Below are 141,807 nucleotides of genomic sequence, written 5' to 3'. Positions count from 1 at the left end.
CCTGTTCCCCTATTCCCTCACCTCATTCATCTATCAAACTCCTATTCATCCTTCGGATTTTAGCTGAGGCACCTCTTCTCACAGGACTCCTTCCCTGACACCCCTAGCTCAGGTTCTGTGCCTCTCCTGTGGGCTCCCGTGGCCCCTGGACTTACCCCATCATCCCTCCTCTGTAATCCGTAAGTGGCCAAGAGACTTGTGGCTTGACTTTACAGTTTCAAGCGTGTAGGAGATGTTCAAGAAATAGCTGTGGGATGAGTAAATAAATGAATGCATGAACGGTGCACTCCCCAGGTTTCCACAAAACCTCATAGTCTCCCATAACCCACAGTAAGGCCAGCGCTGAGCCCTCTGGGGTGGGGGACAAAAATGAATGAGTCCCGCCCTTGTGGTTTCTTTGCTAGTTGAAGAGACAATCCAGAAAACAATGATTGGTAATGCAGTGTCCTCTGAGCTAGAGGAGAGGGTGCGGTGGATGGAGGGAAACTGAGGCAGGAAGATCAACTGATGTCATTGGCAAGGAGGCAAATAAAGTTTGGTTCATCCAAATTAGTTTCTCGATCCAAATATGAGAACAATCACATGAATATAAATTATGAACTGGGGAGTCAAGCCTGATACCTTCATAGTCAGATGCGGATGGATAGGCTAAATGCACTCTTACCTGTGAGTGATGTATTATCTACAAGTAGGTATTATTACAAGTGATGTATTATTTGTCAGTAATTCTGGGGCATTTTGCATGCCACTTGTCCCCTTCTCCCTGCTCTCACCTTCTCAAGCCCGAGTCTTCCATAGAACCTGCCCTCCTTGGTCACGGTCTTGCGTTGTCTTCCCTCTGGACTTCACCCAGTCCTTGCTCAGCCACGCCGGCTCTGCTGGTTCCATTTTGGGGCAGCACGGGCCTGGGCTGAGCTGTGCTCTGAGGCTGATGGCAGTCCGAGGACAAGAATAGCGCGTGCCTCATATTCCTGTGTTCCCTCCACAGTGCCTGGGTTAGAGCAGGCCGAAAGATAGAGAAAGGTATACTATATGTGTGTGATAGAGAATTTATTACTTCCTTAAAAATGTTTAGAGCAATCTGTCTATCAGACTGTGATTCGGAGTTTCCTGGTCTAATAGTTTGTGATTTCACTCCTGCAAGCATCAGAGGTTTGCCTCTGCTTGAAGCACACGCTAACTTCAGCCCAAAGCCAAATAGCTCTCCTCTCATCATTCACTGGCCAGCCTGAGGGCAGCTGGATGAGCCGGAGGGAGTGGAATTTATTCTTTTTTAAAAAATATTTATTTATTTGTTTGGCTGGGTCGGGTCTTAGTTGCAGTGCACGGGCTCAGGAGTTGCGGCATGGGCTTAGTTGCCCCTCGGCATGTGGGATCTTAGTTCCTCGACCAGGGATTGAGCCTGCACCCCCTGCATTGGAAGTGCGAAGTCTTAACTACTGGAACTCCAGGGAAGTCCCTGGAATTTATTCTGTATGTTCTTTTTGTCATCCTGAAAGGAAAAGGACTATCGCTTTTTTGTTTTACTTTTCCTTCTGTAATGTATCTTTTTTTCTTTGCAGATAAGAATAGATAATATTGTGCCTTTAATTAAGGAAAATAAAAGCAATTTGAGCACATTGCTTCAACACTGCAACTCGAGCACCAAATTACAAGAGAAAGGGAGAAAATCCCCTTTTCATCTGTGGTTATAAAATTCTTAGGATTTATAGATATTATGTACCTACTGTCAATAGTTCTAAAATGCTCAGGTTAGTGTATATAGGCTGGTGACAATTATAGGCAAGAAATGTGAAAGGCATACATATTAAATGTAAAAACATATAAATAATAAATGTAAGAAGGTGTTGTACAGCAGAAACTAACACAACATTGTAAGTTAACTATATTCCAGTAAAAAAATTTTTTAATGTAAAAAGGGAATTCCCTGGCAGTCCAGTGGTTAGGACTCCATGCTTTCACTACCAAGGGTCTGGGTTCAATCCCTGGTCAGGGAACTAAGATCCTGCAAGCCATGCAGCATGGCCAAAAAACAAATAAACAAATAAAATTAAATCAATTAACCTTAAAAATATATACAGTGCTTCAGGTTTCATGGGAGCCATTTTATTTGCAGAAGGTAAAAGTCTAGTAGGAATACAAGAGAGAGGATAGCTGAGAGAAAGATCGCTGAGGAGGTAGGAGGCAATGGGGGTCAGAGCCCAGGGAAAGGGTTGCCTGGAATAGGAGAAGCCATCTCTACCCCTCGGATCTGAGGCAAAGAGGTGAGAGTGCAGCAGACAAAAAAAAAACATGATAATGTGGTAATCATTTCACAATATACACATATATCAAATCATTATGTTGCACACCTAAAACTAATACAGAGGTATATGTTAATTATATCTCAATTTAAAAATAATAAACATTTAAAAAAAAAAGGAAACAAACAACCTGATCAAAAAATGGGCCAGGGACTTCCCTGGTGGCACAGTGGCTAAGAATCCGCCTGCCAATGCAGGGGACATGGGTTCGATCCCTGGTCTGAGAAGATCCCAGATGCTGTGGAGCAACCAAGCCCGTGTGCCACAACTACTGAGCCTGCGCTCTAGAGCCCGCGAGCCACAACTACTGAAGTCTGAAAGCCTAGAGCCCATGCTCTGCAACAAACAAGAGAAGCCACCACAATGAGAAGCCCGCACACTGCAACGAAGAGTAGCCCCTGCTCGCTGCAACTAGGGAAAGCCTGCACACAGCAACGAAGACCCAAGGCAGGGCTTCCCTGGTGGCGCAGTGGTTGGGAGTCCGCCTGTCGATGCAGGGGACGCGGGTTCGTGCCCCGGTCCGGGAAGATCCCACATGCTGCGGAGCAGCTGGGCCCGTGAGCCATGGCCGCTGAGCCTGCGCATCCGGAGCCTGTGCTCCGCAACGGGAGAGGCTACAACAGTGAGAGGCCCGTGTACCGCAAAAAAAAAAAAAAAAAACACCCAAGGCAGCCAAAAATAAATAAATACATTTATTTTTTTAAAAAATGGGCCAAAGACCTGAACAGACACCTCACCCAAGAAAATATACAGATGGCAAATAAGCATATGAAAAGATACTCCACACCATATATCATCAGGGAAATGCAAATTAAAACGACAATAAGATACCACTACAGACCTATTAGAACGGCCAAAATCCAGAACACTGACAACACCAAACGCTGGTGAGGATGTGGAGCAACAGGAACTCTCATTCATTGCTAGTGGAAATGCAAAATGGTACAGCCACTTTGGAAGACAGTTGGGCAGTTTCTTAAAAAAGTAAACATACTTTTACCATACAGTTCAGCAATTGCGCTCCTTGGTATTTACCCAAAGGAGCTGAAAACTTATGTCCACACAAAAACCTGCACGTGGATGTTTACAGCAGCTTTATTCATAATTGTCAAAACTTGGAAGCAACCAAAATGTCCTTCAGTGGGTGAATAAGTAAACTGTGATACATCCAGACAATGGAACATTCTTCAGTGGTCAAAGGAAAAGAGTTATCAAGCCATGAAAAGACACGGAGGAACCTTAAACACACATTACTAAGTGAAAGAATCCAATCTGAGAAGGCTCCATACTGTTTGATTCCAACTATATGACATTCTGGAAAAGGCAAACTATGGAGACAGTAAGGTCAGTGGTTGCCAGGGGTTAGGACAGAGGGAGGGATGAATAAGTAAGAACACAGAGGATTTTTAGGGCAGTGAAGATACTCTGTATGATACTGTAATGGTGGATACAAGTCATTAAAAATTTGTCCAAACCCATAGAATGTGTAACACCAAGAATGAACCCTAATTAGGAGATTGGGATTACCAGATACACACTACTATATATAAAATAGATAGCTAATAAGGACCTACAGTATAGCTGAGGGAACTCTACTCAATATTCTGGAATAACCTATATGGGAAAAGAATGTAAAAAAGAGAGGATATATGTATATGTATAACTGATTCACTTTGCTGTACACCTGAAACTAACACAACACTGTAAATCAACTATACGCCAATAAATTTTTTTTAAAAAAGAGTGAACCCGAATGTAAACTATGGACTTTGGGTGATAATGGCATGTCAATGTAGCTTCATCAATTGTAACAAACGCACCACTCTGGTGGGGGATGTTGATAGTTGGGGAGGCTGGTGGGGGGCAGGAGGTACATGGGAACTTTCTGCTCAATTTTGCTGTGAACCTACAACTGCTCTAAGAAACAAAGTATGTATATTTTTTAAAAAGATTAATTCCTGGGGCTTCCCTGGTGGCACAGTGGTTAAGAATCCGCCTGCCAATGCAGGGGACATGGGTTCGAGCCCTGGTCTGGGAAGATCCCACATATCGCAGAGCAACTAAGCCCGTGCACCACAAGTACTGAGCCTGCGCCTAGAGCCTGCGCTCCGCAACAAGAGAAGCTACCTCAATGAGAAGCCTGCGCACCGCAACGAAGAGTAGCCCCCGCTCACCACAACTAGAGAGGGCCCGCATGCAGCAACGAAGACCCAGTGCAGCCAAAAATAAATAAATTTAAAAATGTTTTTAAAATAAAATAAAAGTTTAAAATAATTTATTTTAAAAATTTTTAAAAAGGAGAAAGGACATAATCTCAGAATATAGCCACATCATCCTCTGGGGCTCCAGAGACCCAGAGAAGGAAGCAAGAATGGGGGTTAAGATGGCAATGACTGAGCAGGAAGGAGAGAAGAAAGGTAAGGAGAATTCCATTTTTCCAGATCATGTAGGATGGGACATCTGCTGGAAGAAAAAAGGAAATAAGCTTGGGGTTAGTGGTAAAACTTTGGAAGATCTTTTGAGGGAAATGGGAATTTCTTCCCAGAGGCAAACAAAAGGTCTGTTTGATGGTATTAAGGCCCAATAGCACCTGTGATCCCTTCTTGGTTAAGAACTTGCTGCAGGGCTTCCCTGGTGGCGCAGTGGTTGGGAGTCCGCCTGTCGATGCAGGGGACGCGGGTTCGTGCCCCGGTCTGGGAGGATCCCGCGTGCCGCGGAGCGGCTGGGCCCGTGAGTCATGGCCGCTGGGCCTGCGCGTCCGGAGCCTGTGCTCCGCAACGGGAGAGGCCACAACAGTGAGAGGCCCGTGTACCGCAAAAAAAAAAAAAAAAAAAAAAAAGAACTTGCTGCAGCTGCACCTCACTAGTTATTAGTATGATTTGGGGAGAAACAGGGAGATAGCACAGAAATTATGGTCTATTTGTGGAAGACTGGAAAAGTCTGATTGCAAGCCAAGAAAATGAAATCTTTTGTGGCAAAGAACGCTAGAAAAGCTTCTCACAATTCTAATAGCAGGTCCTTGAGGAAGTCAGTAGTCTTTGGTCAAGAGAACAGTGGTGGCAGCAGCATCTCCTTAGCCCTGGTTCCTCATCTGGCTTATCTTCCAGGCACACACTGTGGTTGGTTGTTGCTGTGACTGCTGGGGCAAGATAAAGCCTGTTCATCTCTCCTGAGTCTGGGCACATGTTTTATAGCTTCATCAAGGTATAATGTACATATCATAAAATTCACGCATTGTAAGTGTACAATTCAATGATTTTTTAAAAAAATTATTTTCGGCTGCATTGGGTCTTTGTTGCTGTGCACGGGCTTTCTCTAGTTGTGGTGAGTGGGGGCTACTCTTCCTTGCGGTGCACAGGCTTCTCACTGTGGTGGCTTCTCTTGTTGCGGAGCACTGGCTCTAGGTGCGTGGGCTTCAGTAGTTGTGGCACGCAGGCTCAGTGGTTGTGGCTCACGGGCTTAGTTGCTCTGCGGCATGTGGAATCTTCCTGGACCAGGGATCGATCCTGTGTCCCCTGCGATGGCAGGAGGATTCTTAACCACTGCGTCACCAGGGAAGCCTAATTCAACGATTTTTAATAAATTGATAGAATCATACAACCAACATCACGATCCAGTTTCAGAATTTTTTCATCACTTCCAAAATTTCCCTCAAGCCCACTTTTAGTCACTCCCCACTCCCGACCTCCCCAGCCCCAGGCAACCACTGACCTTTCTGTCCCTGTGGATTTACCTTTTCTGGACTTTTCACATAAATGGACTCATACAACATGTAGGCCTTTCTATCTGGCTCCTTTCGCTCAGTGTAATGTTTTTGAGGTTCATCCATGTGGTAGAATGTATCAGTATTTTGTTCCTTTTTATTGCTGATAGTAATCCATTGTTTGGATATACTACATTTTATTTATCCATTCACCAGTAATGGACATATGGATAGTTTCTAGATTTTGGTTATTATGAATAATGCTGCTATAAATATTCACATACAAGTCTTTGTGTGGACATGCTTTTATTCTCTTGAGTAGATTCCTAGGAGCAAAATTGCTGGGTTGTATAGTTAGTTTATGAATAAATTTTCAAGAAACCTGTCAAACACCTTTCCAAATGACTGTACCATTTTAAATTCCCATCAACAATGTATGAAGGTTCTAGTTTCTCCACATCCTTGTCAACACTTGGTATTATTTTTCTTTTTGGCAATAGCCATTCTAAATGGTGTGTAGTGGCATCTTATTGCGGTTTTTTTTTTTTTTTTGCGGTACGCGGGCGTCTCACCGCCGCGGCCTCTTCCGTTGCGGAGCACAGGCTCCGGACGCGCAGGCTCAGCGGCCATGGCTCACGGGCCCAGCCGCTCCGCGGCATGTGGGATCTTCCCGGACCGGGGCACGAGCCCGTGTCCCCTGCATCGGCAGGCGGACTCCCAACCACTGCGTCACCAGGGAAGCCCTTATTGTGGTTTTAATTTGCATTTCCTTAAAGACTAATGAAACCGAGCATCTATTTCTCATGTGGTTATTAGCCATTCCTATATCTTCTTTGGTGAAATGTCTACTCAAATTTTTGCCAATTTTTAAATTGGGTTGTTTGTCTTCTTACTGAGTTTGAAGAGTTCTTTGTATTTTCCAGATATAAGTCCTTTATCAGATATGTGACTTGAAAATATTTTCTTTCAGTCTATGGTTTGTCTTTTTTTTTGAGAAAAATACGATTTTATTTTACAATATTCATTGAAAAAAATACTGGAAGAATATATATAAAGTCTTCAACAGTGTTTATTCTGGGGTGATAGAAATTTTAGGTAGTAAACTTTACTCTTCATGCTACATATTTCTGTAATTTAAAACATTTTTTTCATTTTAATGGGTATTACTTTTTATGTTTTAAAAATATGGAATGCTTCATAAATTTGTGTGCCATCTTTGTGCAGGGGACATGCTAATCTTCTCTATATTGTTCCAATTTTAGTATATGGGCTGCTGAAGCAAGCACTGTCTTTGCATTTTCTTAGGTATATCTTTTGAAGTGTAAACATTTAAAATTTTAATGATGTCTGGTTTACCAACTTTTTTCTTTTATGGGTTTTTTGGTGTCTTTTTGAAAAACTCTTTGCCTAATCTCAAAGTTGCAAAGATTTTCTCCTATGCTTTCTTCTAAACATTTTATAGTTTTACATATAGGTTTATGATCCATTTTGAATTAATTTTTATGTGTGGTGTGAGATAACAGTCTTTTCCCCATTGAATTATCTTAATACCTTTGTCAAAATCAATTGACCATAAATTTAGGGGTTATTTCTAGACTTTCAATTCTATTACATTGATCTATATGCCTATCTTTATGCAAATACCACACTGTCTTGATTATTGTAGGTTTATAGTAAGTTTTGAAATTGGGTAGTAAAAGTCCTTCAGCTTTGCTCTTTTTCAAAATTGTTTTGGCTATTCCAGGTCCTTTGCACTTCCCTATAAATTTTAGGTTTAGCTTGTCAATTTCTACAACAAAGCCTCCTAGGATTTTCTTAGAGAGTTCATTGAATCTATAGATCAATTTTGGGAAAATTGCCACCTTAACAATATTGAGTGTTTCCCATGAACATGAATTGTTTCTCCATTTATTTAGACCTTCTTTAATTTCTCTCAGCAATGTTTTAAGTTTTCAGAGCACAAATCTTGAGTTTCTTTTGTTAAATTTATTCCTAAGTATTTTATTCTTTTGGATACAATTGTCAATGCAGTTGTCTTCTTCTTTTTTTTTTTTTTTTTTTTTTTTTTTGCGGTACGCGGGCCTCTCACTGCTGTGGCCTCTCCCGTTGCGGAGCACAGGCTCCGGACGCGCATGCTCAGCGGTCATGGCTCACGGGCCCAGCCGCTCCGCCGCATGTGGGATCTTCCCGGACCAGGGCACGAACTTGCGTCCCCTGCATCGGCAGGCGGACTCTCAACAACTGCGCCACCAGGGAAGCCCAATTGTCTTCTTTTTTAAAAAAATTCTTATAGAGGGACTTCCCTGGTGGTCCAGTGGTAAGACTCCGTGCTCCCAGTGCAGCGGCCCGGGTTCGATCCCTGGTCAGGGAACTGGATCCCACATGCTGCAACTAAAGAGCCTGCATGCCACAACTAAAAATCCCGCATGCCACAATTAAGATCCTGCGTGCTGCAACTAAGACCCGACGCAGCCAAATAAATAAATAAATATTTTAAAAAATCTTATAGAAATATAGTTGATTTACAATGTTGTGTTAGTTTCAGGTGTACAGCAAAGTGATTCAGTTATATATATGTATATATTAATATACTCCTTTTTATATTCTGTTGCATTATAGGTTATTACAAGATATTGAGTATAGTTCCCTGTGCTATACAGTAGGTCCTTGTTGGTAATGCAGTTGTTTTAATTTTACTTTTGGATTGTTCATTGCTAGTATGTAGAACTGCAATTGATTTTGTATGTTGATCTTGTATCCTGAAACCTTGCTAAACTTATTTATTAGTTCTAGTAGTTATTTTTATTTTTAAAAATATTTATTTATTTATTTGGCTGTGCCAATTCTTAGTTGTGGCATGCGGGATCTTCGTTGTGGCATGTGGGATCTAGTTCCCTGACCAGGGATCGAACCTGGGCCCCTGCATTGGGAGCGCAGTGTCTTAGCCACTGGACCACCAGGAAAGTCCCTCTAGTAGTTATTTTTAAAAGGATTTCTTAGGATAGGATTTTCTACATATAGGATCATATCGTTTATGAATGAAGATAGTTTTACTTCTTCCTTTCCAATGTGCATGTCTTTATTCTCCCTTCCTTTTTTTTTTTTTTGTTGTTGTTTGCACTGGCTTGAATCTCCACTACAGTGTTAAATGGAAATGGCAAGAGCAGACATCTTCACCTTGCTCCTGACACTAATGAAACAAACTTTTCCTTCATTTCAAATAAGGCGCTCTATGCAAAGAAATTTTTGATGATGCTTGAACAATAACAAGGGCTTAGTTAAAAATATCTTTTTCCATCTTTATGTTGGTATTATATAAATCACTTTAAGAATTGAGTATTGGGACTTCCATGGTGGTGCAGTGGTTAAGAATCCGCCTGCTAATGCAGGGGACATGGGTTTGATCCCTGGTCCGGAAAGATCCCACATGCTGCAGAGCAACTAAGCTCGTGTACCACAACTACTGAGCCTGCATCCTAGAGCCCACGAGCCACAACTACTGAGCCTGCACCCTAGAGCCCCAGCTCCACAACAAGAGAAGGCACCGCAAGTGAGAAGCCCACGCACCACAATGAAGAGTAGCCCCCGCTTGCCACAACTGCCCGCATGCAGCAACGAAGACCCAACACAGCCGAACATAAATAAATATTTTTTTAAAAAAAGAATTGCGCATTAGTTGGCTTTTGCTGCATACGACACAGCCCCAAAACTTAGTGTCTTAAAACAATAAACATTAAATTACTTCTCATGATTCTGTGGGTCAGCTGGGTGGCTCTTCCGGTGTAGGTAGGCCAGCTCAGTTGGTGCTGGAGGGTACAGGATGGCCTCGCTCACATATCTGGCAGTTGGCAGGCTGGTAGGTATATGAGAGGCCTCTGCTGGCCTGGCTCACATCCCTAACCCTAACCCTAACCCCTAACCCTAACCCTAACCCTAACCCTAACCCTAACCTCTCACCCTAACCCCTCACCCTCACCCTCACCCTCACCCTAACCCCTAACCCTAACCCTAACCCTAACCCTAGGCTTAGGGTTCCCAAGAACAGCATATGTAAGCATACCTCAAGCCTCTGCTTTCATCACATTTGCTACTGTCCTATGGGCCAGAGCAAGTCCTAAGGCAGCTTAGATTCAAGAGGTGAAGAAATAAACTCCACCTCTTGATGGGAGGAGCTGTGAAGTTACATTGCACAAGGACATGGAAACAGGGAAGAGTGGAGAATTAGGGCCATTTCCACAATCTACCACAAATAGGTTTGATTTCTACCTTTAAATACTTAGAGGCCTCTGGGTATCACTTACATTAATTATGAATTTTATGTTTGTCAACAAAGTGTGCAGAAATAAAGCCTATAATTTAATTTAACTAAATCATCCTTGATTATGCTTTGCACAAACTAATTTTTCTTCAAATTATCTGATCTTTTTTTTTTTTTTTTTTTTGCATGCGAGATCTTAGTTCCCCGACCAGGGATCGAATTCACACCCCCTGCATTGGAAGCGCGAATTCTTAACCATTGGACCGCCAGGAAGTCCCTGTCTGATCTTGAGTATGATGCTGAACTGGAGCATAAAGAAGAGACTGCTAGGTGCTCTCTCACTTCCTTCTAAGTTCTCATTCAGATCAGAGGAAACCATGGACCATTCAGGAACTTCTTGGGAAAACAAAGACCTTCATTTCAGAGGCAAACCATTAGGCTGACTGGGGCTTCCAGATCGGGCTGAAGCTTCCAGTAACTTCACACAAAGGCTCACATGGGTGGTGGCCTGGACTCTCATAGGACATTTGGCATTCAGTTCCACTGCTAACAGGAAATACTCTTACTTTGCAAGACCCAATGAAGTTAAAGAAATTACCCTTGTGGCACAACTGGGTATTATATAAATCATTTTAAGAATTGTGTATTGAGACTTCCCTGGTGGTCCAGTGGCTAAGACTACATACTCCCAATGCAGGGGGCCCAGGTTCGATCCTTGGTCAGGGAACTAGATCCCACATGCTGCAACTAGGAGTTCACATGCTGCAACTGAGTCCGCATGCCACAACTACAGATCCCACATGCCGCAACTAAAAAGATCCTACATGCTGCAATGAAGATCCCGTGAGCTGCAACTAAGACCCAATGCAGCCAAAAAAAAAAAAAGAACATAAAGGACAAAGAAAACCACATGATCATCTCAATCGATGCAGAAAAGGCATTTGACAAAATCCAACACCCTTTCATGATAAAAAGTCAACAAACTAGGAATGGTAGTGAACTTCCTAAACCTGATAAGGGCATTCACAAAAAAAAGTCTACAACTAACATCATACAGGTGAAAGACTGATTGCTTTCACCCTAAGATTGGGAAGAAGGCATGAATGTTCACTCTTACCACTTCTACTGGACATAGTACTGGCAGTCTTCACTAGTGCAATTAGGCAAGAAAAAGGGAAAAGGCATACAGATTGAAAAGGAAGAAATTAATCTGTCCTTATTCACAGACAACAAGATTTTCTATGCAGATATAGAGAACAAACTAGTGGTTACCAGTGAGGAGAGAGAATGGGGGAAGGGCAATAACGGGCTAGGGGATTAAGAGGTACAAATTATTATATATAAAATAAGCTACAAGGATTGTAGCTTATTTGTACAACACAGGGAATATAGCCAATATTTTATAATAACTATAATTGGAGTATAACCTTTAAAAATTGTAATCACTATATTGTACACCTATAACTTGTAAAATATTGTACACCAACTATACTTCAATAAAAATTTTTTTAAAATTAAAAAAAAAGATTGCCTATGTAGAAAATCTCAAGGAATCTACAAAAGCAAAACAAAACAAAAAATGCCTGGAACTCATAATTAAGCAAAGCCTGGTCAGAGTATACGAGGTCAACAAACAAAAATCAATCACGCTTCTATAAACTAGAAATGTACAATTGGAAACTCCCCCAAAATGTACAACAGTTCCAACAAAAATGAAATAGTTATAAACCTAACAAAACACATACAGGAACTGTATGCTGTAAACTACATGTTGATGAAAGAAATCAGCAAGAGCGCAATAAATGTGTTCAGTGACTGGAAGACTCAGTGCAGGAAAGATGTCCATTCCCCCAAGTGGATCAAGGTATTTAATGCAATACCAATCAAAATCCCAGCAGGAGTTTCTGTAGATTTAGACAAAGTGATTCTAAAATTGATACGGAAGGACAAAGGAATTAGAGTAGTTAAAAGGATTTTGAAAAGGAAGAATAATGTTGGAGGAATCACCCTACTCGTTTTTAAGAATTTCGGTAAAACTACAGTATTCAAGACAGTATGGTATTGGCAAAGGAATAGACACATAGATCAATGGAGCAAAAGTTCAGAAATAGACTCACGCAAATACTGACCTTTGATTTTTGATGAAGTTGCAAAAGAAATTCAATGGAAGCAGGATAGTCTTTTTAAAAAATGGCACTGGAAAAATTAGTAATCTATGTGCAAAAAATGAATCTCAATGGAAACCTCAAACTTTAGACAAAAATTAACAAAAGCAGATCATAGAGCTATATGTCAAACATAAAACTATCAAACTTTTAAAAGAAAACATTGGGGGACTTCCCTGGTGGTCCAGTGGTTAGGACTCTGTGCTTCCACTGCAGGGGTTGCAGGTTATATCTATCTCTGCTTGGGGAACTAAGATCCTGCATGCCGCTCAGCCCAGCAAAAAAAAAAAGAAAAAACTTTTTAACCAGGAATTAGGGGAAGAGTTCTTAAACATGACATTAAACACACGATCCATAACAGAAAAATGATTAAATTCGACCTCACCAAAATTAAAAACTTTTGCTCTTTGAAAGAGTGTTAAAAGAATGAAGCTACAGATTAGGAGAAAGTATTTGCACATCACATCAGACAAAGAACTTGTATCCAGAGTATGTAAAGGATTCTTGAAGCTCAACAATAAGAAAACAAGCCCATTTTTTAAAATGGGGAGAAGATCTGAATAGATATGTCATCAAAGAAGACATAAGGTGGAATATAAACACATAAAAAGATGTTCAACCTCATTACAATTAAGGAAATGCAGATACCCACCATGATGAGATACACACGTTCTAATGAATGACTAGAATAAATAATATTGACCACACCAAATGCTGGCAAGAATATGGAGAAACTGGATCACTCATACAGTGCTGGTGGGAAAGCAAAATGTCACAGCCACTCTGGAAATCGATCGCAGTTTCACATAAAGTTAAATATACACTTACCTCATGACCCAGCAATTTCACTTCTGAGTATAAACTAGTATACCCTTGTACATGAATGCTTGTAGTAACTCTGAGCATAATTTCCCAAAGCTGGAAACAATCCAAATATCCATGAATATATAAATGGATAAACAAACTATGGTGCATCCATATAATAGAATATTACTCCAATGTTACTCATACACAGCACAACTTGAACTCTCAACATCATTATGTTGAATGAAAGAAACCTGTCTGAAAAGATTACATACTTTATGATTACATTTATACAATATTCTTGAAAAATCAAAACTCTAGTGATGGGAAGAGATCAGTGGTTTACAGAGGGTTGGGGTGGGGTGGGGTGTATCTAGAAAGGGATAGTTGGGGTGATGGAAGTGTTTTGTATCCTGATTGCTGTGGTGCTCACGTGAATATGTGGTAAAATTCATAGAACTGTACAATAAAAGGATAAAAGTCCATTCTGTGTTATGATAAATAAAACAAAATAAAAGACACAACCCTTGTTCTGAAGAGTACGCAGATCAGTCAGAGAGCTGGAGGTTTAGACATATCCTACACTGTATAAGACATAGGTCACTGACAGCACTGTGAGAGCACAGAGCAAGGAAATTATCACTTGAGGGCGTGGGAATCAAAGAAGGCATCACAGAGAAATAACACTTCTTTGATTATCAGGCAGCTGTTGAATATATTTTCATGTGTATTTTTTTTAATATGTGAATTTATTTATTTATTTATTTTTGGCTGCGTTGGGTCCTCATTGCTGCGCGCGGGCTTTCTCTAGTTGCGGCGGGCGGGGGCTACTCTTCGTTGTGGTGCACAGTCTTCTCATTGCCGTGGCTTCTCTTGTTGCAGAGCACGGGCTCTAGGCGCGCTGGCTTCAGTAGTTGTGGTGCACGGGCTCAGTAGTTGTGAATCACAGGCCCAGTTGCTCTGCGGCATGTGGGATCTTCCTGGACCAGGGCTCGAACCCGTGTCCCCTGCATTGGCAGGTGGATTCTTAACCACTGCGCCACCAGGGAAGCCCTTTCATGTGTATTCTGACCACTTGTGGTGTTTAAAAAAAAATAATTTGTCATCCTTTACCCATTTAAAAAATTTGAATTTTTTTTTTTTGGTTTGTAAGAATTCTTTATGTATTAAAGAGAACACTTTGGATTTTATTTCTGTATATTTTTCCATTTATTTTCCTTTTATTTGTGTGTTGTAAGTTTGTAATAAACACAATTTTATATTTGAGCAAGAAGAATAGTAGATGTTTTTGTTGATCTTGAACCCCTTATGGACCTTCATGTTGGACAACTTGAAGGATAGGTGGATCACCCCAGGCTGATCCCAAGGCCCTTCTTGTTCACCCCACTTCTTCCCCACCCCTTGCCCCATCCACCTCCTTCCCTGACTGGCTCCCACTGGCAATGGCTGACAGAGGAGCGTCCCCACCCATCCTTTCAGTGAAGCTGAGGCCCTCTCACAGCATTCCTTATCACTTTGGATAAAAATGTAAAGATCAAATGTAAAGATCAAAAGAAAATGTAAAGATCAAAAGAAAATCCTAAAAAGGTAAAAGAAAAAAGGACAGATTAAATTTGTGAGAATAGGATCAAAGTGATATCTCATTTCTCATTTGATTGAATGGTGAAGATAAGAGCTGTTTGTTCATTGTTTTTCCTCTCATGTATGCAGTCTCTAGAACAGTACCTGACACCAAGTGGGCACTCAATAAATATTTGTTATATGACTGATTGGAGTAGTACCTTGAAAACTAGCTTTAAACTTAGATCTATAACACTACTCAATTAACGAATAGGACAAAATACAGTTATGACTGGACAAATAAGGATGTGATGATCAATGCCCACAGACCTGAGGTGAAAAATGTACCAAAGAATGTACTCCAGCTAACAGGAATATAACACAACGAAGTAGTGGGATGCAAGGGTCAAAAGTGAGCAAATAATTTGGTATAGAATGCTGGTATAGATAAACAAACATTGACTATCAAAAAAGATAACAGTAATTATATACTTTACACTTCTGATAAGTTTTGATAACAAGCTAGGCATTAAATTACCAAAAATATTAACAGGAGAGATGGGAGGAAGAAGAGTGTCCTGTGATGCTGATGAATCTCTTTTGGTTAAAGTGATTCCTCGGACTTTTAAAAAGCAGACAATAGAGATACTAATTAACTCTAGTCATTGGTAGGAATAGAAAATATAATTTCCAAGCCACTGAGGAAAAAAAAAAGAATAAAAACTCCTAAATCAATCCAAGAAGTAAAACAAATGTACATATACATTGATATTTTGTTGTAAAAATATTTATAGCCATATATGGGTAGATTAAAATTAGAAGTTATGGGGCTTCCCTGGTGGCGCGGTGGTTGAGAGTCCGCCTGCCAATGCAGGGGACACGGGTTCGTGCCCCGGTCCGGGAAGATCCCACAGGCCGCGGAGCGGCTGGGCCCGTGAGCCATGGCCGCTGAGCCTGTGCTCCGCAACGGGAGAGGCCACAGCAGTGAGAGGCCTGCGTACCGCAAAAATAAATAATAAAAAAATAAAAATAAATAAAATTAGAAGTTATACTACTAATTAAATTAAATCATACTGCTAATTAAATATAAAAGTAATTAGGTCTGAGGAATAGGATTAGCCTGTTTAGGCCTTTACTTTTTGGATAATTTTTGGAATACAAACTTGTGGGTAATGATCATAATATGAGGAATAGAGAAATATTATATAAAACTGTAGAAATTCATTTCATTTTTATGTGAAATATAAATATTATTCATGCAGAAAATGAATGCACCTAGAACTTTTAAACATGTGATTTTATATGAGGGTTAAAAGTAAATGATTTTCTCATTTATAATTTCTAATTTTTCTAAACTTTGTAAATGAATGTGTTGACTTTCCAATTAGAATAAACACTAGGTATTTTTTTAAATCTATAAAAAAATAAAGAAATAGCAGGCACTTTGAGAATAACTATATGGGACATTTTTATAACATGAGGGTGAATGATGAATTGAGGGCATGAAACACTATATGTGATACGATCTTAATTGTATAAAAATGTGTAATGTGTTGTTTATAACTATATTTACATATACAATTAGATGTATCTTACAAGATGAATATTATATGAATTGGTCTGATGAACCCTGGGCATTTGTATTCATGCTCATATATATTAGATATAATTGAATGATTGTATACAAATAGATATAGTCTGAAATTATGCAAATCAAGCTGGTAATGTTGGATATATTTCTAGAAAGTTAGGTTGAGATTTGAAATATTTATTTTATGTTTCTATATTTTAAAATTTTCACTATAATCAAGTATTACATTTTAATTTTAAAATTGTAAAATACGCATTCAGAAACATAATACATAGTACGTACAAGCGAACCCAATTTTAGAAACATATATTTATGTAAATAAAAACACGGAAATTTAGAAATATATAAACTTGTAAAGTACAGAAATGAGAAACTATTCCTAGGATGTTGGGTTTATGTTTGTAATTTATTTCTACTACAACGTCGTAGTTCCTTCTTTTCTGAAAAACTTGCAAGCAGCGTGGATGACCTTTCTAATGATAAAAGAAAACACCATTTCTGGAATGAAAGTAAAAGAAATAGGAAGCAACGGAAGGCTATTTAATGGGTGGGAAAGGGCTCCCGTTCCAATATAAATGATAAAACCGCAAGACAAAACTGTATCCCTCCCCTAGAGCGCACGCGCGCGTCCTCTGTGTGAGCATTGTATGGTGCACACCGATCAATTGATGGGGACCCTCTGACCGGGCTTTTGAGGACTTGCCCCAAATAGTTATTTCCCACTTAGCACACCTGGCCTAGTGCACTGGTTCACAGAATCTACTGGAGGGCTTGTTAAAACCTAGGCTGCAGGGCCTCATCCCCAGTTTTCCCCTTCAGTGGGTCTGGGGTGGGGTCCGAGGATTTACATTTCTAACACGTCCGCAGTATGCGGCTGCATCCCCGCTTTGAGAACTACCGGCCTCCCGTCTGGGTCCACAAACAGAGGAGGACACCCAGAGCCTGGCGGGTGTGTGAGGCCCGGGACCTCAGGGCTTGGTGGCTAGGGACGCCCTCCTCCAGGCCTTTAGCCTACAGCATTTCTTGACAACTTGGGAAAATTGCGGGGATCAAATGTGGGGTTAACTAGTGCGGATTTACAAAGCCTAGATCGAGTAGAAACGGAATTCTAGAAGTGATGTCTGATGGGACTTTGCAGTTTAGACCTCAGATTTATTTCATATTCAAAGGAGAAAGAAAGGCAAATTCTCCGGCAGTGAGCAGGTTTCCCGGAAACCCTGCAGCAAGCAACTTCCTTTCCAGCAGCCATCTGGCTCGGAGGCGTTTTTTTCAGACGCGAAAGGCGGGCGAAGAAACAGTGTAGATGCAGATGAGGTGAGGGATTGAGGGCATCTTGGCATTTCTGGAGCAACATTGCCATCAAGAGGAAAATTTAACAAAACCTCAAGTCATGTGGGCAAACAAAATGAGTACAATGCCAGAAAGGAAAGCTTTGTTGGAACAGAAAAACCAGAAGTCATGAGTGATTGATTCAGAAAACAAATTGAAGATGATCCCACTGATTTGTAGATGGGACGATTTGAGCGTCACCAAGGTTTTAATTGTAATGGATTGAAATACATGAAATGTAAACCTGTTTGTCTATTTTTTTTGGAGGGCGCACCCGGCGGCTGGCGGGATCTTAGTTCCCAGACCAGGATAGGACTAGGGATCTAATCGCTCCCCCTGCAGTGGGAGCCTGCAATCTTAACCACTGAACCTCCAGAGAAGTCCCTAAACCTGTTTAAAATCCACAAATTCATGATGATACAAATAAAAATAGCTTATTGGTCACCTTGGGAAACAACTCTTTTTTATTTTATTTTATTGGCCACACCGCATATTGGCCACATGCGGGGATGGCTCAAACCCATACCCCTTGAAGTGGAAGGGCAGAGTCTCAACCACTGGACCGCCAGGAAAGTCCTGGGAAACTCTTTATATTGGAAACTGGTAAATACAGGGAAAGAATCAAGCATTTATCCTGGTTTTCTTTTTTTTTTTTTTTTGCAGTACGCGGCCCTCTCACTGTTGTGGCTTCTCCCGTTGCGGAGCACAGGCTCTGGACGCGCAGGCCCAGCGGCCATGGCTCACGGGCCCAGCCGCTCCGCGGCATGTGGGATCTTCCCGGACCTGGGCACGAACCCGTGTCCCCTGCATTGGCAGGTGGACTCTCAACCACTGTGCCACCAGGGAAGTCCTATCCTGGTTTTCTTATACAAGGCAAAGAATTGGCAAGGGGAAGTTCCCTTTATAGATGTATTTGGGCTAATAAATGAAGAAGGAATGAGAGAATCAGAACATTGCATTTTGTCACCCTCTTGTGAATAAATGGATCCAGGCATCGCCCAACAATGACTGATGACATCACAAAAAGAGACAAAACCAACAGTATGTGCCTATCCATATGAAGTCATCCTGAATATATACAAAAAATCAGGGTAATATGAAGGCTGAATGGATATTTGACACTATTTAGGATTTTTAAATATTTTTAGATGAGGAAATGGTACTGAGGTTAGATTTTCTAAAGAGTCCTTATCTTTCAGACACACATACCGACATATTCTAGATAAAATAATATGATATCTGAGATTTGCTTCAAAATAATCTGAAGGGTACACAGTGCGTGGAATATAGATGAAATAAGGTTGGCCATAGTTTATAAAGGTTGCAGCTGGGTGATGGTACAGAATGCTCATTTTGATGTTCTCTAGACTTCTGTGTAAGTTTCTAATGTACCCTAATATAAAATAAAACTAAAATTTGATTAGTGGAATTATGCCTTTTATAAGCACAGTGCCCTTAATTCAGAGCTAGCTTTGAATACACTCTTAGCATATATTCCATTTATATAACTTGTATACAAAAGGCTTGAGTGAAATGGGACTTAATAAAGTTTTACATGGCCTAGTTTCATACAATCCTGAGTCATGTCAACACTTATGAGTCATTTCCCAAATCCATGACACCTACTTACTGTTAAGGAAGTAGCAGTTCAATCCATGTTCAGCTTTTCTTTTTCTAGTAAAGACTGACACAAATTTATGTGGTGCTGCATTTTATATGTACATGGAATTATGTTTTACTCATAAGGGTCTAGTAAACACAGTCAGAAGTTCTCAACTTGCCCTGAACCATTTCATAGTTAATTGCACATGTAGGAAATTCATGTTTCAACTACTTGTGACAAATGAAGCTTCTCTCAATCAGCAATGTTAGCAGTTGTGTTGCTTAAAACCCTTCAATGACTCCCCGCCAAATAAAAGACACACTCTGGGGACTTCCCTGGTGGTGCAGTGGTTAAGAATCCGCCTGCCAATGCAGGGGACACAGGTTCGAGCCCTGGTCCAGGAAGATCCCACATGCTGTGGAGCACCTAAGCCTGTGCGCCACAACTACTGAGCCTGTGCGCCACAACTACTGAAGCCCATGCACCTAGAGCCCATGCTCTGCAACAAGAGAAGCCATCGCAGTAAGAAGTCCGCACATCACAACGAAGAGTAGCCCCTGCTCGCCGCAACTAGAGAAAGCCTGCGCACAGCAACGAAGACCCAACACAGCCAAAAATAAATAAATAAAAAAATTTTAAAAATAGGTAAGCAACAAGCATATCTATTTAAAAAAAAAAGACACACTCTGTCCTTTAACCTGTAGGGATGGCTTCTGCTCACACGTCCACTTCTGGTTTTGTCAGCTGTGGCCAAGGTAGCAAGAAGGTTCTCAACACACAGGGAAGGGATCATTTTAACCTGGACCACAAGCACCAAATGGAGCCCCGTTCCTCCCAGGGAACAATGTGACTGTCAGCCATTTCAAGGCTTCTGGAATTGGGTTTGGAGCCTGTGCTGGAAAGAGTTAACACAGGAGGCCTGCTTGCAAAATTGGCCCTTGGTTAGTGTAACAGACTTAATTGTGTCTCCACCCCAGATTCATATGTTGAAACCTTACCCCCAAAGTGATCGTATTTGGAGATGGGGCCTTTAAGGAGGTAAACAAGGTTAAATGAGGTCATAAGTGCGGGGTCCTGATCCAGTAGGACTGGTGTATTTAGATGAAGAGGAAGAGACCCCAGAGATCTCGCTCTCTCGGTGCACGCAGAGGAAAGGCCATGTGAGGACATAGCGAGAAGGCAGTTGTCTACAAGCCAGGAAAAGAGTCCTCACTAGAAACCAACCCTGGTGGCACCTTGATCTTGGACTTCTAGCCTCCAGAACTGTGAGAAAATAAATTTCTGCTGTTTAAGCCACCCAGTCTGCAGTAACTTGCATGGCAGCTGACTAATGCAGCTGACATCTGGGAACTCAGATGTGGGGAGAATTCCCAGCACTTTCTAAATGGCAAGTGGCTGACTGTGCCTAAATGGTTGTACAAACCCTGTACCCTGTTATGCTGAACACCTGCTTTCCTTCTGGGGGTCTGGCATTTTGGTACATGTTAACCAGAGTGTGCCTACGTGACTGGCCCCTGAGAAAAATCTTGGACTCTAACCCCGGGTGAGTTTCCCTGTAGACAGCATTTCAGATGCGTTGTCACTGTTCATTTCTGGAGGAATGAAGCGTATCCTGTAGGACTCCACCAGGACGGGAGTCTTAGAAGCTTGTTCCTGGTTCCCTCCCCACTTCACCCTGTGTGCCTTTTCCCTATGCTGACTGTGCTTTGTGTCCTTTCATTGTAATAAATCATAGCCGTGAATACGACTACACAGTGTCCTGTGAGGCTTCAGAGTAGATCATCAAACTTAGGTACCCCTGACACAGAGCCTCTTGTCCATAGTAGCATGCCATCATTCTCAGAGCCCCTCCATTCATTGCTTTACTGCTTGTATTGCTGCCAGCCCCTCGGAGGCAGAGTCCTTACCTTAGTCATCACTATATTCTCAGTGCCAGGAAGAGTAGGGTGCCTGTGTCTGCTGAGTCTTTTGACGGGGGAAGCTTAAAACAACAGACATTTTGGGAATTCCCTGGTGTTCCAGTGGTTAGGCCTCCGCGCCTTCACTGCCAGAGGGTCCAGGTTCAATCCCTGGTCAGAGAACTAAGATCCCACAAATGGCGCTGTGCGGCATGGCAAAAAACAACAACAAAAACCCCCCAAATTTTTGATGGCTCTGGAAGTTACAAGTCTGAAATCAAGGTGCTGGTGGCAGGGCCATGTTCCCTCTGAAGGCTCCAGAGGAGGGTCCTTTCTTGCCTCTTCCAGCTTCTGGTGGGTTGCCAGCAATCCTTGGCAGTCCATAGCTTGCAGACGCACCACTCTAATTCCTGCCTCCTTCGTCACACGGCATTCTCACTGTGTATGTATCTCTGTGCCTCTTCTCATCAGGAGCCAGTGATTGGAATCAGGATCTACCTTAATCTAGTATGACCTCATCTTAACTTACATCTTTTTAAAAAAAATTATTTATTTATTTTCAGCTGCGTTGGGTCTTCGTTGCTGTGCACGGGCTTTCTCTAGTTGGGGCGAGCGGGGGCTACTCGTCGTTGCGGTGCGCGGACTTCTCATTGCGGTGGTTCCTCTTGTTGCGGAGCACGGGCTCTAGGCACGCAGACCTCAGTAATTGTGGCTGGCAGGCGCAGGCTCAGTAGTTGCGGCACACAGGCTTAGTTGCTCTGCAATATGTGGGATCTTCCCAAACCTGGGCTCGAACCCGTGTCCCCTGCATTGGCAGGCGGATTCTTAACCACTGTGCCACTGGGGAAGTCCCTTAACTTACATCTTAATTACACCTGCGAAGACCTAATTTCCAAATAAGGTCACATTCACAGGTACCAGGGGTTAAGACTTGAATATATTTTGGGGGGCGGATACAATTCAACCCACAACACCTTGTTTTGGCTGTACCAAGATGCCTCATTGATCAATGCTAATGACTGTTGACAATAATTTTTTTTGCCACACTATGCAGCATGCAGGATCTTAGTTCCTTGACCAGGGATTGAACCCATGCCCCCTGCAGTGGAAGCATGGAGTCCTAACCACTTGACCGCCAGGGAATTCTGACAATAATTTCTAATCTTCCCTGAGCACTTGCCATATTGCAGGCACTGGGCTAAGTACTTTATATGCATTATCTCATGTGATTCTCTCCCTCCACCATAGACACTATTATTATCCCCATTTAATTGATGAGGAAACTGAGGCCTAGTGAGGTGAAGCAACTTGCCCAGTGTCTTATTCAGTTAGTGGTAGATTATAATTTCCAAAAATGGTCACAGCAATATTTCTGGCCCCATGTGCCTTTCTAGAACTTTGTTGCTACCCATCAAGAAGCAGAACCTTGGGGCTTCCCTGGTGGCGCAGTGGTTGAGAGTCCGCCTGCCAATGCAGGGGACACGGGTTCGAGCCCTGGTCTGGGAAGATCCCACGTGCTGCGGAGCAACTAGGCCCGTGTGCCACAACTACTGAGCCTGCGCGTCTGGAGCCTGTGCTCCGCAACAAGAGAGGCCAAGATAGTGAGAGGCCCGCGCACCGCGATGAAGAGTGACCCCCCCCTTGCCACAACTAGAGAAAGCCCACGCACAGAAACGAAGACCCAACGCAGCCAAAATAAATGCATACATAAACAAATAAGTAAATAAAAAAACTCCTACCCAACACCTAGGTATTGAAAGGTTGGTTTTTAAAAAAAAAAAAAAAAAGAAGCAGAACCTGTTTTCTTCTCCATCTGAACTTGGGCAGGACCTTGTGACTGCCTCGATGAATAGGAGATGGGGGAACACTATGTAACTTCCAAAACCAGTCATGAAAGGTGATACAACTTCCACCTGTCTCTCTCTCACAGGGCTTGGCCTTGGAAGCCAGCCACCATGCTGTGAGGAAGCCCAAACCAATCACATGGAGAGGCCCAGGCTGCAGCCAGCATCAACTACCATGCGTGTGAGTGAGGGAGCCTTCAGACGATCCAGCCCCTGGCCTTCAAGCCTCCCAGCTGAGGCCCCAGACAAGGAGGAGCAGAGATAAGCCATCATTGCTGATGTGCTCTGTCTGAATTCCTGACTCACAGCATACAACTGGGAGCTTCAGGTGTAGTTTGGACGAGGCTGGATCCAGGGGCTCAGATAATACCATCAAGACTCAGAATCCCTGCATTCCTCAACTTCACCTTCTCCACGTTGTCTTCATTTTCCAGCTCCTCTTGGGGTCCCCTGGTAACCTCTGGTTCCCCATATCAAGTGATGTTTTTGAAGTTCATCCACGCTGTAGCAGGGATCAGTACTTCTTTCCTTTTCATGGTTAAATACTATTCCATCATAGGGATAGACCACATTTTGTTTATCCATTCATCAGTTGACATGTCTCCTTAAATTTTACACTCTAGACACCTTGTTTGCCTCATCCTAGCCCTGGGAGGTGATTCCAGGAAGCAATAAAATCTAAAATGGGTATTTCTAATGGGCAGGTGGCTTCTCCTCCAAACACTGACACAGAAACCCTGGTTCCTGACATCCCATGGCGCCACCATCTCTGTCACGCTGTGTAAGAGCTCTGCTGAGTCTTTAATTGTGTCAGTGGAAAGCAAACTCTGTACAAAAACATAAACAAACACTTATCCAGACTACCTGGAAGGAAAACAAGTATAAATTCTTTGCAAGTTTTAATTATAGTTTTAGAATGCAGTTTCATATTTTAAAATATATCCAGTAACTCAAGGTTAATAAGAATTATTCAGTAGCTCTTTTGGGGGCTTTTAAAATGACACACATCTGTAATTAGCACAACTTCTAATATACAAATGGTAGCTGCTGACAAACTTAAACATGAAGATATTTCCATTTTGGAAAGCTAAGTATATCCCCTCTCTGTTTTCTCCACTTCACCCCACCCTTGAACTGAATTTATAAAGTTCTATTGAATAAATTTAACCAATAGTATTTGTACTAGCTACCTTTTGCTGTGTAACAAATTATCCCCAAAACTTAATGGCTTAAAACCACAAACATTTATTATCTTGAACATTTTCAGAGGGACAGGAGTCCAGGAGTGCCTTAGCTGGATTGTTCTGGCTCCAGTTCTCTCACAAGTTTGCGGCCAGGATGGTAGTTGGGGCTGTGGTCTCATCTGACGTCTCATTTGGACAGAAGGGTCTGCTTCCAAGCTTACTGACAAGGCTGTTGGCAGGAAGCCTCAGTTCCTAATCACATAGACCCCTCCATATGGCCGCTTGATACAGTCTCACAACATGACATCTGGCTTCCCACAGACAGGTGATCCAAGAGAGAGAACAGGCAGGAAGCTGCAGTGCCTTTTATTAGCTAGTCTAGGAAATTACATACTGTACATTTCACCAAATTCTGTTCATTAGAAGTGAGCATACTCACTATACTATACTTAGACTATACTAAGTTTAGCATACTCTCAAGGGGAGGGGAATTAAGTACCATCTCTGGAATGGAAGAGTGTCGAAGAATTCATGGACATATTCTAAACCCACCACATTAACATATTACAAGCTAACTTTCTTTAATAATTTTCTGATGAAAGATTATATGGAACCAAGTACATCTTGTACATAAGCCACAGGCAGTGCAAGTAGGATCCCTGCTCCGGGCCCTGAGATGCAGGGGCCCCCATGCTTTGGAGTGGCTTCCTCAAAGTGGCCTAAAACCCTGTCTGGTGGCTGGGACTGGCCAGGCCAGAAGTACCATTTGAGTGAGGTCCTGGTCTGGACCAGGACCCCCATGAGCCCTGATCCCTATTTTTCCTTTTTGAAGGTGCTCTCTCTTACCCTTTACCCTATGCATAGGGTCAGACAGATGCCCTGATGAGCTCTGGTACTTACACCTATAGGACTGTCCCAGAGCTCTGTGGCCAGTTCTGGGCTGGGGCTTGGGGCTGGCAAGTAGATCACTCCTGATGGCTGGTGTGGCATTTCTTTCATAAGATCTTATGAGACTGGGGCATCAGAATGGTGGCGACAGCCTGATTTTGAGTGACTATCACTCATGTTGTTTATAGGCCAAGTTCAAGGCTCTAGGCCTGAACATTCAGTTCCAGCCCTTGGGCTTGAGCTGCATGTGTACCAGCTCTCACCGTGACTATTCCAACTGTGGGACTACGTCCAGTCTAGGGCACCTAAAGGTGCAGAGGTGGTGGCAGGTGCCTTTACCTTGTATGGCACCCAGGGCTGTCATTCCCTCCACAAGCTCTGCACCAGGTGTCAAGCAGTACTCTGGGCCACGTCCACTTCCTGCAGAGACTTTCAAGACAATTGCTCCACAACTCCAATGGGGTCTCTTGGCTCATCAATGCGGTGACATCATGCTCCCCAGGTCAGTCTCAAGCCATGCCAGATGAAGAATGGACATTCTTTGTACAATTGGGACTTCCGCCATGGGCACCTTTCTTTCCTCCCCCCCGGTGGTGGTGAGTGGAAGGCAGGGGTGCAGTCAAGCTTGCAGTAGATCTCATTCTAGGAGGCACTGATTATTGTTCAAAGAGTTCAGGAGAAGACGTGGTTACAAGTTATCTTGTTCTACCTTTATGCTATAAAATTCCAAACAGAAAATTTAACATGACCAGAAAAGGAAGTATTATTCACATTTCCCCATATCCTCTGTGTAAGGCTTGCTTTTGTGGTTTTTATCAACAAAACACAGTAACTTCTGTATGAGGAGTCACTGGAAGCCAGTATTTATGGGCAGGCCAATGGATGATGCAATGTCCCAAGTAAGATGTAACCAGCATTAAATAAATGGTATTAGGGAACTGTGGAGGCAAGTGATCTATATCTTTCCAGTACAAACATGTTCTAAAGAGCCATGGCATTGTGAGTAATAATGGCGTTGCTACCTTCTTGTGGTGGAAGATGAAATTAGCCAGGAATGGCACTGTGAGATAATAGAAAATATATATTGTTTCTGCCCCGGTTTCTGACACAGAGCTCCTGAAACCCTTGTAAATTCCTACGTGATAAGAGCATTAGCAGCACCTTTATTTTACTGAGGCGACTCTGAGTGGGCTCCTGGATGGTCACCAGAAAGACCAAACCACGATTAGGAGCTTGGCATTTTCAGCCCCAGGCCCCCATCCTCCAGAGAGGGGAGAGGGCTGGAAATGGAGTTAATGATCAATCATGCCTACGTGGGGAAGCCTTCATAAAATCCCAATAGCATGGAGTTCCAGGAGCTTCCGGGTGGGTGAACACATCCACATACCAGGAGGGTGATGCAGCCCAACTCCACAGGGACAGAAGCTCCTGCACTAGGGACCCTCCCAGACCTCACCCTAGGTATCTCTTCATCTGGCTGTTCATCGGCATCCTTTATCATGTCCTTTAACAAACTGGTAAATGTAAGTAAGTATTTCCTTGAGTTCTGTGAGTTGCTCTACAAACTAATCCAACCTGGAGAGGAGGTCGTGGGAACCTCCAAGTTGCAACCAAATCAGACAGAATTTGTGGGTAACCTGGGGACCTACTACTAGCAAATGGCATCTGAAGTGGGGTGGGGGCCAGTCTTGTGGGGCTCAGCCCTTAACCTGTGGGATCTCCAGGTAGACAGTGTCAGAACTGAGTTCAATTGTAAGACACCCAGCTGATGTCACAGAGAATTGCTTGGTGTGGGGAAAAAACCCCACACATGTGGTGTCAGAGGTGTTGTGAGTGTTCTGTGTGAGGAGTAAAGGAGACACATTGGAAAGAGAAACACAAAAGGAGGTGGAAAACTTGTTTTTTCCCTACATGGGAGGTGAAAAATTGTTATTTTTCCTTTTTAGGCATATTTGACAATAAAAAACATAAGGAGATGGTTCCTGGACCTAAGAGGAAGAGATGGAGCCTGGACACACAAGGATTATTCAGGTGTATTGATTGGACAATAAATGAATACATAAATACCTCTTCTCTATACTTTTTTCTAAATCTTCATCAATAAATCATAATACTTCATATGGACCCATGATTTTAGTACATTTTTATTCAAATTATTCATATAGACAGAGGCCTTGCAAAAAATATTTGTCTGTGGTCCCACATACCTTATTTTTTTTAATTTATTTTATTTTTAAAATTTATTTATTTGTTTATTTATTTATTTATGGCTGCGTTGGGTCTTTGTTGCTGTGCGCAGGCTTTCTCTAGTTGCGGCGAGCAGGGGCTACTCTTCGTTGTGGTGCGCGGGCTTCTTACTGCGGTGGCTTCTCTTGTTGCGGAGCACGGGCTCTAGGCACGCGGGCTTCAGTAGTTGTGGCTCGAGTGCTCAGTAGCTGTGGCTCGAGGGCTCTAGAGCGCTGGCTCAGTAGTTGTGGCTCACGGGCTTAGTTGCCCCTCGGCAGGTGGGATCTTCCCGGATCAGGGATCAAACCCGTGTCCCCTGCACTGGCAGTCAGATTCCTAACCACTTCGCCACCAGGGAAGTCACACACACACCTTAGAGGCAACCTCTAAGATGGTCCCCAATGAACCCCTCCTCCTGGTGCTCATGCCCTTGTGTCATCTCTTCCCCTTGAGTGTGGCCTGGCTTTACAGAGTCACTTCTAACAAATAGAATAAGGCAGAAATGATGGAACATCATCTCAGGTTAGTTTATAAAAAGACTGCAGCTTCTGTCTTAGGTGCACTCTCTCTCACTTGCTGGTGCTCTCTCTCTCTCTCTTTTTCCCTCCCTCAACTGGAGCCCAGCCAATATATAAAGAGGTCCAAGCTATCCTGTGAAGGCCACATGGAGGAGAGAGGCCCTGGAGGGTCTAGCTGCAAAAGGTACAGCCTAACAAACCAGATACCGTGTGGTCAGATCATAAAGGCAAATCCCCAATCACTGCTGCCATCGATGGGCAATAACTTGGTTACAACAAGCCGAAAACATTTAACACACAGCTTGGCAGGCAGTGTGGCCTGGCCTCGGCTATCTATTTTTCTTTATTTGACCCCTGCAAGGAGCAGGGTGACATGAAGTAAAATTTTCTTCTTCCTGCACTTTTGTTATTGACTGCTGCTGGAATAGCCCTTCTAAAACTCACACTTATCTCTTTGCTCTCCTGCTCAAGAAGCCACAGTGGCTCCCTCCTTCCTGCTATCACATGGATCCCACCGATCATTTCCTCAGCTTCCGTGCCAGCCAGTCATCTGTCCTAATATGCATTGAGGCCACGGCACTCACTGTGTGTCACAATCATCAAAAGCAAGGCCAGAGGTGACCTCTGCTCTGAGGCTGCATCACTGGATGGATTTTAGGGGTCGCTGGGAATGCTGGTTTCCTGCGGGCAGAGGTTTTACCTGTTTTGTTCCCTGTTAAATCCTGGCACTGTGCCTGGCACACTGTAGAGGCGCAGGCAATATATGTCAGAAGAATGAATGAACTGACTCCTCAACTCTCAACTGGGTCTGGATAAAACTGAGGCACAGAGTGGAGTGGTGACTGGCTCAGGACCATAGATTAAAAAACTGGGTCCCCAGTTGCTCACCCAGTGGCCAGACGTTTCTTTCCCAGCCCCTCTCCTCATGTCTCTCCTGGCAGTGGTAGATGCGGATGTGCACCACCCAGACTCACTTTCAAGGAAGCACTGGCTGCAGCTGTCAGCTTGGCAGGGTGGGCCTCCGCTGCTGAGAGCCACCTCCCTGAGGTCAAGCCCTGCCGGGGCCAGCCCACATCTGGTGACCCAGAGAGGCTGAGACGTGAAGCCCAGCATTTCCTCCCAACAGGAGGCGCTCTGACGAGCAGACCACTGCGCCACCAGGGAAGTCCCTGTTTTTTGTTCTTTGTTTTTATAACTTGAGGGTTTCTTGTGGTTCAGTAATAGAGCAGTGCACATCTTTTTTAGTCAGACGAGGCTGTGAGGTAGAATTTGACCATCAGTGACTTCTTTTGAATAAGCACCTGAAAATGGACCTCGTGGGAGGTGGATGCTCATAGATGCAGAGAGCAGATTGGTGGTTGCCAGAGGTATGGTGGGGGGAGTGTAAAATGGGTGAAGGGAGTCAAAAGGTACAAACTTCCAGTTATAAAATAAATAAGTCATGGGGATTTAATGTACAGTGTGGCAACTATAATAATACTGTAATATTATAGTAATACTGTTAATAGCTCTGTATTGCATATTTGAAAGTAAATCTTTCTTTAAAAATATTTATTTATTTGGCTGTGCCAGGTCTTAGCTGCAGCATGTGGGATCTAGTTCCCTGACCAGGGATCGAACCCAGGCCCCCTGCATTGGGAGTGCGGAGTCTTAGCTACTGGACCACCAGGGAAGCCCCCTGAAAGTAAATCTTAAAAGTTCTCATCACAAGAAAAAAAACTGTAACTATATATGGTGATGAATGTTAACAAGACCTATTGTGGTGATCATTTCACAATTTATACAAATATCAAATCATTATATTTTATTATATTTACACCTGAAACTAATATTTTATAGTATGTCATGTATACCTCAATTTAAATTTAAAAAAAATTTTTTCGGCTGTGCTGCACGGCATGCGGGTTCTTAGTTCCCTGACCCGGGATGAACCCGTGCCCCCTGTAGTGGAAGCACAGAGTCCTAACCACTGGACCGCCAGGGAATTCCCTAAAAAACAATTTTTAAAAAAAACACGGACCTAGCGTCGTCAAGATCTAATAGGAACGTTAAACATTGTACCTGTGGCCACTCATATTCACTGCAAGAGAGAACACCCAAGGCCATGAGAGTATCCCTCTTTGAGTCCAGGATAGGAAAACAAGTAGACCACTTCCTCTATTTTGCTGCATTTTCCACTAAACGTAATTTATAAGCCTATATCATATTTTTAATGTCTGGTGTGGAGACTGCTCAACTTGATCCAACCATATGGATAAGTTGGCAAGGATTCAATTGGCTGTCTTCTATTTCTTTAGCTAAAGGTCTGGTCTCTGTTATATGGACTATAGAAATTTATGACTGTTATATTTTCAATGTTGGTCATGCCCTGGATCAATAAAAAGGGTCCTTTTTAACTGCTTAATGCTTTTTTCGTTAATTTTATCTTGAATTTATATTGCAACTACTGTTTTCTCTGTCTTTACTTTTCTCACACATTTTTACTCATTGTTTAAAACAATCTTTCTGAATCATTTTGATTTAGACATTATTTGGTTGATTTTTGAATTTTTACTCAATCTGCGTGCCCTTGTCACTTAATGTATGGACTTTAATCCATTAATGTTTATTGTCAGAAAGTGAAATTCTGTGTTGTTTTATGTTTTTGGTATTTTTTATGCCTTCTTGGTATTTCCTTAGTGGTCTACCTTTTGTTATGGAATCATTTCTCATTCTTTTTCAAGTGATTTGAAAGTTCTCTTTCCTGTCTTTACTTCAACTTGTGATTATCGTTAAGTTTTTTTTAAAAAACTTAGTTGAATCTACATTTATCTAATTATCTGCAGCAGAAATGAAAGAATATCTATTCATTTCTTCTCTCCTTTGTGAATGGAGTGTGAACACTCCTATGGTCATAAGATAGGTGTCTGAACACTTAGGGTAACAGACCGGGATGTGGAGTCCCATGAGTCATGCACAGAGCACTTTGGAAACAGGTCAAACAGACTGGGTACAGACACTCCTGGTGTAACACAGATTGTGGTATGAACACTTCTGGAGTCATACAGACTAGGGTGTTGACATGCCTCATGTCACAAAGACTAGAATGTGGACACTCTTGGGTACATATGTACTAGGGTAGGGACCTCCTGCAGTCACACAGATTGGGGTGTAGACACTTTGGGGGTCATACAGACTGGACTTTGGACATATGCGGTCATGCAGACTAGGTCGTGGAGACTCCTCGGCTCACACAGAGTCAGGTATGGATCATGGGAGTGTCTGTGTTCCAGTCTGTGACTCCACTAGAATCTACATTTATCACTGTGAACAGTTTGGTCCACACTGCAATCTCCCACCCTATTATATCTGACTGTAGTCTGTATTTCACCAGTAGTGACCACTTTGAAGTCCTTATAAGTTCAGTAGTTTTCATCCCCTATATTTGAATTCAGACAAGAAGGCCATTAATGCCAGAGTATTTTCCATAAGCCCAGGTTTGAAGTCTTAACCAAAGGGGCACAGATGGTGAAAGACTTAACAATGGTCCAGGTTCAAGGTCAGAAGGTAGGGCATGGATAACGGACTAGTTAACATGCTAGGGTCCGTGCTCTAAAAGAGTACTGACGGTGCAATTACTAACCTTGTTTAAGGTCAGGCCAGAGGGGCAATAACAGTGCTAGCCTTATCAGAGGCCCCAGTGGAAGGCAACACTGCCAGAAGGGAACTGACAGTGGAAGAATTAACACAGACTGTGGTTCAAAGTCAGAGAAGAGGAGCATTGATGGTAGAAGAGTTTACACACAGGGTTCAATAACAGACGAGAAAATCACTGATGGTGGAATAAAGAGACCCAGATTTGGGGTTATGTAAGAGAGGCCGGGATTTTTTTAATTAGTTAACAATAGTTCTGTTTGATTATCTAGACAGAGAGATGTTGATGTTAGAATAGTTAGCAAATGATTGAACTCAGACTAGAGGGGCATTAAGAGTTAACAGAGGTCCTGGTTTAGGGTCAGACCAAAGAAACAGAGATGGAGACAACTGAATAAATATCTGGGTTTGAGCTCAGTCAAGAGAGGAACAGATTCTAGAATAGTTAACAGAGTCCGGGGTTTGAGTTCAGATTCCAGGAGCACTGATGTTGGAAGAAATAACTGTACAAGTTCAATGACAGACTCACAGGCTACTGGTAACAGAACAGTTATCAGAGGATCAGGTTTGAGGTCAAATCACGGGGGAGTTAATGGTGCTATATTTAACAGAGGTTTGAGGATAGGCCTGGAGTGGAGGGATTTAAATGGCTGTGTTGGATAATTAGACCAGTAGATCATTGAATTTGGAAGGGTAAACATCAGACAGATGGCAGAGCAAGGATAGTGGAAGAGCTTTGATAAGGAAGCAGGATGACATTGAAGGTGAAATGACAATAAAAGAGACCCTGGTTTGAGAATAGACCAGCAGGACATTGATGTTGCAGCAGTTGACAGTGGACCAGGTCTGAGGTCAGACCAATGGAGCACTGTGGCTTAAGAGTTAAAATGGCCTGGGTTCAAAGTCAGATCAGAAAGGACTGAAGGTTGAATAGTTAAAAAGAAGCCCTGCACGTCTGGAACCTGTGCTCTGCAATGGGAGAGGCCATAGCGGTGAGAGGCCCCCGTACCACACAAAAAAAAAAATTAAAAAAAAGAAGCCTAGGTACAACAGTGTCAGAGTCTTGGATGAAGAATTAATAAGAGGTCTGGGTTTGATTTGAGACCAGAGGGGCCTTTCAGTTAGAATATGAAATGAAGGCCTGGGTTCAAGGTCATGCCTAAGGAGCAGTGATGGGAGGATACTTAACAGAGACCTTGTTTTTATGGCAGACCAGAAGGGCACTGATGGTGGAATTATTAATAGAGGGGGTCAAACCAGAGAGGCTGGCATCTTGGAATAGTTCAAAATCAGATCGGAGGCTCCCTGACTTCAGACTATACTACAAAGCTACAGTAATCAAGACACTATGGTACTGGCACAAAAACAGAAATACAGATCAATGGAACAGGATAGAAAGCCCAGAGATAAACCCACATACATATGGTCACCTTATCTTTGATAAAGGAGGCAAGAATATACAATGGAGAAAAGACAGCCTCTTCAATAACTGGTGCTGGGAAAACAGGACAGCTACATGGAAAAGAATGAAATTAGAACACTCCCTAATACCATGCACAAAAATAAACTCAAAATGGATTAAAGACCGAAATGTAAGTCCAGACTCTATAAAACTCTTAGAGGAAAACATAGGCAGAACCCTCTATGACATAAATCACAACAAGATCCTTTTTGATCCACCCCCTAGAGAAATGGAAATAAAAACAAAAATAAACAAATGGGACCTAATTAAACTTAAAAGTTTTTGCACCACAAAGGAAACCATAAACAAGATGAAAAGACAACCCTCAGAATGGGAGAAAATATTTGCAAATGAAGCAACTGACAGAGGATTAATCTCCAAAATTTACAAGCAGCTCATGCAGCTCAATATCAAAAAAACAAACAACCCAATCCAAAAATGGGCAGAAGACCTAAATAGACATTTCTTCAAAGAAGATACACAGATTGCCAACAAACACATGAAAGAATGCTCAACATCATTAATCATTAGAGAAATGCAAATCAAAACTACAATGAGGTATCACCTCACACCAGTCAGAATGGCCAGCATCAAAAAGTCTACAAACAACAAATGCTGGAGAGGGTGTGGAGAAAAGGGAACACTCTTGCACTGTTGGTGGGAGTGTAAATTGATACAGCCACTATGCAGAACAGTATGGAGGTTCCTTAAAAAACAAAAATAGAACTACCATATGACCCAGCAATCCCACTACTGGGCAAATACCCTGAGAAAACCATAATTCAACAAGAGTCATGTACCACAATGTTCATTGCAGCTCTATTTACAATAGCCAGGACATGGAAGCAACCTAAGTGTCCATCGACAGATGAATGGATAAAGATGTGGCACATATATACAATGGAATATTACTCAGCCATAAAAAGAAACAAAATTGAGTTATTTGCAGTGAGGTGGATGGACTTAGAGTCTGTCATACAGAGTGAAGTAAGTCAGAAAGAGAAAAACAAATACCGTATGCTAACACATATATATGGAATCTAAAAAAAAAAATGGTTCTGAAGAACCTAGGGGCAGGACAGGAATAAAGACGCAGACGTAGAGAATGGACTTGAGGACACGGGGAGGGGGAAGGGTAAGCTGGGACGAAGAGAGAGAGTAGCATTGACATATATATACTACCAAATGTAAAACAGATAGCTAGTGGGAAGCAGCCGCATAGCACAGGGAGATCAGCTTGATGCTTTGTGACCACCTAGAGGTGTGGGATAGGGAGGGTGGGAGGGAGATGCAAGAGGGAGGAGATATGGGGATATATGTATATGTATAGCTGATTCACTTTGTTATAAAGCAGAAACTAACACACCATTGTAAAGCAATTATACTCCAAGAAAGTTGTTTAAAAAAAAATCAGATCAGAGGACCTTGATGTTAGAATAGTTAACAGAAGTCTCCACTCCCAGTCAGACCAGAGGGCTGATGATGGTGGAACAGTTTATAGAGGTCAGGGCAGAAGGGCACCAGCAGTGGAATAACTGAAAAAGCTCTGGGCTTTGGTTGAATGAGAAGCCTATCATGTTGGATTAGTTAAGAGATACCCCCGTGAAACTTCAGAACAAAGCAGGTCTTGAAGGAGTAAAGGCTAACAGGGCCCGAATTTGAGGTCAGACCAGAAATGCCTTGATGATTCTAGAGTTCAAAAAGGCCCAGTTGGGACTTCCCTGGTGGCACAGTGGTTAAGAATCCACCTGCCAATGCAGGGGACATGGGTTCGAGCCCTGGTCTGGGAAGATCCCACATGCCATGGAGCAACTGAGCCCGTGTGCCACAACTACTGAGCCTATGCTCTAGAGCCCACAAGCTACAATTACTGGAGCAGGCGTGCTTAGAGCCCATGCTCTGCAACAAGAGTAGCCCCTGCTCACCGCAACTAGAGAGAGCCCGCATGCAGCAACGAAGACCCAACACAGCCCCAAATGAATAAAATAAAATAAATAAATTTTTTAAAAAGGCCCAGTCAGAGCAGAAAGCCAGTGATAGTGGGATATTAACTAGAGGCCTGCATTCAAGTTTGGACCAAAGAATAGTCAGCAGAATTTCAGTTCCAGATAAGACCAAAGGGGTATTGATGGTGGAGTGGTTAAGAGTTCCAGATCTGAGGGCTTCCCTGGTGGCGCAGTGGTTGAGAGTCCGCCTGCCGACGCGTGTTCGTGCCCCAGTCCGGGAAGATCCCACATGCTGCGGAGCGGCTGGGCCCGTAAGCCATGGCCGCTGAGCCTGTGCGTCCGGAGCCTGTGCTCTGCAGCGGGAGAGGCCACAACATTGAGAGGCCCGTGTACCGCACAAAAAAAAAAAAAAAAAAAGGGTTCCAGATCTGATGTGAAATCAGAGGCACAGTGATGACGGACAAGTTAACAGAGGTCCAAGTCTGACCAGTAAGTTTATTTTTTTATTATTTGCTCTTTATTTATTTCCCCTTAGGTTGTAAGTCAAGAAAATCATGATGAAGAATTTAAAGCAGAAGGTCAACTCTGTTGCCTCAAAATTTCGCAAGGAGGAAGTCCCCCAAATCATGTATAACAACATCTGTGATCAGCCATCTTGAATCCAGATGCAATGAAGACATGAAAAATGTGAAGAAAAGAAGAAAGTATTAGAGAAAAATGAGGCTCCCTGAAATGATTTTGTGATCTGCTAACCTTAGTGGAAACCAAGCGTCTTTTTGGTGCTCCATACTGTGCAGAAAAGAGTTAACAGCAGGCCTGAATTGCTGTCTTTGGAAAGGCCTGCTTTAAGGGGGGCCCTTGGCTGGCATCTGGAAATTTAGATTCCAGGAAGATTCCCACCACTCTCTAATTGATAAGAGTGACCCACTGTGCCTGAACTGTTCGTCCAAGCACCGTGGTTTATGCTAAACACCTGCTTTCCTTCAGGGAGTCAGGGAGTTGGGTATGTGCCAGGCAGAGGGTGCTTACATGACCAACCCCTAATAGAAACCATGGGCGGAGTCTCTAACAAGCTTCCGTGGTTCACAGTGTTTAACATGTGTTGTCACAACTGAGGGAATTAAGGGTGTCCTGTGAGGCCACTGGAAGATGACCCTTGGAGGCTTGTGCCTGTTTCCCCTGGACTTCACCCCACGCGCCATTTCCCTTTGCTGACTGTGCTCTGTATCTTTTTGCTGTAAAAATCATAGCCATGTATACAACCATATGAGGAGACTGAGAATCCTCTTAGCAAATCACTGAGTCTGTGAACAGTCCAGTTCTCTGGACTATCACCACATCTCATCACCATTTACCTTAAGGTCTGTCAGATGGAAGTACCAGATAGAAATGCTTCTGGCTACAAGTAACTGCACTGTCCAATAACAGTGGCTTGAATGAACAAGAGGTTATTTTCCTCCCTCAACAAGACTGCTGGTGTTAGTTCAGCAGCTCAACAATGTTGGGCCAGGTCGGGGTCTCTGTGACTCTGTGGACTGACCCTGAGGTCTCAAGATGGTAGCTACACTTCCCATTGATACATCTGGATGTGGCAGCCTATGGAGCTGGAGGGAAGGGAGCAGCTGGAGCAAGAGGCTCTTTGATACCCTGGAACTTTGACATTTCCTGGTGACTCAGGTCATTGACAAGGGATTTGGGTTATCAATCTCCCTGTCTACACCCCAAGCTTTCTGACCTCACTCAGGGCTCCTCTCAAATACTGAACATTACTCTGTGTTCTCTGAGCTGTTCCAGGCCTCGAATTTGAGCCCTGGGTGGGCATGGGAGGGGCTAGGGGTAGTCTGGAGTTTCTCTGGAGTGGAGAGAGATTCCCCATCCCTTTCCTCCCACAACAGGAGCCGCTACCTCAGCCTCAGGGTCCATAGTGCTCTGCACCACCTTGGCGCTCTCAACACCTCTGCTCCCTGCTTGCGGAAAACAACCAATGCACCGACAGGTGTGGGGCCCAGGATGTGGCTGGCCCAGGGGTGGGGGGAGCCTCCCTGAGGAGCCAGCGGAGTCCTGCAGACTAACAGGATGAAACCCCTGTGGTAGAAGCCAGCATTCCCTACCTCAGCCCCTCTGCTGCCACCACCTTGGTGCAAGTCCCCATCACTGCTCACCTCAACTACTGCAGGGTCTCCTGACTGACCCCCCTGCTCCCGCTCCCCCATTCCAGTCTGTTCTCTTCACAGTGCCCACAAGGATCCTCTTACAACCAAGTGAGATCATGTCCCTACTCTGCCCAAAATGTTCTGGTGACTCACGTCTCACTCAGCAAAAACGCTCAAGTCCTCACTGTGCCCCCAAAGCCCTCCAGGATTGGGCCTGTCCAACCTCATCTCTTAGCAAACCTTAATCTAGCCACACTGGCCTCTACAATGGTCCTCCTGGCACACTCCAGCCTTGGTGCCTCTGAACTGCCTTTTCTCTACCTATGATATTCTTCTTCCTCACACACTATGGCTCTCTCATTTCATTCAGGTCTTTGTTTAAATTTCACACTGTCAGAGGCCCCAAATAGCCAAAGCAATCTTGAGAAAGAAAAACAGAGTTGGAAGAATTAGGCTCCCTGACTTCAGTCTACACTACAAAGCTACAGTAATCAAAACAGTATGGTACTGGCACAAAAACAGAAATACAGATCAATGGAACAAGATAGAAAGCCCAGAAATAAACCCACGCACCTATGATCAATTAATCTACAACAAAGGAGGCAAGAATATACAATGGAGAAAAGAGAGTCTCTTCAATAAGTGGTGCTGGGAAAACTGGACAGCTACCTGTAAAAGAATGAAATTAGAACATTCTTTAACACCATACACAAAAATAAACTCAAAACAGATTAAGGACCTAAATGTGAGACCGGAAACTATAAAACTCTTAGAGGAAAACATATGCAGAACACTCTTTGACATAAATCGCAGCAATATCTTTTTGGTTTCACCTCCTAGAGTAATGAAAATAAAAACAAAAATAAACAAACGGGACCTGATTAAACTTAAAAGCTTTTGCACAGCAAAGGAAACGATAAACAAGACGAAAAGACAACCCTCAGAATGGGAGAAAAGATTTGCAACTGAATCAACAGACAAAGGATTAATCTCCAAAATATATAAATAGCTCATGCAGCTCAATATTAAAAAAAACCAAACAACCCAATCAAAAAATGGGCAGAAGACCTAAATAGGCATTTCTCCAAAGAAGACATACAGATGGCCAAGAAGTACATGAAAAGCTGCTCAACATCACTAATTTGGGTTATCTATCTCCCATCTTCTCTATTAGAGAAGTGCAAATCAAACTACAATAAGGTATCACCTCACACCAGTTAGAATGGGTATCATTAGAAAATCTACAAACAACAAATGCTGGAGAGCATGTGGAGAAAAGGGAACCCTCTTGCACTGTTGGTGGGAATGTAAATTGACACAGCCACTATGGAGAACAGTATGGAGGTGCCTTAAAAAAGTAAAAATAGAACTACCAATCTACCCAGCAACCCCACCATTGGGCATATACCCTGAGAAAACCATAATTCAAAAAGAGTCATGTACCACAATGTTCATTGCAGCACTATTTACAATAACCAAGACATGGAAGTAACCTAAGTGTCCATTGACAGATGAATGGATAAAGATGTGGCACATATATACAATGCAATATTATTCAGCCATAAAAAGAAATGAAATTGAATTATCTGTAGTGAGGTGGATGGACCTAGAGTCTGTCATACAGAGCGAAGTCAGTCAGAAAGAGAAAAACAAATACCATATGCTAACACATATATATGGAATCTAAAAAAAAAGTTGTTCTGATGAACCTAGGGGTAGGACAGGAATAAAGACACAGACGTAGAGAATGGACTTGAGGACACGGGGAGGGGGAAACGTAAGCTGGGACGAAGTGAGAGAGTGGCACGGACATATATACACTACCAAATGTAAAATAGATAGCTAGTGGGAAGCAGCCACATAGCGCAGCGAGATCAGCTTGATGCTTTGTGATGACCTAGAGGGGTGGGATAGGGAGGGTGGGAGGGAGACGCAAGAGGGAAGAGATATGGGGATATATGTATATGTATAACTGATTCACTTTGTTATAAATCAGAAACTAACACACCATTGTAAAGCAATTATACTCTGATAAAGATATTAAAAAAAAAAACCCAAACCCAAAAAAAAAAAAAAACCCATATGATCCAGCAATCCCATTCCTGGGCATAGATCCAGAGAAAAAACCATAATTTGAAAAGATACAGGCACCCACAATGTTCACTGCAGCACTATTTACAATAGCCAAGACACGGAAGCAACCTAAATGTCCACTGACAGATGAATGGATAAAGAAGATGTGGTACATATATACAATGGAATATTACTCAGCCATAAAAAGGAATGAAATAATGCCATTTGCAGCAACATGGATGGGCCTAGAGATTATCATACTAAGTGAAGTAAGTCAGACAGACAAATATCATATGGTATCACTTATATGAGGAATCTAAAACAATGATACAAATGAACTTATTTACAAAACAGAAACAGACTCACAGACTTAGAAAACAAGCGTATGGTTACCAAAGGGGAAAGGTGGGAGGGGGGGATAAATTAGGAGTTTGGGATTAACGTATACACACTTCTAAACATAAAAAAGATAATCAACTAGGACCTAATGTAATACTCCAATATAAAATAAAAATTAAAGAAAAATAAATTTCACACTGTCAGGAACATCTTCCCTGATCAGGACACCAAAAAGAGCCTAACCCTCCCCTCACTCCTGCACTCTATCCCCTGCCCTTTTTCCTCACAACGCTCAGCTTTAGCTGACCTGTTATATATTTTTGTCTATTATCAACCTGCCTCCGCTAGAACGTAAGCTCCACGAGGGCAGCCACTCCTGCCAGTTTAAGTCACAGCTTGTACCCTCAGTGCCTAGAACAGGTCCCGGCGCACAGAGGTGCTCCACAATGTCCAAAGCGTGACTGTGTAAAACACTTGAAGTGGTGCCTCTGACATGGCAGACGTTCATAAACGGTTGTTGAATGAATCCATCAATGAATCAATGCATGAAGGCATGAATGAGGAGGTGAACCCCATCCCATCTTGGGTCCTAGAGCTGCCCTCTCCCCCATCCCAACCCCAGAAGACCTGGGAGCCAGTCATCGGCACAACCACAGGAACTTTATTTACAAACACAAGGCTGGGGCCGGAGGCAGGTGGGAAGGTGGACAGTGGCAAGGATGGAAGTCTCCTACTTCTGCTCCCGCCTCCAGACGATGACCATGCCGCTAGCGTCGCTGGAAGCCAGCAGGCTCTCATCGCAGTTGAAGCTGACATCCAGCACGGGCGCGCTGTGGCCCTGCAGCTTGTTGACGGCGGCCTTGGCTGCCCGCTCCACGTCAAAGAAATGCACGCACATGTCCTCGCTGCCCGTCACTGCCCAGATGAGAGACCATCAGGAGGTGTTGCAGGAGGCAGCGGGGTGCCCTGCATGTGAAGTCTCTGAGGTGTTGAGGGATTTATGTCCAAGGTGTAAGGTCCCAGGGCTGGGGGCTCTGGGGTGGACCATCCCCAGATGCAAGGTCACCTAGCTGTTTTGGCTCCGCGTCCGGAGTGTGAGGTCTCTGAGCTCTTTGTTGGTGGCGGGGAGGGGTCTGTGTCGTAGGCTGTGAGGTTTCTGGGCTGTCTGGGGGGTCTGTGTTCAAAGTGTGAGGTTGCTGGGGCGTGAGAGTTCTTGAGGCCCAGGAAGTCAGGGCATTAGGATGTCGTGACAGCTGAGCCAGATCAGCACCAGCCCTGGTCCCTGCCCCTCCCTGGCCACCCAGACACCCCGACCCCATGGGACTCACCCACACAGGCCCCCTGGCGGAAGGACATGAGGGGGCAGAAAATGCTGCGTACGGGGTGCGAGCTCTGCTCAATGGGGAAGCTTCTCTTCAGCTGCAGGGTCCCCTCGTTGTCCACCACCCTGAGAGGAGGAAGAGAGTGGGTTAGGGGGCAGCCTCAGCCCCAGAGGGGGACGAATGGTGGGCCAGTTTGTGTCCCCACCCCTGCACCTGAGGTCTTTTCAAGGTTCATGAAATCCAGTTTTGAGACGACTGCATAAACCTATAAAGCACGGGATGGTGTGTGAGTTAGTGACAGTTTGGAAACTGTATCTGTTGATACAAATGGGGAGCCTCTGCTGTTTAATTTGCTAGTTTCTTTTCCTAAGGGTCCCTAAGAGATCCTGATTTTAGGACAGGCACAAAGAGAGGGAATGACTGACCAAACTACAGCACCCCTGCACCGTGGAATACCACATGGCTATTCAAAGGAATGAACCCGAGCTACTGCAGGGAGCAGCGTGCAGCCCAGGCTGCGAACTGCATTTAGATGACAGACATAAGTGAGTGGGGATAGTAAAACTCCCAGCTTCAAAAAAAAAATTTTTTTAAAAAATGAAGGAAGGGAAAGCAGGCCACTGCTCTAAGGGGACTCTAGTCTATTTTATGGCTCAGTTTGCTCATCTGTAAAATGGACATGATTACAGCACCCACCTCACAGCGTTGCTGTGAGGATTAAATGAGGGGATATGAACAGGGCCTGGCCCAGCAACTGCTACGCACATGATAGCTACTGCTATTACTATTACTGCTCCTATTGATGTCACCATTATCATATTATTACTATTATTAGGAGACCGAACCTCTCCCCTCAATGAAGTTAACCTCCATGGCTTAGTCTGCTGGGGAGACAGGGCTCTTGTCTCAGTCTGACAGAGGCGGCAGGCCCCCCACCTCCAGGTGGCCCAGAGAGGAGACCCACCTGTAGAGCAGCAGCTTGCTGAGGCAAGCATTTATGAGCAGCGAGGGGTCCCGGGCCTCGCGGCTGACCCAGGAGCGGGCGGAGATGCTGGTCACAGGGCTGCCCTCATGCACCACCAGACGCTTGGCTTTGGTCAGCTTCCCTGCGGCAGCAGAAGGAGGGGAGGCAACGGTGAGGGTTGGGACTGTGCACCAGAAGGGTGAGGGTGTGAGCAGCTGGATGCAGGCCTAGGGTCTGCCTACCTGTGGCCATGTCGAAGAGGAAGGAGAAAACACTGCCACGGTCATCACCCGCCCAGAGCAGCCGGCCAGGGGCATCAAAGGACAGAGCGAGGACACGGCCTGTCAGCTTGCTGGATCCACCCTTCACTTTCTTGCCCGTGGAGATGTTCATGACGTGCACGTTGTGCTTGGCATTCCCCACCTGTGTGTGAGACCCGCACACCATCACCCTGCTCCCAGCCACTCCCTCCTTGAGTCTGACCACAGCAGGGCTGCTGTTGATGGGACTGGCTGATCCCTACTGGACTCTCATCACAGTGAGGGTGGGCCGGTAGACTGGAAGGTGACTCAGGCCGGTCATCCTCCCCAGCCAGTCCCTCTTGCAATCTGACCAGAAGAGACAACTTCTCCCAGAACTCAAGGGGCCTGCCTGGTCCTTCCTGGAGCCTTGACTATACTAGGGCGGCGGCTGCTGCTACAGCTGAAAGGATCCCAGAGCACAGGCTCACTGGGCCAGCTCCCCCTACTCCCCACTCAGGACCAGGCCAGACTTTTCATTTCCTTCCCCTGCCCTCTGACTCTCTATCCGGGTCGGACCACCATGATGCTGCCACTGAGATGAAACAAGGTTTCCAACTAGTAATCCTGCTCCCCAACCAGCAGCCCCTGCAGTTGGAAAACGGTAGGACTACTGCTGATGGGACCATGACCCTACCCCCAGACCGGCCCCCATCCCCGGAGTCTACCACAGTGAGGCCATCCCAGACCAAGAACCACGTCCCCAGTTCTGCCCTGTTTCCCTCTGAGTCTGGCCAGAGGAGGACGGAGGCGATGGACTAGAGGGGACCCCCTTATCCCGACTCCCTGCGACAGCCCTCCTGGCCTGGCATCCCGCCCTCGGCAAGGGGGTGCTCTGGAGCCTGACCACAGTGAGGTTGTTGTTGACTGGCTGGAAGGTGCAGCAGAGCAGTTCGGCGCTGTCTGGGTCAGGGATCTCCCGGATGCAGCGGCCGTCCTCAGAGGCCCAGATGCGCATGGTGGCATCAAGCGAGGTGGACACGAGGATGTCGTTGGAGAGGGACCAGGCGAAGTCAGAGACCCCGCGGGTGTGGCCCCGCAGCACTCGGAGCACGGTGGGCGGGGCGGGCACCAGCTGGCACAGCGAAATGCTGCCATCGAGTGAGCAGCAGGCCAGGCGGTGCCGGTCGTCATTGGCGAAGCGCACCCTGGGGACTGCAAGGCCAAGGAGCCATTTGTGAGAGCTGCCATGCTCACCGGGTGCTTTCATTTACAGAAGGTTCTGACGTGTGAGCCAGGGGCCGGGACCGACTGCACCAGGCACAGTGGCCTCAGCAAAGGGTTTTCCTTGGCTGAGAAAGAGAGTTGGAACGCCAGAAGGCCCTCTACCCAAAGCTCCCTAAATCTTGGCAGGTACTTTATGGATTGCAAATGACTTCTGCAATGCAAAAAGCCTTCTACATCTCAGTAAGCACTTTACAGTTACCAGGGTCTTGGCAGTTTGCAAAACCCACTCTGCCCTTTGCAAGGAGATTTCTCTGCAGCAAAGGTTTTAAGCTCGTTCAAGCGACTCATGACCCCAGAAGCCTTCTGCAAAGTGCTCTTTTAAGCTGCTGAGCCCCTTTATGGTAGACAAAGTAACCAAGACTTTGCAGATCACTTTGCAGAGGGCTTTTAGGTTTTGCGAAAGGTGTGATGAATAGCAATTCCTCCGAGGTGGGCCTGAGACTCTGCATTCCAGAAAAGGATGCACTGGGTGGTTGTCACCCAGTTGTTTGGGCAAATGCGTGGTGACGGGACCCGCCATCCACTGGCTCACCTGCCTCATCCACGTGCTGGTCAAAAACATGGTACATGCCCGCAAAGGCGTAGTTCTCACTCAGCGATGTGTCCCCGGCCATGGCTCGACTTGCTTCTGCCGCTGACGTGGGAACCACGCTGCCGGGGGGCCTATGCCCCAACAGGAGTGAGGGGTGAGAGGAGGGAGGTACTAGCGTTTGGCCTGCCATTGCCCTGTGGCTCCCCTCCTCCTCACAAACCTTCAGCTGCCCCTGGTGCATACCTGTCCTCATAGACGGCACGGTTCATCTGTGCCTGCAGCTGGTAGGAGCCTCGGCTGACAGAGCGGCGGTGCCCACGGGCCCCCAGGGCCCGAGGGTCATCCTCGAAGTCCTGCAAACAGAGGGTCAGGGTAGGTACACCTTGCAAACAGCCCTCAAGAACCTATGAGATCTAGAGTTTTCAAAATATACCCAGAACCATGGGACTTCCCTGGTGGTCCAGTGGTTAAGACTCTGTGCTTCCATTGCAGAGGGTCAAGGTAGGCGCACCTTGCAAACAGCCCTCAAGAACCTATGAGATCTAGAGTCTTCAAAATATACCCAGAACCATGGGACTTCCCTGGTGGTCCAGTGGTTAAGACTCTGCGCTTCCACTGCAGAGGGCGCAGGTTCGATCCCTGGTCAGGCAACTGAGATACCGCATGCTGGAACCAGATCCCTTCTCACCCCTTCCACTGTCACCACCGTCACCTGGACTACTGTGGTGTCCTCTGCACTAGTTCCCCTACTCTCACCCTTGCCCCACTCAGCAAATACTTAACAAATGCTCTTTGAACAAAGAATGAACACTTTTCCCCCAGAAAACCACTCAGCTTTGTCTCTTGCCTCATTCAAGTCTCAGCTCAATTGTCACCTCCTCAGAGACGCCTTCCCTGAGCATCCCCATTAAAAATAGCTTCTCTCTGTTCCCAACACCTGTCCTGTTTCATTCCCCAAGTCAGCCTTATTTTTCCATGTTAGCACTCCTCACTACAAGCCATGGTAGTTATTCACTTGTTTACCTGGTTTGCTACGTTTATTGACCTATTTATCTTGTTTATTGCCTGCTTATCAACCTATTTATCTTATTGTCTGTTGATTTATGACATACATTATCTCTTTTTGCCCTCTGCTCATCCTAAGAGCCAGGAACAGTGCCTGGAACATAGCAGGTGCTCGACAAGTCTGTGGAGTGAATATATATGGAGGCAGGTAGCGTGGGGAGGAGCTCACCTCCATGCGGTCAAGGGTAGTGCGGCTGCTGCGGACGATGCTGTTGCTATAGGCACGAGCACTGCCTGGCTCAGAGAGGGGCCCGTAGCGCTGGCCCAGCAGCTGCCCACGCAGCCTCAGGTACTGCCGACGCAATGCTGGAGGGTGCCCAGCCTTGGCATTCTCCCGCAGTAGCTGGCTGCGCCGTCGGATATATTGTGTCCGAAACTGTGGAAACGTTGGTGTGCGGTACGCATTGTACCTGCGATGGCAGGAGGCAAGGCGGGCAGCAGGCACAGGACAGAGGGAATCAATCAGCTCAGGGGATAGGGAAGGAGAATGAGGTGTGTGGCAGTGATAGGTCAGGATGGCAAGTGATCAGCAGTGGTGATGGGGGTCACTCTGGTGTTGTGATAAGGGTGTGTCCGCAGTAATAATGGGCATGGCAATGAGGGCAGTGTGGGCACAATGGAGGCAGTCTGCAGTTCTGCTGGAATTGGTATGGGGTGACTGAGTCAGTATAGACAATAGGGGCCAATCTGACATGGTGACGGGGGTTAGCATGGGGCAATGGTGGGGGTCAGTATGGCGATTGGGTCAGACTGGGGAAGTGATGGTAAGAGAAGTCTGGGGGCAAAAGTGGGGAACAGGATGTCACCAGCATGGGCTCTATCACCCCCCCACCCCCGACAAAGGCTCCAATACCACAGACTCTGCGCATGCCCACATGTGACTGCATTATCCTAGCGTGCTGTTTAACAACCCTCGCTTGCCAGTCATTCCCTGCGGGCAAGCCCCACACCCTGCTACTGCGCATGCTCACCTCCAGCAAGCCCACTCAGCCGCATAAGGCAAGTTCTCCGCCCAGCCTCACTTATCGCCATTGCGCATGCACCACGTAACTTCCGCTCCCGCGAGCTTCGACCCCACGCCTCACCTCGCGTCTACTGCTAAGACCTGCTGCCACACCGCAGCCATTCCCCGGCCTCCTCTTCCGGCGCGTCCGCCCGCGGGAGCCTGCAGGACAAGGGCCTGGAATGTCAGCGTCTCAAGTGAAGAGATCTAGATCCGCCCCTTCCGCCAGGCGATCGTTGCCATAGACACGGAGTCCCTCCAGTCCAGGATGTCACGATATCCCACCCGGCTCTTAGCATGGTCACCACCCCAGTCCTGCCCTTCCCAGGCAGCGCCCAGATGATTCACAGCAGACCTGGCCCCGCCCCTCCCCGGTCACCATAGCAACGCCCCTCCTCCCGCCGCCTAGCAATCCTTGTTGGCATTCTCCACCCATCTTGCCCCCACCGACCCCCGCCTTCCCTTCTCGGGTCCAAGAGCAGGACCCGGGATTAGGGACCACCTCCGGGGCTGCCTCCCGCTCTTGAGGCTCCCGGGGCGGCCCTGAAACCAGTGTCACCCTTCTCTCCTCTCTCAAGCTCCAGCAAGATGGCCGCCTGCTGCCAGGAAGAACTTCCGACCGCAGAACAGATCGATAGGAATCCTCCCCAGGGCGTGGGAGAACCACGCAAGCGCATTAAGGGACGGTAGGTTCTGACACAAGGATGGAGGCTCCGCCCTTTTAAGTTCTATCCAGCCTCAGTCCCTAATGGCATTTTTTTGTGTACACAAGAACAATGTCCAGGGACCACAGGGACAGGGGCTAGTATGCGAATCACTCACTGAAAATCAGAAATATGACTTTCAAAAAAAAAAAACGAAAGGACTTTTTTTGAAAGAGTGGTATAAGCTGCTTTTTAGCAGCACAATCTTGGCCAAGCAAGATTTGAAGTGCAGAATAAAAAATAATCACACAGGCAGAGGCCCCCAGAAAATTCTCCAGTTCCTAGGTGACTGATGGGCCTTCAGGCACGCCCAGAGTAAGAAGAGTCCTTTCTGTGTGTCTGTGTTGGGGTGGGCGGCTTGGATACTCCCAGGGAGCTTGGTCTGGGCGTGAGGCTCTGAAGCCAGAAGATATAAATAGGTACAACAAGCTTTGGGGTTTGGATCCCAGGAGGCTATCTGAAATCATCCTTATTTCAACTCCAACAAGAAGCTGCATCTCTATTCATCTTAAGGTGACCAGGATATACAATGTACGAAGTTGGAACACAATGTTTAGTAGCTTCCTTTCGGATCTTGACTTTGACACAATTCTCATTATTGTTCAGATTATTTTATGTGTTATAAAAATAGTGTTATTTTCACACTATTTTTATTTTTAAAATATATTTATTTTTTGGCTGCGTTGGGTCTTCGTTGCCGTGCGTGGGCTTTTCTCTAGTTGCGGCGAGCGGGGCTACTCTTTGCTGTGGTGTGCGGGCTTCTCATTGCGGTGGCTTCTCTTTGCTGCAGAGCACAGGCTCTAGGCATGTGGGCTGCAGTAGCTGTGGCACGTGGGCTCAGTAGTTGTGGCTCGTGGGCTCTAGAGTGCAGGCTCAGTAGTTGTGGCACACGGGCTTAGTCGCTCCACGGCATGTGGGATCTTCCCGGACCAGGGCTCAAACCCGTGTCCCCTGCATTGGCAGGTGGATTCTTAACCACTGCACCACCAGGGAAGTCCCCACACTATTTTTATAATACAACAATCTGAACAGTGTTTTTTAAAGCAAACTTAAATGAGACACGGCCAAAAACGTATTGCCCTTTGTATTCTAACAAAAATAGACCACACTGTACTGTACTGATGCAGCAACCTCCCTTGTCCATGTAACTAAGCTATGGGTGGTCTTTTCAGGATATTGAACACTCTTTTGTTTCACGATTGCTAAAGAATAAACTTTGCACAAACGTGTAACCACTAACATTTATTGGACAATGTGCTGGATACTGTTTAAGGTGATTTACATGTATTATCCACTTAATCCTAATAACTGAATGTTGTGGGTCCATTACTACCCCCATTTTACAGATAAGGAAACCTGAAGCCCAGGAAGTTCAAGGGTGACATTTTGTTGAACTGGACCCCTATCTGTGACCAGCATTGGGTTTACAGTCGGCCCTTGAACAACACAGGTTTGAACTCCACGGGTCCACTTACACACAGATTTTTTTCAATAAATATTACAGTATTACACCATCTGTGGTTGGTTGAATCCGCATATGCATAACCGCGGATACGGAGGACTAATTATGGGATTTGAGCATCTGTGGATTCTGGTATCCATGGCAGGTCCTAAAACCCATCGGCCACAGACACTGATGAACAACTGTATTTCTTTTCTTTTCTTTTTTTTGCTGTAAAGGATGATACAATCAATGCCTTTCCCATTCACCTTGACCCTCCCAGGACAGAACCCCACCCCTTCACCCCACCATTCAGCTTCCAAAGAAACGTGGTGAGGGGACTTTCCTGGTGGTCCAATGGTTAAGACTCCACGCTCCCAATGCAGAGGGCCCGGGTTCGATCCCTGGTCAGGGAACTAGATCCCGCATGCTGCAACTAAGAGCCCACATGCCACAACTAAAAGATCCCGCGTGCCACAACTAAGACCCGGTGCAGCCAAAAAACAAACAAACAAAACAAAGAAACGTGGTGGGAAGAAATCACAGGAGAGTCAGCAATACCAAGGAGATCTACTGTCTCACTGCCAGAATTGATTTTTTGTTCTTGTTGTTTTTACAATATTCATGTTAAAATTTCAAAAATTATTTTAAAAACCTCATTCCTAGAAGGCTATATATAAGATACTATATATAAGACACTAATGACAGGGTTGTTATAAATATGAATTAGCTATTAATGCAGAGAAAGTGTTCAGAACGACACCTGTTGCGAGAACATTTGCTGTCATTCCAGGAAGTAGTACAGTACTTTTCAGAAGGCAGTATAACCTGGCCACTGCCACAGGCTCTGACAACTATGTGGTCTTGGGCAGGTCACTTAACCCCTTTGTGACTCAGCCTCCTCATCTGAAAAAAAACTGCCTCATAGACTTAGTGTGAGGACTAAATGAGTTAATATTTTTAAAGTTTAGACAAGCATCTGGAACAGAGAAGATATCCACTAAATGCTGACTACTGTTAGTTGTTTTAATAACTTTTCCCGATAACAGATCCATCTGCCAGAGGTAAATCTGGTGCAGAATAATGTGAATGAGAATGACCACTGCCACCTCTTACATTTATGTGCTCTGCATTTTTTCAATTTTTGTTTTTAAACATTTACACACTCTTACTGGATTAAAAATGGGTTTTGAACAACAAGCTGATGACAGAAGGCACTTTGTTTGTTGGGAGCCTGGAGAGAAAGGGGCAGAACTTAGGTACATGAATGGCAGGTCAGTGGGTGGGGAAAGAAGGGTCTCAGGCCTGGGGGTATCAAGTCACCAGAAGCAGCTCCTGGAGGTTGTGAGTGACCTTGGTTACAATCATGATATCTGAAAAAGCTCAAGTCCATGGGGGACTACAAGTCCCACCCACTCTAACAGAGTCTGGGGTTATTTTACTGTCAGAGTGATGGTTGAGGGTCCTAGCTGAATGAACAGACAAAAACACATTTGGACAGAAAAGACAGGTAAGCCAGAGCGGTTTAAAGATAATGCCACATCACAATAGTAACTTTAAGTGACGGCAGAAACAGGCAGGGGCCATGTCTTTTTTGGACTCCTTTCTTCATGTGCCTCCTGCCTATTTGGCCTCCAGAGTTTATAACTGCAAAGGCGAGCATTGGACCCCACTGGCTGTGTCTGCTTTTCATTACTATCACAGGCTGAAATGAAACCTGAAGTTGGGCCTCATCCTCAGGAACTAAAAGAAGCACGATTTGAGGGAAAGCTTAGGTGGCTTGGGGTGACAAGGGTGTGCTAAGAGTCAAGGCCAGAGAGCAAAGTGGGAGGACACACGGAGCTGAGGTGTAACTGGCGTGTAGACCCTGAGTCCTTATTCACTTATCTTATCCCTGAGGTTTCTTCCCAAACTGGAGAAGTGGGGGTTGGGACATAAGATCATAATTTAAATCTGACCATTTCCTGATAGGAAAACGTTTGCCTCTGAAGCCAAAGTTCTCACAATCCCCAAAGTCTTAATGGTGACAACTCTCCATGGTCTGAGTCAGAAACCAGATTCCTACACTTGGGAAAAGCCTCCCAGACCATTTGAGCAGCCTCCAGCAAGCTGCAATAGCAAGCCAGCTTTCCGACAAATATTTAGCAAGCCCCTATTAGGTGCCAGGCACTGGAAAAACAGCAGTAACTCAGACAAAAGGTCCCCACTCTCATGGAACTGCCATTTTAGCTAGAAAGATAATTGATAAATAAGATCACTTTTTAAAATTGGTGCTCACTATCATTAAAATAGTAGTTTGGTTAGCATTGCTGAGCGGTGGGCGAAGGGGGCAGGGACGAGAAATAAATTTAAGCTGGTCACAACACTGTAAATCAACTACACTTCAATAAAATACATTTTTTTTAAATAAAACAATTTAAGCTGGAACCTGAATGAAAAGGAGCCAAATACACAAAGCTCTGGACAGTGAATGTGTGGATAAGGCCAGTGAGGCCAGAAAGTGATTGATTCAGAAGAGAAATCACTTCACAGGGCTAGAACTGGAGTCACACTTCTCTTTTCCTTTTTTTTTTTAAAATTTATTTATTTTTGGCTGCATTGGGTCTTCGTTGCTGCGCGGTGCTTTCTCTAGTTGCAGGGAGCAGGGGCTACTTTTCGCTGCGGTGCGTGGACTTCTCATTGCAGTGGCTTCCCTTGTTGCGGAGCACAGGCTCTAGGTGTGCGGGCTTCAGTAGTTGTGGCACACAGGCTCAGTAGTTGTGGCTCGCGGGCTCTAGAGCACAGGCTCAGCAGTTGTGGCACACGGGCTTAGTTGCTCCGCGGCATGTGGGATCTTCCCAGGCCAGGTCTTGAACCCGTGTCCCCTGCATTGGCAGACGGATTCTTAACCACTGCACCACCAGGGAAGCCCCACTCTACTCTTAAAATCTCAATTGCATTTACCCAGTGAGTGATTCAGGGCCAAACTGAGGGCCTGAGCAAGACTGGACCCTGGGGGCTTCCCTGGTTGACAGTCCGCCTGCTGATGCAGGGGACACGGGTTTGTGCCCCGGTCTGGGAGGATCCCACATGCCGCGGAGCGGCTGGGCCCGTGAGCCATGGCCGCTGAGCCTGCGAGTCCAGGGCCTGTGCTCCGCAACGGGAGAGGCCACAACAGTGTGAGGCCCGCGTATCGCAAAAAAAAAAAAAAAAAAAAAAAAAAAACCAAAACTGGACCCTAGGTTTGGTACCTCAGTCTCAGGTGATATAGCTACATGGGCACAGCCCTTGATTCATCTCATTTTTTTCTGTTAATACACTGACCTACATCTGGTTGCTTTTTAAATATTAAGCCATCCTTGCTTTCTTGGGGTACGTTTCACCTGGTTTTGGTGACCGCCTGCATTTACCAAGCTCTTACAATATCCATCTTATAGAACTGTCACAACAGCCCTAATGAGGTAGGTGCAACATTTAGCCCCACTTTGAAGATGAGGAAAGTGAACCCTGGAGGGGTTTACTGTCCATGGCCACAGACATAGAAAATATTAAAACTAGCATTTGGACCCAGGCAGGAAGTAGAACTGGACTGTTTCTTATCCTGGATACCAGAAACCACCACCCCCGGTAACTAGCCAGGAGTGTTGACAACAGTACCCTATCCCTCTCTCACCTCTCTGTATGTCTCCCCACCCACCCCCCATCCCTGCATCAAGTCCCAAATCAATTTCCACTCCTGTCTCTCTTCTGACCTTCTGCACTGGTAGATCGGCCCTGAAATCTACAACAGCTTCCAGTTGCTGTGAGAAGCCGACCTCTTTAGGCCTCCTCCCCAACTTCATCCCCTGTTGCTCTTACTTTATCTGGTTATGTTCCAGTTACACTGGCTTTCTTGCACATCCTTTTCAAACTGCACAAATTGTTCCTGAGATCTGGAACACTCTCTTCTGTGCCTGCAAACAAATACTTCTACTCATCCTACGCTAATATTACTGATAACAAAGCACTTTGTGCCAGACACTGTTCGAAATATTTTACATAGAAAACCTTCTTTAATACTCACAACAACCCTATGAAGTTGCAGGTTACTATTATTATCCCATGTCACAGGATCAGGAAATGAAGACAAAAAGATGAAGTAACCTGCCCAAGGCTGCATAGCCAGTAAACAATGGAGTTGGATTTACACCCAGGCCACCTGGTTCCAGAATCCTTGCTCTTAACCACTACACTATTTTACACTAATTCCCAAGTTACTTTGTGTGAGGTTCTCCAGTGTGGATTCATAACAATTTCTCTCTCTCATCCCACCCCCTTTGTTTTTGATCTGTCAGCAAATCCTGTCGGTTCTACCTTCAGAACGTATCCAGAATCCAACCTCTCCTCTCCACATCCACTGCCGCCACCACCACTGCTGGCCTGGACTACTGTGGTGGCCTCCTCACTGCTTCCGCCCTTGCCCCCTCCCCAAGTCTGTCCTCACAGTTGCCAGAGGGTCCTGTTACAACCCAAGTCAGTCCATGGCCCTCCTCTGCTCAGACCCCTGCTCCATCTCTCTCAGAGAAAAAGCCAAAGTCCTCCCCGTGGCCAGAGAGGCCCTACAGAACCAGGCCCCGTCACCTCTCCGACCTCACCTCCTGCCACTAGTCCCCTCACTCACTCTGCTCTGGCTGCACTGACCTTCTTGCTGTTCCTTACACACACCAAGCAAGTTCCCAACTCAGGGCCTTTGCACTTACTTGCTTTTTCTTCTGCCTCTAATTCTCCTCTTCCAGATGTCAAGGAAAGGCAAGGCTGAGATATTTGGCTGGTAAAGAAACATACCCTGGTTCGATTCAGATGTTTGCTACTTACATAGACAGCAGAAACAAGAAGAGCCACAGATGCCAGCTCATGTCCCTCATGCAGGGTAACGCAGAAACAAAAAGGGGCCAGATGACTGCAGCACGGGTGGTGGGATACTGTGTTGCCGAGAAGCTAGTACATGCTAAGCAGTTCTATAACCTTAAATTGGGGGAGAGAAGGAACAGAAAGCCTCATACCTCACCAGAACCTCGGGAGATGAGAAACCGTCTCATGGCAGCCTCCTTGGTAGAGAGGATCTTAATGAGAAATGGCCATGTAGCCTCTCGTGCTCTGTGTTCCGAGGATCACAGGGCATTCTCCCAATACTTAGATCAGCTTGCCTACGTGGCCTATGAGGAGACATGCTAGGCAGCCAGAGCACCGTGGCAGACCCATTCCCCTACCATTCTCCCTCTAATTTCAAGTCTCTGTTGTAAGGTCACCTCTTCCGAGTCGCCTTCCCTAGACCATCTTGTGTAAGACCCCAACACTCTTCATTCCCTCTGCTTTATTCTCCTTAACGCTTGTCACTTTCTAACATTACGTCACATACCAATTTATTACTTTATCATCCGTAGACCCCAATATGTGATTCCTAAGCAAAGGAATCTGTCATTATGTTGCTGTGTTCCTACTATTATTATCTGGCACACATAACAAATGCTTGGTAACATTTATTGACTACACATAACTACCAGACACTGTTCTAGGTGTTTCCCATGTCTTGACTCATTCAATGGGTATGATCCCCATTTTACTCTTAAGGAGAAAGGTTTCTAAGAGGTCCTGGGTTTTGAAGGAAGGCAGGCAGGACCTCTGGTGCTGGGCAAAGAATGGTCCATCTGCCTGGAGAAGCCAGAGGGGTCCTGAGGGCTCTGATTGGGGGGGAGAGGCAGGAAGGGGTTCTAGGACCTGTATCTGGTTTTGTTTTTTTGGCCACGCAGCATGGCATACAGGATCTTAGTTCCCTGACCAGGGATCGAACCCATGACCTCTGAAGTGGAAGTGCAGAGTCCCAACCACTGGACCACCAGGGAATTCCCTAGGACCAGCATCTGGAAAGTATTGTCAGATGTCAAGAAATACAAGCTAGCATTGCAGGGTTTCTTGAGGCCCTTGGAATAGAGATGCCTGTAACAATGGAGAAGGCTTTGGGGAACAGGGGCAAGCCAGCCAAAAATAGCTGACAGCCATCCACTTCCCATGCCAACGCAAACGTCTAACAAACCACACCTCTAACAGTTTTCTTTTGAACTTTTTATTATGGAAAGTCTCAAACTTACAATAGTAGTGATTTAATGTACTTCCATGTACCTATCACCCAGGTTCAACAATTATAAACACACTGCATTTTCTAAGCTGCAGGCTCCATAAGCATTTGAGTGGTTTGGAGCCAACTGTTTTTGTTAACAAAAAGATAACTAGAAAACATCAGGGCATTTTGCACATTTAATTCATTAAACCTTTCTTCCACTTAAATAGACAAATGGGTAGATTGTATCCCAATTTAAAAAAATGTACTTCTTACTAAGGATTGCACTCAAAGTTTAAAATGGAGACCACAAGTACTGTGCTTGAATGACTATTAAGTAGACAGAGTAAAGAAAACTTTCTGAATTTTACTTGAAGGAAGCTTAAAACTGAATTTAGAACAGCATATTAGAAATTTTTATGCAGAACAATGCCACAGATTGTTTTCAACAATTTAGAAGCCTTAGATTTCTTTGTGCCTTCACTGGTTATGTTAGAACCCATGTCCCATAGGCTCCAGGGCAGTTCTCCATAACCTAACACTAATACTTCTGCAATATATTGCATACATATTCACACTAAGTGGGAAAAATAAAGATTATGAAAAGCTTCAGGTCTTGTCACTGAATTTGAAATAAAATGACTTTTAGTTTTGCAGATCTCTGTGCACTTCGAATTATAAGGGATCATGCTAGCCTGGAGAGGGGTGAGAGGTGGAAGAGGAATGCAGCTAGGCAGGAACTGTAGCATGCTTTGTCTCCAAAAGCAGGAGTGGAAGGAACACTGCCCACTGTTATCCGATATGCTTTCCTACATACCTAAGTATTTACAGCAACTTATTTTAAAAAGCTTTTTGAAAGTTTACATCCCCCAAACCAGAATGTAGGGCAAGGTGTGGGGGTAGCATCACAGACCTACCTTGTTCTAAAGGTCACCTCCAGTACCGCTCTGTGAGGTGGCACTATTATTCCCATTTTGCACGTTGAACCTGAGGCAGATAAAAAAACTAAGCTAGGAATCAGGGTCTGTGAGATGTTTGTCCAAGTTTGGTGGGGGGTAGGCAAGGTCCAGGGATTGAAAATACAAATACCTGTAGGCCAGGGGTCTGGTCTTCACAGGCTTTGGGACACAGGTTCTCAAAGCACCTTTGAATGTGCTTGTGGTCTCAGTGGGTTCTTGGGAAACATGCACACTAGTGAGATTCTGGTCAAAGTGAAGAGGACTAAGAAGCTTTTAATAAGGGTTTTCAATCTCAAGTCCAGAAATTGTATTGCTGAGTATGTGCCAAAGAAAACTGTGTCTTCTAGGCCCCTTCCTTAGAGCAAGTAAACAAGAGACTGGGCCTCTGAAGGCTGGATTACTAAACAGCACCTTCTGAAAGGACGTTTATGGTTTTTGTTGATGTCACTTGGGGGATCATTTTGTTGCAGGAACTTTGTGATTATGGGATCCTGTCTCAGGCCACATTGTGAGACGGACATTTTACTTCCTGAGGTAGGATGCAGAGGTGCCCCCCGCCCTAGACAGTAACAGTGGTCCTCCTGCCAGATCCCACAGCCTTAACTCCCTGGAGGTCCAGCACAGAATGCCTTAGACTGAGTACTCAACCAGTAAGGAGTAGCCACAATGTCCCTTTACCTGGGCCTGGATCAGCAGTCCAGGCAGGTCTCTGAAGTTCCCAAGTCTCCATCCACCTGGCAAAACAAATTCATGACTGGATGGGAGGAATGGTCCTGGGGCCTGTCTCAACTAGCTGGGAGGCACAGGAAACAGGCCATCAATACTGGAACTCTCACAATACAGGGACCCATGTAACCCGTCAGCTCTGGTTGCCATTTAACAGCACCATACACTGGGTGGTTTATAAACAGAAATTTCCCATACTTCTCGAGGCTGGAGTCCTAGATCAGGGTGCCAGCATGTCCAAGCTCTCCTGGGGGAGAGAGCTTTCTAGATTGCAGACTGCCAACTTCTTGTTGCATCCTCACATGGTGGAGAGCAGGAGATTGAAGCAAGCTTTCTTAGTGACTATTATAAGGGCACTAATCCCATCGTGACAGTGGAGCCTTCATGACCTCATCTAACCCTAATCACCCCCCACAAAGGCCTCATCTCCTAATGCCATCACATTGGGGAGTACACTATCAGTCCATTAACACCTGCCCCATGAATGAGTGAATAAGGCAGTTTAGGATGTCCTGAAACTTACAATCTGGTGGTACTTGGCTCAGTATCTGCCAGTTAGACGCAATGGACATAACTGATCAGAAACTCTAAAGAGGAATAGAGCCCATGGGACTCCAATACAGGCACCAGAACCATGACTAAAGGGAGTTAAAACTGAGGAACTACCACTTTACCACTGAAGACCCTCACACCACCATGGAAGACTGAACGCCTGTGGTTGATGCCTTTGCAAACTGTTAACAGCTATAAACATGCTTATTAAATGCACTTGACCCCCCCAACAGAAAATGTAAATTGTCCATGAGGCTGAGAGACATGTTAAATGACCCACTGAAGGTCAAATAAGTGGACAGCAGCAGAGCCTGGATTTGAATCCTGGAATCAGAACCCAGAGGCTGTGCTCCTAGAACCCTGTTTTCAAACCAGGATTCTCCTGTGTCCCTTCCTGTGTCCCTCACACCAAGGTGAGTTTACTATACCTGCCCCCACCCCCAGTATTTCAGGAGGAGGAGCTGGCACCACTGTTTACAGCAGGATTTAGCCTACATTCTCAGAACAATCTTGTGAGAAGGGCACCTACCTGATGCTCAAAGACAGGGAGATTCAAACCAAAGCAGTCATTCCAAAGGTGACACCGAGATGATCACAACGGGACCAAGACACCATCTCAGGAAACCCAATTCCAGCCATAAGGGGATTTCACCTGGACTCCCCACCCTTCCCACAAGCCTTATGTATACCAAAACCAATCCCAAACTCAACCAAACTTTGAACTCAAGGTCTCTGCCCCTTCGGCAGTCCCTGCCCACCCCGTAACTAAATCCTTTTCTCAGTCTCCCTCTTGAACTTCTTCTATTTTTAATTCGTAATAAGCCTCTATACCTTAATTTGAGTAAGGAAAAAGCACTATCAATATCGATTTGTTTTCATCTTTTTAATCAACTCGTTGAAAGACATCCTAAACACTACATGAAACACAACAGAATATTTTTTTCTTCCAGTATTAAAAAAAATGACACAAATATTTTTAAGAAACTTCTATATAATCAAGGCAGAGATCTGGAGTAAAAAACACCTCTAAGTAATCATGTTCTTCATTTCTTATAGTTACAGTCAGAGATTGCTTCCTAATCATAATTAAACATTGTGTTCAAAATGTTCCTAGATGCACATTATTAAAAAAAAAAATCAGTCTGGCCAAACATTTTTTGCCAGAACCAACATTCCTGAGCCGGAACTAAAAAATTGGTATAAAAAAAAAAAAGGAAACAATATCCAGACTCCACAAATGTCTCAGAATTTGTCTTTAAATGGGAGAAAAATTTAACAAAAAAACACACGGAACTTTCTGAAAGGTCTTTAACAAGCTACCTTGGGAGCTCTACTCAAAAAAAGAAGTTGACGTAACTAAAACAGATGTTTCAGTGCAGCTCCAAAAATCTTTATAAATACAGCCATTTGGAGGGATGGTCCTGGATCAGAAGAAGTTTTATTCCTTGTGTATCTGAGAACAGTAAGAAGGGGGAGAATTGTGATGTTGGGAATAGGCCAACATGCTCACTTCCCAGGGCTGATGAGGATGCTGAAAGGCTAGACGGCAGGGACACCCCTCCACCTCTTCCATGCTCAATAGGAATAGATGATTATAGACGAGATAAGTTTGACACCCCCACCCCCCCAACCCCCCGCCAAAGCAGACTAGCCTTTAACAGGCACCTGAGAGCAAGGAAGGCCTAGGAATGCTGTCAGGTGGGCTTGTTGAGGTATGCATAGGCAGGAGAAAAGTGAGAGGGGCAGGACTGGTACATAGAAGTCTGCTCGGTGGCAACACAGAAGCCTCACCTACATTAGGTGTGCATGCCTCATCTCAGTTGTCATAATTATCCCTGTAATTTCCTCCTGAGTAGCGGTCATAACCACCCTGGCTTCTGGGAAAAAACATACATAAGTATCACAGGAATATCTTATATACACCTTCTAATAATACTAAAAACCATGTATACTTACAAATCCTGTCACATTTTTATGTACTATAATATGAACTTTAACGTGTAAAATGAGATGTTAAACATGAACACCAAGTAAACATCAAATAATCACATTATGTATAACTTACATATAGCATTTTAAACCATATTAAACATTAATAGAATACACACAATTAATCAAGACAGTACAATAAACGTGTATGTGTCACTGTCGACCGCACACTGCAATATGACCTAATATCTTACTGTTGTATTTAACCCAAATTATTGTTGCACACTTATTTTGTAGTTTCGTTATAATTTGTAAAAACAAACACTAGTAGCACCACAGTAAGAAATGTATGAATACTCAGGCAGCCGAGCTAAGATCTTGGGGAGAGGGAAGAGCACCACCAGAGTACCCCAACCCCTTGGCTACCCACCTGCCGCCATAGTCTCTGGACCTTCCATATCCATATCCATATCCTCCAGGTCGGCTATCATACCTGCCACTTCCATAGCCCTGGTCCCCACCACCTACAGCAGATAAAAAATATTCAAATGGCAATTGTCCAGACATAGACTAACAGGCAACTCTCTTCCATATCCCATTATCAAACTTACCACTGCACTTACCTCTAGAGTAGCTGCGACCACGCCCATAGGCCCCAAAGGCACCCCCTCTTGTTCCCCGGGCCGACTTGCCCGCGTGGTCTACACGGATCTGACGACCGTCCAGAGACTAGGTGTGGGGAGACACAAGGAGGATGGATGGGTTGGTGGTCAAACAGAGCAGGGATGAGGTAAGAGCGGGCTGGGCAGGTGGGCAAAAGAGCCCAGAAATTCCTGCTGGGCACCAGGTTCTGGGTACCACATTCCAGAACAAGCTCCTTTGACCAGAATGGCTTTATCAGGAGCTACAGAATCCCACAAAATGACCTGAATCCACCGTGTTCCCCCTGCTACTACTTACATCTTGACTGAACTCAGGTTGAGTTCTCCTCCCCACTCCTCTAAGCTGCCCGACTATTAGGGCTAGATAGACACCTCTCTTGGTTTGAGGCTTCAGAGTCCATCCCAGAAGACTCACGAGGTCCTCTCCGGGCCAGGCCCGCAGGTCTGCAGACTCTACTACCTAAGCCCAGAGCAGGTCAACCATCCACAGGTGGCTTCTCGGCCTCATGCAGGACCAGTCGTCGCCTCCCAGGCAGCCCGGCTCTGTCTGCCGCTGCCCTCCACCCCCTAGAACAGAAGGCAGTCACGCTCCTGTGAGTGGGCACTGCGGAGCTTGGTGGCCGCGCTGCCCCTAGCAGACACAGAGGGAAAAACAGAAAGAATGGTCGAAGTGACAGATAGGAGCAGGGCCCCTATGCAGGTAGGCGGCCTCACCTCTCCATTCATGGCTCTCATGGCATCTGAGGCATGCTCTGGATTGGTGAAGGTGATGAAGCCAAAACCCCGGGATCGCTGAGTGTCCCGGTCCTTGACAACAACCACTGGAAAAGGAAGAGGGGAGAGAGATAAGAGGACAAGTGGCAAAGGGTGTTGGACCCTCCTCCCACCAATCCTCAATGGAAAGTTATCGAGTTCTCAGTCTTAGACCTAGGAACAAAAGCAGGAGAGGAGTAATGTAAAGGCCTGGGATTCTGACCCTTTTCTCCTGTTTCCTGAAATGCATGGGCCCCAGACTTCCTTCCACACACCCCCATCACGTGTCTGGCCCATGTCTCACCCTCAGAAATAGGTCCGAAGCTGCTGAAGTGGTCTTCCAGAGCCTGCTCATCAGTGTTGAAGTTGAGCCCTCCCACGAAGAGCTTCCCTTCTTCAGACGACATGGCGGTAAATTCAAGTCCTGTGGAGAAAATATGGAGAAGAGTAGAAGAAGCAGTGTAGTTGGGAGAAAAAAAAGATTGGAGAAATGAGAAAAGATAAAGAGAAGAGAGGAGAGAACACAGAAGAGACAAAAGGAACAAAATAAGGGGTAACTATGTTGAAACACAGAAAGGCCAAAGCGGCGGGAATCTACGGGGCGAACTCAGCGAGGTAGCCATTTGGGGGCTGCCTTCGCGCATGCCCACAACATCCCCCGCCACCGCGCCCGTCATTTTGTGCGGCTGCGCATGCCCAGAACACCCTTGCGCTCCCTCCGCACCCGCAAAACAAGATGGCGGCGGTAACGTAAGAAAACCCCCCCACCCCCACCCAGGCCTCCGCTGTCGCGCGGTCACTGCCACCAGCCACGCCGCCAGCCCTCCCGGCATTCCTCGCAATTGGATATAGCGCGCCAACCTCGCACCAAACAAAGTGTCACCTCCGAGTACGGGACCCACTCGCCCCGGAGAAGCCCAGGCCTACGTGTCAAAAGCCAGTACTCTCCCCACTCGCGCACCTCGCTCTTGCCCGGCGTGGCACACGTCAGTGGGGCGAGAAGCGGTCGCTCCGCAAAACATGCTGCTTACCTGGAAATTAAGTAAAAGGCCGACGAGACAGCTACCGCCAAGAAGCCGAGAGACTGGGAAGGGCGCCGCGCGGGAAGACTCCTGATAAAGCGTACGTAGCGGTACGTCACGGGTCGTCCGTCACGCGTGCCGGCGTGCGCGCTCATTGGCTGACGCCAGTGAGGGGGCGGGGTGGGAGGAAGGGGCGGAGATGCAAAGGGATCGATGCGCTCAGTACGCTTCCGGGAATGGAGGCGAGGCTTGTGTAGTTGGTTCCGCCTGGCATCAGCATCGCTCCACTGGCCCCAGCCGTCTTCATCCCTTACACGCACGAGCCTTTTTCCTGTCACACCCATTTCCGTCCCGGACATCACCCTCACCATCCTTGACGTCGTCTCCCCCATTGGTTTTGACGTCTTCCTCTAGGTCCCTGAGGACATAATTACCGTCCTCTGATAACTTCTTTCACCTTCTAGTCCTCTAACCTCATACCTCTCGAGGCCTCGATGTTTTATCTCCCCACTGTCCCTGACGTCATCGCCCTTCACAGTCCTTAACATCAGACCCTTTGTTTCTTAGTCCCTGACCCTGACCCCTACGTTTCCTTCTCTGTGCCCAACATCTAGCCACTTGTTATGGGACCCTTTTCCCTGGCATCGTTCCTTCTCATTTATAACTTCAGCCCTCATCCTTACCTGACAGCCTCCTGAAGCCAGTTTCTCGAATTCCCTACCATTGGACCACTTGAGGTGCCTTCTACAGAAGAGGATGCTTCAATCTTCAGAAGGAGTAAATCCCAATCCAACAGAACGATTATCTGCTGTCACTCAGAGTTGCTGAACCCTTGATCCACAGAAAGGACTTTCACAAAACATAATGGACTTATCCAAAGCAAAGAGTGTCTGAGCCCACTCCCCACAGTTTGTTCTTGTTCAGTCTTCTGAGTGTCTGAGCTACTTTTACAATGAATGAATTTGACAGACTTTTCGTTTCTGAACTCCCCATCAAGGAAGAATGGGTTAGTTTTCCCTCAGAGACTCTAAATATGTCATCCATAGAATGGACTTGTCCAGCCTGCTAAGGGTGAGCACCCCAAACACAGACTAGATTTAACTTTTGGAGTACGGTATGGTATGCATCCACAAAATGGACTTGTCTGGCTTTTGCCATATCCAGACTTCTATGCCCAGGATGGACGTGAAGAGATTTCACATTGTCCACACATGTGCTAGTCTTAACCCTCTGATAATCTGAGCCCCCATGCAAAAATTAGAGGTACTTATTTACCTCTCAAAGTGTCTGAGCTCTGATCATATTTCACAGTTCGTGACACATCGTCATGGTCGTTCTATGCGAAGCCTCTCATTTTATTTATTCTTTTATTCCTGCACCCAACTATCATTCTCTTCCTCCCACCGTTAACTCTTTTATTGGGTTTAATGTTATCTCTTGGTGTGATTTCATATAAAATGTGCATTTTTGTGTATGTTTTTTTAAAAATGTATTTATTTAGGCTGCACTGGGTCTTAGTTGTGGCATACAGGATCTTAGTTGCAGCATGCAGGCTTCTTGGTTGGGGCATGCAAACTCTTTAGTTGCAGCATGCATGCAGGATCTAGTTCCCTGACCAGGGATCGAACCCAGGCCCCCTGCATTGGGAGCGCAGAGTCTTACCCATTAGACCACCACGGAAGTCCCTTGGTATGCTTTTAATTTAAATGGTAGTGTCGTTTGTTTTTGGTTTTTTTTACTCTTTTTTTCAACCAGCATTATATTTTTATTCCATCTGTGGAAATTCCCTGGTGGTCCAGTGGTTAATACTCTGTGCTTTCATTCCTGGGACCCAGGTTCGATCCCTGGTCGGGGAACTAAGATCCCACAAGCTGTGCAGTGTGGCCAAAACAAAAAACAAACAAAAGAACAAACAAAAAAAACATTAATGGGAGTTTTGTTGGGATTGCATTGAATTAATAGATTTGGGGCAAAATAATATCTTAATAATATTACCTGTGGAGGTTTTAAAATATGTTCACAAACTCTTTGATAATGCCCCCTTCAAGAGTTGGAGCCTAGTTCCCTTTCCCTTGAGGGTAGGCTGGACTTTTGACTCACTTGTAATGCACAGAATGAGCACATCACTTCCAAAACTAGGTCATAAAAGGCACTTCGGGGCTTCCCTGGTGGCGCAGTGGTTGAGAGTCCGCCTGTCAATGCAGGGGACACAGGTTCATGCCCCAGTCCAGGAGGATCCCACATGCCCGGAGTGGCTGGGCCTGTGAGCCATGGCCGCTGAGCCTGTGCGTCCGGAGCCTGTGCCCCGCAACAGGAGAGGCCGCAATAGTGAGAGGCCTGCGTACCATAAAAAAAAAAAAGAAAAGGCACTTCAGTTTCCTGCTTTCACACAGACTGCTTTCTCTGTGGGACGGTACCTGGTACTTCATGCAGCAGCCCTATGGTGGAACTGAAGCCTCCTGCTAACAGCTATGTGAGTGGACATTCTTGGAAGTGGAATCAAGCCTTCAGATGACTGCAGCCCCCTTCTGCATCCTGACTGCAACCTCATGAGAGACTCAGGTTCAGAACCACCCAGCTAAGCCACTCCCAGAATTCTGACCCTCTGAAACTGAGATAATGATTATTATTTTAAGTCTGGGAGTAATTTGTTGCCAATACATAGCTAATACATCACGAAATCTTCCCAGCAAAGAGCATGAGATGTCTCTCCTTTTATTCAGATCACCTACAGTATTTGTTATTAGAGTTAAAAAAAATTTTTAATAGGTTTTATTGATTTATTGATTTATTTTTTGGCTGCGTTGGGTCTTCGTTGCTGCACGCGGGCTTTCTCTAGTTGCGGCGAGTGGGGGCTACTCTTCGTTGCGGTGCGAGGGCTTCTCACAGCGGTGGCTTCTCTCGTTGCGGAGCACAGGCCCTAGGCGCGCAGGCTTCCGTAGTTGTGGCACGCGGGCTTCAGTAGTTGTGGCTCACGGGTTCTAGAGCGCAGGCTCAGTAGTTGTGGTGCACGGGCTTAGTTGCTTCGCGGCCTGTGGGATCTTCCCGGAGCAGGGCTCGAACCTGTGTCCCGTGTTGGCAGGCGGATTCTTAACCACTGCGCCACCAGGGAAGCCCCCAATTTTTTTCTTATAGAAGTCTTTTGTATTGGTTAAATTCTTTCCTAGATACTTTATTTTCTTATTGTAGAGAAATGGTTTTTATAGGTTAATCTGGAAACCTTGCCGAACTGTCTTATTGGTCCTAACAGTTTTTCTGGTCATTGTTAGTTCCTTAAGGTAGTCAGTCATATCATTTACAAATGGGTTTTTATCAATTCCTTCCAAAACTTACATCTCATTTCTTTTTCTTTCCTTACAGCACTGGCCAGCTGTATGTTAAGTAGCAATATTGAGAGGGAACATCCTTGCCTTATTCCTGATCTTAGAGGGAAAATGTGTTTAAATTTTCTCTGTTAGGCATTTTGTTTGTTGTTTTCTTTCTTTTAAAAAAAATTTGTTTTTGTTTTTTACTATTGGGCATTTTTGCTCTTTTTGCCACGTAACCTTTATCAAGTCAAAGATGTTCTCTTCTACTCTTATTTTGTTTGCTCAGTTATTTTTTTAATATCATAAACAAGTGCTGAATTTTATCAAATTTTTTTTCTGCTTTGTGACTATCATATGATTTCTCCTCCTTATTAATGTGGTAGTTCACTCATTAATTTTCTCATTTGGATTATGTTTGAATTCCTGGGATAAGCCCTACTTATGATTTTTTTTAAACTAACACTGTTGAACTCAGGTAGCTAATATTTTATTAGAATTTTTGCATCTATATTCATAAGTGAAATGGGTCTATAACTTTATTGTCTTGTATGTTCCTTATCTGGTTTTAGAATCAAGACTATACTAGCCTCAAAAAATGAGTTGGGCAGCTTTTGCTTTTTTCCTAGTTTCTGGAACGATTTGTATATTTGGGAATTAACAGTTCCTTGGAAGTTTGATGAACTACATCTGCAAAACCATCTGGGTCTGGGCCTGAGCTTTTTGTTGCAATGAGATGGAGTGTCTTTTTTTTTTTTTTAGCGGTACGCGGGCCTCTCACTGTTGTGGCCTCTCCCGTTGCGGAGGCGCAGGCCCAGCGGCCATGGCTCACGGGCCCAGCCGCTTCGCGGCATGTGGGATCTTCCCGGACTGGGGCACGAACCCGTGTCCCCTGCATCGGCAGGCGGACTCTCAACCACTGCGCCACCAGGGAAGCCCGAGATGGAGTGTCTTTAACTATCATTTCAAATTTTCTTAAAACTTGTTATATTTCTCAATTTCTTTTTGCATCAGTCTGAGCACATTTTAATTTTTCCAGAAACTTAAGCCTTTCATCAAGGTTTTCGAATGTATTAGCTTCCAATATTGAGCCTTTTTGTGTCTATAATTTCCCTTTTTCTGTGTTGTATTTTGCATTCTTTTAAAGCAGTCTTGGCAGAGGCCTATCATTAATATTTTAAAAGAACCAGCTTTTCATTTTGCTATTCTTTATCATTACTTTAAAAATTCTCTTTGGCACTTATTTCCTTCCTTAACGATATTTCCTTCATGACTCATGGAGTCATGGGTTTGTTCCTCTGCTGTTTTCCCAACTTCTTGATTTGAATGCTTAGGTCATTTATATTTCAACCTTTCTTCTCTCCTGATAAATGTACTTAAAGCTATGCATTTTCTTTTAATAACTGATTTTTCTGTGTCCCAGAAATTTTGCATGTAGTGTTTTTACTGTTTAGTTCTAAGTATTTCTAAAGTTCCTTTATTTCTTCCTTTACCCAGGGGTTATTTAGTAATGCTAGTTTCCAAAAATGGGGACCTTTTTTTTTTTTTTTTGGCCGTGCTGTGTGGGATATCAGTTCCCCAACCAAGGATTGATCCCAGACCATGTAGTGAAAGCCCAGAATCCTAACTAGTAGGCCACCAGGGAACTCCTGGGGCCTTTTTTTTCATTGCTTTTCATTATTGCTAATTTTATTGCATTGTGGCCAGAGACCATGGTTGATATTGATACTTTTGAATTCATTGAGGCTTTCTTTGTGCCCTAACAGGGTCTGTTTTTTGTAATTAAGTGTAAGCATAAAAGGAGTCTTCTCCATTTGTTAAGTGGAGGGTTATATAGGAACGTGTGTCATATATATGAAATTATATATCAAGCTTAAAAATGTATTGTTCAGGTCTCCTTAGGAGTATATGTGTTTATGGTAGACATATATTCTTTGTTAATGAGTATATGTCCTTCTTTGTTTTTCACGATCTGAAATTTCATTTTGTTAGCTATTAGGATGTCTCTCCCAGCTTTCTTTGGGCTTTTATTAGTCTGCTATATATTTTCTTCATCCTTTCATTTTCAACATCCGTGTGTGTGTGTGTGTGTGTGTGTGTGTGTGTGTGTGTACAGTTGGACCTTTTTTTAAAAAAACAAAATCCATTGAGGGTGGTGTTCTAAATGTTTTTTGTACTTACTATTATATTAAAACTTGACATCTCATTTCATCTTCTCCATTTACAGTATTTTTGTTTCTTTTTTTTCTACCATCATACTCATACCTTATTTTGTTTTGAGTCCTTTTTCTATTTCTTGTTCCTGTTTTATATTTTCTCTCTTATTGTACTTATTTAAAAGTCTTCATCTGTATGTCCCAGTATTTCTGCTTCAGATACTGTATGTCACCCAGTGTGGTAGCCAGTCTGATATAGCCCCCAATGATCCCTGCCTCCTGATGTTCACATCCTGCATGGTTCCCCTCCATGTTTTACTAGGGCCTAGTAAAACACATAGGCCTATGTGACCAAGAAAATACAACAGAAGTGACGGTATGCCATTTCTGAGGTTAAGTTATAATAGACATTGCAGTTCTGTCTTGGTTATGGTCTCTTGCCTGCCTGCTGGGACCACGTGTTGTTTGGACCCCCATGGAGAGGCTCACGTGGTGAAAAACTGAAGCCTCCTACCAACAGCTCTGTGAGTGGGCCACGTTAGTGTTGGGTCGTTCAGCCAAGTCATGCCTTCAGCTGACTGCAGTCCTGGCTGACAACTTGACTGAAACCTCAGAAGAGACCCTGAGCCAAAACCTCATGGCTAAGCTGCTCCCAGACTCCTGACCCTCAGAAACTGAGAAAATAAGTATTTGTTGTTTTAAGCTAAGTTTGGGGGTGATTTGTTATACAGCAATAGATAACTAATACATCCAGTTTATTTTTCACTGGAGGTCATTATACTGCCCGGGTGTCTTGTTCTTTTGGCAGTGAGCTCATATTCCCCTGATGTGAGCAGCTGTTCTGGCTGGTAACTGTACTGAGGGAAGGCTGAAGGCCAGACTTGACTCTGGTTAATCACCTGGAGTCCAAGGGGTAAAGGGGTGTGAGGGGAGATGAGCCAAAGGGTGGAGAGTCCCAGGCACCACACAAGTAGAGCTCTCACTCCCATCTACGATCACACCACCCAACAATTCTGCTGGTAGGTTTCATCCTTAAACCCTAAGAGGGGGGGTCATCTCCCAGGTGTTACCACTAGCCCTGGTGTCTGGAGGGGGCAGTGGGGGAGTAATCACTCCTCTGGCTGCTCATTTCCTCCCCTCAGCAGGGTTCTTGTTACCCTGATACTAGCCCCCGCAACCAGACACCTGTACCAGTGGTTTGGATGATTTCTGCAATGAGGGGGCAGGCAAGGCAACATGGGGGAGAGGCACCAGCCAGAACTTAAATCTCTAACCTGTCCTGTATTTGTTGCCTCCAGCCATCTACCACTCAAAACACAGGTCAGTTAAAGATAACCTTCCATCTCCTCATAGGTCTTCATAGCTGTGCTAGTTTCTGGAACTCATGTTTCCCTCTGTAGTTTCTCCAGAGTAGTTTTTGGGCAAGGGAATCAGTGGCTTGTGCTGTCTGCCATCTTAGCGGGAACCAGAAGTCCCAAGTAACTTCGGAAACTAATAGAGATTTCTGTCCTTCAGGTTATCTGAGCCTCCTGTTCACAGAAAGGACTCCTCTGGCCTTCAGAGGTCCCAAGCTGCCATACACAGAATTGACTTGTCTGACTTCTCAAATATCTAAGCTCATAAATCACAGAATACACCCAGAGGGTGTCAGCTGGTTACTGACAAATGGGACATTTCAGGTCCTCAGAGGGCCAGATTCTCCCATATCTTGGATGGCCCCTGGGGCCAGGGTGCCTGAGCCCCTTATCCGCACTTGTTAGACCCACAGTCTTGGAGACCCTAGGCACAGAATGGTCTTGTCCTGCCTCCGGTGACTGAGCCCTCATCTGAGGAGTGGTCAGCCTCCTGTCCAATAATGGGGGGTGATGGGAGCCTTTTAAGAGTTAACTCCAGCTTTATATGACATTGTTTTGGGAGAGACAGATGAGAGGATAGCTGCCCTCGTGCCCCTCACCTGTCAGTATTGCCTAGAGCAGCAACTTCTGGCCAGAACCTGGCACAGTGAGGCCACGACCCGAAGGACCCCAAGTTACTTCATCCATCATCTGCCATGTCTTCTGTGGAGGGACAACTCGGCCTGTGAGAGAATCTGCCTTCTGAGAAGGTAAGTGGGAAAAATGAACTTCTTTTGGATCATTATCCTCCACACAGGTAGGTGACTCCTTTTAGGGCCTGAGCTTTATCAGTGCTTGATTTGTTTGTCCACAGTAGTGGGACGGAGAAGGCAAATAAATGGTTTCTATTGTTGAAATGGTTAAGACAGGTATCCATGAGCTGGAAACCCAGTTTAGTGCTGACAGCCTGAGGCATGGCAAGGCCATAGTCCCTTAAGCTGTCCCCAGAGCAAGTGACGAGAATAGGAACCTTAGACCCCTGTCCAGGACCACTAGCATTAGTGCATAAGACTCACAGAGAAGGGGCTGGATCCTAGAAATGGTGACGTGTGGAATGCTAGAGGTAGCTGGCCCAATGTTTCTAAGTAGCCCATACTTCCCAGTCTTTGTAATGAATCTTGCCCTTTCTGAATCAGGATCTCTCTCTCCCATCCCTCATTCAAAGGGCCTGTCCTAAAAACATACATTCACAGACATCATCCAGACCCTTACAGGCAGACAGATGTACGACAAAACAGCCTCAGGCCTCCTCAAGCAGTCCTCGACCTGGGCTCACCTTCTAGAACTGATTTCTCAGCATCCATTCTCCTGCCACTGGGGAAGCAGGAGCCGCCCTTCACCTGAAATGGGAAGTATTTCAGCTCCAGCAGGTAAAGAGGCCCTGGGGACTCCATCTACAACAAAAACCAGGGAGAAGGCAGAGAAATACACAGACCACAGGGACCTTCATGTGTGCAAAGTACAATTGTTAAAAACAAAACAACAAAAACAGAAAAAAGAGGCCGTGGTCGCCATGGGGCAGTACTGAAGCAGAGCCCCATACTCTCAGACCTGGGGAGAGAGGGCACTATGCTCCCACATGTCTAGGGCTGGCAGGCAGGGAGGCGGGGTCTCATGTGTAGGCCCTCTTGGCAAAGAACGGATATCTGGTGGGGCTGATAGTGGGCTGGAGGGAGTCTGATCAAGATGGGGCTGTGGCCTCGGCCCCCTCCTCTGAGTCCCACACCTCTGACTGCAGGTAATCAGCGAAGAGAGCCTTGGCCCGGCGTAGGACGCGCCCCAGGTGGTGTTTTCGCACGAGGCGGTCAAAGTGCATGGCCAGCTCGTTGTAATCCAGCCCGTTGCGCATGATATGGTCGCGGTGCTCCAGCAGGATGGCGAGGCACAGGAAAAGCATGAATGGGTTCCCTCGGCCAAACTCCTGGGGCGGGGGCAGGCCCAGTGGGGGTGGGGGTGGCAGGGACTTCCCAGGGTCTTGTGGGGAGCCCACCTCTGGCATCAAGGGGGATCCTGCAGCCATGTCACCAGTGGGAGAGGCATCCTGGGTGGATGGCGGAGATGAAGACGATGGGGAATCAGGGTGGGAAGAGGAGGAAAGCAGTGGGTCTGAGGAGTTCAGCAAGGGCTCAGAGAGAGACTTGGAGCTGATGAGGGCAGCTGGGTGGGGCAGCTGGACCAGAAGGTCCCTCCTGGGGCCTGTGTTATCCCTGAGTTGCTGGAGGTCATCCAGACTGGCCTGTCTCAGGAGACGCCCTCCACCACCAGGCCCCTGGCTGGTGGTGGCCAAGTGGTCAACAGCATCTTCAAAAGCACCATCTCCTCCACCGGCGGGCCTCAGCATGTGCCTCTGCCGCACGGGCCGTCCCCTGTGGCCCCCAAAGCCAGTGTCTGCCACCAGGCTGGGGGGGCCCACGAGCTCTACCTCATGCTCGGGAGGGTCGGGGGGCAGCGAGCTCCAGGTGACCTCCAGCATGCGGAGAGCGTCATCAAAGGCGAACTCGCGCTTGAGCTCGAGCAGCAGCCAGCGGTAACAGAAGAAGAGGTCGTCAGCACCGGCTTCCTGCAAGTACTGGTAGAAGTCAGGGTCGGCGTGTCTCAGCAGCAGCTTGAGGTGAGCGAACTTGGTGGCCATGGCGCGGCCATCAGGGTGGAAGTTCGCAGCCAGGCGCTTCATGATGCCACAAAAGCAGACAAAGGCATGGCCCTCGTGGTCCATGACGGCAAGGATGGGCGAGGCCAGGTCGCTCATGCCCTGGCAGTAGGACACCTGTGGGTGGGTAACGGCGTAAGTGGTGAGCAGGTCGTGCAGAGCCCGCAGGTGTGGGCCATCCTCGGGCCCTGCGAAGTAGGGGTGGGCCCGGTCGGTACGCAGCACGTCCTTGAGGACCGTGCTGCGGATGAACTCCAGGTCCTCGGGGCTCGCTCGCTGGGCCCACTCGCTCTTGAGCTGCTCATACTCGCGGCTCTTGCGTTTCATGTAGTCCATCCGCTCACGGCCTGTCAGCCCGTCTGGGTACACGTTCAGAAGGTACCTCCACACCACCTGGCCAGGGATGAAAGGGATGAGGCTGAGGGTCTACAGATGAGCTGCCACACCCTCGTGTGGATCCATCACCACCCAGCCACCCTGGGCCTCTGCCCTCCTTTGGAAAAGCCTGCCCCTCCTGAAGGTAAGCCTGCTGTGCTGGAATACTTCCACGCCATCCGCCGAGAGTGTGGCCCACCGCATGTGTCTCTTGAGCTATTCATGACTGCTGTGATGGATCCAATGAGTGACCAAGAGGGCTCACCTTTCGCAGGGAGGGCTCAACACCACCATGGTAGATCCGCAGGCGCAACTCCTCGGGGCGTGAGAGCTGGCCCTCGTGGTTCAGGTATGTGTGAAACTCCGCATCGCTTAGGGGAGGCTTGAAGGGCTTGACGTCTTCCCCATATGACCAGCTCAGCACCTGTTGGACCTTGGACAAGGTGCGGCCCACCTGTGAAGGAAGGAGGGAGGGAGGCCACCACTCAGCTGGGCAGGCCAGGGGCAGGTACCAACCGGCATGCTCGGAATCGGGGGTGCCAGGGATGCCCTGCCCTCCAATCACAGCTGGGCCCCGCGACTCCCTGAAAGCACCTGAGAGAGGATGGACTGTGTGAAGGGCAGGGCAGCTGTCGTCAGCGATGACCGCTTCTCAGCCAGCAGCATGTCGGAGCCAATGACATCCTTGGGGCTGATTATGTCCCAGTCTTCCAGCAGCGGGCCTGGGCACACAGAATGACGCCGTATGAGAATGCGGATGAGAACCCCAGACCCCAGGGCCGGGTTCCTCTCCCTCCAAAGCCAGGCCACCCACAGGGCAATGAGCCACTCCACTCTCCCTTCCCATGTCCTCCCAATCACGTAAAAAATAAAACCATGAATAATCCTCTTGTGGAAACTGTCTCACAGAATGGCTGAGCAGACTCTAATAGTAGTATTTTAATGATATAAGGTAATATTTATCAAGCACTTACTATGTGCCAGGCACTGTGACAGGGCTTAACGTCAATATAAACGATAAGAACAGTAGACAACACTTCCATACGGCTAAGTGCCAGGAAGCGTTCTGAGCCCTTTGCAAATATTAACTCATTTAATATTCACATCCATCCTCTAAGTTAGGCACTATTATTATCGCCACTCTATGTGGAAACATGCATAGTCAGGACTAGAAGTTGCCCAAGGCCCCACAGCAAGTGGGTGAAAGAACCGAAATTTGAAGGCCAGGCCCAAAGCTCAAGAGCCCAAACTCTTTTAATCTTATATTCCTGCTAGTTTTCCTCCCACAATTGGTATAGACTACCATTATCATTCTTATTTTGCAGACCATGACAAACAGCTTGGAACAGTTAGTAAGTGGCCAAGGAAACGGTAGGGCTGGGATGTGAATCTCATTTACCTTACTCCAGGGCCCAGATAAAGTTTAGCAAAAGTATTTGTAGAACAGGTATGCCATGCATGTTAGACAGAAGAAACAATGCTATGCTTGATATTACCCAATTCTGGCCCTTGGAACATCAGCAGAAGTCTGTCCCTTCTCTCTCTTCTTTACTCCCCCTTGCATCCTTTCTGCCCACCTCAAATGTCATGTGGCTGAAGCAGCAGTGGCCACCTGAATAAGTTCGAGAGACTTAAGAGATGTCGGCCCTGGCGCCACAGAGCTGCTAAGCTGACAACAGCAAAGACCAGTAGCTTTCAAACTCTATTATATGAAACAAATCAACTGGGATTTGTTCAAGCCATTGTCATTTGCAGGCAAATGCCGTCACTAAGCAACATTTCCATGAAGTCCACTGTACTTTCTCCCACAGAGCTGAGGGGGAAGCAAACCCTGGGCCACAAGTGGATGTCACTGCCTCTCTTTAGGTGTCCCATGGGGCACTGCAAACCTAAGGGGTCCAAAAGGGGAGCCCAAGATCCACTCTAGACATAACCTCCTCCTCTGCTCCTCATGTGAGTGAACAGTGTCTCTACCTGTTCAGTTGCTTAAGTCCCACACCTCACAGATGTCCTTGCCGCCTCCCACTCTCTCAATTCCCAGGGCCAAACCATCGCCAAGCTCCATAGCTTCTGCATGCAGAACACACTTCAATTCCACCTCTTCTCTCAGCTCACACCACGCCTCTCACCTGAAACTGCCTCCCAACCAGTCCCTGCCTCCCCTTTGCCCCTCTGCACCCTCTCCCAACAGCTGCCAGAGTGGGCTTTCTAAAACATGAAAACACATAAAATAAAGAAGGTTGCAGTACTCAACAGGTAAAATAAAGAAGGTCACACGAATGGTCTGAAATACCAAAGAGAGGGGCCCCTGTCAAGGCACAGAGCTAAAGCTAGATGATTTGAGAGGAAAGCAGAGAGACCTGGAGGACAAGTCCAGGAGACCTGACAATGCAAACCCTAAGAAATGCAGGAGGAGCAAAGGGGTCAGGTGGAGACAGAATTACCCAGATATGAAGGAAACTGTCCCTGAGATGAAGAAGTGGCTCGGCAGGTCTCAGGTAGGATGAATCAACGAACAGCACAGACCACGGGCTCCCCCAACTCTATTCACCTGCTGGCGAAGTGCCCACATTCTAAGAATGAAGACAAACTCTTGCCAGCTTCCAAAGATGAAGAACAGGCTGCTTACAACTGAAAGAAGGTCCGATTGCTGATGGGCTTCTGTTCCACAACTCTGGAAGCAAGACAGTGGCTTGCAGCACCCACGGAGTACTGACAAGAGAGGCCTGAGATCCAAGGGTCCCACATCCAGCCAACCCAGTACGTATCCACCACGACTGAAGTTTCTGATCATTAGCATACATCTAATGCATGCGCCTTACTGGAGGAGAACGAAGAAGTTCTCTAAGAAATGACTACTGAATGACTACAAGGGCTCAAGGTGGGTGGGGGAAGGCAAAAGGGAGGGTAAATGGGGACAGGCCACAAGTTTTTAATATATACAGTTAAACATAAAACGACAAAGAGACTGTGACTGGGAGTTTGTAACATTGTTACGTTAGGATTCCTGAAACATAAGCGAGTGACTCTAAAGAAAAGATAATGATAGCCTGGAATTGAAAAAGAGAAAAAATTACTGTTGGAGCAAAGCCCAGAAGTTAAGGGTTAGGGAGCAGGAGAAGGATGAGAATGAGAAGTGTTCCAAAGCTTCCATTTCACGGGCTACGGAGGGTGGGGGAGACTGGAGGGGAAAAGTGCTCAAAAGATTTCACTGTCAATTGTGTAAAAAAGCATAAATCCAGCTACGGAGATTTTGTGAGAGACATACTAAAACTAGGTGACAAAGAAAGGTTAAAAATTGAAGAAACATGAAGGTATACCTGGCAAACACAAGCAGAAAGCAAGAGCAGCCATGTGAATATCAGAAAAAGCACCGCTCAACATCAAAAACATGGGACTTCCCTGGTGGCGCAGGGGCTAAGACTCGGCGCTCCCAATGCGGGGGGCCTCAGTTTGATCCCTGGTCAGGGAACTAGATCCCACAAGCAGGCCACAACTAAGAGTTCACATGCTGCAACTAAGGAGCCCGTGACCGCAACTAAGACCTGGTGCAACCAAATTAAAAAATAAATAAAGTGTATAACTCAGTGAGTTTAAAAAAAAATAAAAGACAAAACACATGACAGGAAAAGAGAGATATTCTATATTGACTTTTAAAAGAAAGAAAGAACCTGTTAATAAAATGGACAAAGGATTTCTACAAGCCCAAACTCATCTAGTGGCAAAACCGGATCTGAACTGACGTGTGACTATATGTAGTCTTTTTTTTTTTAAATAAATTACTTTATTTATTTATTTTTGGCTGCATTGGGTGTTCGTTGCTGTGCGTGGGCTATCTCTAGCTGTGGTGAGCAAGCACTCTTTGGTGCGGTGCGTGGGCTTCTCACTGCAGTGGCTTCTCTTGTTGCAGAGCACAGGCTCTAGGTGAGTGGGCTTCAGTAGTTGTGGTGCACGGGCTCAGTAGTTGTGGCACGTGGGCTTCAGTAGTTGTGGCTCATGGGCTTTAGGGTGCAGGCTCAGTAGTTGTGGTGCAAGGGCTTAGTTGCTCCGTGGCATGTGGGATCTTCCCAGACCAGGGCTCAAACCCGTGTCCCCTGCATTGGCAGGCAGATTCTTAACCACTGCGGGGAAACCCTATATCTAGTCTTTATGTAACTCACTAAGTGTGAATATGCACACACTTCCCTGAAGAAACATGCACGTTTCATTATGGGGTGCTGCCCCAGGCCCTTCTTGCAGTATTACACAATATGTACTATACATACTGTACCTCCTTACCATAAAATTGTCAAACCTCCCAAATCCTAAATTATATATGTTGTGCAATGCCAATCAGTGACGTAGTGGGTTTTTTCCTGGAACTGGATAAAATTATTTTAAGGTTCATATGAAAGAATTCACATTTAAGAATAGTTAAGAAAAAGGAGAGCCAAAAAAAAAAGAATAGTGGGAGGAAGGCAATGCTTGCCTTATTAAAATGTATCAGAAAACCACTGTGATAAAAATATGGTGTTAGCATAGCATGAGACAAACAGAGCCAACTGGTGGAATTCAATATAGAAAGCCCAGAAATAAATCCAAGGACATATGGGAACTCAGTACATGACAAAAGTGGCATTTCAAATCAGTGTAGAAAAAGTGGTTATTTAATAAATGATGCTGACATACCTATTTGTCTGGAATTTTTTTTTTAAAGCTAGGTCTACTAATCACAATGCTGACAGAGATTTATATGTAGAAAAGAAAATAATAAGCATATTAGAAGAAAATGTAAGAGAATATTTGTATAAGCTTGTGGATGGGGAGGATGTTCCAAAGTAAGGAGAAATTCAGAAATCATAAAGAAAAAGACAGATATATGTATAAGACTGCATACATATTTTAGTTTTTGATAGGATCAGAAAAGCACCATAAACAAAGCCATAAAACAAAAAGATAAGCTTGGAAAAAAATATCTGCAATACATATGACAGAAAGAGGATTCATATCACAAATGCACAGATTGGTTGATGGTCTAGGCTTGGTAATCTTCCAACTGTAGAGGTGACAGAAACTGACTTCTTCCCTGAAAGAGGGACTGGGCCATCTAAGTGGTCACAACATGCCTGTTGCTTTCACAGTCATAAACACGATCCCAAGAATTCCATTAATAATATTTGTAACAGCTCCATTGATTGGACACTTACTTACCTTTTTTTTTTTTTTTTTTTTTTGCGGTACGCGGGCCTCTCACTGTTGTGGCCTCTCCCGTTGCGGAGCACAGGCTCCAGACGCGCAGGCTCAGCGGCCATGGCTCACGGGCCCAGCCGCTCCGTGGCATGTGGGATCTTCCTGGACCGGGGCGTGAACCCATGTCCCCTGCATCGGCAGGCGGACTCTCAACCACTGCGCCACCAGGGAAGCCCTTACTTACCTATTAATGTATAGCATGATACCATTAATGTTAAACACATACCGTCTGTGTATATATACAAATATGAATATACTTACGTATCTCTATATGTAGATTAATTTGTCTGTGTGTATGTGTGTGTGAATAAATAAAGGACCTGTAAGGTTATACATCAAACTGATCAAAGTAGCTCCTGCAGGGCAAAAGGGTAGGGGAACAAGATTAGGCACAGTGGGGGCTTCCCTGGTGGTGCAGTGGTTAAGAATCCGCCTTGACAATGCAGGAGACACAGGTTTGAGCCCTGGTCCGGGAAGATCCCACATGCTGCGGAGCAACTAAGCCCATGAACCACAACTACTGAGTCTGCACTCTAGAGCTTGCGAGCCACAACTACTGAGCCTGTGTGCCACAACTACTGAAGCCCGTGAGCCCAGAGCCCGTGCTCCCAACAAGAGAAGCCACCACAATGAGAAGCCCGCGCACTGCAACAAAGAGTAGCCCCTGCTTGCAGCAACCATAGAAAAGCCTGCGTGCAGCAACAAAGACCCGATGCAGCCAAAAATAAAATAAATAAATTGAAAAAAGAGATTAGGCACACTGGTTCCAGGAGACTTCAGCATTATTTATAATAAGGAGAATGTATTTACTGGATAATTAAAGATTAGTTTCATTAGGGAATTCCCTGGCGGTCCGGTGGTTAGGACTCTGTGCTTTCACTGTGGAGGGCCTGGGTTCAGTCCCTGGTCGGGGAACTAAGATACCACAAGCCACGTGGTGCGGCTAAAAAAAAAAAAAAAATAGTTTCATTAAAAAATGTAAAAAAACAAAAATGCAACTCCATGGAATTCTCTGGCGGTCCACTGGTTAGGACTTGGCACTTTCACTGCCGTGGGCCCAGGTTCACTGGGTTCCATTCCTGGTCAGGGAACTAAGTAAGATCCTGCAAGCTGTGTGGCACAGCCCCCCCCCCAAAAAAGTAGCTCCAATCAAATTCCCATCAGGATTTTAATGAAATGATAAGCTAATTCTATTAAATGAAAAGAACAGTGGGACTTCCCTGGTGGTGCAGTGGTTAAGAATCCACCTGCCAGTGCAGGGGACATGGGTTCGAGCCCTGGTCTGGGAAGATTCCACATGCCACGGAGCAACTAAGCCTGTGCGCTACAACTACTGAGCCTGCGTGCCACAACTACTGAAGCTCACGCACCCTAGAGCCCATGCTCTGCAACAAGAGAAGCCACCACAATGAGAAGCCCATGCACCACAATGAAGAGTAGCCCCCGCTTGCCGCAACTAGAGAAAGCCCATGCGTAGCAACCAAGACCCAACGCATACAAAAAATAAATAAATAATTTAAAAAAAAAGAACAGTAAGTGCGTGAGAATATTCAAGAAAAAATTTTAAAAGGAGAACATTAAAACATATCATAAAGCTACATGATTAAAACAACATAGAATTGGCTTAGGGTTGAACAAAGAGATCAGTGTAAGGGGATCAGGAATTCAGAAACAAACTCGTGTATTTGCAGGAGTTTGGGAAACAAGACAATGGTAGGAATAGAACTAACTCATCAGTAACTGGAAAGTTGATTCTCTTTAAAAAGATAACTTTTAAATGTCCTTTTGCCAAACTGATGGGTGTGTGTCTCTCTGTAATTTGCATTCCTCTCAGTTCTTGTGCAGTTGGGGTTTTCTTCACATGTTTATTAGTGGGGCAGATTTTATTTCCTTACTGAAATAGTGCTATTGTGTCTATTTTATAGGTGAGGAAATGGAGGCTTGGGGACTTAGCTAAGTGACTGACACACAGTAGCACATAGGGCTGCTCAGTGCAGAGGTTCCTGTGTTTCTGGCTACCTGTCTTTTCCCATTTGTCTCTCTGCCTGTCTCTGTCACTATCTTTCCCTCTGACTCTTGTTTCTCTCTCTCTGCCTATCTTTTTCTCTAGTTTCTTTTTCTTAACAAGCCCCACATTTTGTAGAGTTAAATGGTTAAAAGCAAGGACTCTGAAGACAGTTCAGCCACCACCTGGGTTCAAATCCTGCTCCTCCACTTACTGTCTGTGTCACATGGACAAGTCCTGTCCCCTCTATGAGCCTCAGTTTCCCCATTTATAACATGGGGATAACGATTGTCCCTACCCTGTAGAATTGTTTTGACAATCCAATGAATAAACATTATGTGTGCAGAATGGCCCCAAGTGTTTGACACATGTTAGCTATTTATATGTTATTATGACATCAATAAAATGCCTCAGGACTTCCCTGGTGGCTCGGTAGTTAAGACTCTGTGCCCCCAATGCAGGGGACCCGGGTTCAATTCCTGGTCAGGGAACTAGATCCCACATGCATGCCGCAACTAAGGAGCTGGCAAGCCGCAACTAAGGAGCCCGCGAGCCGCAACTAAGACCTGGCACAACCAAATAAATAAATAAATATTAAAAATAAATAAATAAAGTAAAATAAAATGCCTCAGTCACCCCAAATAGGCACTGTGAATTCCCTGAGGCTGGGAACTGTGTCTTCCACTCCACAACTTTTTATTTTAAAAAAATTTCAAATCTATGACAAAGTTAAAAGATGAATACATTGACCATCCATATGTCCTTCATCTAGCTCCCCCAGCTGTTCACATTTTGCCACATTTGCTTCATCTTGCTCTCTCCATATATATATACATTTTTAAAATTTTTTTATTTTTTTAACATCTTTATTGGAGTATAATTGCTTTACAATGGTGTGTTAGTTTCTGCTTTATAACAAAGTGAATCAGTTATACATATACATATGTTCCCATATCTTTCCCCTCTTGCGTCTCCCTCCCTCCCACCCTCCCTATCCCACCCCTCTAGGTGGTCACAAAGCACCGAGCTGATCTCCCTGTGCCACGTGGCTGCTTCCCACTAGCTATCTATTTTACGTTTGGTAGTGTATATATGTCCATGCCACTCTCTCACTTTGTCACAGCTTACCCTTCCCCCTCCCCATATCCTCAAGTCCATGCTCTAGTAGGTCTGTGTCTTTATTCCCGTCTTACCCCTAGGTTCTTCATGACCTTTTTTTTTTCCCTTAGATTCCATATATATGTGTTAGCATACGGTATTTGTTTTTCTCTTTCTGACTTACTTCACTCTGTATGACAGACTCTAGGTCCATCCACCTCACTACAAATAACTCAATTTCGTTTATTTTTATGGCTGAGTAATATTCCATTGTATATTTTTTTGCTGAATTATTTGCAGATATCATGATGCTTTACCCCTTAATACTTAACTGTGTTTTTCCCGAGAACAAGGATATTTTCCTTCTATAACCATGATACCGTTACCATACCCAGGAACTTTAACCCTGACACACTATTATTTTCTAATGTATGCTCAATAATCAAATTTTGGGGGCCGTGTCTTAATTTATCTGTGGGCTCTCAGGGACCAGTACAGGTAAGACTAGGGGAGCAAATATGAGAAGACTGGAAGTGGCTGAGAGATAAAAGGAACAAACAAATGAATATGAGTGCAGGGTGAGTCAATGAATAAATACAATTACCATGACTATAATCAGCATTGTTATATTTACAATATTATTATAACTGAAACATATAATACTGTAGCTCTATTATTATATTGCATTATACAGTTATATGTTACTACATTATATGCTATAATAAATGTGATCATTATTGTTATTAGAGCTAATACTTTTTGAGCATTCACTATGCAGCCATGCACCTTTCCAGGTTTTTTACATGAATTTCCCTGTTTAATCATCATGATGGCCCTAAGATACCATTATCTCTACTTTACAGATAAAGAAATTGAGGGCCAGTGGCCAAGCCAGCATTTGGACCCAGGATTCCTTGCTCCCTAGCCCACCGTGAGGGAGTGCATTGTGAGGAGTGGAGTCATCCCACGGGGAAAGGGGGGCATCCCAGAGCAGTGCCCGCAAGGCACCAGGTACTCACTATCCTCAGTGGGCCGAATATCTACACGCAACTGCAGGTAAGGTTTGGAGGCGGTGGCGAAGGCCGTGCTGAGGTCCCAGTCAGACAGGAGTGAGAGATAAGCTTCCTGCCCCAGCCGATCCCGGCCCAGGTAGCTGATACCAAAATTCTTCTTCCTGGACAGAGAAGACATGGCATCTTTCAGTGCCCCAGTGCCCTGGAGGCCTCAGGGACAGTTTCCAAAAGAAGCCGAGGAGGATAGATGGTTTTGAAAACAACTTCCTACTATGTGCTGGGCACTGTGCCAAGGATTTCAGGCAGCCTGAGGTCAGATCGTTTTTTTCTATTTTGTTTCACAAACAGAAGCAGATACACACCTGCTTGTATCTGGAGAGCACACTGGGAACTGGTAACGTGGTCCCCTCTAGGGAGGGTAACAGAGTAGCTGAGGGATAGAAGCGGGAAGAAAGCAGCCTTGTGCATTAAAAAAAAAAGCAATCTGTATGTTTGTTATATTTCACAACAAAAAATGTTTATGCACAAAAAGTCAAATAACAACTAAGAATTTGTTCTTCAGATACACCTGTGCAACTATGCAAAGAAGTATGTTGTGTGATAACTATTGTAACCATGGAAACATCCTAAATACCCATCACTTTTGTATTATTTGAGTTTGTTACCATGTGCATTTGTCCAAAATAACAACGACAACAAAATAACCATCACACCTGCCTCCAAGAGACACTACTTTTCATCTATCAGGTTGGCAAATTTTCCAATGTTTTCTAGTAGCCAGTGTTTGTAAGGGTGTGAGGGAAACAGGAATTTTATGGGCTGCTGGTGAGACTGTAAATTGGTAATACCTACCTGGAGAACATTTTGGAAACATCTGTTGAAATTTTAAAAAAGCATACACCGTTTAACTCAGCAATATTACTCCTATGACTAGATTTCCCCAAATATTCCAAGATATGTATGTGGCTGTTTGTTCACTGTGGGATTATTTCAATAATAATAATAATAATAATAATAATAATAATAATAATAATAATAGTAATAATAACAAGAAAACAACCTCCCCCTTTACCAAACAACAACAATAAAAATGCCAAACAACCGCTGTCGAGGTGGGTGGCCCACTGGCTTTCCCCAGGCTCCCGTTACTCACCCGTTCAAGTCAAAGGCTCGGATGAGGATGTGCTGTAACACATCGAGTGAGGTGATCTGGGGGTCCACAGCAAAAGAGCGAAACTCAGGTGGCAAGAAGCTCTCACATTTCTGGGGAGAGAAGACAGGGGTCGGCCATCAGGGGTCACATCACCATGCTGACATGGAGTGAGTAGCAGGGACCAGATCAAGGCGGGAGTTCTGAGCCATGGGGAGAACTGTTGTTTTTGCTCTGAATGGAGGGTGGGGGGGGCTTGGGAGGGTTCTGAGCAGAGGAGGGATGTGGTCTGACTCAGGATTTAACAGGATCCTTCTGGCTGCTCTATGAACAGTCTGTGGGGGACAAAGGAGAAAGGAGTGTTCCAGTGAGGGGGCTACTGCAATAGTCCAGGCACCCAATCCTTCTTCTACATCCCCTCAATGATGGTTGCCTGGATCACCATGTCCAGTCTGGCCCTCACTAAACCAGTCCTCCGCGCTGCAACCAATCTAGCACATCTATCTACAACACTCCCCTGCTTAAATCTCTTCAAAGGGAACCCCAGGATCCCCAACAGGTGGGCCTATAGGACCCCAGCCAGCCTCCCTCCAGTCAGCTTTTTTGAACTTTACACTCTGGTACTACCAGACTCCTGGAAGTTATACTCTGAATACATTCTGGCCCCAGGCCTTTGCTTATGCAGATCCCCCAGTCTGGTACGTCCTTCCCACTTTCTTCAGCTGGCTCACACACAGCTCAGGCATCTTCTCTTTTCTGAACTCCCAAACCTCTACCTTTGAGCTTCCTCTATTACACTGAAGTGATCTGTTTACTTCTCACCAGAATCTACCCTCTTCTCATCACCACCAGTGCCACCACCCTAGTCTGAGCCACCATCACTGACTGCCTGCTGGAACTACTGCAACAGCTTTCTTACTCAAGAGTACATGCCAAAGGCCCTTCACAATCTGCCCCTCTCTTACCTCTCCGATTCACCTCCTACCACTCTTCCCCTCACTCTCTGGGCTCCAGCAACATGGGAACCTAAGGGAACATGCCAAGCTCATCCCCACCTCCCAGCCTTTGCCCTTGCTGTTCCCTCTGTCTAGAACACTCTTCCCCCCTGATATGCACATGCCTGACTCCTTTTTATTTGTGTCTCTGCTCCTTCAGTACCTCTCTGGGGATTTCCCTGTACGACCTTGGCTAAAGTAACTCCCTAGTTCCGAACCTTTTTCGTTATTTCCCCATGACATCTACCAGTGTCTGAAGCATCTCATTTACTGAGCTGTTTGTCTCCCCGACGAGTATGTCCGCTCATCCAGGGTGGGGACTTGCACAAAAGTGCACTCTCAACACAAATGTTGACTGATGTCAGAGGTTCCTTTTCAGACAGCAACAGCCTTCCTCATTTCTCAAGGCCCCACTCAACTATTAAGGCCCCTCCTCCAGCCCTATAGCCCCTCCTCTCTACCCACAATCTCCACCCATCCATTCCAGGGGCCTCTACCTTTCCATTTGCAGTCATCACGCCCCATGCCCTGCCCTCGCATTCCCAGGTCCAGCCTCTCCCCCACCCTCCACTCACGCCACCATCACTCTGCCCTCAAGCCTCGCCCCTCACGTAACACCCCAATTCTCAGGTCCCGCCCTCCAGCCTAGGACAGCCACCGCCTTCCCTTCCCCTGGGAGCTCGGGGCAGGCTAGACGACGGGCCGCCAGCCTCACCTTGACTCGGACCCGCACCACCTCTCGCTCTTCCTCCTCAGCTGCCGCTTGGGCTCCCCCACCAGGCGGGGGCGCTCCGGAGCCGGCCAAGTCCGAGGATCCAGAGGCCGTCGCCATCCCTCCACCACCCGCCTCCGGGTGACAGCTGACCGTTGCCCCCTACCCTTGCGCACACCCCAAAATGCGGGCGCCTGCGGCCCCACCTTGCGCCCGGGCGCAGGCGCAGAGGGCGCCACGGGACCCTACCCCCCCCACCACCTGGCACAGGGTGGAGGTCGCCTCTGCGCACGCGCACAGTGTGCTGTTGCCAGGAGCCCCGCCCCCCAAAGCCGGGCATTTTGCCTCACTTTAGCCAGTGTGCAGGCGCTTATTGAGGGCCCGCCCCGCCCTTGTTCTTGGTTTGGTTGTTTGGGCAGTTTGCTTCCGGGTTCACCTAGGTGCGTGTTAAAGTGACGACCTATTCAGGCGAGAAAAGTGGGCGGGGAAAGGAAGCTGCTGCGCGACGACGTCAAGCCTCCACATCCCGCCCCAAGTCGCCTCGCGTCTCTGCTTAGAGATGATGTCATCTATTTCAAACGCCTGTGATCCTCACTTCAAATGAATCCGCTGAACGGAAGAATAATCCTTTTTCCAGAATCTTTTAAAAAATAGTTTACACGTTGTGAAAATTCATGGAGCTGTACATTTATGATTTTTGCAGTTTCTGCCCGCATGTTACACTTCAATAAGTAATTTACCCAAAAAAGCCATTTGTATGCTCTCTGGAGGTCCTAGCTTTTTAAAGTTTGCCTTTGTTTTTATTGAATCCTTACAACACGTTGAGATCGATCCTGTTATTAAATGGTGTGTCCACCAAATATCAGCTGAATACTGGACATAGCTTAGACTCCTTTGAGAAACTTTATGTACCACAAAATGCAAAAAGGCATTCTCCTCACTTTACTGTATAACATCTATATGGTTTGGACAAAATACAGGCTGCCCTTACAAATGTAATTTCTCACAAAGGAGTCCTGTAAGTTACCTGGACTCCAGCTCTTGCTGCAGTATTGTATGGATGCTACCGTTAACGTTACCTTTTTAGAGAAGTCTGCAATTCTAAAACACTTCTGTGGCACTGCTGGATTTTCTGATGGAAACAGGGAGTTTGAAAGTCTGTTTCTCATTAAAATTACCATAGGGTGGAATGAGCAAAACATTAGCCTAGAGCTTGGAGTTTTATCCTGCAGGCCCTGGAGTACAGGTTTTAGATGGGGGTATGATGTGATCAGATGTCCCTGTCTTGGTTGTGGAGAGAGCCCTGGAAGGAAAGATACTGGAAGCACGGAATTCAAAAAGGAGGTCCTTGCCATAGTGCTGGGGAGAACTTTCTCTTTCATTTGTTCATTGTTCCATTCAACAAAGTGTATGCCAGATAGTCTAAATATATTAATTACTTTAATCTGCATAAAAACCCTATGAGATAGGTACTATTATTATAAGCATTTTACAGATGAAAGCACTGAATGAAAGGGGAAAACATGCTCTAGACCAAAGCGATAGTAAATGGCACAGAGAGCAGACAGTGCAATGGACGGAAGGTGGGCCTGTGCCTGGTGTGTCTGAGGAAGAACACAGAGGCCAGCATGCCTTAAGTAAACCATGAGGTAAGTGATGGATCTGAGGTGAGAAAGTGAAGCACGGCCTTAACAGTGAGGCATTTGTCAAAAGCTACACTGTAGGCTTGAGCGGAACCAGGATTTAAAATGAAGTCCTGCTCTGCACAGGTTACCTGGAGCCAGTTTCCAGGTATCTGCAGTTTTATTATTCATTCTTTGTCATCTCCTCAAAATTCCTCAAGTACCCATTTGTTTTATGACTGAAGGTCTATGAGGTTAATGACAGAGAGTGCAGGATGAGTGATGGGGGTCTGTAGGGTGAAGAGTATCTGTGGGTACATGACAGGTGGTCTGTGGGGTTGAGTGATAGGATATGGGGTAAGTGATGGAAGATCTGTGGGGTAATTGGGGATCTATAGGGTGAGTGATGGGGTATGTAAGGTAAGTGATGGATTCTGCAGGGTGAGTTATGGGGAGTTTATAGGGTGGTGATAGGGGATCTGTATGGTGAGTGATGAGGCCTATGGGGTAAATGATAGGGGGTTTGTGGGGAGAGTGAGAGGGTTTGTGTGACACATGATAGGGAGTCTATGAGGTGAGTCTTGGAGTTGTACGTGATGGGAGGTCTGTTGGGGCGAGTGATGGGGTCTGTGGTGTGAGTGACAGAGGTCTGTGAGGTGAATGATGGTCTGTCTCTGGAGCAAATGAAAGGCTGTGGGGAGAGTGATGGGTATCTTAGTTGTTAATGATGGAGTATGTGGTGTGAGTGATGGGAGGGTGGTGGAGTGAGTTTTGTGGGGTCTCTGGTGTGAGTGATGGGAAGGTTAGGGTAGTGATGGGGGTCTTTGGAGTAATGAGGGGCCTGTGGAGTTAGTGATGGGATAGTTGTGGGGTACCTGATCAGGAGACAAGAGGTTGAGTAAACTGAAGAACTTGGATTTGGAAAATTCTCAGCCTATCCATATTGTAAAAAGAGAGGTGTGTTCTGGAGAGAACGCCAAGGGCGTGGGTGGATGATCACGCCTTAAAAGAGCTGACAGGTGTGATTCATGGATCTAATCAGCCATCAGAGGAATCTGTGGGGTCAGTGATGGGGATTTGTGAGGTCATAGATTCGAGGTCTACATGATGATGATGGCAGTCTATGGCTGAGAGAATGATGGTCTGTGGAATGAGTGCTGGAGGGGTCTATGGGGTCAGTCATGGGGCATCTCTGGGGTTAGTCATTAAAGATCTCTCAGCATAGGGTCAAGATCTTTATTTCCTGATTTAAAAAAATTGTCCCATCACAGACTTCCAAGGTTCTCTTGTACCTTTGTCCCAACAGCTCCTGACAGTAGCTCCACACAGCTCCTTTCTTCCCCCTGTTCACCCATCAGCCTGAGTTTGACAGATCAATTTGATTTGTCCTTCCAACCTGTGAGAGCAAGGATTGGAATCTCCTGGCAGGTGGAGAGTTCCTCAATAGCCAGTGTTCAAGCCCAGTTCATCACTCATTAGTTCTGCTTGCTCTTGGCTTTTGTGGCTTTGGTGTCCAGCATGCTCTGGGCACGAGCAAGTTGCTTTATAGAATCAAGCACGAGGATTCCGGGCAGCACCAGCCACAGGGCGTTCAAGAAGACAAAGTAAAACCAGAAGTAGAGAGGGTGGCCCAGCTCCCCATGCTGGAATCCCTCACGGTGCTCTGTCAGGAAATACAGCACATCCCCGTATATCTGACCTGTGGGAGATAGAAGGGGAAGAAGGAAAGCCTGTAAGGAGGGGGAACAATTCCAAGCCATTTTCCAAGTCATCAGAGCTCAGGATTCCCAAATTCAGAGACCTAAGTGTTCTGCAATCATATGGCTGAGGATTTCAGAAAACAGAAGTGAGATTTCCAGAAATCAGAAGCTGAGACTTTCTGAACTCAGGAGAGTTCGTATCTCTAGAGTTTAAGGAAGCTCAAAATCCTTTCATTCAAGACATCTCAGGATTCCAGGACTAGAGAGAACTCACATTTCCAGAAAGTTAACAAAGTAAGAACGTAAGAGGACTGAATCTCAGATGAAGGAAACTCAGAATCTTGCTCCTGGAGGATCCGGGGGCCTCCCACCATCATGGGTCACCTCATGTAACCGTAACCTTCATGGGAGACTTTGTGATGGAGTGGGAGGAGAAATGAACCCTCCTCGCTTGAGAATGCAGGCCAAGAGGGGCATGGCTGTTCCAGAACCTCAGGGAGTTTGTCATTCAGTCTGACTCAGCCCTGGATGGGCACATTGAGAGGTCCCACCTGCAGGGATGCCCCCACGTCTGTGGATCCCCCATCAAGCCCTCAAGCACCCAGTGTGGGCCCTCTCCTCACCCACAGAGACCACAAGCTGTAGGACAAAGCGGAGGGGCTGCTGGCGGAGAAAGGCGATCACCACCCATAGGCTGAGTGGTCCCCACAAGCAAGCTGTGATGGTCTCCATGCATATCATGAAGCTATCATTCCTGCAAGAGAAAGGATTGGGGGGCACTGGCATCACTGTGCTCTCCCCACAAGGCACCCCATTAGTGGTCCCTGACTCCCCACCCCTCCAAAACACAGGTCTCCCTTGACAGAGGCAAACACTTACAGGATGTATCGGCTGTCTCCCTTGGCATACTCTTTCCCTGAAGAAGACGAGAGACATACATGAAGAATATCATCAGGAAAAGGAACTCAGACTAACTTCCCCATGCCTCAGTTTCCTCATCTGTGAAATGGGGTAGTTGTTTGGACTCTAGGGTTAATATATGTATACAAGATAATGTGTGCAAACCTGGCACAGAACAATAAGTGTTGCTGTGATTGTCTGGTATTCAATAAATGTTTGTGGAGTAAAATGAGGCAGGTGTAAATGATGGAGTGAGGGACGTAGCCAATGAGTGAGTGACAGCGAGAGAGAGAGAGAGAGAGAGAGAGAGAGAGAGAGAGAGAGAGAGAGAGAGAGAGAAGGTGAACAGATGAGTAAATGAAAGAGTGAGAAGAGAATCAAGAAAAAGACAGATCACCCAATGTAAAAATAGGAGACTGGAATAGGCTTTTCACAAAAGAGGATTTCCAAATGGTCAGTAAACACATGAAAGCTACTCAAACTTTTGTTAGTCATTAAGGGAAAGCCAATTAAAACCATAATGAGATATCACTCACATCCACTGGAAGGACTAAAATTTAAGAAACACCTGACCATACCAAGTGTCAGTGAGGATGTGGGAAACTAGAACTCTCATATACTGCCGGTGGGAATATAAAATGGCGCAGCCATTTTTAAAATTTTTTTGGTGCAGCCATTCTTGAAAAGTTTGGCAGTTTTTCATAAAGGTAAACACACATCTACCATGTGACCCAGCCATTCCACTCCTCCATATTTACCCTAGAGAAATGAAAGCAGATCTCCACACGGAGACTTGCAGAAGAATGTTCTACCAGATTTATTCTTGAGGCCAAAAAGGAGTATTGTTTGTAACAGCAAAATATTGGTGGAAAATGCTATCAGTACTGGAAAAGTCAAATAGTTCTGTAAGTGTCCTCATTTAAAAAAAGCAAAGTTCAGAAGTGTATATAGCATGTTACCATTTACACAAAAGAAAAAATAAAAATGATGATGATGATGATAATAAGTAATATGGCATCTACTATCTGCCAAACACTGTTCTAAGTGTCTTACATATATTTGGATATGACTTATTATCCCTCTTTTATAATTGAGCAAACTGAGGCTTATGTGTGTTAATTTATGTGTAAAACCCTGAAAAGAAACATATGCAATTATTTGGGGAAACTTGGTGGATAGAACGCAGATTTTCACCGCATACCTCTTTAAATTGTTTAGTTTTGGATCCATGTGAATATATATGCAACAAAAAGTTAAATAAATTAAAAAATTTTATTTAAAATGAATGGAAAAGAGTTGGTGGGTGGGTAAACATCTAAGCCAATCCCTGCCCAGGAAATTCCCTTCCACAGCACACTGAAGAACTCAGGACTCACAGAGTTGAGACAAGATGGCTTGGTCTCCGAGAAGGTCCTCGTGGTAGAGGCTGAACCAGCCCTCAATCACCAAGTGAATGAACCCACACACTGCAAACCAGCACAGGGACAGTCTCCGCCAAGTCCCCAGTGGGATGACCGCAGCATGACCTGACAACAGCCATGTGGTCACAACTAAGACCCCAGAGATGGAGAAGAGGCCAGCCAGGAGATGCCAGGTGGGGCAGTCATTAGGCACAAAGTTGTCCAGCCTCAGGTGCCGAGGCCAGTATGGGTGCACGGGGCTGGCATTGGTGGTCATGTCTTTGTAGGCTGATGGAGGTGTGTGGATATGTAGAAAGGAGAATAAAAGGAAAGGAAAAACCTGAACAAATAGAGAGCACAGAATGAGATCATAAAATCAAATCCAACTAGTTTATTATGACAAGAAATGTAAATGGACTCAATTAACCAATTAATACAGACATGATTAAAATAATCTAATTATTTACTGTTTTAAAAAACATGACTATAAGGCCACAGAAAGACTGAAAGCTTGTTCCAGCCCTCCGGGAGCCATAGGATGCGGTAGATACAGGAACTAGAACAGGTCCCAGCCCTCATTGGTCAGTTTGCTGGGGAAGATAGGAACCAGGCCCAGTCTCTGACCTCATTGGTCACAGTCTGGTGGGCAGACACAAGAATCATACTAGGTCCCAGCCCTCATTGGTCACGCTTTGGTGGGGGAGCCACCTGATCCCCGCCCTCAGGGGTCACAGTCGGCTGGGGGAGACACAACGACCAGGTAAGGTCCCATTTGCAGGGGTCACTGTCTTGCATCATGCAACGGAAAGCTATTACCCTCCCCGTAGTCCTGGAAACTGCAGGACAGAAGAGAGAAGACTAATCAGAACGACGACCCTCAGGTTCAGTGTGTGGGATCGCCCGTCTCCTCCCGAAATTGCGCAGCCTGCGGCTAACCTGCAACAAAGAGGAGCCTTGCGCGGGGCGCTAAAGAGAAAAAGGAGGGTCAAATACAGAGACCACCAATCAGAACTAGAACCCGCTAGTTCAGCTGCCCAATGAGAAGGCGGATCTTCTGTCGTCCGGACGACCGCGCGGTAGCCGGGGGTCCTGCGCAGGCGCGTGGGGGTGGCGGGGGGGGGGTGGGACGGCGCGGGATGGGGGGGGGAAGGGTAGGGTCTTGCGCAGGCGCGCCGAGGGCTGGCCGTTTTGCAATTGAGAACTAAGGGATGGAGTGGCAGGCCAGGCGGAGGGAACTCACCCAGCAGCGCGGCTGCAGCGGCCTCTCCCACCGGCTCCGGGGTCTCTCTAGGATCGCTCGCTGGCTCCGAAATATCCCTAGTTCAAACCCAACCCCTCACAGGTTCCGCCTTACGGAACTGGCCAATGGAGGGGCTGGGAAGGAGGCCACCGCCGCTCCCAACCAATAGTAATTCTCTGTGCCGCCGACCCCGCCCTCACGCGTTGGTACCATTTTCGCTGTTGGTTGAGACCCAGTCAGGCGTGGAAGAGGCTGGGAGGGCCAAGGTTGGTGGGCGTTTTCGGCGGAAGCCAACCTGCAGCGAGTCGCGGCTTCAGTTTCCTATCCCCTTATAAATCACATCGGAAATCGGGTGTTTCTGTGCTGTTGCATCAGCATTGCGTTGTGTCCTCTCACCTTTGCCCTCATTTTCAAAGGCAGAGCAACGAAATCTTTTCCTAGACCAACCTTCAGTCCTAATCCCCGAATGGGCAAGGAAACTGTTAATACAACAGGCAGATCAATACTACACGCTGCCTCTGCCTCTCCCTCAGGCCATCTTCACCTCTCCTGACTTCAAGTCAGAAGAACCAATCAAAACCCAGGCCCTTCAGCCTTGTTGGCCAATTGGCATGGAGACCCTCAATCTCCCCCTGCCAACTCTAAAGAACCAATCAGGACTCCATAACTCTAACCCAGTGGGCGCCCAGACTAAGTCAGTATCCAGATCCAACCCAGGCCTCCTATCCAATTAGAACCCACAGCCCTCAGTCCTAAGGACCAATAAGCATCAACTCTTCATCAGTCTTTCCCTCCTCTGTCCCAGTCAGGGCAACCAAACCGAATGGGGATCCCTCAGTTTTTCTAGCCAATTAGTATCAGGCCTCCCCTACATCCAAGTATCCAATCTGTCCTGGCCCCACTCAAATCAAGCAGTGCTATCCTCAGGCTCATCATCCAATCATGAATGATAATAAACCATGAACCAATCACAACCTCCCTCTTCACGGTTTCTAGCTTCCAAACCTTTATCCATGCTGTGCCCCCTTCCTCACTCACTTCTATTCCCCACTGAGCAGTGAAGAGCGAGCCTTTTGTATACTTCCTACTTTTATTTGATAATAACAAACTGTATATAAAAAGGGTCAAGGAAGGCGGGGAGGCCCTGGATCTCCCCCTCTCTGCTTCCCCAAGCATCCCCCGCCCCTAGGCCCCAGCAGGGACCACTCCCTTCCCGCCTTGTGGTGGGGTGGGGATTGACAGGCATGGAAATGGTTGTGTGTGTGTGTGTGTGTGTGTGTGTGTGTGTGTGTGTGTGTGTGTATGGGTGTTGGGGGGTCAAGGATGGAGAGAGGGTCAAGAATTAGAGAGAGGGCCTTCCCTCATCCCCCATCAGAGCTGGCACCCTGAGGAGGGGTCTTGAGAGAGTTGTGAGGGTCCACAGATGTGCCTCAGCCTATGAGACGGTAGAAGATCCAGCATCCAAAAGTGACCCAGTGACTGGCCCAGCTGAGCTCTGACCATTTGTGGACAGTGTATGCCATGCCGTAGCCCTGTGGGAGAGAAAGCGGTGATGGTCGGTCCCACTCAGCAAGAACAAAGAAGGTCTCAGGAAAACCTACCCTTTGCTCAAGGACGTTTCTGTGACTCCACTGCAGCCCTGAGTGAGGCCCCAGAGAAGAGATTGGGTACATATGAAAGGTAGGCATATTTAGTTTTTTTCTTTTGTATTTTCTTCTCTTTCAAAAATTTAAAAAACAAGACAAGGCAATCCCACTCTCTGACCTGTACTCTCCCGTATATATAAAGAGCTCCTAGAAATTCACTTTTTAAAAAGACAAAAATTAGCAAAGGAGGTGAGTAGGCCATTTTCAGTAAAGGAAAAAAAAACCCAAATGGCTCTTAAATATACGAAAAAATACTCAGCCTCACTCATCATCTTCCTCCACTCAAACTGGCAAACATATCCATGAGGTCTGAGAGGCACTCTGTTGTCGGGGTGTCAAGCACGATCACATACTGCTGGTGGGAGGGCAAAAAGGTAACTTCTCCATTGCTGTCAAGACTAGATCCTACAGCTCTGTCTGCACCTATGTGAATCCACATGGATGTGAGGGTATTACTTGCTGCAGCACCACTTACCATAGGAAAAGAGTGGGAATCACCTGGGTGTCCACCAATAAGGGACAAACTACATTGTGTCACAATGGAAAAAATGAACGAGGACACTCTATGTCTTCATGTGGAAGGTTTTCAGGAATTATGTGAAAAAAGCAACATGCAGCACAGTGTCATTCATGTGTTACCTTTAGGGTAAAAAGCAGGGGGGAGGGAATTAAAATATATTTTTATATCTGCTTATTATGCTTCAATTTTAGAAGGATAGTTTAATAAAATGAATAAAAGTGGTTACCTGTAAGAGGGTGGGGGTAAGACGGCAGGAATAAGACTCTCCCCTGAATATCTTGAATACTGTTTGGTTTTTCAACCACGTGATATGCATTAACTTTTTTTTTTTTTTTTTTTTTTTGGTCATGCCTCGTGGCTTGAGGGATCTTAGTTCCCCGACTAGGGATTGAACCCTGGCCCCCGCAGTGAAAGCGCCGAGTCCTAACCACTGGACAGCCAGGGAATTTCCTTAAATTTTTAATTGAAAATAAAACTTTATATTATTTTATATTTTGTCATTAAAAACAATTTTTAATTTTTTATTCAGGTTGAATGTGCAAAATCTGGGTTTTGCTTCTTTTTAAATAAAATTTTTGTTTTATTTTTATTAAAACTTTAAAAATAGTTAATGCAGGGTATTCCCTGGCCGTCCAGTGGTTAGGACTCGGTGCTTTCACTGCGGGGGCCAGGGTTCAATCCCTGGTCGGGGAACTAAGATCCCGAAAGCCGCCTGGAATGGCCAAAAAAAAAAAAAAAAGAAAAAAATGAGCTGAAAGAGAAGCTAAACCGGGATCCTGCTAGTGCCATATGAATAAACATTATTTTGAAATTGTTTTTCATTTAAAAAGGAGTAAAACCTGGAACGTGCACACTCCACCTGCATAAAACTAGTATATACATTTTAATATACACTATTTTTTTTTTTTTTTTTTTGCGGTACGCGGGCCTCTCACTGTTGTGGCCTCTCCTGTTGCGGAGCACAGGCTCCGGACGCGCAGGCTCAGCAGCCATGGCTCATGGGCCCAGCCGCTCCACGGCATGTGGGATCTTCCCGGACCGGGGCACAAACCCGTGTCCCCTGCATCGGCAGGTGGACTCTCAATCACTGCACCACCAGGGAATCCCAACATACACTTTTTAAGTAGAATCCAGGATTTGCACAATCAATGTAAGTAAAACTATTTTTTTTAACAAATTAAATAAAGAAATCTTGTGAATTCTACCTAAATAAAAATATGATGAAATAATTAACTTTTAAAAAAGTAAAACCTGGATTTTGCACTCCATCTCTAGAAAATAAATTTTATAAGTAAAATAAATGTATTTTGCACACTTCACCCAAGTAAAAGACCCAACAGTATGAATCAACCAGAGGGACAAGGGGACAGAAGGACGGTAGAGCAGTGGCTACACAAGCTGGAGACAGATGACACAAGGTTCCCATGCCTTGGCCTCCCCACCTTTGTCCTCATGGTTCCCATGAATAGGTAGCATATCCCTGGGTAACCCTGAGCCCAGGGCCCCACCTCACCTGCTCCTCTGTGGTGTCGTCCACATCAACATCGAACAGGGAGCCCAGGTAGGCCAGGTGGAAGATGGCCAGGGCCCCAAAGAGCAGGTTTAAGGCTCGCACCCCCAGGCCCTGTGGGGGACAGATGGATATGCTTGGCAGCTGGACCTAATCACCATCCCCCAGCCCCACTTGGGCAGGGGCACACAGGGAAATGCACAAGGCACAGGAATGAGGATGTCCAGGGCACCCACCCCCAGGGTAGGAAAGAGATGGTTCTGATCCTCCTATGGGAGCTCAAGGGGTATCCAAGGATGAGGGTACTGTTAGCATGAGAGCGTCCAGGTTGGGGGAGATGTGAGTATTCAGGCAGAGGAGGAAAAATGGTGGGTAGGGCTTTGAGTTGGGGGTTTATGGTGATAAACATTGGTTGTCGGGTGGGAGGAAAATCTGAAATTCTCCATACTTCTTGTTGCAAAAAGAATGAGAAAAAAAAAGACTCAAACGAAAGCAAATCCCCACTGTGACCTACAGGACCCACCTCTCCCTGTCTCACTCACTCTGCTCAAGCCATACCGGCCTCCTCGCTGTTCCTCAAATATTCCAGGCCCTCTCCCATCTCAGGGCCTTTACACTGTTGTTGACTTTGCCTGGAATGCTTCCCTCCCTCACCTCCTTCAGTTAAAGAACTCAAAAGTCACCTCCCCATTTAACCTTGAAACCACTCAGCCCCTGATACTTCCCTTTCTCTTTCTCTTATGTATTTTCTCCTTGGCACTAATCACAGTCTAACAAACTATTATACTTTACTTATTTTTTATTTACTGTCTTCCCTGTTAAAATGTTTGTCCCAGAGGGCTGGGACTTTGGTCTGTTTTGTTCACCACTGTGTCTCCAGCACCTTGAACAATGCCTGATACCAGCAGGTGCTCAACAGATGTTCACTGGGGAAAATAAACGCTAGGTGGGTATATAGCAGTTGCTTGATAATGTTCGTTAGATAAATGGATGCCAGTGAATAGAGATGAGGTTATGGGGGTGGATCGGGCACTGGAAGAGGAAGCTGGGCACCCTGAGACAGATATAAGATGGAGACAGAAGTAATTTTTGAGGGGGAGAGTTGGACAAAAGGCTGCCTAGGCTGAACCCTCACCAAGCGATGCTGGTGTGAACAGTCTGCTGGGCACCGTTTCGACAAGATGCAGGCACTGAGGATCCGAGCCAGGCGCTTTCGGAGGACTAGGGCAGATGCGGGGTGGGGGTGGGGGCAGAGGTAAGGGCGTCAGGTTAGCCTCAGGGGACAGTGGTTCCAGCCCGCCACCAACCTTCCATCCCATCTACTGGGCTGGGTTCCGCCCTCACCGTGCTCCACATAAGTGATAAACGCCAGGGACAGCAGCACCGCAGCCAGGTGGAAGCTGAAGCCCTGGGGTGGGGGTGGGGGGCAATGAGGTGAGTGAGGAGGAGGCCCTACCACCCCCATCCAGCTACCACCCTGGTCCCGCTCCGCCCTGCTCACGTGCAGGAGGGCGCTGGCTGCATAGGTGACCAGCACAGCTGAGAAGGTCCCCAGGCGGAGAGCATTCTTGAAAACATCTGCAGGGGGGAGATGTGGGGCAAGTGTCTCCTGAGATTCCCCCCTGCCCTTCCTGGAGGGCCATAGGGCAGGGTGAGGATACCCACAACCTCTTGGGGCCCCCAGGATGAAGTCTCTTTATAATGGCCTCCAACTTCACATTGTCTAAAAGTTAGCTCCTGATCTTCCCTCCCAACCTGCTCCTCCTATAGTCTTTCCCAAGTGCAGCCAGTGTCAACTACACCCTTCCAGTTCCTCAGGACAAAAGCCTCACTATCACCCTTGATCTGCCCCCCACCCCCAACGCCCATAACCAAACTCAGCAAATCCTGTCAGTTCTATCTTCAGAGTTTATCCAGAATCTGACCTCTCCTCCCCATTTCCACTCTGCCCTCCCCGACTCCCTGTCTGTCCTCACAGTAGCCAGAGGGTCCTGGTACAACCTAAGTCAGCCCATGGCCCTCCTCTGCTCAGAACCCTGCTCTGAGATCTCTCTCAGAGAAAAAGCCAAAGTCCTCCCCGTGGCCAGAGAGGCCCTACAGAACCAGGCCCTGTCACCTCTCCGAACTCACCTCCTGCCACTGGTCCCCTCGCTCACTCTGATCCCACCACACTGGTCTCCTCACTGTTTTTCAAATGTGCCAGGTATGCTCCTGCCTCAGGGCCTTTGCACTTGCTGTTCCTTCCATGTGTTAAATTCCTCCCCTACATGTTTGCATTGATTGCTCTCTCACCTCCTTCAGGTCTTTGCTCAAACGTTAGCTCCTCAGTGAGACTTGCTCTGGATGATGTATTTAAAATTGCATCCACCCCTACTCACACACTCCTAAGACTCCCAGGTCATCTTTACCTGCTTTCTTTATTTTTTACCATAGCACTTATCACTACCTGAACTATTGTGTATTTTCTTTTTATTATACTGCTACCCCCACAAAAATGTCAACTCCACAAGGGCAGGAATTTGGGAGATTTTTTGGTCCCTACTATCTTCAGCTTGTTGTATGAATGTGTGAAAGGGGTGTGGGTTGAGGACTGCCAACTCTCTTGGAGTGGTGACTCACAGTTATTTAGCCAATAAGACATGGGCAGGTTCCAGCTTGTGACAACTTCCACCATGGACCGCGGCAGCTCCACGTTCAGTGGCTTAGAGACCGTCAGGTCCCTATGGGCAAAAGAGACACGCAAACTCATTTGGGATTTCAACCCACCTGATGGCCACACTTTTGTTCTTGGCTGTTCCCTCCCCCAGGAACACCCCCCTCCTCCCTGCAGCTCCTCTAGGCAGCACCCTGTGGGAGATGGGGCTCCCCAGCCCTCCCCACCATTCCAGGTGATCCTTCTCCTCGGTGAAGCCAGCCCCTGCCAACGTGGCCGTGGCCTCGGACAGAAAGCCCACAAAATAGTTGCTGAAGTGGAAGGAGACAGCACTCTCATAGGCTCGCAGCCACCTGCAGGAAAGGAGCCAGGGAGAGAGAGGCATCACGCCCAGGCCCCAGCGTGACACCCCACCATGTGCCAGCATCCCTGGCCCCTCTGTAGACTCACCTTACCATGGTGCCCCTAGGGGTCAGGAAGGCAGCAGAGAAGAAAGGAAAGAGAGTCAGAGAGGCCCTGGAGGCTGGCCTGAGTTGTTCATCAACAAGACAGACAAATATGGCGGCAAAAGAGGTGCGCTGTGATAGTCCCACACATCTATCCATCCATACACCATCAGTTAGTTTCAGGCAGCGCAAATGGATGTGTGAGCTGCCCTATAATATGACACGGTCCCGCAGCTTCACGTGGCCAGACATCCAGACCCAGGGACTGTTAGAGGCTGACCTCACAGCCACAAGGCCAGACACACATACTATCAGACTCCAAGCTCTCTGACCTGATTCGGTGACCATAAGATACCCAGAAGTCCTTTAGTTAGGCACAGAGACCATCAAGCACCCTGTTACGCATGCACACACAATTCTGTACTCAGATAGTCATCCTGTCAGTTGTACAGTCAGACACGGTCAAAGACAAGCAGCGTCTTACACTGGAAAAAGCATAGGTTCTGGATTCAGGCCTGGGATTAGTGCCTGGCTGCTTAGTTGGGTGACACTGGGCAAGTCATTCCACCCTTCAGAGCCTCATTCAGCATCAGACACAATCAGCGGCCAGTGAGTAGGGGAGAAGGTCATACAGTCAAATAGCTGGATGAAATCCTAGTCACACCCGGGGTGGAAGGTCGGTTCTGCCCCTCAGCTAGACAATACCAAGGAGCCAGAGAAGGCAGACCCACAGGCAGAATCCATCACAGACATGCGCACGACACGCGACAGTCAGACCCATTCCCAGCCAGGGTTACAGACGAGCCAGATTTATCCTATCCAGTGACAGCCACATACTCCCATCATGGACAACCGCCCAGCCAGACAGCCAGAACTCCAGTCCCACACAGGAGTCCCTGGCTGATAGGTAAACAACCTATACAAACCCCTAGCTAGAGTCACAGACAGGTCAGTGTCACCAACCAACACATACTTGTGGCACTGCAGTCACATAACTTGCTTCTGATGGTGAAATAGCAGAACAGATGGACAGCCAGGCACAGTATGTGACGGAGTATCCATTGTACACGGAGTCATAGGGCCAATCTTGGTCAAACCACAGCCACAGACACTCAGTCTCTGTCTAGTCACCGGGTGGATGGTCAGACAGTCTCAGACTCACAGAACCAATCAGTCACAGACTGTGCACCCACCCCCATTCAGCCCCACTCGCCCTCAGCACCTGCCCTCATTTACCTGGCTTTGCGTTTCTTGCTGTAGTAACAGAAGACAGACAGAAGCATTAAGAGACAACTCAGAGCTGGGGAGACCCCAGGTCCCTCCCCAACCCCCTCACTGCTGGGCAGAGGCCTCGAAGGCTGTGCTCACTTGCGAAGGAGGCGGTCACCATCAAGGGGGATGAAGTACGGGAAGAGGTAGGGGCCCACACAGGTGGACAGCACAAGGCACAGCAGGGCCAGCGCCAGACTCCGGGCCACCTTCTGCAGCCATCGGCGGCTCTGTGGGGATCAAGGCTCCATGAACACTGCCCCATGGTGGCTTCCCATGGTCCCTGCCCACCTGTCCACCCAGGACCTCACCAGCGGGCGGCCTTGGACGGCCTGTAGGTAGCTGTGGAAGGATATCCAGGGCCCAAAGACGATGGTGCCCACGAAGTAGAGGTAGCCCATGAACTCCACGGGCGAGGGCACTGCACCCACCTCACCCCGGTCCAGGTCGAAGCCCAGAGACACCGCCTTCATGGCTACAATCATCTGGGCCCCTAGGTGTGGTGCCCATGGTCAAGTGGATGAGCAGAGAGCAGGTCATCATGAGGTACGGGGAACACCAGGTGAGAGGTGGTAAGAAAGAAGAGCAAGTGTGGAGAGGTGGGCATGGGGCCAGACAGGCAGCTGAGCAGGTAGGCCCAGGACTGGCAGATGTCTTGACTCAAGAGAGTCAGGCATGGACATGAGATGGGACAGACAGATGGGGAAGAGACACGGTAGAGAGAAACACAGATGTAAGGGGAATCTAAGGGCTGCGTGTCCAGTGGGCTAGGCAGATGAGGGAGAAAAGCGGGGAAGGAAAGACAGGGTGGGGGGAGTTAGGAGATGTGGAGTGGTGCTGGAGGGCTGGGGCAGGGGAGAGGGCCAGGGCTGCCTACCTCTCATCTTGTGCCATGTCACGGTGTCCACCATGTGCATCTCACTGAGGAAAAAGGTGGTGGTCTTGGCCCTGTGACTCCTCTGGCCTCAGATACCACAAAGGGGGGAAACCAAGGTGCAGAGAGGGTATACCCTTCCCTGCCCTGCACAACCTCATGGAGGAATAGTTCTCCAGGGCTCCCTCCTCCAGGGGGAGCTCAAGTCCAGCCTGTTCTGTGTAGCCTTCGGAAAGAACAAGTCTCCCAGATTTCCATCCCCTCCAGAAACACCCCACGTCCTCCCTGTCCTGGACAGCCTCAGGAGGGGCGGCCTGGGGATCCCCCCGCCCTTCTGCGGACAGCGTGGGGATGAGGACATACACCCATACCCCATGAGTAGGTAGATGAGGATGGTGACGGAGAGGAAGACGCCACGATGGGAGGAATGTCGGCAGAGGAACAGCACGAGGTAGCACAGGAGGCTGAGCAGTACGACCCAAACCATGTGCAGCTGGAAGAAGTGGTAGAGGCTGAAGAACCCGCCTGCCACGGTGCTTGCATGCTTCAGGTAGGATGGCAACCCTTTGGGTGAGAGAAAGAGAGGACAAGAAAGGGAATTAGAGCAGGGCTGGTAGAAGGGCAGCCTGGGCAGAGGACGTAGCTCAGGCAAAGGCTTAGAGGTTGGAACGTGGTGGGATTGCAGGGGGCCCAAAGCAGGTGTTGGGGAGCTGGGGAGGTGGCAGGGCTTGGGTTTAAAGAAAAGAGACATCTATAAAGGTCACTTTGGGAATCCTGGAGGAAATTTGAATAACTTATATTGAATAATATTATGGCATCAAGATTAAATTTCCTGAGGGGTGATGGTTGAGGCTCTGGCTGTGGGGGGAAGATGTCTTTGTTCTTGGGGGACACACGCAAGAGGATTTGGGATGAAGTGTCAGCACGTTATTCAAGTGATTCAGGAAGATGATAGATAGATAGATAGGCAGATGGACGGATGGATAGGTAGGTAGATAGATAGGTAGATAGAGCAAGCTAATGTGGCAAGATGTTGACAGTTGGAGAATCAGGTGATGCATATATGGGTGTTCATTGTACTATTCTTTCAACTTAGCTTTTCAGTAACTTTGAAACTTTTCAAAGTGATAAACCTGGGGAAAAAATAAAACATCCATTTAAAATAAAAGAACAAGAAAAAAGAAAGTGTAGAACTTCTGAATCTCAGATTTCCAAAATTCTCAGCATCCCATGGGGATCTCGGGCACTTGGGATCTCGTTGTTTGAATATAGGCTTGCCACGATTTGTGGAAACATTCCAGAATCCTAGAATCCAGAGATTTTATCATGCCTTGATTCCAGAAATCCAGAATGCCAGCATTTTGGAAGCCTGGAATGTGAGAATTTCAACTTGTCAGAATCCCCAAACCCCATAACACGGCACTTTGGGATACATGGTACTTTCCATAACCCTGTGACATCAGCATTTCAGAATCTTATAACCTTGGGATGCAGGCATTTCAGGATCCCAAGATTCAAGAACCTCAGCTTTCAACAGTCCCAGAACCCAGGGATACGGAAAGGTATGGCTTGGCATGGCAGGATGTGGCTTGGTGTGGTGTAGCATGGGGTGGCTGGGTTAGTGGGACGTGGTGTGGTAGAATGGCGCTTAGCCTGGTGGGCTGTGGTAGGCTGGACGTGTACGAGCCTGGCTTGGCTTGGCAAGATGTGGCAGGATAAAGTGGGGCTTGGTACGGATGAACGTGGCAGGTGTGATTTGGCCTGGCGTGGTGGCCCATGGTGTGGCAGGCACTTACCAAGCCTCCACAGGAGGCGGCAGGCGAGGCAGATGGCAAGGAGCAGCCAGATCTGGTCAAGGCCCTGCTGGGCAGTAGGCAGGAGACAGCCCTGCAGCAGCTGCTGGAAAAATTCCTGGCGGCTGAAGGTGGCCATTGTGGACCCCCACGGATGGATGGACTGATGGATAGACCTGCCAAAGGGGGGACATAGAAGGAGCTTAGTTGGGATGTCCACGGGGCAGACGATGCTCAAGAGATGGACTTGAGCACTCACATTTCAGTCTGGGGCTGTCCAACCCTTGTAGAGACAGGGTACTGGGGGGCTGAGGGAAGGTGTGAGTGTCAGGTACATCAGATTGAGCCGCCAGCTGTGTGTGTGGGGGTGTTCTGGGTGCACACACACAGCCCATGACCTGCGGTGAATGAAGGACCTGTGTTTCTTGTATGCTGGGAAGAGTCCGGGTCCGATAGTGATTGAATGGTGTACATTGTAGGCCTGTATATCAAATTGGGGGGCTCCCTGGTTTCCGAGGTAGAGTCACTCAGTGTGGAGGGCAGAGAGGGAGATCCTGTGACACTTGGGGGCCGTGAGCATCTCTACTTGAACGGATGTGGGGGGTGTCCTGTATCCCCCGCGCGCCCCATCCCACCCCCACCCGGCCTCTCCCGGCCGCCAACAAAGCCCTGCCCAGGCCCGGGGGCTGCAGGGAGGTGGAGGTGGTGGAAAGGGACACAGCAGAAGGGAGAGTTGGAAAGGTGATGGAGAGGGGGCCCTAGCACACGCGCTGCAGACCCGCAAGGGGAGGCCGGCTCAGGATGCGAGCGGGAGAGCCGCACGTGCACTACCGGCGACCTACCTGGCAGTAAGAAAGCTGCGGTCCAGGGGGCCGGGGACGTACAGCCGCCGCCACCGTCGCCGCCTCCTCCGGGCAGCCTCCCCCGCAGGCCGCAAGGCCGGGACCAGCTGCGGCTCCCAGGGCAGCGCGGAGAGCGGGCCCTTTAAATCCCGGGGAGGCCCGGCCGGCCCGCTCGGCCAATAAGAGGACAGGAGCGGGGCGGGGACGGAGGAGGAGGGGAGCGGGAGGATTGAGGGAAGGAGGAGCGGGAGGTTGAGAGGAGCCGGGCGCGGGAGGACGTCGGCGCGTGGAACGTTGGATCCCGCACCTTTCCGACCTCTTGGTGTGCCAGTCCCTGAAGGGTCGCGTCGGGAGGTCTTCTGGCCGTCCAAGAACAAACTGTCCAAACGCCAAATTCCTAATCCTTGGAAGCCGAGATGGGAAAGATGGGGGAGGGAGGAGAGAAAGTCCGTTTCCCCAGCCATCAGCTTCGCCCCCGAAACTGCCCACCCGCGCACGTCTTCGTGTCACTGTTGTGCCCCCTTTTCACAGATGGGAGAATAAACCGAGGTCTCTCCTTTCCCATCCTTTGAAGGAGCTGTGGGAATTTCCAACCCTTTCCAGCACCAGGGACCGGCCAGAAACACCAGTACTGACTGTCACCTAGGAGCAAGAATTAGGCGCCTGTGCTTTCCCCTAGGGACTCCTTCCGGAGGCTAGTACGGAGCACCGATTGGGAGCTTTTATAAAGCACTTACAGCGTCCCCAACGATGGTTTGTATTGGGCCCTATCTGCACCAACTCTGAGGATTTATGCAGCACTTGCTGTCTGTCTACCCTACCCTGCAGTGTCTGGACACTCCGCTCTGTCCCTAGGCTGATGAAGGGCCTTTTTCCAAAGGAGCACTTATTGGGCACGGACTGCATACTTACTTAGCTATCAGGTGGAAGGGAGAAGGAAGCCAAGGTCAAGCTGGACCCCACCCTGACCTGAGGAGCTAAGGAAAACAGGTTCTAATCAGATTAGTGCCTGCCTGTATGGAGCTGGGCAAGCCATGCCCACTCCCCGGGCTTCAGTGTCCCTTTCTGTTAAACAAAAGAGTGGGATTAGCAGTTCTTTGCTTGGAAATACCAATGGCAATTGAAGAGAAATGCATGTCTCCTCTCTTTAAAAAAATGTTAACATGAAGTTAGATGGAGTTTTACCTCATAAATGAATATGCATATATTACAAATGAAAAATATTTAACAGTTGACCCTTGAACAACGCAGGTTTGAACTGCACAATCCACTGATAGGTGGATACTTTTCAATAGTAAATACTACGGTACTACACAGTCCTTGTTTGGTTGATTTCTGGGATGCAGAGGAACTGTGGGTATGGAGGGCCGGCTATGAATTATACACGGATTGAGACCCTCCCCAGTTGTTCAGTGGTCAACTGTAATGGATAATTACATAGGCCAGATGCACAAATATTAATTCCTTTCCTTAACAGCAGAATACAGGCCATACATTTTATGACTTAGACTTCATTCTAATTTTTTCCTCAGTTTTCAAACATACTCAAATCGAGTCAACAATGACCCACAGCACAAGCAAGAAATATTTCCTTTGGTTGCAAGACCTGGCATTTAAAACTGGAAGATCCTCACTATGTGTACCCTGAGCTTCACAGACTTGATTGTTTCCATCTAGTCTTCTGATGTGTGTGACAAAGAACTAGTCTCTAGATTCTAGGACATATAAAGGGCATCTACAAATCAATAAGAAAAGGACAAACAATACACTAGAAAATGGACAGTAGACATGAATAGGTAATCCACGGCAGAAGTCACCTGAAATGGCCAATATGTATAATATATGAAAAGATAACTCAATCTCTTTATCAGGGAAATGCAAAATTAAAACAACAGATATGATTTCATATCTACTAGGTGTGATGTTTCATATTTTTACCGCTGGAGCTTAGTAGAGAGTGGGCACTCAATAAATATCTGTCAGACTTTATAGCCTTTGTAGTCATTCTGGGTTATAGATTCTAGGACATTTTAAATGGTCTCCCTATAATTAAAGATGAAAATTAAGACAAAGAGATCCCATTCTTTGCTTATTAGATTGACAAAAAAAAATTGCCAAGCCTCAGAATAATGTTTTCTCTCTCTCATTTTGTCTCTCTTTTTCTCTCAGTATATCTCTATCTATCTATAATTTTTTCTAAAGTATTTGATCGTAGTTGCAAGTGTGATGCCCTTTCAATGAAATACTTCAGTATAAAATTTCTAAGAACAAGGATATTTTCTTACGTTCCTGCCAGCAGAGTATGAGGGTTCCAATTTCTCCACATCTTCACAAACACTTTGTTATCTGATTCTAGCCATCCTAGTGGGTGTGCCAATACTGTCCTTTTATAGGAAAAGGAAATCCTAGGTCACGAGCTGCATTCCTTTATCAGGTCTTTTTGGTCTCTTTCAATCTGGAACAATGTCTCCATCTTCCATTAACTTTCGCGATCTTGATGTTTTCGAAGAGCACAGGTCAGTGCTTTGGAAGAATGTCCTTAAATTTGGGTTTATCTGATGTTTCCTCAAGATTAGATTTGGATTATGCATTTTGGGCAGGAATTCCACAGAAGTGACGCTGTGTTCTCCTCAGTGTATCTGGAAGCACAAAGCATTGGTTAATTCCAAATTGTTGGTATTAGCTTTGATCATTCGATTAAGGTGGTGTTTTCCAGGTTTCTCCACCGAAATGTACTCTTTCCCCTTTGTAATTAATAAGTATCTTGTAGGGACATACTTTGAGATTATGTATCTTTCCTATTTTTCGTCAAACTTCCACTCACCAGTTTAGCATCCGCTGGTGATTCTTGCCTGAAGCAATTACTACTATGATGGTGGCCATATGATGATTTTCTTTTACATGTATAGCTGGGATTCTACTGTGAGAAAGAGCTTTCTCTTCTTCCCCATGTATTTATTTATTCGTTTGTTTATTTGTATCAGTGTGGGACTCATAATTTACAGGTTAAAATCAGTTACTATCATTTTAAAATTAATTTATTAATTAATTTATTTTTGGCTGCATTGGGTCTTCGTTGCTGCACGTGGGCTTTCTCTAGTTGCGGCGAGCGGGGGCTAGTCTTCATTGTGTGGCTTCTCTTGTTGTGGAGCACGGGCTCTAGGTGCGGGGGCTTCAGTAGTTGTGGCGCGCGGGCTTAGTTGCTCCACGGCATGGGGGATCTTCCTGGACCAGGGCTCGAACCCATGTCCCCTGTATTGGCAGGTGGATTCTTAACCACTGCGCCACCAGGGAAGTCCCAGTTACTATCTTTATGTAGTTATAAAAGTAGCTTAATTGAGATATAATTTACATACCATAAAATTCACCCAAGTTACTTGTACAAGGCAATGGTAGTTAGTGTATTTATAGGCTTGTGCAAAAATCACCACAATCTAATTTTAGGATATTTCGATCACCCCAGAAAGAAACCCTGTGACTGTTAGCATTCAATCCCTATCTGTCTCTGACAGCCCTAGGCAACCACTAATCTCATTCTGGATTTGCTTATTCTGGACATTTCATATAAATGAAATCATACAATCACAAATCTTTTGTGTCTTGTTTCTTTCACTGAACATAATTTTTTAAACTGTGATAAAATACACATAACATAAAGTTTAGCATCTTAACCATTTAAAAAATAATACATTTATTTATTTATTTTTGGCTGCATTGGGTCTTTGTTGCTGCGCGCGGGCTTTCTCTAGTTGTGGCGAGCGGGGGCTACTGTTTGTTGTGGTGCACGGGCTTCTCATTGCGGTGGCTTCTCTTGTTGTGGAGCATGGGCTCTAGGCGCACAGGCTTCAGTAGTTGTGGCATGTGGGCTCAGTAGTTGTGGCTCGTGGCTCTAGAGCACAGGCTCAGCAGTTGTGGCACACGGGCTTAGTTGCTCCTCAGCATGTGGGATCTTCCCGGACCAGGGCTCGAACCCATGTCCCCTGCATTGGCAGGCAGATTCTTAACCACTGCACCACCAGGGAAGTCCATCTTAACCATTTTTAAGTGTACAGTTCAGTGGCATTAAATACATTCACAGTGTTGTGCAATCAACACCACCATCCATCTCCAGAACTTTTTTCATCTTTCCAAACTTAAACTCCATACCTGTTAAACATCAAATCCCCTCCCCTCGTCCCCCAACCCCCGGCAACCACCATTTTACTTTCTGTTTCTATGAATTTGGCTACTCTAAGTACCCCATGTAAATGGAAGCATACAGTATTTGCCCTTTTGTGACTGGCTTATTTCACTTAGCATAATGTCCTCAAGGTTCATCCCTATTGTATGTAGCATGTGTCAGAATCTCCTTCTTTTTTAAGACTGGATAGTGTTCCATTATATGTATATGCCACATTTTGTTTATCCATTCATCCATTGGTGAACACTTGGGTTGCTTCCACCTTTTGGCTATTATGAATAATGCTACTATGAACACAGGTGTACAGATGCCTCTCTGAGAGCCTGCTTTCAATTCTTTTGGTTATATGTCCAGAAATGGAATTGCTGTATCATATGGTAATTCTATTCTTAGTTTTCTGAGGAACCACCATATTGTTTTCTGCAGTGACTGAAGCATTTTACATTCCAACCAACAGTGCACAAGAGTTCCAACAAGGTTATCTTAACCAGCCCTTGTTATTTTTTATTTTATTTATTTATTTATTTTTATAGTAGTCACCCTAATGGGTATGAGGTGTATCTCACTGTGTGTGTTTTTTTTTTAATAAATTTATTTGTTTATTAGTTTTGGCTGCATTGGGTCTTTGCTGCACACAGGCTTTCTTTAATTGCGGCGAGCGGGGGCTACTCTTTGTTGCAGTGCATGGGCTTCTCGTTGCGGTGGGTTCTCTTGTTGCAGAGCACCGGCTCTAGGTGCAAGGGCTTCAGTAGTTGTGGCACACGGGCTCAGTAGCTGTGGCTCACGGGCTTAGTCGCTCCGCGGCATGTGGGATCTTCCCGGACCAGGGCTCGAACCCATGTCCCCTGCCTTGGCAGGCGGATTCTTAACCACTGCGCCACCGGGGAAGCCCCTCACTGTGGTTTTGACTTGTATTTCCCTAATGATTAGTGATGTTTATAATCTTTTCATGTGGTTATTGGCCTCATTTATATATATTCTTTGGAGAAAGGTCTATTCAAGTCCTTTGCTCATTTGAAAATGATGGTTGTTGTTGAGTTGTAGGGGTTCTTTGTATGTTCTGGATATTAGCCCCTTATCAGATATATGATTTGTAAATATTCTTTCCCATTCCATGGATTGCCTTTTCACTCTGTTGATTTTGTCCTTTGATGCACAGAAGTTCTTAATTTTGAGATAGCCGACTTACCTATTTTTTTCTTTTGTTGCCTATGCTTTTGGTGTCATATCCAAGAAATCATTACCAAATCCAATGTCATGAAGCTTTCCCTCTGTTTTCTTCCAAGAGTTTTATAGTTTTAGGTCTAACATTTATATGTTTGATCCATTGTGAGTTAATTTTTGTATATGATATGACCCAACTTCATTCTTTTGCATGTGGATATACAGTTTTCCCAACACCATTTGTTTAAAAAAACTGTGATTATTTATTTTAATGCTCAAATTGTTCTAGTTTTGGCCAGTGGGAGTCTCTTCGAGCTGGCTCCTGTGTCCTTTTGACATGTCTCCATCATTTTTTTAAGCACATCTTTCCTTTAGATCACATCAAGATGTTTCAGGCTCATCTTGTACTTTCCCAGTCCTGGCCCTGGACTCAGATATTTCTCCAGAGAAGCTTCGTTTTCTTTGAGTGGATAATGGCACTTAGGACACCAAGATCTGGGCACTAGAAGTGCTCATTGCTTCTGTAGTGTTGCTGATTCTAGACCCTCTCCGTGGACAGAGTTAGGATATAATATGGATGCGTATATGTTGTGAATCCATATACACATATGTATGTAAATCCATGCACACATCTATCTTTCTACTTATACATTAAAATCCATGAGTTCCTACTGACATCTATTGTACAATACCAATCCAACACCAGAATGTTCCTCCGAGCCTTTCTCTGTTTCCCTTTCTGTTTGTAACTCCCTTCTCCAACAGTGAGAAACCTGATTCTCATTAGCCACAAGAATTTTACTTATTTGCTCAGTCCTAAAGTACACATTCAGTAGTTTCAGATTCACTAACCTGATTCACTGTGGAAGAGAAGTCCACCAACTAGAGGTCAGTATTTGTTACAGTCCATTTTGTCTGTAGCCTGATGGATACCTTGTTCAAAAGTTACTTCAGTTTGGGAATTCCCTGGAGGTCCAGTGGTTAGGACTCTGTGCTTCCACTGCAGGGGGCACGGGTTCAATCCCTGGTAGGATTTTTTTCCACAGCTTTTAGAAAGTTTTTTATTGGTTGCAATGATATAAAATGCATCATTTGAATTCCCCCCTGTCATTAAGTGCTTGCTAGCAACAGCATAAGAAAACTTTCTGTACATCTGACAAGCTCAAATGATTTATTTCATGCTGGAAGGGGAAAAATAGCAAACACCACTCTTAACTTGTCTGTCTATAATTAACCTCTCTCTCTCTCTCAAGGCTACGTTGGTTAAAATCAACGGACAACCCCTTTTGTATGTCAATTTGTAAATTTTAATGTTTTCATCAGAATAGTCTTTTATATCACTCTCCAACAAGAAACAATAAAATTACTAACAGCAAACTTCAATACAAGAACACTCTCCAGATTAACAACTCAAACAAAATGCAAAATGTAAATCACAATTGAAGCATCCAAAACAATTTAAATAATTTTAAATATTTTATTTTTAAACTGCTACAAACGCTTTATACAATATTTCAACATAAAGTCCCCATAACAGAAATGTAACAAAATGGGAATGATAGTGAAAGGGTTAAAGTGGCACAAATTCACCAAACAAGTATTAAACTACAAATTTTAAGAGGTAGATTACTTTTAAAGTTGAGGACAACAACAACAACAAAAAAACACGAATAAAACAGCCATTTTCCACCAACTCAGTCATTAATTAGAGGGAAGGCATATAAGAATGCACGGAGAAATGACACTTGTATACTCAGATATAGGCCAATTCGTTGGGTTTTTAAAATCTCTATTAGAGACTGATGTGTAAAACCTGATAAGTAAATTCATTTACCCTTAGGTGTAGACATACATCTATACAGGCCTGTGATGTATCCCGGGCACTGATATATTGCTACCGTCTCCGATAATATAACAGTTATAAGTTAGTGCCAGATAATAATCTGAGAGGATAATGTCCATTTGGATATATAAACGTGACACTGGAAGAGGCATAAAAAAGAGTCCATATCCAATCTGGTTTCCTCTCCATTATGCTGGCAATCGGCTTGTGGTAAAAAACAACAAACAACACAAAAAACAGGCTAAGAAAGAAGCTAAATCCCTCTGTCTACAATTCATTTAAAGGAAAGGCATCAAGGGCTGGTGTGACCAAAACATTATAAAACGAGTGCATCAGAATCCGTCATCCCTGAAATCTACAACAAACTATTGATAAAACAGCGAACTTGCTTTGCAAGATTAGGTTCAACTCATTCCTTTCTCTGCTCTGTGCCAAAAGGCAGGGCCACGCTCAGGTCTGAGTTACCAGTCCCGTGAAGAGGAGCCAGGTCAGCTAGCCCATCCTATAGCGCCCTCCTCTGTGCATCTCAATCCCCTGCGAGCCCAGCACGTGTGTTGGGCGCCAGCGAAGCAGCGGATGCCTGACTCTAACCAGGGCAACAAGAAGCCCGCTGGCAATCGGCTGTGTGTTAGGGTTTCTGAGTCAGCTTCAACTGGTCTTGCAAGCTTGGTAGATTTCGTATGCTTTGCCGTAGTGCTTATCCTAAGTTGAGCATGCATTATCTTTATTTAGTCAATTAAGGTTTGTTTTGTTTGGGGGGCTTTTCTACAGGAAGTTCCTAGAAAGTAAGAAAACTGAAGATAAATGACAACATAACACAACCTTATATGAACTGACCATGTTAAAGGAAAGGTGGGAAGACCATGGGGACGAATGTTAAGACAGCAACAGGATGACTCGGAAGGTGTGTGGGAACGTGGGTGTCCCACGCAAAAGAGACATGCTGGGAGGGACACAGACAGTCTCCTTGGAGTGATGTGGCAGAGATGGTATGTGAGAAACCAGCACCATTTTGTTTTTTTAACCAATTTCATGGTAAATGGAAAAGGTTGGTCTGGAATTTCGTTTTGCTTCTCCATCACTTATTTACATGTCCTTAACTGGCTGCAGTGGGAATATAGTATTAAACAGCAACAACAACGAAAGCGGCTCTAAAAGCAGAATTGAAGAATGTAAAAATGCCTTGGGATTTACAAAGATCAAAGATAGATAAGAGGGGAGTAGAAAATGTACCTCTTTCCTTATCTTTCTGTCTTACAGTCCATGGAAATGAGCCCTCAGCAACAGCTCTAAATGCAGTCCCACCGACAAGCCACAGGTGGGCTCCAACCCGACCCGTGGAAGGTGAGCCTGACACAGCATTCGCTGGGTTAAGAGCTGTAACAGGAGAATCTAGTTGGTGGTATGCCTCTGCGGCTTTGTCCTAAGAAAAGGATTTGGAGCACATGCCTTTTTCACACCCAGATTGGCACAATGGCTTGTGCTACAGGAAATGACCAAATGGCAAATTCTGCTGAGCTCTCAGTGTAGAATGGAAAACTGACGTCGTTCTCACGGCTGACTGCAAGTGTATACTTGAAAATGTGGAATCCTAAACTGGCATTTGAATGTAAAACGTCTGAGTGCTGAGGACTAGCCCTTAATCACAGTTATGATGAAACACACAGGAAAAGGGTGTACTGCCAGTTCGGGGATAAGTCCTGGAACATGCAATGGGGCAAGGACAGCGAAATCACTGAAAACCAGAGTGAAAGTGGATATTTCCAAACCTGTGCTATGAAATCACCCCTGAATAAAATTTACAAATAGAAATATACTGAAAAGGGAAGAAGACTAGTTAAAACAACTCCTTGGGCTTCCCTGGTGGTGCAGTGGTTGAGAATCTGCCTGCCGATGCAGGGGACACGGGTTCGAGCCCTGGTCTGGGAAGATCCCACATGCCGCGGAGCAACTAGGCCCGTGAGCCACAACTACTGAGCCTGCGCGTCTGGAGCCTGTGCTCCGCAACAAGAGAGGCCAAGATAGTGAGAGGCCCGTGCACCGCGATGAAGAGTGGCCCCCGCTTGCCGCAACTGGAGAAAGCCCTCGCACAGAAACGAAGACCCAACACAGCCAAAAATAAATAAATAAACAAACCAATGAACCGACATTAAAAAACAAAACAAAACAAAAACAACTCCTTGCCAGTGTAATACAACAAACATGGAAAATGACGAAGCCTCCACTAAGAGCCCTGGGCTGACACCGATGGACCATCACATCCCCAGGCCTGCGCCTAGGATCCTGGCTTTATACCAAATTCACTACAAGGTACTAAGACGACCACAACTCTCTGAAGAAACTCCCACTCTTCTGCCCAGATGATCAAAATATGATGTCCCACTGAATGCTCATTTTGTAATTTCCAAAAATACTTCCCAAGTTCATGGTCATGGAAGCCTGCTGCTACCATCTACAGTCAGAATAATACCCGTGTCTTCTTACCTGATTCTTCCTTGTTTCCTTTTAGGCCAAATTTCATTCCAGCAATGTTAACTTTCAAACAAAGCAAAATAATTAAAACTAACTGGAGCAAAGAATAGAGACACAATTTTGTTAGGCACTTCAGTCCTTTGCCGTCTTTAGGGTTCTTCAAAAGCACTGGATGAACTTCACCCAGAGAGTTTTCCTTTATAGTAAGTTAATTTTTTTTTTTTTTTTTTTTGCGGTACGCGGGCCTCTCACTGTTGTGGCCTCTCCCGCTGCGGAGCACAGGCTCCAGACGCGCAGGCTCAGCGACCATGGCTCACGGGCCCAGCCGCTCCGCGGCATGTGGGGTCCTCCCGGACTGGGGCATGAACCCGTGTCCCCTGCATCAGCAGGAAGACTCTCAACCACTGCGCCACCAGGGAAGCCCCAGTAAGTTAATTTTTTCATATCAACTTTACCCTTGAACTGTATAAATGGGATCCAGTACAAAATAAGTGATTCTTTCAGATACTATCGGAAACAAAGGAGAATACACATATACATTCTGAAGCATCAACCACCTGGGAAATGTTTTTTAGTACAGTCCATGAAAACGATGGCATGTTCCAGGTTCTTTAACCTTGAAAAGGACAGTTCGAGATATTAAAAAAAAAGTTACTTGAGCTAGTTCTTCCTGGTCGCCTTCAGTGAAGCTGTGTTTGAAATATGGTTAAGGTTCATTTGTTTCTGTCTGTATTCCATTTTAGGATTTTACCCCATCCTTGTTAACTTCATTTATTTTTTTAAGTATGTGAAACATTAACACGGTTTCAAAAGTCAGAACTTTATCAACAAGTATGTTGATGTGACAACAAGCAGTGTCACTTCTCTGTCCCATTTCTTCTAGCTGGCCCTCACCCAGCCCTCTAGGCAACCAATCTCAATATGTGCTGGTTTAGCCTTTGTACGTTTCTTTTTTGTAAAGGTAAGCAAATATACATATGTTTTCTTATATCATCTTGTTTATTACACGAAGGGTTGCATACCCTTTTATGCACTTGGCTTTTTTCCATTTAACAGTATGTCCTGGAAATCACTCCTCATCCATCCACAGCTTTCCTCCTCGATCTTCTTACAGCTGCATAGGACTCCCTTGTGTGACTGTACCACCGTTTTATTCGACCACTGTCTATGTATAGGAACTGGCATTGTTGCCAATATTTTGCAATTATCAATCATGCTGCAGTGAATACCTTGTGCATATGTATTTTCACATTGTTGGAGGTGTATCTTCAGGGCCAATTGCTGGAAGTGGGATTGCTGGGGCAAATGAGAAGCACATATGCATTTTTGTTAGATGTCATATTCCCTGGTATTGGAATTGTAAAAAGGACATTTTTAAAAGCACGAAGAAGAAAAGCTGCTATTCACAAGAGAAACCAAACAGTCTTTCTTACTGCCATTCAATGGTCCATGTTGGTTTTAAGACTGAGGGATTTAATTTCACAGAGACTGGTTTTAAGAGAGTGATTTAATTTCACCAACATTGTCGGAGCCTCTGCGGGTGGCTGCACCCTCCCCCACACAACCTGATGCTGCTATGAGAGCCACTCATTTCCCAGAGGCAGCAACTGAGGTCACATATGATAAGCCACATGAGGGGCCATCTTGGACAGGCGATTCAAAGCCTGTCTGGGCTCTCAGCGATTTTAGAATTTACGCATTTGTTTCTTTGTGAGATCCCAGATCTCCCAGAAAATCTGATTAAAGCCCTCTCCTTAGGAGCACACTGAGAAAGAGAAAAGCAGGCCCCATATCCAAGAGCTGGCATCCAACTCACAAACAGAACTTGGTGTGTCCCCACCCCCCCACGTTGAATGTGAACAGTTTTGTAGCACATCAGCCTCAGGCAAGGCCACTCTGCAGCCGCCATAGATCAAGACAAAAACAAGCCCGCTCCATAATTACGTTCGAACACAGACAGAGCGTGAGGATTGTCCGAGCCACAGAAATGACCAAGTGGTCCCCTAACCTGGCTAATATGCTGCTTCTTTACCAATTACAACTTTAGCCTCACTTTAATCTTCCCTCTTTCTAGATAAGATTTACTGATACGCAATCACAGAATCACTCCACTTCCAATCCAGAGCAAAGCCCTGCTTCCTTAAGCCTTCCCCCAAATCACCTAACACCAGCCCAAATCCTAGAAGAAATCCTCCCTAGCACCCTCTTACTAAGATACCCCACGGTTCCCCACAGTGTGAGCTGTCTCTTGTTGCAATGAGCAGTCAACCCAACTTGTTCAAGCACCGGCGTATTCCTGGGGGTCTTTGGCTGGAGGGCTTTGACAGCACTTACAGAGTTCGCTGAAAATTCAAGGGCTCCTTGAAACCTCTGGTCCACAGGCTCTTAATTAAATGGCCTTGTGCCTAGAGCATCAGTAATGTCATTAAATAGATGGAAAAAGTGAGGTCTAGACAGATTAAGTGACTTCCTCAAAGTCCCACCCCCCAGGGCTGGTAGCTGGGTGGGAACTGGAAACCATGGTGGCTAACCCAAAGTGTTTCATCTTCCCTGGTCCAGCTGCTCTGGGTCGCAGAGCCTGGTCCCTCACAGACCCTGTCACCAGGAGTATGCCTTATTCCCATCTCTCTGCTTCCCTTCTCATACCTCCCTGCCTTTGCCCATGCCATGCCCTCTGCCTGGAATGCCCTTCCTCTGCTTCTCATCCTTGAGCTCTCCTGATTTCCCTTCAAGAGCCAGCTTGGTATCACCTGCGAGGTGGGGGAAACCTTTCCCGTCTCCTGTCTCTGGCACTCCCACACCCTGGGCCGACCCTCCCTTCATAGGCCTTGTCACACAGAAGCTCCTGTCTCCTCACTAGGCAGGGCCTGCACACCTGTTCTGTCTGGGGCCCCGAGTGCCTGTGCTGGGCTGCGCTGGGCTGGGCTTCCAGGGGATGTCCAGGGAGGGCTGACTACAGGACTCCATCAAGCAGCTGACTAGTGTGGGTGAAGGAGGGGAGGTGCTGCTGGCCTCTGCCTGCCTGGAGCATGCTTGGAATGGGGCTGCCAAGAAGACTCTCTGGATCTGGGGGGGCACTGACGCTCACCCCGCAGTCAGTCCTATTGCCCTCAGCTTCCTGCCCCACCACACCCGCAGGCTGCTGCTCCTGTTCCTTCCAGGACCCGCTTGGGCCTCTCCATAGCTCCTGGCTCCCCAGGGCCCCCTGGTACACTGTCCCTTACCCTGGGTCCCTCTGGTGCCCCAAGGTCTGACTGCACCGACCTCATGTCGAGCTGTTAAAGCTGTGGGCATTTCCTAACTGGGCCTGACACCTGGAAGGCTGCAGCACGGGGGTTTGTTCAGCCACCGAGCCCCATCCCCTGCCAGGGATGTCATCCCTATGGCACATCCTCGACTGTCCTCCTGGCTCTTGGTAACTGTGAAAGACAACGCCATCCCACAGAGCCAACAGAGCCCAATGCTCCTGACAAAGGGCTTCGGATGGTTTCTTAGATAAAAATTCAGCTACACTCAGGAGATTTCAGAAGCTGCTTCCGTCGAGGAAATTCTTAGAGCCCCAGCTAGGAGTGGCCTCCACTTCCTGGTTAGAGATGCTCACCAGCACAGCTGCCCAGCGCTCCCCTCCCTCCTCTTCCCTTGGCGATGAGGCCGTGCATCCTGCAAGCCCCCCAGCTCTGCAGAGCCGGGTACGTTGGGATGCACATGCCTAATGCCCCCAACCATGCTGGGTCCCTCACACGCGTCCCCAGAGCACGTGGCATGAACCAGAGTTCACGATAGCATCTGCACACCAACCAGTCGTCTATGCATCCATCTGTCGTCCGTCTGTCCGTCCATCTCAGAGACAGTTCCCACAAAGGCATCCTTTCTGCGAATTTGGAGTCTTTTTGTTTCTTTGAATTGCAGGCTGGATTTGACACACATGGCTCCTTGGGGCTTGGAGCAAGAGTGGGCTGGCCACCCAAAGGTCTCTGGCTACACTCTCTGGGTGCCAGCTTTTTTGCTCAAATGTCACCCCTGGCTTCCCAGGGTCAGGGATGAAAGGTCCCTCCCCCTCTTCCCAGTGTCAACTTCTGCCTCGGCCCTTCATTCACCTGATTCTTCAACCACACTCATCTCTCTTACACCTCCCCAAATTTATCCATGCTGTGCCCACTTCCAGGAATGCCCTTCCTTCTCCTCTCTCTTGGGGTTTCCACAGAATCGATCACAGAATCATGCAGTGAGGTATGCCCGTGGATGTCTCTCCAGCTAGACTGGGGGCTGCATAAAAGCAGGGGGTGGACATGATTCATCTCTGTGCTCCCGATGCATGGTATGGGCTGGATCCATAAGAGTCTCCAGTTATGTGGGTGGGGGGGTGGATGGTTGGGTAGGTGTGTGGGTGGACGGATGGGTGGATGGATGAGTGGATGAATGAATAGGTGGGTAGGTGGGTCACTGATGGGTGGATGAATGGGTGCAAGGCTAGGTGAGTGGTTGGGTGATGGGTGAGTGGGTGGGTGGATGGATGGAAGAGCGGGTGATGACTGTTCTAATGTTTTGACCTGCCCTATCTGCTTCCTGGAGCCTCCCGTCTGACCCTCCCACACAGAACTTATCTGTAATCATCCAGAAGAACAGACCTCCCTCTTTAGGAAGCTCCTTCCTCAGTGTTAGAAATTGATGCTTGATGAATACACATCTACTCAACAGCTTTGAAGCAGAACTCAAGTGACAGGTTGACAGCTGGACAGACAGAGCCCTCAGAGGAAGGGAAAAGAACTGCCTGGGAGGGCCATCTGCCTTGCATGGAGACCTAAGATAGGAAAGAGATTTCTCTTTCCTCCTGGGCTCCCTTGGGGCCTCTAGATCCACCGTGTACTTGGAAGTCTCCCCAGAGACCTCTCCTTCCTATTGCCACACTGCCCTAAATTCCACCATTAGATTAAATCGTTTCCAGCGAGGCTTTGCCTTCTTCAGATAGCCTCTGCCACAAACACGTTCACAGCTTCTGGAAGACATTGACATTTTAGTATAAAATACGTGTCACGAGAGGCAGAATTTCTGGTGGCTGAGAGAGATGAGGTTTACTGAGTCCATCCCTCAGCCCCTACAAGTTCCCCAAGCAGGCCTCAGGTGTGACCTAAGGACCAAACTCTCCTCTACATTAGCCTTGCGCACCCGGGCACTTGGGCTCTTGGCCGACTCTGCCTCTCAGCCTTTTGAGCGGCTTCCTTATTGTGGAGGGGCGTGCCTTTCCCCTTCTGGTCTGCAGTGCTTTATCTCTGAAAGCAGGGCCTGGGGTAGGGGGGAGCTTCAGTTTTCAGCTGTTATGCTCTTGGAGACCATCTGTTCCTCCCTAAAAGGTGGCTGCAAAGGTCCTCAGCAGCCAATTCCCAACTCCAACGTGTCCATTGTGCAGATGGAGAAACCAAGGCCCCAAGAGGTGACTTCCCCCAGGGAGCCCCACAGTCACCTGATGGGAATTCATCTTTCCTTGTGTTCCTCCCCGCTTCGTCCTCTGGGCCCCAGGATCCCCTGGGTGGCAGCCACAGGGGTTCCAGAGAGAGTGAGCCAGACACATCCTCGCTGGCCAGGGATCTGACTCACTGATCCATCCCCCAGGGAGCACTTCCTAGGTATCTTAGCCCAGGATGGAGAAGCTGGGCCCTGCTAGGCCAGCATCTGCAAGGGGTCCCAAGCATCCTTTCTAAGATGTCTGCCATTGGAAGTTCTGCAAACAGACCTAATGACTGGCAGCTGACATTTATTTAGTCGTTGCTCTGTGCTGGACTATTTAAAGAGCTTCTCATCCATTACCTCGGTTAATCTGCTCCGCAGGAACCATAATTACCTTCATTTCATCCATAAGGCAGCTGAGACTCAGCTGTTGAAACAACCTGCCTGAGAATAAAGCCCTTCCCACTGGTGTCACCAGCCCAGCAGCCCAGGATGGCAATGGGGCATTTCAGCACCTGTGTGTCCTGAATAAGCCCAACACAACTGGCACTGTCCAGGAAGGGGATGGGGAGCTGGCTGTGCCTTAGATCTGAATCAGGGCACAGCACTGACGGTGGGAACAAACGGGGGGGCCCTCACCCCAGAGGGTCATTCCACATCTTCAGGGTTGGGGGGGTGTCACAGCCCCCCTTTTCCACACCCTGTGCAAAGCACAGCGCTTCCCTCCAGGAGCAGGGCAGAGCCCAGGATGGCCTGGATTCAGCTGTCTCCCCACCCCAGCCCCTGGGGCTCCCTTCACGCAAGACCCTTCCCCTCCCACCTCTGTACCTTATCTGTACTATGACCTGGCAGATGTGGTTAAAGAAAAAGTTCCAAAACGGTAAGGTCACGACTCATACACATATAAAGTGAACACACGTCAAAGATTTTACTTAGGGCTTTTAGTAATGAGAACTGCTAAGACGTTACAATCAGGGCTTTTAGTAATGAGAACGGCTAAGACGCTACAATCAGCTCAAAGGAGAATCTGCAGAATAGATGTATATAGATGAATTTGCCAATTGCTGCCCTAGGATATTTGGAGTCATCCTTTCTACAGGGTAGAAAGCACTTGTATCTCGACAGGACAACATTCACTTGCATGTTTAATAACGGGACTCCTCAGTTCTGCGCATGTTAACTCCTGTCTCTATAGAGTTTCAAAATGGCCCAGCCACAGACAAGGGTGCTGCCCCTATGGATCAGATAAGCCATAAATGTCCCCTAGACACACGAGTGTTCCATTGAAATGACACCTGGGAATAGTTCTGCCCATTGAAAAACCTCCCACAGTTTTTCCTGACAATGTATAGCACTGAACTAGACATTGGCTGAGACTTTTTGCAGCTCAGAGGCCTTCCTGAGTTGAGGCATGCCCAGCCCCTGTGGTTATATCCGCTTTCTGACTCATCTATCTCCTCACTTCTTTGCTTTTGAGACCTGGACGCTGAGGGGCGCCACTAGCTCACCTAGGACGTTTGCGAACTTCAGGAAAGGACGCCCCTTCCTCCTGACGGACATGGCCCCATGCCAAGACCCAGGGATGCAAGAGGAGCCCAGGCCACATCTCCGTCCCCACCTGCCTCCTTGGCCGGGTGTCCCTGGTCAGGGCACAGCCTGCCCAGCTGTGCACGGTGGCCTGCTGCCCCAATATTATACAGTCAGTAGTGGTGACCCCCTTACTAAAAGGATCTAGAAGAAAGCGATCAGCTTGGGGTTGAGGTGGGGGCCCTGACACTACACCTGAGGGGCTTTTTTGGGGTGAAGGGCTAGGGTGCTGAGACTAGAAGGGAGACCTCTCTGCTCTCTGCAAACCTGCTGTACATCTGGGCCAGCCTTGGAATTCAGGAGCAGCAGTCCCCCTGTCCAGCCAGAGCCAGGAGGAGGGTTGGGGGTCCCTGTGCCTCGCCCCCCCTGTCTGGGCAAGTTGGTGGGGGGCTGGGGCTGGCAGTGGAGCTGCCCCCTCCTAGCCCAGGGTGGCTGGTCCGCCAGGTCTGGTCTCCCCACTGCCGACAGGCCAGCGGGCATGGCTCCCTCAGCCCATTTCCGAACCTTGCCCCAGGAGAAAGGGTGTGAAGACTCAAAGGTAGCAGAGGAGCAGGACAGTGGCCTAACGCTGGGGAGCCGCTCTTCTGCCCGCTCACTGTCTGTGGGCTACTCTTTCAGGCTAAATGCTTCCCTGGGCCTGGGCTGCAAGCAGGCAAGCCATTTGACAGCAAAGAATACTGAGGCCCGGGAAGGGTTGTGGCTTACCTGGGCCCCAGTGGCCCTGGGAACCCTAAACAACTTCCTAAGTGTAAGCTGCCCATTCCAGGGACAGATCAACGACTCCCCCACCTACCAACCCTAATCCATCTCTAGGCCCCTCCTAGGCCTGGCCTCTGGGTCTCCTACAAGCAATGAGAGAGCCAGATGTGGCTTCCTGACCGAATGAACACTGCCTTCCTACGCCTAGGCCTTGGCCTTCTGAGTCGAGGCCTTTGCCTTGATTTCTGTCTCCTTTTTCCTGTTCCTGCACATCCAGGCCCTCCCTTGCCCTGGGCCCTCTTCCCTGCACCTTCCTACCCCACCCTCTAGGAAACCTTACCTGAGTCTCTGCTCCCTGATCTGAGTAGCTTGCTGGCATTTCTGCTTTGTATCATGGAGGCTTATAAGCATTGCTCATCTTTCCTGGAGTCTGGAGTTTGGTCACATCATCTCCAGGGTTCCAGAGCCCACCACTGTGCTCAACTTGGCTGAATGAAGGAAGGGGCGCTTTCCCAGCTCTAGCTTTGTCCCAAGTAACAAGGTTGGAGAAAAGCAAAACGGTCCTGAATTCCACTCCCCGGCCTCTGCCAAAACCTGGATTCCTAGAGAAAGCACACTTCTTGGTTTCTCTTACAATCCCCAGCCAGGTGTAGGTGGAAGGGGAGCAGCACGCCCACCCCCACACAGATGCTATAAGTGTGTCCCCAAGGAGACATGTGCACAGACACCAAGATCCAAGCTCATGGGTACATCTGAACACCTGAGCACATGCCATGCATGGGCCCCTAGGGATACACGTATACACATGCCCTTACCCAGGCCCATGTCCACACATGAAACCACGCACACACATGGGCATGGGCCCCCAGAGTTGTACATGCACAGATAGTGAGGCCCAGGACTGTGGGCACAGCTGCACCCACCCACCCACACACATGCACATTTATACAGGGCCCATGGGCCAATATACACCCGTGTACACACACATTTATGGGTGCCCAGGGGTACGCGTGCACAGACATCACAGTCCAGGCTCCTGGGCGCTAGTGAGTCCATACAAACACAGATGTGCTTTCATGAACCCCCTAGGGGACATGAGCACAGACAGCCAGGCCCAGGCCGATGGAAATAACTCCAGCCATGCCTACATACATGCCCAGGCCCAGGCTCTCAGGGGTATGTGCTTACTGACACCCAGGCCCAGCCCCATGTGTGCACCTGGTCAATCACACTGGCAAATGCACCGGCACCCGGGATATACAAGCACAGACACTACACACACAAGCCTGGGCCAATGGGCTCCTCTGTACCTGTGCACTTACACACAGCCACGCATGTGCACCCTAGGGTACACCCATACACACACAGACACAAACACTCAGGCTTGCGCCCATGGTAATAGGGCTTTGAACACGAAATCTCCTGCATAAGCACATCCCAGTGTGTGTACACTATTGCTATTCACAAACACCCTGATCAGGGTACAGGCCTCCGTGTCCCTGCTGGGCTCATCTGCACCCTAGCACCTCCACAGGTGCACACTTGTACTTGTGTAATGCACATACACACCTGCACCCAAACCAGCAAAGCCTGAATGCACATGCATGTACCACATATGCGTGCACATGTGAACACTGTAAATGTGCACACACAGACATAAGCACACCAGGCGCGCATGCAAATAATTTCACACATGCTGGAATGCACACTGTGCACACACACGTCCATGTGGGCGTGCACACCCGATAACCCTTGGAAGCTTTCAATCACCAACTCTGCCTGGCTGGTAATTGCTTTCAGCTCCTGCGTCTGGCAGAACTTTCTTGTGAGATGCGGTCTGTGATCTATGATCCACCCCAGCTTTCCCCAGCCCCTGCCACCTAGAGAGATTCAGACATTTGTCCCTAACCTTGGGCTGCCACCAAGCCTGAGACTACACCATTACAGCTACTCTCCCAAACCACGGCACCAGTGGCTCTAAACTGCATACGTGTTATGTGGGAGAACAGCCTGGCGTGAACCAGGTTTGGGTGGGGTTTTAGAAGGAGGCTTAGGGCGGTTCTGAAAACTCCCCAAACAATTATTTTTAAAAAAAATTTTTATTACCCCCAACAATTCTTACTCATCTTGCAGTGTGGCTGAGGATGTCCTGTGGATACAGCCCCCAGAATCCGATCTGTGGGAGTGCTGTGGATTTCACCCTGTGTTTCTCTGGCTACACATCCCCTCTCTGAGCTTCAGAGCCCCGTTCAGCTAGACAGGGAGACTGTGCTGAATTTTCCTTCTTTCACTTGAATGCCTGCTGTCCTCAGACATGGCCAAAATGAGTCTCCTGGAGTCAGATCTGAAACTGAGAGGCAAAGTATTAGTTTGCTCTATGTATTAGGGCTGCCATAACAAAATACCACTGACTGGGTGGCTTAAACAACAGACACATTTCCTCAAAGTTCTGGAGGCTGGAAGTCCAAGATCAAGGTGCCATTCGAGTTGGTTTCTGGTGAGGCATCTCTTCCTGGCTTGCAGATGGCCACCTTCTCACTGTGTCCTCACATGGCCTTTCCTCTGTGCACGTATGCATGGAAAGAGCTCGCTGGTGTCTCTTCCTCTTCTTATAAGACTCCCTCCAGTCCTATTGGATTAGGACCAACTCCTATGACCTCATTCCTCATTTAATTATGATCTCCTTAAAGCCCCCATCTTCAAAAACAGTCACATTGAGGGCTAGGGCTTCAACACATGAATTTGTAGGGGGACACAGTTCAGGTGCTAACAGTCAACAAACAAAGCGCTACCTTGAGCTGTGGCAGGATGGCTACAGCTCCTCCTTTTCCTCAGATGCGTTCCTGAGACGTGTCTGTGCAGAAACCAGATGGAGAGGAGGAGTAACAACAGGCACGATCACAGCCCATCTTGTAGACATAGAATTCCTTACTGCTTGCAAAGTACTGCACTTAAAAAAAAGTCATATTTACTGAGGTATATTTTACATACAGTAAAATGTCTCCTTTGTAGCATACAGTTCTCCGAGGCTTGACAAACAAAACTAGTTGGTTAACTGCCACTAGTAGGAGAGAAGTTCTCTCACTTCAAAATAGTTCTTTGTGTGGCCACGCTGAAGTCAGCCCCTCCCTCCACCCCTAACTCCTCCCTGGCAACCACTGATCTGTGTGCTATCCCCACAGTTTTGCTTTTTTCCAGAATGCCATATAGGTGGAATCGGACAGTATGTAGCCTTGTTATTCAGGCTCCTTTCACTTAGCCTAGTGCATTTGAGGGTCGTCTATGTTGGATGCATCAGTAGTTTGCTTTTCATTGCTGAGTAGTAAGTGAGGATGTATCAGTTTCTTCGTTTATTTGCCAGCAGTTGAAAGACATGTGGGTTGTTTCCAGGTTGGGGTGATTGCAAACAAAGCTGTTATGGATATTTGCATATAGGTTTTTGTATAAACACAAGTTTTCATTTTTCTTGGATAAATACCTATGAGTAGGATTGCTGGGTTGTGTGGTAGGTGTATGCTTCACTTCATAAGAAACTGCCTAACTGTTTTCCAAAGTGACTTAACCATTTAACACCCCTACCAGCACCATAGGAGAGTTTCAGCCTGGCCAACACTTAGTATGGTCAGTCTTTTTAAATTTCACCATTCGAATAAGTGTATAATGATATCTCATTGTGGTTTTAACTTGCATTTCTCGAATGATTAATGACGTTGAGCATCTTTTCACATGTTTATTTGCCATCTGTATTTCCTCTTTGGTGCAGTATCTGTTCAAATCTCTTGCCCATTTTTTAATTGGGTTGTTGGTTTTCTTATTATTGAATTGTGGGAATTCTTTATATATTCTGGATACTGGTCCTTTGTCAGATAATGTATTTTGAAAATATTTTCTCCCAGTCTGTGGCTCATCCTTTCACTTTTGCATTATACATTTATATCTATTATTTTGTTTCATTTATACTTTCAACAAGTATTTATTAAGTGTGCCATGCACTGCTCTAGGTACTAAAAACACAGAAGAGAACACAACAGGCACAAACACCTGTCTTCAGGGACCTCCCATGCTCAGTATTATTCAATAGGCAATGGAAAACACTAAATTAACATGTTAGATATTCTACTTGTCCCCTCACCCCCGGCAATCCATTCTCCCTCCTTCCCTGTCCTGCCCTGTGTCCCAGTGTGGACTTCATCAGCCATGCTCTGCCCCACCTGGCTTCCAGCGGGGTTGGCCAATGAGAGGCCCCGGTAGGTGACTGGACAACACAAGGACAGAGAAAGCCAGGTGTTCACTGGCTGGGGCTGGGTTCCAGCTTCTCCTGGGTTTCGGGAACACTGTTCCCGTTCCTGCCCCTTCAGGCCTAGGAATGGTGGCAGCACCCCTCTGATGCCAGTCCCTGGGTAGCTCAGCAACCTTACTGGTTTACTGAACTCTCTGCACCTCTGTAATTGTCCCTTCATTCAGGTCTCTTTGAAATTCCACCTGTGTGTGCTTTGTGTCCCTCCACCCCAAATGCAGTGCCCTGGCTGACTCAACAAGTAGATATATAATATACTATTAGGATGTACTAAGTGCTATGAAGAAAAACAAAGCAGGATGCAGGGATACAGAGGTCCTATTTTGGATAGTCAGGGAAGGCTTCCTAAGGAGATGATCTTTAAGCAGAGAAAAGAAAACGAAGGGGGAAGCCATGTAACTGTGAACGATGTACATATCTTGGGACAAGTGTTCAAGCACAGGGGAAACAGCAGGCGCACAGGCCCTGAAGTGGGAATAATGCTTTGGTGTGTTTGAGGAACATCAAGGAGGCTAGTGTGGTTGGAGAGAATAGGTGAGTAGAGATGCTGGAGAGATTGGCAGGGCAAGAATTATTATACTCATCTGCCAAAGGTGGAAACCCAGGGCCCAGGGAAAGGCAAGGCTGGCCTGAGGTCCCACAGTGAGGTCATTTTCATTCAATCCCCACGACTTCTCCCCAATATATCCTGTGTTTCTGGGGAACAGGAGGAGGGCTACCACATGCCCCAGTGAGAATGTACAGCCCCCTGGGGAGGCCTGTCAAGTGGTTATGGCCCTGGCTCCTGGGGCCCCTGCCCTCCATGGCTCAGCCTGATCTCTGATCTGACTTAAGGACTCCAGTCTGTCCTCACAGCAGCCAGAGGGTCCTGTTACAATCCAAGTCAGCCCACGGCCCTCCTCTGCTCAGAGCCCTGCTCTGAGATCTCTCTCAGAAAAAAAGACAAAGTCCTCCCCGTGGCCAGAGAGGCCCTACAGAACCAGGCCCTGTAACCTCTCCGACCTCACCTCCTGCCACTCGCGCCTCGCTCACTCTGCTCCCACTCTACCTCAAGTGTGCCAGGTATGCTCCTGCCTCAGGGCCTTTGCACAGGCTTTCCCCCTTTGTCTGGATTACTCTTTCTCTAGATGTAGCCCCTCCTGGGGTCACACTGACTGGTGTATGGATCCTCCCAGGGTCACATAGCCTGGGGTGTGGCCACTCCTGGGATCAAACAGATGACAGTGTAGACATTCATGAGGTCACTAGATTTGGGCGTAAGCAATCCTGGGGTCACACTGATTGGAATGTGGACCTCCTGGGGTCACACACTCGGGTGTGGAGGCTCTAGGGCGTCACACAGCCTGGTGTGTGGTCATGCAGGATGGGGCGTGGCCACTCCTGAAGTCTCATGGGCTGGGATGTGTTCTCCTAGATTCCTACAGATTGGTGGGTGGACACTCCTGGAGTCACACGGACTATGATCTGGTACCTTCTCACACAGGTTCAACTTTGGACACCATCAGAGTCACAAACTTTGGGGTCTGGACCACAGACTGGGACAATGACATGACTGAGGACACATACACTGGGGAGTCACTGTAGTCAAAGGACTGTCGCGTGGACACTGCTAGAGTATCATAGGCAGGAGTGTCCACGCCCCAGTGTATGTAACACCAGGAGGACCCACAGTCAGCCTGTGTTTATCCAGAAGGAGACCTCTGTAGTCATGCTGCTTGCAGTGTGCCCTCTGCTGGGATCACACCAACCGCAGCAGAGATGCCTCTCAGGACAGGCAGATGGGGGTGGACAGTGGTGTGATCACACCGAATTTGGTGTGGGCATTCCTCCAGTCACACTGAATGGGTGACCAACGCCCCTGTGATCACAGACACTGGAGCATGGAGACTCCTTTGGTCACACAGATGGGGGGTATCCTCCCCTGGGTCACCCAGACTGGAGTGTAGACCCACCAGCAGTCACAGGCATGGGACTTTCATACTCCTGTGGTCACCCTCATGGGAGCACACCCTCCTGAGGCCACAGGCACTGGGTATAGACACGCTGTGCCAGCAACTGTGGGGTTTGGACAATACTGGGTCACATACACTCGAGATTGGACATTGCTTCTGTCACAGAAATTCAAGTGTGGACATTCCTGGGCCACGGAGACTGGAGCGTGGACACCTCTGTGATCACACAGTTTGAGATAATCACACTCACGGTGCCACTCAGACTGTGCTGTGGAACCTCCCAAAGTCACACAGACTAAGCCATTGCCACTTCTGGACTCTGACTGTGGGGTGGACACTCCTGGGGGGTCACAAAGGCTGGGCTGTGGACGTTTCTGTAGTCAAACATTGGGATGTGGACACAGCCAGGGTAAAACCCACCGGACCCATCTGGGGTCACAAAGACAAGGGGAGGACATGTTTATGGTCCCACGCACTCAAGTGTAGACACCCCTCTGCTCACCTTGTTCGGGATGTGGACGCTTGTGGCATCATGCAGACTGGAGTTCAGCTACTCCTAGGGTGACAGAGATGACGTAGTAAATGAGCCTGTGGGGCCACAGAGACTGAGGTGGGGACACTCCGCGCTCCCACACCGAGTAGAAAGCTCTGGAGTTGCAGGCTGGGGAGTGACGCCCTGGTGGTCACAGATCCCAGAGCATAGAGACTTCATTGATCACACAGTCAAGGGTGTACCATCCTAGGGACACATGGACTGGGTGGTGGCCACTCCTGTGGTCACACAGAAAGTTGATCATCCTGGGGTCATACAGACTATTGTGTAGACCCTTCTGGAGAAACACAGGCTGACTGTGGGTCCTCCTGGGGTTACATACACTGGGGTGTGGACACTCCTGGTGTTTCAAGCGCTGAGGAATGATCACTCCTAGGGGACACTGACTGGCAGGTGGAAAGCCAACAGTGACAGACTGGGGTGTAAACAAACAATGCTTTCGTAACACAGACTAGGGGTGTGCTTCCCTCAGGACACACACTGGCATCGGGAGACTCCTGGGATCAGGCAGAGGGGGTGGACATTTCTATGGTGACAGAACCTGACGTATGCCACTGGTGAAGTCACCCAGACTGGGACGTGGGCACTGCCGCTGACTGACATACTTTGCAGTGGGCACCTCTGTGGTCAAACAGACTGGAGTTTTTACAACGCTGCGGTCAGAAGCTTTGGGATATGCACACTTATGGGGTCACAGACTATATTTTGAATACTCCAGGTGTCACACAGACTGGAGTGTACACCCTCCTGTGGTGACACAGACTACACTGTAGACACCCTTGGGGGGCGACAATGACTGAGGTGTGGTAACCCTGGGGGTTACAGCGACAGGGGAATGGACACCCATTGTTGTTACACAGTCTAAGCAATTGACAAACCTGCAGTCATCTGACCAGGACGTGTACACTTTTGGGGTAACACAGGCTGTGTTGCGGAAAGCCTGGGGTCACAAAGACTGGAGAATAAACAATCCTGTCATCACAGACCGGGGTGGAAAAACTCCAGGAGTCACTCAGACTAAAGTACGTACCCCACTGGGGACACACGGGCTGGGACGGATGTACCTCTGGGGACAAACTGACTTTGGCGTGGAAAATTCTGGGGTCACACTGAGGGGCATGGACACTCCTGGAGTCGCAAGACTAGGGCCACGCAGGTGGAGAGTGGGCACTCCTGAGCTCAGAGAGCAGGCCTAGGCTGGGTGGGCCTCTCCTCGGCCACACACTTGGGGGTGTGGACTCCACTGGCTTGCACAGACTGGGAATTAGACACTGCTCCCGTCAGAGAGACTTTCGGTGTATACTTTTGACGTTACACAGATGGGGGTGGACACCAGGGACACACAGCCCAAGGTGAGTATGCCCACAGGGTCCCAAAGGCTGGTGTGTTTACGCTCCTGGGGATTGAGACGTGGATACTCCTGGGATTATACAAACTGGGCTGTCCACACTCCTGGGGCGTCACTGACTCTAGTGTGGACACTGCTGAATTTACACGGTGATGGGTGTGGACACACCACCTTTTGTGTGGATACTTCTGTTTTACATTCCTGGAGTCACACAGACTGGGGTGTGGACATTCCTGTGGTCACACTGACGTGGGTGATAAGACTCCTGGGTTAACAAGCTGTGGTGTGGGCCCCCTGGGGTTAGACTCAGTATGGACACTCCCAGGGTCACAAAGTCAGGTATAGAAACACCTGGGGTCACAGACTGGGATGTCGGTAGTCCTGAGGTCAATGGCTGGTGTGTGGACAAAGAACAGTGATTTTCTAAAGATAAGCGAGTAAGCTGCGGAAGCCGGGTCTGCCCATGTAGCTCGTGTTTGTCAGCTCCTGTTTGCTAAAATATAGAAATTCAGGACGGCAGTCATGGCAGACTTTCCGATATTCCTTTAAGAGAGGGGTTCTTAATGTAAAAAATTTGCTCTGGGGAGTTCCCTGGTGGCCTAGTGGTTAGGATTCTGGGCTTTCACTGCCGTGGTGTGGGTTTAACCCCTGATCAGGGAACTGAGATCCCACAAGCCATGCAGCATAGCTAAAAAAAAAATTGTTCTGGGGAACCTTTGGCATCTGATCTGATCAAGTCTGTGGACCCCTTCATAGAATATTTTTGAAAGCATGCGTGTGCATGTGCATACACACACACACACGCTCAAATACACAGGATTATGGAAACTAAATAAACAGCATGGAGGTTCCTCAAAATATTAAATAGAACTACCATATGATCCAGCATTCCCCATATCCCAAATATATACTTCTGAGTATATATACAAAGGAGATGGAATCACTGCCTCTAAGAGCTATCTGCACCCCAATGTTCACTGCAGTATTATCTACAATAGCCAAGATATGCAAACAACCTAGGGATCTGTTGACAGATGAATGAATAAAGAAAATGCAGTATATGCATATGATAGAATATTATTCAGCCATAAAAAAGGAAACCCGCCATTTGTGACTACGTGGACAGACCCTGAGGTAAGTATTATGCTAAATGAAATTAGTCAGAGAAACACAAATACTGTATGATCTCACTTATATGTGGAATCTAAAAATGGGTGAAGGTGGTCAAAAGGTACAACACTTCTAGTTATAAATAAGTTCTGGGGATGTAATATACAGCATAGTGACTATACTTATCAATACTATATTGTATATTTGAAAGTTGCTAAGAGAGCAAATCTTAAAACTTCCCATCACAAGAAAAAAAACTGTAACTATGTGAGGTGATAGATGTTAATTAAACCCGCGGTAGTCATCTTGCAATATACACATGTATCAAATCATTATGTTGTACACTTTCAACTTACACATTATATCAATTATATTTCAATAAAACTAGAAAAATAGTTACCATGTTAAAATGAAACAACATTGGGATGCTATATGAACTTTTTTTATTAATACATCAAATTTTAAGATCTTATTCAAAGTAGTGACCAATGTGAACAATATTTTAAGATGCCTGCAACGACTGTAACATAACATAAAAAAGTAACTGTGATCTGTATTGGTGGAAGTTGCAGGCACTGCTTTTACTATTGTGATTTGACGCCAACATTCAGATCCGGGGGTACAGCTAAAATTTCAGTTATATTTAGTGAAAATAAAGATGTAATATATCCCTCCATCAAATCCACACATAACCCTGACTTCTACCAAGGTTAAGAACCCCCGCTCTCAGGGTAAATTCTGGACATAATCAGGACACGGCTGGAAAGATTTAGAGAAGAGGCAAGACCCCACTCAAGAATCCCCTCTGCAGTGCAGACAGACATTCCGTGATGTTTCTTTCCTCGCTGTGTTCCTGGTGGTTGCTGCAGGTTCCCACTCGGAGCTTGTATGTTCAGGACCGGTTGATGAGATATTTGAAAACAAGTTCATCAACTCAAGTTCTGGTTTTCCTGACAGCAAACAGCTTCCGAGTCCTTATCAGATTGCCAGCTAACTAAAGGTCAAAGTAAAAGGAAGTTTTAAACCAAAATATGTTTCCCCACTGTCTTCTACTATAATCATTGTTTGCTCAGCTACTAACATTTTTTTGAAGTTTTTTCCTTTACTTTCATTGTGAACCATAACACACAGAAAAATGCATAAAACATATAATGTTCATTCTTTGATGTGTAGTTCTCCACTGCGAATAAACCAGGATTTAACGATCCATACTACAGCTATTGGATATTTGGGCTGTATCTAGTCTGGGGGTACTACAAATAGTGCTGGCTAGGAACATTCTAGTACTCATTTCTTAGGAGTGGAACTGGCACACATGCAGCTTTAGCAGATAATGCCTAACAATTTTCCAGTGGCTACACCATTATATGCTGCCATGGGCGTATTCAAGAGTTCCAACTGCTGCACATCCTTCCAGACGCTTAGTATTGTCAATCTTTTTAGTTCTAGCCTGCATTTCCCTGATGAGCAGCTTTTCATGTGCTTACTGGCCATTCTCATATTTTCTTTTCCTTACTGATTTATAGCAGTTTTTTAAATATCAAGGATACTATATATAGGGATTATAAATATCTCTTCCCATTGTGATTTGCCATTTCATTTTTTTAAAGATGTCTTTTTTACTTCTTATTTTAATGGAAGACTTGGTCTGAATAACCTGCAAAGCCATTGCCAGACAGGGATGTCCTCTAATGTGGTATCCTGAGTGTGCGAAGCCCTCCAGCACTGATAGGTTTAGCCCAGACTGTTCCAGGCAAACTGGCTCCTCACTGCTCCCTCACATACCAGGCAGGGTTCCACCTCAGGGCCTTTGTATTTGCTATTTCCTCTCCCTGGAATGCTCTTCCCCTAGATAAACACACGATTCCCTCCTTCATCTTCTTCAGGTCTCTGCTCAAACATTACCTCAGTGAGACCTTCCATGATAACCTTTTCAAAAACTGCAAACTGCCACCTCCTAGAATTCTTGACCTCTTTACCCTGCTTTAAAAATTTCTTCATATCCCATATTACTTTTACATTTTATATATATGTGTGTGTGTGTACGTACATATATAGAGAGGTCAAGATAAATAGTTTGTGTATGTGTGGGTGGAAACTCCTGCATTTAGACTGTGTCACTGCTTATCACCTCTTTCCCAAACTAGAAGCTCTGACGGCCAGGATATTTGTCTGTGTTATTCCCTGCTCTATCTTCAAACCTAGAACAATGCCCAGCACACAGCATGTGCTCAATAAATGTTTACTGAGTACCTCAATATGTAAAATCCTTAAAGCAGTTCCTGGCACATAAGATCAGGTGTTTTAGTAAAGGTCTGCTGACTGAAATCTTACCAGCTGATGTAAAAATTTCAAAGGTGAAATTTTACTCAGTTTTTTCTTAAAGGTGCCATTTACTCAAATTCTTAGACAAAAAGGCAAATTTACCTTAACATCTTAAGGCGAACAGTTCATTTCACTGTCTTCCACCTACTCAAGAAAAAAAGAAGGGACTCAGATACTTGGCTAAGCTTTTCTGTTCACTGTACTTGGTTTTACCCATTGACTTTTATAGCTATTGGGAGGCAGGGAAGAGAAGTTTGTCCCAGAAACCATGTGATTTGGGGCAGAAGGAGGCACACGAGGAGGGGGTCACTGTGGGCACAGAGAAAGGGAATTAAGGGCTCTGGGCCCGTGTTTCCAGACCTCAGAGGCCAGCAGGGTGTGGCGCTGTGGGGCGGCCAGGGACTGGGGCAACGTGTCCACTGTGCTGATGGGGCAGTCCTGGGGGCGCATCTCCTTGGCCAGCCGCCCCTTCTTCTTCAAGGTGCAGGCCTCCTGGTATGGTGGTGAGATGGGGGGCTGCGTGGGCGGAGTATACTTGTATTCTGAGCCGTCCTCTAGCTGCAGGGACACATATCGGCAGGGGGTGGTGAGGACCTGGGAACCTAGGACAGCACCCCCCATCCACCCACTGTTGGCTGGGCGCTTACATCCAGTGGGTAACTGCGGTCCGAATCATATGCACTCAGGTCCCCACAGGTCACAAATGGTACAATGATGCGGGTGGGACCATCTAATTGGTTGAAATCTGGATCTGACAAGCAGGGAGAGATGAGGCAGGACAGGGCTGGGGTGTCTGGGAACAGTCGTGACTCAGGCTGCACCAAGGATGGGTACCGAGGCCTCCCCAACGTATCCACCAGCTACTCTTACCCTCCTTTACCGGAAATCCTTCATTTGGTTCAGATCACTTCCTCAGGGAAGCCCTCCATGATCACCTGTTCTAAAACACACCCCCCCAACCCACTTTTCTCCGACTGCACTTATGTCCACCTGCCATATACTGTCTGGACTTTGTCTCACTCAAGTGTGCCTGCCACAAGAGCCGCTCTGTGCTTTTTCCCTCTAGGGGCCAGTCTGAAGGCCCTCACAGGATGACATTCCCAAACAGGGGTGGGGTTTCCACCTGGGGCGTGACTGAATCTTCTTAGTCTAGAATCTCCGCAGACAAGTGGAGTCTCCCTTGGGGTAGGACTCAGGATCCTCCTGTGACAGACTTTTCACCAGGTCCAAGAGTTACCACTAGGCCACTGGGTTAAAGATCCTCCTGGGACAAAATATCCATACGGGGGTGGAATTTCCAGAGGATGGGGCTGAGGATCCTTTTGGGACAGAATTCCCCTAAGGTGCAGAGTTTCTACCAGGGGGTGGGGCTGAGGGCCCTCCTGGGACATAAATTCCATTGGTGGACAGACTCTCCCCAGGGATGGGGCCCAGGGCTCTGGCTCTCACCGTAAGAGTGGTCCAGCAGGGGTTTGGTCAGGTCCGGCAGGAAGCCCTCAGGGGGGTCATAACCCTTACAGACAGCAAAGGCCTCTGTGGGGATAAGGTGGAGTGAGGGGCGACTGCCAGCACCACCCCGTGCGGATGGGTCCCTGAGATGCGCACCCCCCAGCCTGGCCCCTCCACCCCACTGACCAATGCTGGAGTTCCGGCTGCTCTTGGGCTTGGCACAGAGCACGGTGGAGAAGAAGACACGCAGCTGACTGTAGATCAGTGTCACATCCCGGCCTCGGAAGATCTGCAGGGTGGGGAGGCAGAGATGAAGGCATGAGGATGACCTTTGGAGACCCCTCTCTACCCGCTACCAGGTTCCCTGAGTCTTACCTTGGCCACAAAGCAGCCCCCTGGCTTCAAGACATGTGTAGCAATATTCAGAGCCTGTGGGCAGGACAGATGGCTAAGGCTGAGGTGGAGACAGCCAGGAGGGGGCCAAACTGAGGCAGGGGCAGCCAGGGTTACTCACGGCTAGGAGGAGCTGGGCCTGCATATACTCATCAACATCATGGAGGCCGGTTACTGCATCAAGAGAACAGCATTAGGGGGCCTTCCAGTCTAGCTATGCTCCTGTTCTAACCTCCCAGAGAGGTTAGAGAGCTAAAAACGTTTCCTAGGCTCTCTTACTGCTAAGGTTCTGCATGCAAATACTACCTGCCAACTAGATGTGTACTCTGAGCTCCTAACCCTTAGGCACTCATTTTTATTCTCAAAACCACCTCAGGCGCGAATACTGTTATCATCATTTCTACCTCCAGTCCAGACTGTTCCTCTTGACTCCAGACTCAGATCAGAACGAACATCTCAGACTCAATACATCCAAAAACAAACTCCCGATCTTCCTGTCCAAATCTGCTCCTCCCATCATCTTTCCCATCTCACCTGATCCTTCCAGTTGTTCAAGCCAAAAATCTTCGAGTTACCTTTGACACACACCCACCCACCACTCCCTCCTCACACCCACATTTAAGCCATTAGCAAATCTTCTCAACTCCACCTGGACGACTGCAGCGGCTTCCCCTCCCCAGGTCTCACCCCTCACACTGCTCACAGCAGCCAGAGGGATCCTGTCACAACCCAAGTCAGGCAGGGCCCTCCTCTGCTCACAACCCTCTCATGGTTTTCTCCACGCTCTCATCTCAGTGAAGAAGCCAAAGTCACCACTGTGGCCCAGAAAGATCCACACAAGGATCTGTTCTCACCTCCTACAACTCTCCTGCTCACTCACTCTGATCCAGCCACGCTGATCTTGCTATACCTCACACATGCCAAGCACCCTCCTACCTCAGGGCCTTTGCATAGGCCAATTCCTTTACCTGGATTGTTCTTCCTCCAGACGTGCCCCTGGCCCATTCCCTTGACTCCTTTAGGTTTTTGTGCTAAAGCCAATGAGGCCTTCCCAACTTTATTTAAAATTCCTACAGGTACTCCCCTCTTCCCTCTCCTTTTCATTGACATCCCCATGGTACCTATCACCTTTTGACAGGCTACAAAGCTCAATCACTTGTTTCTCTTCTGTCTGCTCCCACTAGAACACCAGCTCTATAAGGTCAGAGATTAGCAGAATTTTATTCACAAATATTTTCCCAACATGTACAACAGTGCCTGACACACAACAGGTGCTCAGTAAATGTGCTGAATGGATGGATGGCTAACTAACTGAAAATAAAAAAAGAAAAAGAGTGAACACTAAGATGGAATTGGACAGTTGCAGAGAGATGAGCAATAAGAAGATGAAAGGGTGGACAAAACCCAAATGGTAGAGTACGGGGAGGGAGAAGACAGAGGCAGAGAATAGGAAACAGAGGTAGGGAGAAGTTGCTAGATATAGGAACAGCTGACAGTGGAGAGGAGAGGCAGTAAAAGAAGCCAACAGAGGCGGGACATACAGAGAAGGACACACATAGGGCCCCCGCCTGGCCTCCCAATCCCTGCTGTTTACCATCAGGAGCCCCGTCGCACACCACTAGGTCCGCGGGGCAGCCCTCAAAGTGCTGGATGATCTCCTTGGCAGTGGACAGCTATGGAAAAGAGGGAGGATGAGTGGCCCCAAAGCACCCCCTCCACAGCCCTCTAACCCCACCTGCCCTTGGCCCTGGCCCGCAGCCCCTGGGTCAGCCAAATTCTCAGGCTTTGCCTAAGACCAGGCTCCATCTCTGGGATCATTTTTTGCTGTCTCTCTGTGATGATGACAGGCTGGCTCTGTTTCTCTGCTGTTACACTCTCTTGGGTTCTCTCAGTTACTCCATCTCTGTCTGTCTTTCTCAGTCTGTTTGTCTTTCTCTTTCTCTCTTCCACTTGCCGTAGCCCACAGGTTGGGGGGCCTTTGCCCAGGATACACCCCAACACCCCAAGCCATGCTCTCACCTGGGTGATATCCCCCTGGATCTGTAACACACCTGGTAGTGGAGCCATAGCCTGAAGGTCCACGGCCACCACGTGGCCGGACCCCTGGCCCCTGTGGACAACATGGTCCATGTCAGCCCAGTTATCACTCCTGGTCCACCCTCCATCTAACCTGCCCTCCCACTCTCCCATCTGGGACTCCACACTCACCCAATCTTCTGGCTCAGCACCTGGCTCCAGCTGCCCGGGGCCGCGCACAGGTCAACTGCCCGCGTCACACCTGAGCACACACAGGAAGGTGTAGTGGTCAGCTGCACCCACCTCTCCAACCTGGGACCCTACAAAGTTCACCCCTTTCCCCTGGGGAGCACCCGTATCTATCTGCTGCCTAGATGCCCAGCTCCTTTCACATACCTGCCCATCTTCCTGCCTGGCCCCTGCCCCATAGACCCTCCAAGTCAGCCCACCTACCACAGGGAGCTCTGTAGGCCTAGCCCACTTGTCTATTCCCTTCGCCCACCCCATCCCCCCGTGACCCGCCCGCCAAGTGGGGACCTTGGAAGAGTTGGAATTCCTCGTCAAGTTGTAGCAGCTTGAAGGCACTGCGGGCACGCCAGCCATTCTCCTTGGCTAGGCGGTAGTAGACATCCCGCTTATCCTTTGACGTCCGTCCCATCTCACACACTGTTTGCCCAGGGACCTGCCAACAGTAAGCTGACGCCGCCCTATATCAGTAAGTGGGCCATCACCTACCTCTGCAGGGCAGCGAGAACCACAAAAACTAAACCGGGCTCATCTGATCCATGTGACAGCTCACTCAACAGGTGGGAAGGCTGGAGCCCAGTCACTAACCCCAATGACCTCACTGAGCCTGAAGGACCCCACCACTGAGCTCTCAGGCTCCATCACTAACCCCACAGATCCCCCCCAAAGATCCCACAAACCCAACCCATATCTCATAGATGACCCATTACTGACCCTGTCCACCTCCCACTGCTGTCACTCACACACCACATATTAAACCCCACTATCAACCCTTCTCTGCCCACCTTACCCCCAATAACATCTTACTGTCTTCCCAGCTCTCCTCATTGCCCCTAGAGTCATATAGCCCTACTAGCCCCCCATTAATCCCTTGTTTTCACCCCATTATCCTCATACTATCTCACTGCGCTCCCCACCTCCTTAATCTCTCTCCCCTGAAGTGATTAGGCCCCCAATAATTCCCTTATTACTACATCTTTATCACCGCCCCCCCATTAATGCCTGGAGAATCATGGCCTATTAGTCCCCCATTGAGCTCTCAATTACTATGATTTATCAGTCCCCATTAACCTGGCCCTCCAACTGATCCTTCATAGATCACACCACTAGCCCCTTGTAACCCTTCACTACCACACATTCATGTTAATCCCTGATAATCATACATCAGTTCCACATTCTCCCCTCACTGCCCACCTTTATCCCCACCCAACAATCACTTGATGATCACACCCAACAGCTTACTATTACCCCCTCTTTGCTCACTCTGCTCCTATTAATTCTTCAATGATCATACCATCATCACCCACTAAAATCTTTTGATTACAACACCCCTTCAGCCTCTCATTCTCTCTTCTTTGATCACTACTCCCATTAGTTCCTTGATCATGACTTTTACTGGCCTCTATTATTCCCTCCACGGTCGCACCATTATCCTTTCAATCACTATGCCCCACCACTCTTTAACCCGTTGAATATCATACCTCCATCAGTCCCTCAAGGATCACACTCCTACCTACCTCCCATTATCTTCTAGTTGCCCACTCTACCATCCCCTCATTAATTAACGAACACATCCCATTGGCCCCCTTGAACACATCGACTAAAACACGCCTTTTAGCCCTCACCGATTCCCCAATAACACTCCCACCAGACCTCTATTACACCCACGCAGCCCACCAAACCTCCACACCCACCCATTAACAGCCCTCTGGCTACACCGCCGGTCCCTCCTCCTCATTACCTGAAAGCCCAAGTCCCCAATGGGACCACAAGACCGGCTCCGCCGGTATCTGGACCTCTGCGCCCCCCCGCCCACCCCCAGACCATCCCGCATGAGTGGTCCCCTTCTCCAGACAAACCTTGGGTCTGGAGCCTACCTGGTGCCAGCTGCCCGGACTACGCAGCTGCAGCGCCGAGGGCGAACTTGCCTCCTTCCCTCACCGGCGGGACAACGCAGGCATGCCTCAACCGTCTTGGCCGGGACCCAAGTCCTCCGCGCCCCAGGGCCTACCTTAAACTTTCGGAGTGGGGAGAAGCGGAACGAAGGAGGCCGGTCCGCAAGCAGCCGGAGCCTCGGCGAGAGCGCAAACCGGTGAGAAGTCGTAGGGCTTCAGTCTGTATTCTAGTTGATCCGAATGTCTGTCGCGCATGCCTAAGGGCAACCAGAGCGTGGAAAGCCTGTCATCGTGGAACGCGGTAGCTCGCGCCAAGCGGGGACCAGACCTGAACGTACCACGTGAGTTCCGCCATCTCGCACCGACGTAGCCGGTCGGGCGAACTGCCGTTCCCAGCATGCAACGGGCGCGAGTAAAGCGCCAAAGTCGCGCACGGCATGGCTGAAACGTCGCGAGGCACGAGAACTGACTTTGTTCTTTTGTTACAGGGCGAAAATCGACGTACTCTCCGCCCCTCCCTTCTTGTACAATAGTATTCCTTGAACCTGTGGACTACATTTCCCAAGATACAACGCGCGCGGCGGCACCTATTTATTTTTCGCACGCCGCGAAGTGCAATCACCTCTGGGGTAGCGAATTTGAGAGGAAGGAGAGTGCGTTAAGTGCGTGAGCGCGCAGAAGCTGCTCGGCTGCAATTTCAAATCCCACTTCCGCTAACTGATAGCGCCTTCTGACTGTTACCGTCTCAGACCTGCGGTTTCTTCTTCTGTAAAATGGGGATGACAAGTAGTTCAGACTCCAGAGAGAGCCATTGGCAGGATTAAATAGGTGTAGTTCCGCACACTGTAATTCTGTGTTCTTCAAACACTTTTAACTCGGACCTAGAAAAAAGACTGCATCTCGACCCAGTGCACAAGCAAATATAGTAATGGAAACATTTGTTACAGCGTTTACCATGTGCCAGGCACTCTTCTGAGTGCTCTCAGTGGTGTGCTGGTAAATGGTTAACAATCAGCTCTTTAGGTGGAGAGGGAGAGGAAGCCCTGATTTCTAACATTTGCCAGTTTCCATGGTTTACATACTATCATCTTGTCAAATTTCAACTTACCAAGGTGTAGTCACGAACACAGAGTCTTGGAAGAGATGCACTAGTGCACCATTGTGTATTATTTCTACAGTACAATTAAAATAGGGATAAATGATCTCAGGAGCATAGAAATAATGAAATGTAGTAAAATAATAATTAAGAAGTGATGAGTTTTGAGTATCACCTTTTAAAATCTAATTTATTTAATTATAAGTTTACATAATTTCATTTTTAATAATAGCTGTGTTTTCCCCAGTTTACAGATGAGGAAAAGGAGACAAAGGAGAATATATATATATATATTCTATGTGTAAACATATGCCATTTACTGCGTATGTGATGATATAGAAATATATAGTGATGTCTAATATTTACTAGTATATAAATTATATATTAGCAAATAAATATAAATATGTCATGTGGAAATATATCTATGCTTTTTTGTATAGTTTATGTATAAAATATACATATCTTATATAAATGTATATGCTGATATATATATATAAATCTGCTAGTATCTATACATATCTACTTACTAAAGTAACTACTAAATGAAATATACTATTAAGTATATAAATATGTTATGTCAGGTGATGATAAAAGCTATGAAGGATAATAAAGGAGGGTGAAAGGATTGGAGAGTAACAGGGATTGAATTGCTATTTTAGACAGTGTGTTCAGGGAAGGCTTTCTGACGAGGTGACATTTGAGCTGAGACCTGAAGGGGAGCACACCCTAGGAGTATTTGGAGGAAGAGCATTCCAGGCAGAGGGAACACCAAGTGCAAAGACCCTGAAGTGGGAATGAGCTTGGCGAGTATTCAAACAACTGAACGATAGATTCATCATTCCTTAGAAATGTGAGCTTCGCTAGGCAGGGGTTTCTGTTGTTTTGTTCACTGCTGCCTCCCTGGCGCCTAGAATAGGGCCCGGCACACAGGTGGTGTTCAATAGATGTTTGCTGAATTCACCCTTTTGTTGCTTTGTTCCTTCACTCTTTCCGTAGTGGTGTGCTCTGCATTTATGTGGGGCCCTGGGAGGAGGTGTAGACAGCCACGCAGAGACCCTGGAGAGCCAGGGAGGAAGTCAGAGCTTCTCAGCGGAGTTCAAGGGCATTGTGGGGGGCGGTGGGAACATGGCTCCCCTGCAGAGGTGAGCAAGTGTGAGAAAGCAAGGGTTCAAGCCACCAGGCGCTGCTCCACAGAGAGGAGGGGGTGCCAGGCATTGGGGGCCCATGTTCACCCTGTGGGATGCTTCCTGTTTTCTTGCCTCTCACAAAGAGGATGTTTAATTTTTTGCAAAGAAACTTGCTTCCTCCAGCAGGGCTGGGGGGATTGGGGGACAGGAGCCAGGCTCTGAACTCCCCAGGCTCTTCCCGAAGTGGGGTGTCCGCCTGCAGCTCCCACCCAGCACCCCACTGAGTGTAAAGGTGTCCTCCCCTCAGCCTCCTGAAAAGGTCAAGGAGAGGGGAGCTGCCAGGCCGGCCCTGTGCTGGAGGGCATCTTACCACGTGAGGGAAAGACGGGGGTGGTCCAGGTGCAGGGGACCAGACACTGACTCAAAAAGCCTTGCCGTCCAGGGGCTGCTTTGAGGGACGGAAGTGTTATCCGTGGGGAGCCTGCATGAAAGGAGAGATTAGAATCCAAACCCAGCTCAGTGGGGGGATGCCTTCACTGGCAGAGAAGAGTTCATTAATTCCTTTCACAAAGATGTTATTGAGCGATTACTGTATGTCAAGCATTGTTCTTAGCGTTTCACCTGTATTAATTCATTCAATCTTCCCCATGACCCTGAGTTAGGCAGTAGTAAGCCCTGTGGGAAGCTGAAACAGTGAGGTTTCGAAACTTGCTCCTGGCCGCACAGCTCCTAAGTTGCAGAGCTGGGAAAGCTTGCGTTGTTAACTACTTTGCTCCGTGGCTCCCTCCCCTGAAGACTGCTGAGCAGTGTTTTAATGAAAAGCAGGGGTCTGCTTAGAAGAACTGACAAGATCCTAACCTGACTTTTAATAGATTCGATAGGAATCCCAATGCCCCACAAGGGTCTGCTTTAATGAACCAACAAAAGCCTTAAATGACCCTGAGAAAGGGCCCTACTTTGATGAACGAACAAAGCGTTCTTATCCCTGGCACGGCCTCAAGGCCTCTGTCAAGCTTAAAGACATCTGTTCCTTCTAAAGCAGGCTGCCTCTGCAGCCAGATTTCACTTTCCCTTTGTTTTTCCTCCTACCAGCATATGTGGAACACCTGCTATTTGCAATGCCCTGAAACTTAGATGAGCTATGGGGTGCAGAGCTGGATGAAGGTTTGCCCCTCCCCTAGAAGAGTTCACTCGGCAGAAATAAAAATAATGATGATAATATGACACTTGATAAGTAGCATTCATTGACCTCCAGCTGTGTGCCCAGGTGGCCTTGTGCTGGGCAATGTTGGAGGGCAGGGCTGGCCCTTGGAGGGGAGGACAGTGATCAGAGGAGGAAGCTGCTCTGGGAGGTGGTGGGTGAGGGCATCTGTTTTTTGTTGAAGTTTCACTAGTTCTTTGGATGGGACACTTCAAACTTTTCTTGGAATCTAGACACCTGCCTAACCAGTCCCCGTCCCCCGCCCCTTAGTCATTTGGGCCAAGGCCTCTGCTGACAGGTGTCTCTTTCCCTGGCTGGCCTGAAGCACAGATGTTTAATGGCTCTCAGGGGGGAAGAGGAGAGAGACGAGAGACACGGAGTAGGCCGGGATAGACGGTGGAGTGGTGTGTGTGTGTGCACCCGCTGGCTTGTGCCCGCGCGCCTGTGTATGAATACTCTGAGGGTATCTCAGCTACCTGTACATGTTCCCAGCAACAAACACATGTATGTGAGTTCCACGTGTGTCTTACTATGTTACTTGCCTGGTTGTGTCTTGTGTCTATCGCTGCCTATCCAACTCGTGTGTTTCCTTTTTGACAACTGTGTGTTGGTCCCATCTGCTTGCGCAATGCATCTATATGGGGCTGTGTGTGTGTGTGTTCCCTGGGTGCTTATGTGTCTCCTTTGTAATGCTCGTGGGTGAGAAGTGTGTTTATCTGTCTCTCCTCTGTGTGTGTGTCTCCGACGTCTGTGTGTCTTTCTTCTCTGGCACCATGTTTGCATCTCTCCTCGGTGAGTGGCTATAGGTGTGTGCTCCGTAAGGGCATTTCTTCTGGTGCCAGTGTATGTTCCCTTGTTTCCTCTTCATGCAGCTTTAGGTGTATTTTCTGCATTTCCTCTTTGTAATGATAGTAAGTGTACTCTCTGCATCCCTGTTTTTCCAGTTTGTGCGCCTACATATGCATTCCCTGTGCGTGTCTTCCCCGACTTGATTTGTGTGAATAGCTGTGTATACACGGCTGTGTGCACCTATCTGCTTGAATGCGGTTGTGCACGTGTCTGTAACTGCGGCTTCTCTGTCTGTACAATCGTGTCTGCCTGTGGGTGCCTCTCTCTCTGTGACCAGAGCTGTATGTGGTCGCAAGTTCATACACAAATTCACATGCACAGAGGTATCATGATAGAGGCTGAACCTGGACGTTGGCCTCCAGGGTCATCTGAACCTGGAATCACGTGTGTTGGAGATGCTGGGCCTGTGTATGATGTTGTCGGCTCTGTGGAATCATATCTGTCTGTGTGCTCTGGCTCCGTGTGTGGCTGTGAGTCTGTGTGTGATTTGCCTGTTGGTTCTCTTTGATGTGGCTGTGAGTCCGTGGGTGACGATGTCTGTGAGTCTGTAGTGGCTGTAAAGCAGTGTGAGCCTATCACTGCATCCGTCTGTGATCTCTGTGTGCGGCTCAGTGGGTGATGATACTTATCAGACTAAGTCACTCTGTGTGGCTATATGTGGCTGTCCCATGGCCTGGGCTCTCCATGTGCCATCTGCGCGTGTTCGTATTGGTCAGCCTATATTCTCTGTGTGTGGCTGGGAGTCTGCATGCGAGTTTGTACCTCTGTGGGTGATGGCGAGCCTGCCTCCATCTCTAAGCCCCTGGATGGGGCTGTGATCCCTGAGTGTGCGGGAGTCTCTCTCCTGCTGTGGGGAAGTGAACGCCCCATCCCTCACCCTCCTCCCACTGCGAGTGGGGTGGGAGCCTCCAGGCTAGCTTTGAAGCCCCAGCCAGCCCCTGGCCTTTCCGGGAATTCTGTGCTCCCTGTGGGGGGCGGGCAGGTGGGTGGAGGGGCCGGGACAGAGGCCTCTTGTCCACCTGGGCCACAAACAGCCCAGTCGAGTCGGGCCTGGACCCCATGTCCACCCCGCCTGACTTCCTGCGGGAGACACATGCTTTGCCTGGGACAGACATGCCTGTCACATGCCCGAATGGAGTCAACTGACAGACCCCTATTTAAGAGAGACAGGCAAACAGACAGTGGGGCTCCTCCGTTAGGGTGTGGACAGGCTCCACCCAATGCCTAGGCTGGGGTCCAGGACTTCAGGGTGTGCCTAGTTTGCAGACAGTGTGTATCCACACTCCCCGCCCAACTACAAGTGCCCTCCCTGCCTCCCTCTGGGGACCCCCCCAAGATCTAGGGTCC

At 46.9% G+C, this 141,807-nt stretch overlaps 6 protein-coding genes across 16 annotated transcripts; all 6 read right to left on the bottom strand.

The window, feature by feature from the left end:
• Window positions 1-40,127: 40,127 nt before the first annotated feature.
• Window positions 40,128-57,079, bottom strand: WDR13 (WD repeat domain 13; the record flags this gene model as incomplete). 4 transcript variants are annotated; one of them, XM_079909984.1, is made up of 10 exons in its annotated part: window positions 40,128-40,395; window positions 40,809-40,927; window positions 41,767-41,908; window positions 42,009-42,189; window positions 42,913-43,220; window positions 43,825-43,955; window positions 44,068-44,177; window positions 45,059-45,299; window positions 45,975-46,054; window positions 55,031-57,079. In XM_079909984.1, the coding sequence occupies 9 exons, from the start codon at window positions 46,013-46,015 to the stop codon at window positions 40,211-40,213; spliced, it is 1,458 nt and encodes a 485-aa protein (XP_079766110.1). In that variant the 3' UTR covers window positions 40,128-40,210. The 4 variants fall into 4 exon arrangements, with proteins under 4 accessions (XP_079766110.1, XP_079766108.1, XP_079766109.1 ...); XM_079909982.1 differs by lacking the exon at window positions 55,031-57,079 and adding an exon at window positions 46,395-46,569 and having other exon boundaries at window positions 45,059-45,265; XM_079909983.1 differs by lacking the exon at window positions 55,031-57,079 and adding an exon at window positions 46,395-46,499.
• Window positions 57,080-57,268: 189 nt separating this feature from the next.
• RBM3 (RNA binding motif protein 3) lies at window positions 57,269-60,831 on the bottom strand. Of its 2 annotated transcripts, none has more exons than XM_079909987.1 (7): window positions 60,726-60,831; window positions 59,999-60,118; window positions 59,656-59,762; window positions 58,903-59,008; window positions 58,710-58,803; window positions 58,142-58,224; window positions 57,269-57,803 (listed from the first exon to the last, which is right to left on the bottom strand). In XM_079909987.1, exons 2-6 carry the CDS (start codon window positions 60,099-60,101, stop codon window positions 58,167-58,169), a joined length of 468 nt encoding a protein of 155 aa, XP_079766113.1. In that variant the 5' UTR covers window positions 60,102-60,118; window positions 60,726-60,831; the 3' UTR covers window positions 57,269-57,803; window positions 58,142-58,166. The 2 variants fall into 2 exon arrangements, with proteins under 2 accessions (XP_079766113.1, XP_079766112.1); XM_079909986.1 differs by having other exon boundaries at window positions 57,271-57,803; window positions 58,142-58,227.
• Window positions 60,832-68,534: 7,703 nt separating this feature from the next.
• Window positions 68,535-83,050, bottom strand: TBC1D25 (TBC1 domain family member 25). Its single transcript, XM_079910193.1, has 6 exons — window positions 82,802-83,050; window positions 81,095-81,204; window positions 79,948-80,102; window positions 71,191-71,318; window positions 70,862-71,050; window positions 68,535-70,614 (listed from the first exon to the last, which is right to left on the bottom strand). The coding sequence occupies exons 1-6, from the start codon at window positions 82,916-82,918 to the stop codon at window positions 69,253-69,255; spliced, it is 2,061 nt and encodes a 686-aa protein (XP_079766319.1). The 5' UTR covers window positions 82,919-83,050; the 3' UTR covers window positions 68,535-69,252.
• A 2,599-nt stretch (window positions 83,051-85,649) lies between these two features.
• Window positions 85,650-89,970, bottom strand: EBP (EBP cholestenol delta-isomerase). Of its 2 annotated transcripts, none has more exons than XM_079910196.1 (5): window positions 89,661-89,970; window positions 88,397-88,760; window positions 87,000-87,036; window positions 86,744-86,874; window positions 85,650-86,119 (listed from the first exon to the last, which is right to left on the bottom strand). In XM_079910196.1, exons 2-5 carry the CDS (start codon window positions 88,695-88,697, stop codon window positions 85,896-85,898), a joined length of 693 nt encoding a protein of 230 aa, XP_079766322.1. In that variant the 5' UTR covers window positions 88,698-88,760; window positions 89,661-89,970; the 3' UTR covers window positions 85,650-85,895. The 2 variants fall into 2 exon arrangements, with proteins under 2 accessions (XP_079766322.1, XP_079766323.1); XM_079910197.1 differs by lacking the exon at window positions 89,661-89,970 and adding an exon at window positions 89,237-89,372.
• A 264-nt stretch (window positions 89,971-90,234) lies between these two features.
• PORCN (porcupine O-acyltransferase) lies at window positions 90,235-101,307 on the bottom strand. Of its 2 annotated transcripts, XM_079910194.1 has the most exons (14): window positions 101,214-101,307; window positions 100,375-100,547; window positions 98,950-99,142; window positions 98,582-98,625; window positions 98,016-98,197; window positions 97,804-97,934; window positions 97,672-97,689; window positions 96,217-96,342; window positions 95,956-96,056; window positions 94,838-94,914; window positions 94,681-94,744; window positions 94,472-94,557; window positions 93,340-93,450; window positions 90,235-91,192 (listed from the first exon to the last, which is right to left on the bottom strand). In XM_079910194.1, the coding sequence occupies exons 2-14, from the start codon at window positions 100,508-100,510 to the stop codon at window positions 91,091-91,093; spliced, it is 1,371 nt and encodes a 456-aa protein (XP_079766320.1). In that variant the 5' UTR covers window positions 100,511-100,547; window positions 101,214-101,307; the 3' UTR covers window positions 90,235-91,090. The 2 variants fall into 2 exon arrangements, with proteins under 2 accessions (XP_079766320.1, XP_079766321.1); XM_079910195.1 differs by lacking the exon at window positions 97,672-97,689.
• Window positions 101,308-127,972: 26,665 nt separating this feature from the next.
• Window positions 127,973-136,827, bottom strand: FTSJ1 (FtsJ RNA 2'-O-methyltransferase 1). Of its 5 annotated transcripts, XM_079911290.1 has the most exons (14): window positions 136,526-136,827; window positions 136,304-136,444; window positions 134,584-134,742; window positions 134,239-134,308; window positions 134,050-134,140; window positions 133,625-133,703; window positions 132,152-132,204; window positions 132,013-132,066; window positions 131,824-131,926; window positions 131,638-131,721; window positions 130,836-130,939; window positions 130,549-130,746; window positions 130,291-130,332; window positions 127,973-128,857 (listed from the first exon to the last, which is right to left on the bottom strand). In XM_079911290.1, exons 3-13 carry the CDS (start codon window positions 134,702-134,704, stop codon window positions 130,300-130,302), a joined length of 990 nt encoding a protein of 329 aa, XP_079767416.1. In that variant the 5' UTR covers window positions 134,705-134,742; window positions 136,304-136,444; window positions 136,526-136,827; the 3' UTR covers window positions 127,973-128,857; window positions 130,291-130,299. The 5 variants fall into 5 exon arrangements, with proteins under 5 accessions (XP_079767416.1, XP_079767418.1, XP_079767417.1 ...); XM_079911292.1 differs by having other exon boundaries at window positions 130,836-130,933; window positions 136,304-136,827; XM_079911291.1 differs by lacking the exon at window positions 136,526-136,827 and having other exon boundaries at window positions 136,170-136,304.
• Between the last annotated feature and the right edge of the window lie 4,980 nt (window positions 136,828-141,807).

The sequence above is a fragment of the Stenella coeruleoalba genome (assembly GCF_951394435.1).
Source record: "Stenella coeruleoalba genome assembly, chromosome: X".
Lineage (NCBI taxonomy): Eukaryota > Metazoa > Chordata > Mammalia > Artiodactyla > Delphinidae > Stenella > Stenella coeruleoalba.
The sequence above is the reverse complement of the archived record's forward strand: the minus strand, read 5'-3'. Positions and strand labels throughout refer to the sequence as shown.

Excerpts from the sequence above, each read along its gene's own strand:
- RBM3 (XM_079909986.1), bottom strand. The coding sequence starts at position 60,101 with ATGTCGTCTGAAGAAGGGAAGCTCTTCGTGGGAGGGCTCAACTTCAAC. Across the intron at positions 59,009-59,655 it reads TGAGAGCCATGAATGGAGAG|TCTCTGGACGGTCGTCAGAT; the intron begins GTGAGGCCGCCT and ends CCCCACACCTAG. Across the intron at positions 58,228-58,709 it reads TCCAGAGACTATGGCGGCAG|AAGCCAGGGTGGTTATGACC; the intron begins GTGGGTAGCCAA and ends GTTTTTTCCCAG.
- TBC1D25 (XM_079910193.1), bottom strand. The coding sequence starts at position 82,918 with ATGGCGACGGCCTCTGGATCCTCGGACTTGGCCGGCTCCGGAGCGCCC. Across the intron at positions 80,103-81,094 it reads CGAGCCTTTGACTTGAACGG|GAAGAAGAATTTTGGTATCA; the intron begins GTGAGTAACGGG and ends TTCTCTGTCCAG. Across the intron at positions 71,319-79,947 it reads TATTCGGCCCACTGAGGATA|GCCCGCTGCTGGAAGACTGG; the intron begins GTGAGTACCTGG and ends CTGTGTGCCCAG.
- EBP (XM_079910196.1), bottom strand. The coding sequence starts at position 88,697 with ATGACCACCAATGCCAGCCCCGTGCACCCATACTGGCCTCGGCACCTG. Across the intron at positions 87,037-88,396 it reads AGCCATCTTGTCTCAACTCT|GGAAAGAGTATGCCAAGGGA; the intron begins GTGAGTCCTGAG and ends CGTCTTCTTCAG. Across the intron at positions 86,875-86,999 it reads GGAGACAGCCGATACATCCT|GAATGATAGCTTCATGATAT; the intron begins GTAAGTGTTTGC and ends TTTCTCTTGCAG.
- PORCN (XM_079910194.1), bottom strand. The coding sequence starts at position 100,510 with ATGGCCACCTTCAGCCGCCAGGAATTTTTCCAGCAGCTGCTGCAGGGC. Across the intron at positions 98,198-98,581 it reads GACATGGCACAAGATGAGAG|GGGCCCAGATGATTGTAGCC; the intron begins GTAGGCAGCCCT and ends CACCACACCTAG. Across the intron at positions 94,745-94,837 it reads CAGCCAGCGCCCTCCTGCAC|GGCTTCAGCTTCCACCTGGC; the intron begins GTGAGCAGGGCG and ends CCCCCACCCCAG.
- FTSJ1 (XM_079911290.1), bottom strand. The coding sequence starts at position 134,704 with ATGGGACGGACGTCAAAGGATAAGCGGGATGTCTACTACCGCCTAGCC. Across the intron at positions 134,309-134,583 it reads GGAATTCCAACTCTTCCAAG|GTGTGACGCGGGCAGTTGAC; the intron begins GTCCCCACTTGG and ends GTGTGTGCTCAG. Across the intron at positions 134,141-134,238 it reads GTGCTGAGCCAGAAGATTGG|GGGCCAGGGGTCCGGCCACG; the intron begins GTGAGTGTGGAG and ends TGTTGTCCACAG.